Source organism: Calypte anna, chromosome 14 (genome assembly GCF_003957555.1).
Source record: "Calypte anna isolate BGI_N300 chromosome 14, bCalAnn1_v1.p, whole genome shotgun sequence".
Classification (NCBI taxonomy): domain Eukaryota; kingdom Metazoa; phylum Chordata; class Aves; order Apodiformes; family Trochilidae; genus Calypte; species Calypte anna.
Genome location: NC_044260.1, coordinates 2,176,765 through 2,313,930, shown reverse-complemented (window position 1 = coordinate 2,313,930; position 137,166 = coordinate 2,176,765). Strand labels below are relative to the sequence as shown.

Sequence of the window (137,166 nt, the reverse complement as noted above, 5' to 3'; positions counted from 1 at the left end):
TGTGTAATTTTTCCTGGTGGATTCAGGCTCCGAGAAGCCTTTTGCTTTTTCCAGCCCTTTTCCTTGAGCCAGGTAAGCACTGGTGAGACTTTGTCCTGTGCTCAATGCAACAGCATCCAGAGCCTCCTGCTCAGGGGTCCTCTGAACTGTGGCCTGAGGGAGTGCAGTCTGGAAAACCATCTCTCCTGACTTTTTGCATTCCTCATACTGCTCCCTGAACATCCCTTGCTGGCAGTAGGCATGTGGCCCATCCCTCCCTGGTGTTTACCTGCTTTTTTCTCCCCCTCCCCACCCAGATCACTACCTTGCAAGTGAGCCTGAGCCATTCATCATGGCTTATCTCCATCATGAGCCAGAGCCCAACGAGCACAACTGCACTGCTGCCAAGAAGATCAGCCTGGAGGCCCTGGCTGGAACTGACCACAAGCTCTACACCTTCTTCACCTCCCCCAGGTAAGAGAAGCCTCCCTTGGCACCCCTGTCACCCCCAGGCTGCCACGGGTGACTGTGCCAGGCCGTGGCCATAGCTAGTGATGGATGCCAGAGCTGCCCATCTTCACCAGGACCCTCTCTGACCTTCCCAGACACAGGGCTTGCTCCCTGTGACCCATGAAACAATTTCCTGGAGCAAAGCACCACACGTTAGCCTTGTTCCTGACCTGCAACCTTGACAAAGGCCCCTCTGTCCTCAGAGTTCATGTCCCCAGTGTCTGAGTGGAGCAGAAAGCAGGTTTCCTCCTGGACTCCTCTCCCCCCCTGCCTGCCTGCTTCATGGGGTGTGCTGCTCCTGTGCTCGTGGGGTTTGAAGCAGAGCAGTATTTCTGATCACTTCAGTTGCTGCCTTGCCCGGGAGTGTGTGTGTGTGTTCATGCCTTGTGTGATTTAGGAGCCATTCCCAGGCATTATCAGAGAGGAAAAGGCAGTTTGGGAATAGGTGGGGCAGGAGTGGAGCCACTGTTGTGTGAGTTGGAGCAGCTTCCATGGCTCTTGATAAAAGGATACTCAAAGAGGAATTAATTGTGGTTATGAGCAAAATGTGCTCCCAGCCCTGAGCCTGAGTTGCTGTGGAAGTGTCCTGTGGGTCAGTGGGACACGGAAACTGCCCACCCAGAGAAGAGGATGCCCTAGTGCTCCAGGGACTGAAATAATCCAAAGACAGAGAATTGGAGCAGCCTGAGGAGCCCCAGAGTTTCTGTGCAGACAGAGGGAGGTGGGAATTATACCACAACCACTGGGGCTTTACTCCTCACCCTGTGCTCTGCAGCAGGGTGCTGCTGGTGGGCACACAGCCATCAGGAGGGCTTTGGTCCTTTTAACAACACCTCCTGGGTGCCTTTCCCTTCTGCAGGACGGATGACACCATCCAGACATACTACTTCAACATCACCAACCATTTCAGCTGGTCCCCAGTGGAGGTGACTCTGGGGCTCTACACCTCCCTCTGCCAGTACTTCAGTGAGCAGGAGAGACGCTGGAAGACAGAAGGCATCATTCCACTGGAAGAAACCAGGCCAGACCAGGCTGTGTGCTTAACCCAGCACCTCACTGCCTTTGGGGCCAGTCTCTTTGTCCCCCCAAACTCCGTCCAGTTCATCTTTCCTGTGAGTAAACCAAAGCAGAGGCTGTGCAGCACTCTCACACCCTGAGCAGATTGTTGTCAGCTGGAGGGAAGCCTCAGGCTCCTGTTGGTTTCACCTTCCCCTGACCCCTGCCCAGAGCAGCAAAAGGACCTGAAAGCCTTTGGGAGGTGCAGATGGGCACAGCTCCTGGAGGCGCCGTGTCCTCTGCTTGTGAATCCTGGCTGCTGCTGAAACCAGACCTTTGCAGATGGTTTTGTTCTCCATCCTGGACACCTCTTGGTGTTCAGCTCTGTGGGATAGCAGAGGTTCCTCCCAGCTGTCACCCAGCACTGGTTTATCCCAGCGAGCTTGTCCCTGCCAGCAGCTCCCTGCTTTCTGGGCATGGCTCCTGGGCAAGGGGGGATTCCTCCTGGGGAAGGAGAGTGCCTTACAACAGATTTCTTTTCTTCTAGGCTCCAGGCCCAGGTCTCAACTACATTGTTCTGCTGACATGTGCTGTCTGCTTTGTCACCTACTCGGTGGCCGCTCTGATCGTGCACAAGTTGGACATGATCGACATCACCCGAGTGGGAGTGATCCCCTTCTGTGGGAAGAATGGGCTATACAAATATGAGATCCTGGTGAAAACTGGCTGGGGACGAGGGTCAGGTGAGCCCGGAGCCTCTTCTCCAGTCCTTGATTCCCAGGGTGACATCTGTGTGGTGCCCCTGAGGTCTCAGCACATCCTGCACCAAGCGTTGGGTCCCCAGCTGAGCTGGGGGCTGGAGCAGCTCTGAGCAGCCAGCGGGGTCAGGGCTTCCCCCAGCACTCCCAGGGATGGGGTTTTTTGGCAGTGAGGAGGCAGGTCAGGAGCTGTGGAGTAGAGTGTGCTGCCCCACCACTTGTTGTGGGGGTGGGACAAGCAACTACTGCTGGAAGGAGCCACCCAGTATAGAAATATCCCCAGCCTGCTCCCCCTGACTGGGCTCTTCATCCAGGAGGAGCCAAGAGGAAACATTGTTCCTCACTCCTGACCCTCTCCTGAAGGAATATCCAGGCCCTTTAGATGGATCATTCTTTTGCCCTCCAGCATCCTTCACTCTGTTCTGCCATATTTTCCAGCAGCAGGAAGGCAGAAAGCTTGGCTTGCTGATCCAGGCTGAGTTTGTAGATAAAGCTGCCAGAAACATCATCCTGGAGTTGGAAATCCACATAGTTGGGATGTGGAAAGTCTCAGCAAAGACAGAAGTGGAGTGCCACCATGTCACTGCCAGAAACACACTCCCGTGGATCTTAGTGTGGTTTCACCTGGAGCAGCATTCTCCTGAAGCTTCTCCATCCATGTGGAGTAGATGGACCAAGGGCCACCTGGCAAGTGATGGCAGAGAGAAGTCAAAGAAAACAAGTCTTTCAAATACCTGATGGAAAAAACATCTAGAATAAACTTCTGTTCCTGTTAGGGTGTTAGCAAGGCAAGAAGTGTCACATTCAGTCCCCTCCAAAGAAAACCACGAGTGTGCCAAGAGGTCTGTACACCAGGACATTGTGAGCCCTCCAGGTTGTGTCTAACACTCTGCCTGGGTGTGGGGTGGCTGTTGAGTCCATTCCTTCCTCCCCCAGTCTCCAGGTGGCCCCTCTGAAGGGCCATTGCATCTGTACCAGGTCACCAGCAGGCAGGCAGTCCTGGGGAACTGCTCCACCTTGGGTGGACTCCAGCACAAGTCCTGTGAGGAGAGGCTGAGGGAGCTGGAGGTGTTCAGGCTGGAGAAGAGGAGGCTCAGAGGAGACCTCATCACTCTCTACAACTCCCTGAAAGGAGGTTGGAGCCAGGGGGGGGGTCGGGCTCTGCTCCCAGGCAGCTCTCAGCAAGACAAGAGGCCATGGGCTTCAGAATTTTTTCCTAATATCCAACCTAAACCTCCCCTGGCAGAGCTGGAGCTCTAGGTTGGATATTAGGAAGGAATTCTTTGCAGAGAGGGTGCTGAGGCATTGGGATGGGCTGCCCAGGAAGGGGGTGGATTCTCCATCCATCCCTGGAGGTTTTTAAGAAGAGCCTGAACATGGCACTGAGTGCCATGGGCTGGGAACCACGGGGGTAGTGGATCCAGGGTTGGATTTGATGATCCCAGAGCTCCTTTCCGAGCTGGATGGCTCTGTGATTCTATGACCTGTCCCCTCCATCCCTCCAGGAATGTCCCCCCCAAGCCCCACCCCAGCAGAGCCCACACACCTCCCTGCAGGCGCAGCTGCCGCAGCCGCGCGCTCCCCAGCTCCCCAGAGGTAAGGGAGGAAAACCTCTGACATCCACACCCAGAACTCATCTGATCTGCAAAGGGGAAAAAAAAAAAGGTGTGAGAGGGGGGAGAGCACCCCATGCCATGGGCTGGGAACCACGGGGGGAGTGGTTCAAGGGTTGGAGTTGATGATCCCAGAGCTCCTTTCTGAGCCAGATGGTTCTGTGATTCTGTGGGTGGCCTTCCCTCACTGAGTCCTTTTACCTCTGCCAGGCACCACGGCCCACGTGGGGATTGCCCTGTATGGTGTGGACAACAAAAGTGGGCACAGACACCTGGATGGGGAGCACTCCTTCCAGCGCAACAGCCTCGACGTCTTCCGCATCGCCACCGAGCGCAGCCTGGGCAGCATCTGGCGCATCCGTGTCTGGCACGACAACAAAGGTGAGGATGCAGTGGCTGCAGGCAGCCAGAACACACCCCACGTCACAGCCAGGCTCTGCTCTCCCTCCTACCCGGGCCCGCAGCCTGGATGGACCCTGGTGGGAAACCCTGGGTAGCCACTGGCATGAGGGGAGTTTGCTGGAGCATCCGTGTTGGGGAGGTCTGCAGGATGTCACCTGGGACCTGTGCCAGGCACTAAGCTGTCTGCACAGAACCCCAGACTGGTTTGGATTGGAAGAGACCTTAAAGCTCATCCAGTTCCACCCCCTGCCATGGGCAGGGACACCTCCCACCAGCCCAGCAAAAGCACAAGGGAGAGACAGGAACAACCACTCCAGCAGTGGAATGGGATATGCTGAACCCCTAACCCCAGAAGACAGAAGCAATTTTTAAGGATTATTTTTTAGAATAGAACCTGGTTTGGGTTAGAATGGACTGGTTTGGGTTGGAAGGATCTTGCAGCCCATCCAGTGCCACCCCTGCCACGGTCAGGGACACCTCCCACCAGCCCAGGGGGCTCCAAGCCCCATCCAACCTTCAACACTGCCAGGGATGGGGCAGCCACAGCTTCTGGGGGCAACCAGGGGCTCAGCACCCTCACCCCAAAGAATTTCTTCTAAGATCTCATCTGCAGCCTAGGAGGTCACCTGACTGTGCCAAACCTTTCTCTTGGGGGCTGTGCAAGTGCCACCAATGAAGATGGTGTCACAGGGTGAGGGGCTCTAGGGTTGCCCTTGGCTTTACAAGAATGTCCACCATCAAACACATTTCTTGATCTCTTAATTTCTAGGACTCAGCCCCTCTTGGTACCTGCAGCACGTTATAGTCCGGGACTTGCAGAGCAGCAAGAGCTACTTCTTCCTGGTGAATGACTGGCTGTCTGTGGAGAGTGAGGAGAATGATGGCATGGTGGAGAAGGAGATCTATGCAGCCAGTGAGTGCTCGGCCCCTGGGGCATGGGGCTGGGGTGGCTGAACAGCACAGAAGTTCTTGTGCTCTGCTATGTCCTTTGTATCACGGAATGTTTAAGTGGAAGAAACCTCCAAGCTCATCCAGTCCAGCACCTAAACCATGTCCCTAAGGACCAGGTCCAAACACCTTTTAAATGCCTCCAGGGATGGTGACTCCACCACTGTCCTGGGCCATCCCAATGCCTGACAACCCTCTCAGGGAAAAACATTTCCTAACATCAGCCTAAACCTCCCCTGGCACAGCTTCCATCCATTCCCTCTGCTCCTATCCCATCCCTCAGGAGCAGAGGCTGTTTCCCTCCTCACTCCAACCTCCCTTGAGGCAGATGCAGAGAGCCATAATGTCCTCTATGAAGGACAAGGCATGGCAGGGCCCCAGCTGTGAGCAGGGGCTGTGCAGATGTGGGGTGGACACTTCCTTGAGGATCAGTCTGCCAGGAGGGACAGTTGCAGGGCCAGTCGTGTCCCCCCTGTGCTGCAGCTGGCCCTGAGAGGCTCTCTCTTTTTTTTTTGTCCTCAGGTGAGACAGAGCTGAGGAGTTTCTCCCGGATCTTCAGAGCAGAGCTGCAAAGAGGTTTCTTTGAGAAGCACGTGTGGCTGTCCCTCTGGGACCACCCCCCTCGCAGCCGCTTCACCCGCGTCCAGAGAGCCACCTGCTGCTCCCTCCTCATCTTCCTCTTCCTCTGTGCCAACGCCGTGTGGTACGGGGTGGTGGGGAATGTCCACCTCAGGTGAGTTCCTCCCTTGGTGCTCTGGCCCATCCCTTCACCTCTTGGGGGTCCCTCCTGTGCTTCACAGGGCAGGACAGACCTTTGCTCTGCTGGGAATTGCTTCTGCTTTGAGTCCTCCCTTCCTGCTCCAGAGACCCTGGGGTCAGGGTGTGGATGGCCAAGGACACAACCTGCTCAGCTTCCCTCTCTGCCATCTCGTAGTACAGCCCGTGCTCTTTTCTTTCTCTGCACACCTGGGATGTTGGGGGGTGCAGTTTTGTCCCCTTGCTTAGCTGGAACCCCCCAGTGCTCCTGCTGCCCCTGGGCTCTGATCTCTCTTGGTTCTCTCCAGCCCTGGGGCCGTCTCCAACCTGATCCCTGTCAACATGGACACAGTGGCTGTTGGTCTGGTCTCCAGCGTGGTGGTTTACCCTCTCTACCTGGTCATTTTATTCCTCTTCCGGATGGCTCGTGCCAAGGTAAGGAGGAGCAGTAGCTACAGGCTGCCCCCAGGATGTGTCCTTGGGGGTCCATCCCATCTCCAGCTGTGTCCCTGTGCTGCCCTATGCCCTTGTCCTCAGAGGGACAGATCCCTGCTGGACTCTAATGATGCCCTGAGACCCCCAGGGCAGGTTTTAAAAGCTTTTTTGGCTCTTAGACCCTCATGGTTTCAGTATGGGACAGGTTCCCACTGCTGGGGGTGACCCTTGGCTGCCTGAGAGATGCTCAGTGGAACATTGCTAATGCAGCACTGCCCCTGGTACTGAGCAGAGCTGGAGAAGGATTAGCTGGGGATTTAATGACTTGTTAGGCACAATTAGCAGCCTCATTAGGTGCTGCAGCCAGGGACTGATGAGCAGTAAGTGTGTCAGATCTTTCTGGTTGCTGTGAGCACTCCCTGCTCAGTGGGAAGTTGCAGGATCATGGGGCTTCCTGGGAACTTTCTGCTGAAAACTTTCTATCTGCTGCAGGTCTCCATCAACCACACCCTGACCCACTCAGACCAGCAGTCCTTGGAGATTGACAACTACCTGGACTCCTCAATCCTTGACAGCTCCTTCCCCACCTTCCCCGGGCTCCGGGCAGAGGTAACTTCTTCCCTCCCCAGAGCTGGAGAGGCTGTGTGCTCCCTGCAGGGACACGGTGTCCAGCACAGCTCTCAGGGCAAGACCTGATGCATTTAAGAGCCTCTGGCTAATGCCTGGGGCAGCCACAGCCCTGCATCTCTCACCTGGCTGGGGACTGAGCATGGGCTGTCCCCAGCTCCTGTTCTGTGCCACATCCCCAGCTCCTGTTCTGTGCCACGTCCCCAGCTCCTGCTCCGTGCCACGTCCCCAGCTCCTGCTCTGTGCCACGTCCCCAGCTCCTGTTCTGTGCCATGTCCCCAGCTCCATCTCTGTGCCATGTCCCCAGCTCCTGCTCTGTGCCATGTCCCCAGCTCCTGCTCTGTGTCATGTCCCCAGCTCCAGCTCTGTGCCATGTCCCCAGCATGCCTGGGCTCAGAGGGGAGCAGCCCCTGGAGGTGTGGACCCAGGGCTAAGAGCAGCTCAGGCTCCCACGTTTCCTGCCCATCCCCTGATGTTTCCAACCCACTCTTTTTTCCTGGACACAAACCAGCATCCTGTGCCTGAAATGCCTCTCCTTCCTCCACAGGCCTTCTCTGAGCAAACCAAGACAGATCTCTTCTTGGAGGACTCCAAAAGGTAAGGATGTTCCTGAGGGATGGAGGGAGGAGGAGGGCAGTGCAGTTCCTGGCTGGGCAGACTGAGGTTGAGCTCCCACAGCTCTTTCCCCTCTGGCCAGCCCCTCTCTCCAGCTTTTCTCCTGCTTCCCATTCCCCACTCCTCTGTTTGCCCGTAGCCTGGTGAGGTGGCCCTCCAGTGAAGCCCTGCTGAGCTGGCCAGACCTCCTCAGTGACCCCTCCATCATGGGCAACACCATCCAGAAGCTGAAGAGAGGCCGGGCCAGCCGACACCTCGGACTGGAGGCCCCGTTGGCAACTGAGGAGGACAACTTGTCCCTGGGTGTTCACCAGGGACAGCCTCGCTATTTCTCAGCCTCAGGTGGGTGTAGGAGCAGCTTTGCTCCGTGCCAGGGCTTTGAGTACCCCAGGGAAGGGCAGGAGGAGGAGACTGGTCCCTGGGAGCAGCAGGATAGCAGAGGCTGCTGGCATCACTGCTGGCTTCCTGCAAAGGGCAGAGGAGGGGGATGCTCGTGTTCTCCTAAGGAGGATTTCAGGCTGGGAAAGCAGCAATCCTGAGATGGATCAGGCTGGAGTGAGGGGTCACCAGCCACTTGGGAGCAGGGAAGGATGTGTTGCCATGGAGTTGGGAAGCAAGCAGCACTTCCTCACTGGTTGGAAGGCCACAGGGTGCCCCTGAACCTCTGCTGGTGGCTGGAGGAGGAGAGGAATTCCTCCTGTCCCATGTGTCATGCCAGGCCCTGCAGCCAAGCTGGGCACAGGCAGGAGGGGAGGCTGTCCCATGGGGAAGGGCCTCACCCTGCTCCTTCCCCTCCCCAGCTCTCCCCAGATGTGGCTGAGCCTGGGTGGTGCAGAGCTGTCCCCAGGATGGCACTGGGGGGGCACATGGCTCCTGCCAGCACTGCCAGCACTGGGTGCTGTGCCCCTGCCTGTACTGGGTGCTGTGCCCCTGCCTGCACTGGGTGCTGTGCTCCTGCCTTCACTGCCTGCACACTTTCTTTCCCCAGATGAGGATCTGATCCGGCAGATCCTGGCAGATGGAGCCAGTGGCATCTCCCACTCCCAGGACCTGGGGCCCTACATGAGGGCAGAAACAGATCTGATCTCAGGCCTGTAAGTATTCAGGGAGGAACCCCCTCCCCTGACCTCCTGTCCTTGTCCTCCCAGCCAGCTCAGCAGCAGCTGGAAGGGACTCTGTGGCACTGCAGACCCCTGGGGCAGCTCTGTCACCACTCACTGTGTCCTTGCTGGCTGTGATTCCTGCAGCCCCCTCCCCAGCCAGAGCTCCCAGTGCTGCCCTTCCAGAGCCCCCCTGGAATATCCCAGTAGACCCCAGGCTGAGGCTGTGTCCTCACAAAAAATGCATCTTCTTGACAAAGTGCCAGGACGTGGGTTCTCTTCATGGCACTGATGGGAGGGAAGAAGGCCTTGGACCTCTCTTGAGTTTTCATGTCCCAAGCAACTCTGCTTTGGGACCCTGAGCACCCTCAGAGCATCTGTGTGCCTCAGCAGCGTGGGCCCACTGCTCCACAGGGAAATTCTTAATGAATTCAAGTTCAAAGCTTCTGCTCCAGTGTGAGGACTGCAGCTGGGTGCCAGCCTGCCTCCTGTGCTGGCATGACTCACTAGCATCACCCTTCTGCAGGTCCAGTGTGTTTGGGGAGAAGGTGGAGACTGTCATGATGCAGAAGCTGAATGACAAAGGGCAGAGCATCCCTGGTCCCCCCCGGGAAGTCAGCAGATCAGCCAAGTCAACGTGGACAGGTACCAGGGTACCAGTGCTGTGCCAGTGCTGGGGCAGGGAGGAAGGGGGTGTGGGGGAAGAGGGGCTGCAGGGCACATAGAAAAGGAGCCTTAGGAACAGCTGCTTCCCTGCTTAGGATGTGGTCAGAGAAGCTGATGGCTTCTCTTGGAGCTTGAACCTTACCAGCCTGGGGCCACCACTTCTTTTTCACAGTCCCTCCCAGCACCCTGGGGAAGTTCTGCTCAATTCTGTCTCAGTTCTGGCAGTTCAGCATCAAAAGCAGGATCTCAGGCCTGGGGCCCACCCTGATGTCTGCAGCAGGAAAGCTGCTCCTGAGGCTTCCCTGCCCGTGTTTCAGTGTGCACTGTTCTTTGGTGGGAGATGTTTGGGATAATCCCCCCAAACTCAGCCAGGGCTGGTGGCAAGCTCCCTGCTGGGATGAACTATGTGTTCAGCCCTTTCTGCTCCCATGGGAACCCTTTTGCAGTAACATGACTCTTGTTTTCCTTCTCCCTTCCAGTTGCAGACCCAACGTTCAGGAAGCGCTTGCTGCCCCCCTGGTGCTCCTCCCTGGCTCATGCTCTCAGTCTCCTCCTCTTTGCCACCTCCACGGGGGTCTCTGTGTGGATTGGGGTGGGCTTTTCCTCCAGTGTTGCCCTCATGTGGCTCATCTCAGGGATATTCAGCTTTCTGGCATCCTTCTTGGTCTGGGAGCCCCTGAAGGTAAGGGCGACATGAGTACACAAGCACATGGCTGGGGATTAGCTGCCCTCAGCATCTTGTCCAGATATTCATCACTTGAGTGCCCAGATATTCATCAGGTCACACTGGACACTTGAGTGGATTGGATCCTCTCTCCCATCTTCATCTCCCTGCAGGAGGGGAAAGTTGTCCTTTCTTTCCCTGGTGTCTGTGTGTGTGTGGGCTCAGTTTGTTCTCCTGGCTGTGTGCTCAGCAATGGTGCTCTGCTCCTTCTCTTTGCTGCTGACACGGACACGCTCATGGGCCCATGGTGGGGCTGGTGGTACAGCTGTCCCCAGGCTCACCACACTGCCTGTGTCCCCAGGTTCTGCTGGAAGCCCTCTACTTCTCACTGGTTGCCAAGCGCTTGCACCCAGAGGAGGACGATACCTTGGTGGAGCATCCCTTTGTGGAGCCTGTTTCTGAGAAGATCAGCAAAGTCAGACCCCCACAGGGGTTTGCCCTGTTCCAGGCCAAGGAGGAGGCCAGGAAGGTCAAACTGCTACACAGGATGCTCAAGGTAAGAGATTTCCTGATGTCTGTGGTGCCCGGGGCAGAGTGCTGAGATAACATCCCAGCATGTGGGTCATCCCAATCCATCTCTGGAGGGATCTGTCATCTCCTGAGCTAGGAGGTGCAGGTCTCCAGGTCCCTGCCTCAGTTTTCCCACCTGTAAAAGCCTGGCAGTGACATTCGTCTTCTCTGCAAAGCTCTGAGGTGGCTGGAAAGCAGAGTCATGAGCAGCTGATGTGTTTGGCTCCAACACTCAGGTGTCTGGGAAGCTTTGCAGTGTGGAGTAGATACCAATTTGCACAGGAAAATTCACCAGTTGAGTCTTGTGAAGCACACAACTCCCTGTCTAGGAGTTTTGCTCTCTTTGTAGCTCATCCAGCACTACCCTTCCACACTTGTGCTGCTGTAACCCAGCTGAGTAAATTTTAAGGATGGAAAGAATATTTTAAAGGATGGAAAGGATATTTTAAAGGATGGAAACCCCCAAAACTCAGGCCTACAGGAGCTCACAGGGAGGTTGTGCAACACAGATCAGCTGAAACGTGGTGCTGGGCTGGCTGCTTTCAACAAAGAGTGTTGTTAGGAACCTGTGGTCTGCTTTCCATATGGAAAAATAAAGAGCAGAGCTCTTTGGGTCCTGATCCAGCTGCACGGTGAGCAGCAGGCAGTGGAAACCACCATGAGTTCGGTGTAGGGTTGGGAAAAAACCCCTCTGCTTGGGTGTAATCCCTTTCTACTCTCTGCCCACCAGAATTTCCTCATCTACATGATGTTCCTGCTGGTGATCCTGCTCACCAACTATGGAGATGCCTCTCGCCACAGCCAGGCTTTCCTCCTGCAGAGCTCCATCAAGCAGCAGTTGGGCACCAGCGAATTCCTCCGCATCAAGAGGTGACTCTGAATTTTCCTGTCCCCACCCCACCTCTTGGAACAGGTGGAAATGCTGGGACACCTTCCTCACACACAACACCAAGAGCAAAAAACAGCTCTTAAGGAAGTGAAGCAGCCACTGTTTTGAAAAATGCAAAACAAGAGGCAGCATCCCTAGATGCTTGTGAGAGCCTCGGTTTCTGGTGTGTCATTGATTTTCTCTGCCACTCCAGACTCCTTTTAGGCAATTTCACATCTGTATTAAAATAGGTTTTATTAAAACAGGACAAGAGAATTAAATAAATGTAGTGTAGACATACCTATTTTTATTACCAAAAAAAGAAACTGATGCATTGACTGTATTCAGGTTTTTCTTTTAAAATTTTCATCTTTTATTCACTCTCAAGAGCCAATGAGTTACATAAATCATAGCAGTTTCCATTTCCTTACTGAAGTAGTCAACAAGATTTTCATTTCTTTTTTATGCTGACTCAGTAGCACATTAGACCTTTAAGAAAGAGTGTATTGGACTGTTTTTCCAGTGAGATTCTTCTCACAAAGACTCCCTTTCTGGCCAAGGTTTCCACACAAGCCCAGGTCACCTCTCCAAAACCCCATCCCCTAGACTATGGGTGAGAGGTACAGAGGTTGCCCTGACAGAGTTGCCTGGGAGCATTCCCCCTTCTCACACATTTTTTCTTTCCCCTTTGCAGGTCAGATGAGTTCTGGGTGTGGATGTCAGAGGTCTTCCTCCCTTACCTCTACAACAACCACTCGGGGCAGGAGAGCTCCAGCACCACACTGGGGAGCGCGCGGCTGCGGCAGCTGCGCCTGCAGGGAGGTGTGTGGGGTCTGCTGGGATGGGGCTTGGGGGGACATTCCTGGAGGGATGGAGGGGACAGGTCATAGAATCACAGAGCCATCCAGCTCGGAAAGGAGCTCTAGGATCATCAAATCCAACCCTGGATCCACTACCCCCGTGGTTCCCAGCCCATGGCACTCAGTGCCACGTTCAGACTCTTCTTAAAAACCTCCAGGGATGGATGGAGAATCCACCCCCTCCCTGGGCAGCCCATCCCAATGCCTCAGCACCCTCTCTGCAAAGAATTCCTTCCTAATATCCAACCTAAACCTCCCCTGGCAGAGCTGAAGCTCTGCCAGGGGAGGTTTAGGTTGGATATTAGGAAAAAATTCTGAAGCCCATGGCCTCTTGTCTTGCTGAGAGCTGCCTGGGAGCAGAGCCCGACCCCCCCCTGGCTCCAACCTCCTTTCAGGGAGTTGTAGAGAGTGATGAGGTCTCCTCTGAGCCTCCTCTTCTCCAGCCTGAACACCTCCAGCTCCCTCAGCCTCTCCTCATAGGATCTGTGCTGGATCCCTTCACAGCCTCCTTGCTCTTCTCTGGACCTGCTCCAGCACCTCAATCTCCTTCCTGAGCTGAATGGAACTGGGGCTGCAGGGAGCATGGCAGAGGTTATGGAGCCAGGTTTATCTCTGCACCCAGCTTGCTTCTGGTTCTGCTCCTGCAGAGATGAACTGGGGCAGTGGATCGGGGGGTTTGATGCTCAGAGTTGAGGCTGATGCTCTCTGGAGGTGGGACTGAGGAGGTGGCAGGGGCTTGGGAAGAAGGGAGATGCTAGGTGTGAGTTGCCCCAGAGCTGCTGGGCTGCCTGAGGCTGCCATGGGGTGACAGCTTTGGTCTCATTGCAGCCCAGTGCCAGCAGAGTGTCCAGGATCTCCTCACTGCTGCCAGGAGGAACTGCACCAACTCCCAGGGCTTTGCTACTGCTGCCTACACAGCTGGCTGGGAGAGGGCAGCTGGGAATGGGACTGGTCCTACTGGGACTGCCTGGTCCTACTCACCACCTGACCTCACAGGGTAAGGAGCCTGCACCTATCCCTGCCCCAGCCCCCAGAGCCACCACCTCCTGACCTGACTTTGTCCCCAGAGGGGTCCCCAGCCCTCCCCTCAGCACAGCCCCTGGGACTGGCAAAGTGCAGATTAACACAGAAGGCTTCAGGTCCTTCCCTGAACACATCCCTGGTGGGGGAGTGAGTGGTGGGAGGCTCAGCTTCCCTGGGGATGTACGTGGTGTTCCCAGGTGCCCAGGGACAGAGGGTTCAACTTTCCAGCCTGAAGGGCAAGGGACAAGCTGCAGAACAAGGGCTCACAGCCACCCATGGGGACCATGGGGCAGCACTGGCTTTCTGCTACAGAGGGTTGTGGGAGATTGGGCTTTACCAGCACAGAAGGCATGGAATCACTATTGGTTTCTGCTCTGGTTTCTTCCTGGATGTGTCTTCATTGAAGTCTGGGGCACCAGAGGGCTTGGGGCCATTCTGGGGTTAGGGACACTGGGGTGGATCAGTGCACTGCTCCAGTTTGTCTTGTGAAATAAACACTTTGCTGCCCTTGGCTGTGCAGTGGAGGGCTCAGGGCCTGCATCTCCACCTAGGAGGGCATCCCAGGGGCTGCTCTGTCCTTCAGCTCTCACCTCACAGCTCTTCTTCCTTTGCAGGGTCTGGTACTGGGGTTACATCTCCTTCTACGATAGCAGTGGTTACATCCAGGAGCTGGGGGCTTCTCTGGAGGAGGGCAGGGCTCAGCTGGATTTCCTGCAGCAGCACACCTGGATTGACAACATGTAAGTGTGCAGGAGGGAAGGAAATGTTCCCCTGTCCCCAGGTGTCCCTGGGATGCTGCTGGGATGTCACGAGGTGACAGGATCCATGATGCTACCAAAGAGTGGCACCAAAGCCCAGACTGGATGCTGTCCCAGTGCCCTGAGCTGCACTTCTCCCCTCTGCAGGACTCGGGTGGTCTTTGTGGAGCTGATGCAGTACAACCCCAGTGTGGATCTGCACGCTGCCATCACCCTGCAGCTGGAGTTCCTGGGGGCTGGCCAGGCCATTGCCACTGTCACCATCAGCCCCTTCCCACTGCTGAGGCTCAGCGGGGGGGTCACCCTGCAGCTTCTCATGATGGTCAGTGTCTTACCTCCCCTCTCTGCTCATTCGTGGCCCAGTAGGCTCTGGGGACCCATCAGTGTTGGTTCCTCCTGCCTGAGGCCACTTGTCCCCGTGCCTGTCACCGCTCTGCTTCCAGGCCTGGGCAGCACAGAGGGAGCATCCCTGGCACCACAAAGGGCCAGGAGATTCCTCCTGCCCAGCAGCAGTTGTGAGTCTTGTCTCAGCCTTTTTGTTTCCTTGTTGCTGTGGCAACTTGAGGCTTTTTGTTCTGCTGTCCTCAGTGGGGACATCAGCCAGTGCCCTCTCCCCCTGGGCAGTGCCACCCTGCCACAAGGGCACAAGACGTGGTCCTGGGGAGCTTCAGGGCTGGGGCAGGAGGGAGCAGGGCACTGAGTGAGCAAGAAAGGAACAGCAGGACTCAGGAAAAGTGTGCTCCGGCTGGGGGCTGGCAGAGCTCAGCCTCATCCAGGGGACTTTTGGTGTCCTGGGGTGCAGCAAGCAGTCCTGGTGACCTCTCCATTCCTCCCCCAGGTCTTCCTCATGCTGTTTGTGGTTTACTTTGTGGTGTCTGAGGCACTGTCCATCAAGAAGGAAGGCAGAGCCTACTTCACCCTGTGGGGTAACTACAGCCAGTGGGTCTTCATCCTGCTCACCACCAGCATGGTGCTGGTGCACCTCAGCCAGGCCACCCTTGCTGACCAGCAGTGGCTCAAGTACCTGCACAACCGCAGGGCTTTCACCAACTTCTACCAGGTGGCCTTTCTCAACACCATCTTCAGCACTTTGGCTGCATCCCTCCTCTTCCTCCTGACTGTGCAGGTATGGAGAGGCAGCAGTGTCTGTGTCTGTGTGTGCTGTCCTCTTGCCACGTGGGCGCTGTCCCCTGGTGGCAAAGGGGTAAAAAGCAGTGTGGTGCTGTGGTCAGGCACTGCTCAAACACAGGATGGAGGTGGGGGACAGTGGTGCCACTCACTTTGCAGCACTTTGGGCCCCTGGAACCTCAGTTCCCTGGTGTGGCTGATGGGAGGGATTTGTCTGCAAGGAGCCTGCTGGCAAGGTTGTCCTCTTGCTCTGCCCCTGTTTGTGTTTCTCAGCCTTGTCTGAAATGTTTGAAATGATGTTTGGAAGAACCTTCTGTGGGCTGGCAGGGTCTGGCAGCCCCTCTGCCATGGGCCCCTGGTGTAACCCCCTCCTCTCTCTTGCTCCCAGGCTGCCCAGCAGCTGCGTTTCGTCAGGCAGTGGTCGGTGTTTGGGAAGACCCTCCAGAAGTCTGCCAGGGAGCTGGTGGCTGCAGGGCTGGCATTCACCATCCTCATCCTGGCCTATGCTCAGCTTGGCTTCCTGGTAACTACTGCTGGGCTCTTGGGTATCAACACCTGATAGATCAGAGAATGATAGAATGATAAAATGATATGAAAAAATGATATGATAAAATGATCTGGGTTGGGAAGGACCCCTGGGATGATCAAGTCCAACCCTCGATCCCCTCCCCCTGTGGTTACCAGGACATGGCAGTTGTCAGCAAGGGATGCCCCGGGTTGTTTTGTCCCTTGTCCCCCACTGTGTCCCAGCTGTGAGCAGGGCTCAGGGTGCTCTGGGCTGTGGCTTTGCCCAGGGGCTGTGTCCGTGATCTGTCCCTCTCTCAGGGCTGATCCAGGAGCTCGTGCTTTCTAAGATGGAATAGCAAGTACTGGGGGTCAGGGGAACGTTTTGCCACCCGTCCCTTCTCCTGAAACATCCCACATCCCCTTTGCAGCTCTTCTCCTCCTCCTCGGAGTCCTTCCGCAGCATTGGCAGCAGTCTCCTGCTGCTCTTTGCCATGCTGAGGGGCAGTGTCAACCTCCAGCCCTTCCTGCCCCACTCCTCGGGCCTCTACTGCCTCTTCTGCACCAGCTACATCGTCCTGGAGGTGTGGATCATCCTGAGGCTCTTCAGCGTGGTGCTGCTGTACAGCTACAGGGAGATGCAGCTGGAGCTGTACCGCCCTGCCTTCGAGCCCCAGGACTATGAGATGGTGGAGCTCTTCCTGCGCAGGCTCAAGATGTGGATGGGCTTCAGCAAAGCCAAGGAGGTGAGTGTGGCAGGCAGGGGGCTGCAGAGAGAACCAACCTCCACCACCCTTTTCTCTCTGGTTGCTCCCAGTGTCAGGGTTTAACACTGGCCTGGCAATTAAACCAAATAACTGATGTCCTCTATTAATCTCCCTCCCCTCCTTATTAAAGAAAGGAGAGAGAATAAGGGAGAGAGACTGATGGGTTGGAAACTAAACTACACAGCTTTAATGAAACAGTGATGATAAATAGGAAAAATGAGTAAATATATACAAATATACAAAGATACAGGAAAATTGATCTCAAGTTTCTCCCCCTTTCCCCCAATAACTCTCCCATCCCCACTGAGGCTGCAGGGCAGCCTTGGGAAAGTCCAGGCTGGAATCCTGGGGTCAGGAGCAGTTGGGAGCTGGAGGCAGGAACACACAGATATGGGCTGGGATGGATCAGGAGCACAGGCAGATAATGGATGGAATCCTCCCAGGATGCTGAAGGAAACAGGGAACGGGTGAAGGAAGGGAAGCAGGAAAGGCAGGAAGGGCAGGAGGCCTCTTGTGATCCCTCAAGTTTATCCTGAGTATGAGGTGTATGGGATGGAATCCTCTGTTTGGTCAATTCTGGCATCTCTCTTGTCCCTTCCTCCCCAAAGGGGGCTGCAGGTGGGACCTCTTTATTCCTTCTGGAGGGTAAAATGTTCCTCAGAGCTGAGCAGTGTCCTTGGCTCTGCACACCAGGCTCTGGCTGTAACTATAAACATCAGTGTTATCAGTCCTAGAAGCAGACACTGACTGAGAAACTTGCTGTTAATTTCAGCTACTTACAAGAGACTTAGCTGGAAGCAAAAGTACAAGACAGAAAATCACCTTTATCCTGGCCCAAACCAGGACACCCAGAAGGAACCTGGCCTGGTTCTCAGTCTCTCAGGCTGTTCCTGGGGGTCCCAGGGCTGGGTTAGCTGTGGGGCAGTGCAGTGGTGGCTGCTGAGTTCTCCATCCTCCAGTTCCATGTGTTGTCAGCTCCATGGATGGAAGCTGTGCCAGGGGAGGTTTCGGCTGATGTTAGGAAATGTTTTTTTCCCTGAGAGGGCTGTCAGACATTGGAATGGCCCAGGACAGTGGTGGAGTCACCATCCCTGGAGGCATTTACAAAGTGTTTGGACCTGGTCCTTTAGGACAGGGTTTAGGTGTTGGTCAAAGGTTGGACTGGATGAGCTTGGAGGTCTCTTCCAATTTATATTCTGTGATTCTGTGGTTTTATCTGGGGTCTGTCCCCAGGTCTGTACCACATCTTTCTCCTCCAGGAGGGGCTGGGAGCAGCTCTGGGGTTGTTTGGAGCCTTGGCCAGTGCCACAGCCAGCCCGGCATTCCCAGCTACCAGCTCCTGAAATAACTCTGCTCCCCTTCTCTCTCCCAGTTCCGGCACAAGGTGAGGTTTGAAGGGATGGAGCCACTGCCTTCCCGAGACTCCAGCGACTCCAAATCCTTCCGGGGCCCCACTCCCAGCGCCGCCTCCGACAGCTCCAGAGCTTCCACCTCCTCCAGCCAGCTGGATGGGCTCAGCCTGGTGCTGAGCACCCGGGACAGCCTGGAAGTGGACGCTGACATCCAACGCCTCCTTTCCCTCTTTGAGATGCTGCTGGCCCAGTTTGATCGGGTCAACCAGGTGACCGAGGACCTGTACCGCATGGAGCACCAGCTCCGGGGCTCCCGCAGCCGCCGCTCCCGCACCGGCAGCCCCCGGGAGGATGTTCCCCAGCAGGGCCCCTCTGCTGACAGCTCCTCTGAGACGGACCCCCAGCCCCCGCGGGACCCCCCGTTGTCCCCTCATTGTCCCCCAGTGCCCCCGGGCAGCCGGGGCTCTGTCCCCAGCCGGCTCCTTCGGGCCAGCAGAGGCCTCAGCGCTGCGGGCTCCGTGCTGCCCCCGCACAAACCCCGCAGCCCCGGAGCTCCAGCGGGGAGGAAGAAAAGGTCCCTGCGGGCCAAGAACAGAGTCCATCCCGCTGTCAAATAACAGGCGGGGGAAGCAACGCCTCGGGAGGGCAGCGAGAGCCCAGGAAAGGGTTTGCAGAGGGTGGGCTGTGCCCACCGGGCAGACCGGGAGCATCCTCAGGAGCTGCCGCTTCGAGAAGCTCCCACCGCGGCGGCTGGGACTGCCGGGACGTAGCGGGACCGCCCCCCGAACCGGGACCATGCCCCGAGCCGGGACCGCCCCCTCCCATCCCGCCAGTCCCGCTGACCTCCCCCCGGGGAGGTCTCCAGAGGTGAGGGTCGGAAAAGGCTGAGCCTTTCCCCGGGGTTGGGTCAGATGATGCCCCTCGGGGCAGGGCAGTATTAAAAAGTCGTTTATTTTGTTAAATGGTCCCGTCTGCAAACGGCCACCCCCGGTGGAAAGTCACTGTCCCGGGGTGGCACAGGGTGACGGGTACAGAGCTCCCCCCCCTTCCCTTCCCTGCTGGCTGTGCCGGATGGAAACGGGGAGAGGGGAGCCCCAGGCCTTGAAGGTTTGAACTGAGTCTTGGGTTTTTTGTTGACCAGACACACTGTGGAGGAAAGCTACAGGTTTCAAGAAGATATTTAATCTTTCTTTTTTTTTTTTTCCTTTTTTTTTTTTTTTCCTTTTTTTTTTTTCTCCAACATAAATATATATATAGCTATAGATAAACACTATCTACACCCATCTCAGTTAATTTCCAGTATTGGCTACTTTTATCCTCCAGAAATTGGTACTATTATTTGTATTTAAAGAAATCCCATATTTAAAACAAATGACATTGCAAGCTGCAGCCAGCTGCCAGCCCTGCTCAGAGGGGACTCAGGAGCAGCAGCTCAGCCCAGGGGGGGAGTGGAGACCCCAAAAGGGGATGCAGAGACCCCAAAGGGGATGCAGAGACCCCAGAGGGGATGTAGAGACCCCAGAGGGGGTGTGGAGCCCCCAAAGGGGGTGTGGAGCCCCTGGGGCTGCTCTAGCCCCCCCTGAGCTGGGGGTTGCCAAGGTGCTGGCTTTGCTGCGGTGCCCCCCAGCCCTTTGCCCCCCCTGTGCCATGGCCCCTGGGCACTGCTGGCTGCTTGGCTTTTCTAATCCAAGGAATGTATTGACCTAAGTATATATATTTTTTATTTTTCTTTTTGGTTTACTTGTTTATTATGTACTGCCCAGCACTTTAAACAATGCTTTCCTCGGCTAACAATGACACATGCGATCTAACAAGAACGGGATAATATATCACAAAAGCAGTATTTTTTTTTTTCTGTTATTATTTGTTCGTTTAAATCATAAACTGAAATGAGCAAATGCTGACAAAGTGCCTGCAGCCCCCACCCCAGCCCCAGGCAGCCCTGCCCATCCCCATGGCATCCTCCCTACGAGAAGCACAAAGGTGCTGGGGGAGGCAGGTGAAGCCCCACTGGAGGTTTGTTGTTTTTTTTTTTTTGGGGGGGGGGAATTCCTCCAGCTCTGTCCCCCCAGGATTTGCTGTGTGCTGGGCTACAGCTGGCAGTGCCCAGCCTGGAGGGGCTGTGCCCTGGGGTCCCCCCCAGCCCCGGGGGGGTGCTGAGGGGTGGCTGAAGCCTCCCAGGGGGCTGCAGTCACTTTGTCATTGTCATTTCAAGTTATGTATATTGTAAGTAATTTATATGGGTTTGTTTGGTTTCTTTGGTTTGTTTTTTTTTGTTAAATGTATATATTTTTGTATGTTTGCTATATTTTCATAGCATCGGTTCCCCTGTTTGAAATGTGTAGATAGGAGACAGAATACCTATTGTCAGAGTTATTTAAAGGATGTATTAAGTGCTTCTTCCTGGGCATGTCCCGTGTATATAAGGTGTGGGGTGTCCGTGTGCGTGGGGTGTGTGTGCCAGGGGGTGCAGGGCAGGAAGGGGGGGAAGCCCCAGATGCACCACTTGGTGTTCCCAGATCCTGCTCCATGTTTTGGAGATGCTGGATTGGTGCTGGGCTGTGTCCTGATGCTCAGCCTCCCTCTGCCCCTGCCAGGGGAAACCTTTTTTGGCAGAGAGAGGGCTCTGCTCAGACACTTCCATTCCTGATCCCAGCAGCTCCCAGCACTCCTGCCAGGCTGTGCTGGGCACTTCCAAAGCTTTCCTCAGGCTTCCTTGGCTCCAGGTGCCTGCCCGTGTCCCCTGGGGGTGACTGAAGGAGGTGACAGGGTCAGTGTTGGTGATGGCTTTGGGACTGGTGTGAGTTTCCTTTGGAAAAATTCAGGTGGCAGGAAGGAAAGGTTGGAAAAGGAGGTGGGCAGGAGAAAAGAAGTTGTGTTGCAGCTTGGAAAATTGCTCAAAATGAGGTGGTGGGTGGGCACCGGGGAGAAGAGAGGGAAGGGGAGAGCAGAGGGGAGAAAACTGCTGCCCCTAACCATGGAACTGTGGTGGCAGGGAGGGAGAGGCAGGTAGAGGAGGTGCCAGAGCAGTGCTGAGAGTTTGGTAGTGGCTGAGGTGGAGGTGGGAGACTCCAGCTGAGGGCCTGGAGCAGGTAGAACCAGGACCAAGGTCCAGGGAGCCCAGGGCTGGGCCCTGGGAGCTTTGGATATGGTGCAGAAGGGATTTATTTGTTGCTGGTTTTTAGAAACAGCTCCATCAGCCCCAGCACTCAGCTGGTAGCTCAACCTGAGCTTCTAATCAGAGATTTCAAACTATTGGTCTTGTATTTTGTTTTGTTTTGTTTTGTTTTCTTGCTTCCTTTTACATACCCAAGCAGCACAGCCCCAGGCTCAGCTCTGGTAGGTGCCCATGATTTTTTGTTGTTGTTGTTTTTTTGTTTTGTTTTGTTTTGTTTGTGTTTTGTCTTTTTGGGTTTTTTTTTGTTTGTTTGTTTTTTTGTTTTCTGACAGCTCCAGTGCAGGGACCTGCAAAGGCCCTGAGGCCAGGAAAGGAGGAGCTGTGAGCATCCCCAGGGCAGTGCCACTGGGACATCCTCCTGCTCCCTGCCCTCCGGGCTCTGCTCCCTGGGACTCTGAAGCAAAATCCTGGTGGGGGAGAGAACACCTGGGTGCCACTCAGTGTTCTGCTTCTGTCCTGAAAGGCAAAGTGCCCCAGAGGTGCTGGAGAAGGATTTCAGCTGCAGCAGCAGTGGCTGCTTGCACAGCACCAAGCTGCTCCTCTTCCTGAGCAGGCAGCAGGGGTTTGGGCAGCAGAGAGGGGCAGGGGGCAGGGTTGGGGGCTGCTGGCTGAGCCCCCAGCTTGGGTGCCCTGTGGGGTTCAGAGGTGGGAGTTCTGCTCAGCAAAACTGCACCCAGACAGCCCAGGACCTCCAGTGAGTAAAGGGAACCAAGCAGGGCTTGGAAGGCTCTTGAAGAGCTAAAAAAAAATGAGTTCAGTTTGAGGACCCTCATTTAAAAGAGTTCTTTAGAAGATGAGTGCAGGAAGGAGACAGAGGTGAGAGGCAGGTGAGGCTCTGGTGAGGAGCAGAAGGGTGGGATGAGGATGTTCCCCAAGGGAAGCATCAGGATTTTTGTTCCCAAGTGCCTGTTTCTTACCAAGCTCTTACTCTGTGTGTTTGTCTGTGTGTGTGTGTGTGAGTTGGTGCATGAGACTTCTCAAGTGCTTCTTCTAATCAAAGAGGAGCAGAAGCAGGATAAGACAACTGCCCTACTTCTTTCCTTCTCTGGAAGGATGGAGAGCAGCTCTGGAACCCACAGTTGTATCTTGAAAAGCCAAACAGCTCCATCAGGGTCCCCCTGGGTGGTGGGCATCACTGCCAGCCCCTCAGCAACCCTGCTTCTCAGTTTAGTTGTACAAACCACAGCAACACTCCCAGGGTCCCTGCACTGGCCCAGACAAGGTGTCTGGTAGAGACAGAGTTACACCCCCAGCAGCAGCAAACTTGACTTGGAGCCCCAGCCAGAAACTACTCCTGAATGTATATTTCTGTGTCTGTAGTCACCAAGAGATGGTTTCCTATTTATTAAGTCTCACAAAGATGCCACAGTATCAAGCTGCTTAAAAAATAATAAAAAAAAAAAAATCAACACAAACCTATCCAATAGTCTAGAAGAGAAAAGGAGGGACTTGTTTAAGTGCATTTTTTTTAATATAAAAAAACCAAAACAGATGATTGTGACCAATATGCCAACTGTTCCTGTCTGGTCAGTGTTTCACTGCAAACAAATAATACTGCATTTTGTAACTGTGGGGATGTTTCTTAAAAAAAAAAACCAAACCTGACAAGGTCAAATAAAAGATGACTGCTAGGAGCTGGCTCTGGTGCTTTTTTTCCACTCCCTCCATCCCACTCCCCTCAGCCAAGACCAGGGGCAAAGCAGTGCTGGGCCAGAACCCCCCCCCCCCCCCCCCCTCAAACAACTGTAGTGTCAGTCTCTGTGTGACTGTAGTGGTAACCAAGGTCTGCACAACCCCAGGCAGCAGTCAGTAACACCAGCAGCTCCTCAGTGAAGGGTCTGGGGTCAACACCCAGGAGGTCCCCATGGGCACTGGGATGCTGGGACTCAGCTGTGAGGGGGGGGAAATGCTGGGGGGAAAATCCCCCTGGGGAGCTGAGGCTGAGCCAGAGGGGAAAAAAAGTAATTCCCTGTAAGTGGTGAGGAACACAGCCAGGTCTGCAGCAGGTCCAGCTCTGGGGTAGTGAAATGTGAGTGCTACAGCTCAGAAAACTGGAAGGGGGAAGGAGGGGGGGATTTGCATCCCTAGGAAAGCCAAGCTGAGGCTTCCTGGGCTACCAAGAACCCTCTGACCATATGAATGTTTTTATTTGCTTTACAACTTATAAACACACAAAACACAACATAGAGTTCCCACCCAGCCCTGCCCCAGTTAGAAGCTTTTGTCACAGCTGAAGTGTCTCCATCTCCCTGGCAGGGACACTGCTGCCACCAGAAAGCCACCACAGTGCCCCTTCCCTGGCACAGCAGATCAAATACTCACAGGATCATCCATCCAGCTCCCAACATTTCTCCCAGTTTGGTAGGGCAGTGCCTGGCACCACTTTCACACCAGAGGAGCTCTGAGACCCCAGTTCCACCTGCACAGGAGGGCACTGGCAGGGCCACTGCAGAGGTCCCAGGAGGAGAGACTGGCAGTGCAACATCACTCCAAAAAAATAAGTCAACAGTCTGTCAAAAAGGGATTTGCTGGATGCACAGAGGAGGAGTTTTATCCCCAGCATCACTGCAACCAGCAGAAGTTGTGCAGCAGAACCCAGAAGCCAGCCCTGAATGCTTCAATTCCTGCCCCCAGGCAGGTGGGTGAGAGTGGGACCTGTCCTGCTGCCCCCCCCTCTGCTCTGTGGCACCTCTGCTGGCAAAAACCTTTCCTGCTGGAGCAGGGGAGGGGGTGCTCTGAGTCCTTGGGAATTGAAGCAGCATTTGGTAAAGTTACTTCAGAACTCAAATTAACTTCTACCAGAGCTGGCAGCAGACCAAGTCTGAGAATGAAGAGTTCCAAGTGCCAAGAGACACCAAAGCCTGGAGAGGAGCTGGGATTTCAGAGAGCTTAGGAACAGGGGCTGGAGTTTTCATACTTCATATTTCATTCCCAACAAAGTTCTCAAAACTCCCACAGTTCCTGCACCTTCCAGCTGGGTGATGAAGTGCAGATGCCTCATCTGCTCCCACCAGATGTTGGTGTGGAAGGAGTCTAGAGAAAGGTGCTGCAAGAATCTTCCCATCAGAGGTAGAAGCCTTGAAACTGCTCAAACCAAACCAGGCCAAGTTGGTCCTTTCTTGGAGCATCTGCTGGGGTAGATACAGCATCCACCAGGCAGTAGGGGCAGGAGGAGACAGAAACATCAGACCTCCCAAAAAGCTCCAATGCCAGGTCCTCCCTGTGCCTGCCAAGCTCTGCTCCTCAGTGTCTGTGGTCTGTGAAGTCAGTGAAGGAGTCAGTGAAGGGTTCTGCTGCCTCCATCCCAGGCTGGGATGCTACACAAACTCTGTGAAATCATCCACCGAGGAGATGAGGCGTTTCCTCTGCCCTGTCTCGTAGGTGGGGGGGGGGTCCTGAGGGATCTGGGGAGGGGGCTTTGTGGGAGCAGATGGGTGCATCTGGAGGGGGAGGCCTGGAGTCTGGTATTGGGTTTCTTCACGTAGCTGAAAGTCAAAGAAGAAGAGATGAGTTCCTCTCTCTCTGAAACCCTTTCCCTCTCCATTTGGGCAGGGCAGGTCAATCAGGATGGGTTCTCCAGCCAACCCCAGCAGGGTGCTGAGAGGGTGCAGCTCTGTCACCAGGTCCCCAAACCCCTCTGCTGCCAGGGAAAGCTGTCTGGAAGCTCAGCAAGCCCAGACCTCCATCACTCCACTCGTCATTCCCACAGCAGCTGGATTCCAACCTCCACACAGCTATTCCTCCCCTCACCCAGCAAGTTTTGGGAGCTGATCTTATGGGATTTCTTTGCAGTCAGCCCCAGGGCAGAGCCCAGCTACAGAGAGCAGCACCAGAGCTCTACTCACCCTGTGCCTCAGCCTCTTGATGTGACGCAGCCTCGCGATCCACTTGGAGGGGTAGGTGTCAGTTGGGTTGGATCTGCTGTGATGGACCTGGGAAGCCATCTGATTTGGGAAGGGTGGGTGGGGAGAAGCAGGGAGAGAGAGGAAGCAGATCAATGTAACCATGACAAAAAATAGCAGAGTACACTGCAGTACAGCTTGACAGCGACCCAAACTTCACATCCTAACTCCTGACTTGAGGGTTGACAGCATTAACCAAAGCAGGAAGTTTATTTATTTGCTTTCCCAAACCCCAAAGGAGGTAGCTCAGCTCCTTGGAAGCTGGTGGTGGATCAAGAGCCCAGCTGAGATGCAGAGGGTGTGGGGGAGCTGAGGGGTACTCACGTTGGCATGCAGGGCCATCTGGCGGGCAACAAAGGGCAGGTTCTTGTCAGAGATGATTTTAGCAACACTCGTGTCCACCAGACCCTCCATGTCTTCATTTTAAAGAAGAAAAAAATTCTTGTAAGACACTTAAGCACAAGCCAAAAGTTGCCAGTGACTAAATGGACAGGTAATATAAAGCTGAGGAACTGCACCATGGAATCTCAGGAGTTCTACAGCTCTGACTGGGACTGCACCTTAACCCCACAGTTCTGGTTGTTCCATGAAGTCTGAGAGGCTGTGGGGCTGCTTAACACACCAACCAAAGTGTGAGCAAAAACCACCCCAGAAGTGCCCCTTTGGTAAGAGGAAAACAACCAGCCCTGAGGATGACTGCATCAGCAGTGCTGGCAGCACGGGGAGCCACGGCCAAAGTCCTGCAGGGCTGAGAAGGAGAGCAGAGGCCACAGCCACCCCCACCACCCATCCCCAGTCATCCCAGGCCATGGCTGGAGGGATCTGATCTGCTCTGCTGCCACTTTCTTAAGCTTGCCACTGTCTTGCCACTTTCTTAAGCTTGAAGACAGCGGGAGTGGTGGGAGTGGTGCAGTGGGAAGAGAACTCTGACCTTGGGCACATCCAGACCTAACTGGGCAGCAGGTTAGTTCCAGAGTTTCTCCTGGAATATTTTTACTTTTGAAACATCAGAATGCTGTCAAGGAAAAGCAGTTTTGCACCAGCAGCACAGGGCAGAGTGAGAGCAGAGGCTGGGGGGGTCCCTACCTTTACGACACTGCAGGGTCACCAGGTTACAGTCGTAGTCAAGGGGTGTGATGATAACGTGCACAAAATTGAACTGCCCCTGGGGAGGGAACAACCAAACAGGCAGTTACCTTTTCCTGTGCTAGAAACTACCACCTGTGAACCCACCAAGCCAAACACCCTCCAGACATTCTCAGCACACGTCAGGGGAAGGTTTCACAGCCAGGTGCCTGCTCTGTAACACCCCCTAAAGCCAAATTTTCTACCTTTATTGTTCCCAGCTTAAAGTCTTCTCCAGAATCATTGTAGATGATAGAAACAAAATCATTCCCAAGGTGCCTTTTCTTGTCACAACGGTATTTATCCAAATCCTTTGTGGGCATCAGAGTAGCAATGTGGAAAATGGCTGAAGAGGGAACAAAATAAAACAAAACCCTCTTAGGCTGGCTGGGGGAAGCAGAGCTGCACACAGCAACAGTCAGCATGAAGCACTTGTCTGGAAAACAGAGTACCAGCCCCCCAGTAACAAAAAAAAATATTAAGTAATTAATTTATTATTTTATTAATAAACCTCAAAAGGTTTGTCCCCATTTGTGACAGCTGAGTCCAGTCCCTCTGGACTGCCCCAGCCAAAGGGCACTCCCTGAGGGCTCTGCTCTTGCCCCTTTGTAGGTGCTGCCCTGCAGAGTCTGCTCCAGCCCCAAAGTGAATGAAGGGTCTGGTTTGCAGCATGAGCCTGATACCCACTGGAAGGAGCTGCTCAGGCTGGGGTGGGTCCTCACAGGAAAGGAGGAGGGGACCTGCTGGGTGTTTTTTCCATCACCACAGCAGCATGGTGAGCAGAATTTTTAAGATGAAGATGGAGAGCCCATCCTTCCACTTCCACCTTACCTTGCATAATGTCATCGTGCCAGCAGTAGGTGAACTGTCCATCCTCCCCACACACGTCCAGGCCACCAAGGTAAATTTTATCTGGCTGACAGTCTTTGAGCTCAATGAGCTTCCCCAGCCCAGTAAGGAACTCAGTGTAACGATAGGACCCATGTTCATTTGACAGGATTGCAATTTCATTGTTGCTCTAGGGAAGAAGAAGAAGATGGAATCCCCCCTGAGGGCCAAGAGCACTCCAGCAGCAGGAGGGATGAGCTTGTTCTGAGAAGGGCTTCACACAGGCACTGATTTTCAGGGCAAGGAATTAAGAAAAAGGAAGGCTGAGGAGGACAAATCTGCCATCTGGAGATGGCTTTCTGCTGAGATGGAAGCATCCAAGGGCTGGGAGAGCTGCACACAACTCACCTGCCCTTCTCCAACGTAGAGCACTGCGATCTTGTGCGTGTCGTAGGAAGGGATCTGGTCCAGGAGCTGCACTGACCTTTCAAATGTCTGCAACCAAAACAAGTCCTTAAAACCCTCACACACTCCCTGGTCCTCCCTAACTCCCCCCCCAGCACAATGTCAGCACAGATCCCTGACCTTCCCCCTTGTGGGAAAACAGTCTGCGGAGGCTTAAGGATTCCATGTGCACATCAATATGATTGTATGAAATCGTTTATTAGCAACTTGCACTCTCTTTATATAGAGAAGCCTTGTTTACACCATCCTATCATGCAGGTGGCCTTGTACTCCAACCACACATACCATTCTCACGGAACCTTCTTCCCACATAATTATTTTCCTCCTCTGTTGCCAATTAAGTTATCTCTTTCCCAGTAGCTCATTCTCAGAAAGCCTCTAACTAGGCCTCAATAACCATTAACCCAATGTGGCCTAAGTTGAAGTAAGTCAGGATTGCTCACAACCTGGATATTTCTGAACTGTTTCCCCAACACCCCCTGTCCTCCCTGATGCCCCTGCCCTGCTCTGCACCTGCAGCCCCAGGTAGGGAGCAGTGCTCTGTGGCATCTGTCACGGCCACCTCCTGGGGTTTGTCCTTCAGGTGAGAGTGATGTGACAAACTGCACGGGTCACTTGCCATGACAGATTACATTTCAGCTCCAGCCATGACAAATTATCAATGTCTCTTGCTCTGAAGAATGCTTTTAGCACAAGGCATCACTTGAGCTCCCTCCTGCCTGACCACCTGAACCCAAAGCAAGGGAAAGCAGAGAGGAGGAGGTCTGTGTGGCCTCATTCCAGCACCATTTCTCCATGAAGGTTGTGATTTATTTCTTATACAACCACATAAATCTTCCTGGCTGTTCCCAATAACAGGGAGGGCTGACAGGTTTCTCTAGTGGTCACTTAATGCTCTGCTTTCAACCCACCCTTCTCCTACCTAAAAAACCCAAACTCCACAAATCATCCTGCCTTCTGGCTGGGATTCTGAAACAGCAGCAGCAAAAATCTCCCCATTATTTCCAATTCAATCCAGGGCCATAAAGCAGGAGACACCAGGATTGGGGTACAGAAACACCTTCAAACTGCACCATCTGAGCTGGACAGGCACTGTGTCAGTGATGTTTAACAGAAATAATGAGGTTGGAATAATTAGCTATAGGAATTTAAAAAAAAAATAAAATAAGAAGTTGCTTGCCTACCTCATTTGGCAACAAAAGGGGTTTGTTGTTTTCATCACCAAAGAATGGGGAGTGGTACAACTGCAAAAACACAAAGCTGAGAGAGAGAGAGGAGGGAAAAGAAAAGTCTGTTACCATGAAAATGAAGTGAGTTCTGACTTGTTATATGCAAGAACATTATGTACAGAGGGAAAAGGGGAGCAATTAGAATGCCAACAGAGTATCATTCATCTTTTAGAGACACTTCAGGTGCCTGGAGTACCTGCAGTGTGTAATAGAGCCCTGGCACACACCACAATGGTTCTGTCAAACAGCAGCAGCTCCACAAATTCCCCCTTCCAAAGGCAATCTCTGCCTGGGGTGGAGGAGGAGGAACACACTCCTGCCTCTCAGCTCTGGGGGGTATTTCTCTGCTAGCAGGGATTTTACAGCCACGTGCATTTTCCCCGACCTCAGTAAAATGAAGACTGTCACATTTGGGGTAATTACCAATACCCACAGTTCAAAAAGCAACTGTTCTAATCCCTTCTTCTCCTTCTTAGTATTTTTTCACATTATGTTCCTTGAACTTCAAGACAAGCAATTCACTCTTTCCATGACCAGCTCAGCCTGCCCTGCCTTCACTCCATACGTGCATCTGCACCCAGATTAAGAATATAAAGGAACCATTTATCTTTTTTGGGTTTTTTTTTTTCACCATTTAAGAGACTTTGTTTCCCAGATCACAGTTCATGTGGTTGCAGTGGGTCCAACATGCCTGCATTAGCTCCTGAAAACCCAGCTCCTGCAGCAGACAGTGCTGTGTGGGTCCCACCAAAGCAGCAGAGCCCTCTGACTAGACCCAGCCAGGGCTGCAGCACTTCTGGCTCCAGCCAAACCCTTCCACCCACCTGGGGTTTATTCCAGGAACTTTCTCAGCATTGGAAGCTGCTGTCCTGCTCTTGAAGGCATCTCTCTCAATCCTTTTTCCCCTCCTGGAAGGGGCAGAGTCAGAGATGGTGTATCCTCTGGGACGGTGCCCGGAGGGGGAGCGAGGGGAGGTGACAGAACCAGAACCAGTGCCATCCAACCCACTGGACCCAGGCCCTCTGCTCTCCTCCCCTTTGCCCAGCCAACTGCCCAGCCCTTCCCCTTCCAGGTTCCCAGACTGGGATTTAGATTTCACTTCTGTGCTCAGCCTCCTGGTTATTTCTCTGCCATTTGCATCCTTGAGGACCTCCTGCAGTGTCTGTAGCTCGGGGGAAGAACTGGACTTGCTGAGGGGTTGGGATGGTTGGAAGGAAAGGTCCTCCAGGGTCTGGCCCTCCTCTGAGGGCAGGACTCTCCCGATGGGAATTCCACCTTCCACCAGGTCTTCTGACTTGAGGGACTTTTCTTCTTGGCTGGATGTTGAGGAGGACTTAAAAGAGGGAAAAACAAAGATAAACAAAGTTTTCCCTTGTGACAGGAAGGCTCCAGGCACTTCCAGGGAAAGATGAGCAGGAAGGTGCCAAGTACAAAGCATGGACCCTGCAGAAAATGGGTACTCAGTCCCTCCCAAGCCATCCAAACCATGGTACATTTTGGCAGCACCAGTGATCTCCTTCAGAGGGTGCCAAGAGGGACCCAGCTGAGCACAGCCCATTCTCCCTCACCTCTGGGGAGCAGAAAGGCTTCAGTTTGGTTTTTCTTACCCTGCTGTAGGACTCCTGGAGTTTCCCAAACCTCTCCTCGCTCAGGACATGTTCAGAACAAGAATTCTCATTGTCCTCACTCTCTGGAGACTCAGCTGGGGACTCAGTTTCCTTCAGCTCCATCTCAGAGGGGCTCCCTTCCTCCAGCACCACAGCTGATTCTACCAAGACACAAGGCAGAAGGACTGAAGCCTGGAGAGAGTCTCAGCCTGGTCCCCATCCTCTCTCCTCTGAAGTACCAGCCTTTTCCCTATGGGATTTCAGTGGAAGGCCACATTCAATCAGTGCTCTTTCATTTCCTGTCCTGTCAGACTTGCTCCTGGTTCCCCCTTTTGTAGAGAATTACTGCTCACCCTACCCTGACACCAAAAGGGCTGTGGATGCTTTGGTCACAATAAGTGGAGTTGTTTCCAATCATTGCTGATGGACAAACAGGGGACAGGATGAGGAAATGGGACCTTGTACATCAATGCTTGGGTACCAGGACAGACAGGGACTACAGAGATGTAAGAAAGTACAAAACTAGCATTAAAAGTTCCTCATTATCCAGGCAGTGAAGACACCAGTTCTAGGCAAGCGTGCAAAAAAATAAGTTGGTTTTTTGGTTTGTTTCTTTTTTTTCCTTGTATGGAAATGCAATCAATCCTCTTGTGCCTTGTAAGGGCCAAAGAGGGGATGAGAGATCAGACCAGGAGCCACTTAACTTGCAGTGTGAGTGTTTTCCAGGGATGCCTCAGCAGTAGCCAAACAATTCATCCCCAGACAGGTAAAAGGAGAAGAGAGGAAGAGCCCAGCAGGGCTGGGAAACCTGGAGGTGGCCTCTGGGCACACCACTGGAGAATGAAAACCACTGACAAGAAAGCTCCTTGGAAGCCCTCCCTGGTGTGGAGGAGGTGAGGGCAGCACTGAGCCCTGGGATGGGGCTGAGCACAGCTTCCCCTCTTGGCCTGGCTTTTGTGTCCTGAGGAAAAGGCTGGAGAACAGGAGGCTTCCCCATGATGCACACAAGGGACTGGAAGACCAATCTGAAAGGCCAAGATTTGTTTTCCAAAGTACAGTGAATAAATCAGCACACACACACACACAAATTATTTTTTTTTAAATTAGGCAAAATTAAAACAAAACAAAACAAAAAACTAAATCACAGAAGCAGCTTTTCCTGGGTTGATTTCAGCTCACAGGATCAAAGTTATTTCAAAGAAGCAATTAAGGGTTAGCATTGCACATACCTTTTTTAAAAACAAACAAACAAAAAATCAAAACCAAACCAAACCAAAAGAACCCAAACCAACGTGCTGATCTGGTTAGCTGTCCAAGCCAGAACACACCTGCACATATCCAGAGTTTCCAAACCTCCCAAACCCACTGCTGTGACTGCTGGTGCTTCCAAACCATTGAGCACTCACTAACTGTGCTTTCAGTAGGAACAGAATAATAGAAGCAGAGAGGAGAACTACAGAATAATATTTTCCTGCAGCATCTCTGTGTTGCTGCAAGAGGTCTGGGCCAACACCAAGCAGGAGCTGAGAACTCCCTGCTGCTCTGCAGAGAAGTTTCCAGGGAAGGGAAGGAGGCAGAGGGACATTCCAAGCCTCTCACTGAAATCACAGAGCACTGCAGATTATCAAAGCAAGGCCAGTGGGGTGCTCAGGTTTTGCAATTTGATCCCTGCTTCTTTTAATTACAAAGAAGTCAATTTTACTGAAGTGGAGAGGGATTTTTGCACCACGGTGCAGCCTCCAAAAAGCCAGAATTTGGTAGGTTTCCCCCTGAAATACATTTAAATTTTCTTTTTAACCCAGCATCCATTGTAACATCAAAATCTCAGACACGTGTCAGCTCTTTTTTTCCTTTTCTGTGTCCAATTCTGAGGGGTTCCTGTGGGACCTCCCTTCAGAGCAGCTTGTCCTGTGGCAGCCTCAAGTGAGAGCCTCTCCCACAAAGCCAATTGTAAAATGAAGCTGCAAATAAATCAGGCAATTAATCCAAGCCACTCAGACCTGTTACCAGGTCACTGAAGACTCTGCCTCGTGACTCCCAGCCCACCCCAGCTCAAATCAAAAGTTGTTTTAGGGAAATTGCCTGAGCTTGCAAATGTTGGATCTGGCTTGGACTTCTTCATGCTAGTCAAGATCCCATTTGTTGAGTGTAATGAGACTGAGCACAGACAGGAGACATGGAAGGGGAAAATGAAGGATGAGGGATACATTTTCTATGAATCAGAGGTGTTCCTCTATGGCAATACTTTTTTTTTTTTTTTTTTTTTTTTCCCTTAAAGATAGATAAATATACCTGCCCAGGATATGCTCCTGTGCAACTTCCCTTGACAACTGGACTGGTACATGGAAGAGAAAGAGGCCACTGCAAAGGGAAATCAAGTGAGCAGCTACATCAAAAGGAAGGAGAGACTACATGAAGGAAAAAAAAAATTAAAAAAAAATTAAAAAGCACAGAGTTTAAAATGTAACCAAGAGCTTATTTAAAAATAAATAAATAAAATAAAACAAACAAAGGAAAGAACAAAGCTGGGACAAGCTCACTAGATGCCAAGGGGATACTTTAAGGGTACAGGGTCTCAACATGGATAAGGAAGAATAAAAACATTCAAACAACGCAGACTGGAACTGCTCTCTGTGCAGAATGCATCTCTGGGAGGTTCAGAAAGAGGGAATTCCTTAGTGATACCCCAGCACCCACAGGAAACCAGTCTGAGCTCTTCCTCAGCTACACACTCCTGGCAAGAGATCTATTCTAAACCCACAGATGAGTCTGAGGAGTAGAAATATGGATAAAAACTCAGATTTACCCCCTACAGAGGAAGAACAACACATATCTGACAGTCTGACAGCAAAGCTCCTTCAAAACATTCATTTCCCAGCCAGCAACTCTGCTGTACAGGTTTTGTTACCAAGAATGTGGCCAAAATGATCTCCTCAGCCTGGCACAGGAGTGGCACTCAGGTGGGTGATTCTTTCCCCTCAGCAGTTAGCACAAAGACATAGGAGCCAATAAAAATATAAAAAATGTTTAAAAAATTAGATTTTTTTTTTCCTGAAAAGGTGATAGTTGGATTTTGACTTTAATTTTGTGCTTACACCTTCTCAATTCCTGAAATCATCTCCTGCCCTGTTTAAAACACACCTGAAAACTTACATTTTAACCAGATTTCCACACAATCCATGCCAGAGATGCCACCTCCCCAGAGGAGCCTTGTCTGCTGGCAGCTGCTGCTCAGTTTTGGTCATGCTAGCAGTGCCCAGAGCCTCAGGATGAGAGGCTGCTGTTAAGATCTCTGAGCAGGGGCTCAATAAAAGCTTTAAATTGCTCAGCTGTTGGCCAACACTAACCCCAAAACACCAACAGCTCTTCCAGAAGTGAACCAGGGCTGAGTTAAGTACAATGAAAAGCCCTGGCCACTGTGTTCAAGTGGTTCAGCTGCACCAGCTGAAGGCTAAATGGTCATTTTAAGAGGTGCATAAACCTGCAGCCCAAAGGATTTGCATTCTGCTGTACAAGAGAGTGGAGCTCACTGGCAAGGTTTGTCCTGGGCCCTTTTCCCAGGAACCTCACACCCTCAGTGCCCACCACAAACTCCCACACTGAAGACAAATGGAAATGGGAACGCTGCATGGGAAGGTCCATCCACATCTGGGATCAGCCCCAAACAAGTGGAAGGGGGAAAAGATCCATGACTGTGTTCATTTTCATTTGGGAAACAGCATGAAACACACTGGTCCTCCAAAGCAGCTCCATCACTCCTGTCTTCTTTGAGACAGGGAACTACTTTTCTGATGGAACACCAGAAGCAAGGAGGGAGTTTTTCCCTGAAAATTTCTAGGGACAAGAGCAGATTCCTCTCCTCATTGCTATGCTGTTCCTCATGACTTGACTGTTCTAGAAGGCCTGCAGTAACTTCAACAGAGTAAACCAGGCTGGAGCCAGCCATGCTGGATGTGCTTCCCACCTCTCACCTGTGTTGGAACGCTGGAGAAGGGATGGTTTGGTTGTCCCAGTGGCCAAGCTGGAGGAGGGGACAGAGAGGGATTTATACAAAGCTGTTTCCCTGTGTTCTTTAAAACGTTCTGCAGCCATGAGTGCATTAGAGAGCTCCTGCAGGGGCATGTTGTTAATATCTGAAGAAAATGGACTGAGGGGGTTCTCCAGACTCATTAGCCAGCTTGTGTTACCTGGGAAGAGAAAACCAGAGTATTAAGTACACCCAACTCCAGGAGGTTTCCAGCTCATGTTGTAAAAAAAGAAAAGCACAGATTGTTTGGGATTTTGCAAGGAAAGATCAGGATGGACCAAGTTCTCAGTTCTGACATCTGGCAGCATCACTTGATTAATTTCCTGTTCTCAGTAAGCAGCTCCCAGTGTTCTGTACTTCACCCCAAGCTCTTCAAACCCCACTGCTGCTAACTCGTTACTACAACAGATTGCCAGAACACTCAGGTATTTTAATTAATGATGCCAAGTCAGTTATTTTCTCAAGAAGCAACTTTCAGCAGAAACAGACAGTTCCCTGTTCATATTGTATAACGTGCCATCATTCCAAGACTTCTGACCTTGAACATATCATTACTCCTTCCCCATGCAGACACAACTATGCAGCTGCTCTAGCTCTAAGCCTCATTCATCTCAAATCCAGCTAAAACAGCACAGATTTTCAAAAGAGACCACAGAGCACACACAGAGCAGTGTAAAAATGGGAAAAGCAAAGTAGAGATGATATTATCTGGCTCTGTTCCTTAGCACTTAATGTACAAATCCAAGTCCTTGCTTCAGTCTTTTCACAGGTCTCTTGTAGACATGAGACATTATAATAAGAGTTGATTTCAAACACCCAGTTATCAGATGTAAGCAGTTTCCAGAGGCAGAGTGCCATTTGCAAGTAGATATGGAATATTTTAGGAAGCTGAGGTGCAGGTACCTGTGGGTCTGCGCACCAGGATTTCTGCCCAGCCCTGGGTCAGCAGTGGGACATATGAAGCAAGGTTTGCTTTTTCTTTCTGCAGAGGTGTCTGGGGAGCAGCATTCGTCTTCTCTGATCGAGATGCAGGAGCAGGAGGACTCTGTGTCCCTTGGGAAGTTGAGCCACTGGGGAAATGGGAGGCTGGGCTGTCCAAGGCACCGACACGTAAGGCATGGCCACCTAGCAAGAAAGACACAGAGCAGAGGGGAGAACCATGCTTAGTGAGCACTAAAACACCTCAGGATATATCTTCTGAGCTCCTCTAGCAGCTGTGTTTTCAATATTGAGAACCAAAGAGAACTTCACCTTGGATGTGCCTCCTATCAGCCAGGAGGTGAGACAAACATTGGGGATTCTCCCTGCAAGTGCTCAGCACTTCACCAACCACCAAAGCTTTCCTGCCAAACAGGAGCATCAGCACTCCTGAGGCCCCAAACACCAGGTCTAGAGTCTCAGATCACTTCAGACACAGGTCCCTTCAGAAGCACTCAGACACCTGAACCTGTGACATGGACCCAGAAACAGCAGGAAAGCTCCAGGAGAGGAATTTACCAGACATGGATCGGACTCTGTTGCGAGAGCTTCTGCAAACCTGCTGCCCAGCCTGGGATTCCAGTTTTGCTGGAGCTTCTTTGGTTTGTCTCACTTGCAAAACAGGGTCTGAGCTGTGAGGAAAAAGAAAAAAAACAAAAAAACAAAAGATATTGATGACACTGAGAGAGGAATCAGTCATGCTGGACAGATAAGACGTAAGTGGAAAACCTAAAGAACGCAGCAGTGGCTTCAGTGGCTTCGTAAGGTGGAAACTTCTAGAAATAGGAGGAAAATTTACCTTGATTCTGTGCTGCTTTGGAACTCCCCAGAGTCTAAGCCAAGCAGGGACCTTGTCCCTGTTCCAACACTTGTAGTGATGGTCACCAGCTTGTTACCCACCAGCCAGGTCTTTGTCCTTCCTCCAGCCAACAGAAACTCACCCACAGGAGACCTAGGAAGACATTTGGGATGAGAGCAGCTCTCAGGCTGCAGAGTACAGAGCTCAGAGGTGGTTTATTTCATGTAATGTAGGAGCAACTGCTTGTTCTCCTTCTTTATACAGCCCTTTAACATCCCCCTGGTCATCAACACCCACCATTACCCATCAGGTAAGGAATGACAGAAGTGCACGGGCAGCCCAGAGCAGCAGGGAATGAACCTGGTCTGGGCTGTGCCTCCTCCTGGGAAAGGCTAACAGGAAAAGGAGAGATCCTCTGTTTGAAGGATGCTAATGACTCTGCTCTGGAGCAGAAACTGCAGGTATCCACCAAGGAGGTGTCACAAAGCACTGCTCAGACAGCAACACTCTAAAGACATCTCCTCGTGGACAGTTCAAAGCTGAGGGAAAGGCTGGCTGGCTCCAACAGCCTTCTCTCATCTCATCTAGCCTCAGATTTAGCCCAGCCAAGGTTCTATCTGTGAGAAAGAGCTTCAAAGTCTGGGCCTGCCAGAAGCTCAAACGTGTCAGGGTAATTTTCCACTAATAAAGTGAAATATGAAGCTCCAGCAAAACCATTGCTGCCAAGGTCACCAACTGCCTCCTTACCTCTTGGGCACTGCAGTGAAGTTTGAAAAGACATATCGAGCCATCATGTCCAGACAGGTCTCAGTCAGCTCCAGGTGGAGATTTTTTAGGTTGTCATCAGCCTGAGCCATTGAATTTTCATCTGCAGAGCCCAGGCTTGAGCTAGTGATGGATGTTTGTATCCGACTGGAAGAGAATGGTTATAACTGACAGATCCCACTGCACAACTCTTGTCCCTGTCACCCAGAAGACTGAGATGCACAACAACCTGCAGTCCATGCACGTGCCAGATCAGAGAAGTGGCCAAATGTTAAACCCAGGATAGAATCAGGATATTTTTGGATCAGCCTGGTGTTGTGCTTTGTAGACTCTCGTTGCAGAAAGAGAAAGATTTCATGTCCATCAACTGACTGGGCCTGGCCAGTGCTCTCTGGTGTTGGTGGCCCATGGGCAAGTGCACCAAGCAAATAGTGAGTGGCAGCACAATGCTGAGTTTGCAGATCCATAGTGAGGACAAGCATCCCATCACCTGCAGCCTCCCAGACAACATGTTGCCCATGAGCCATAAACTGGGGCATCCTGATCATCAGGTGGTTTGCTTTTTTCTCTGTTGCATCCTTTTCATACACTGGTTTCTTTTTTCCAATAGCTGTGTCAGACCTCATTTAACTCGAAATAGAAAAAAAATTGCACTCTGAACAGGAAACTGGCACAAGAATAAAGGATGAGCCTGCCTTCAAATCACCCAGCTTAGCAATGCCATTTAAACCAGTGGCAGTAACAAGCTGGACTGCAATATTTTAAAACAACAACTCCTTATGCTGTGGTCATGCAAACTAAACTGAGGTCCAGCCACATTTTTTATGACGTGACAACTTCCTTGGGTAATTATCTGAACTTTTAGTTGCTACCATTTATATATAAATACAAGATGAGAAAACAACCTAATAGATGAATGGGCATATAAAAGAATGAAGTACCAGGATTGTATTCACAATTCAGTCACTTCAGTGTCTTTCCCCCCAGATACCAAAAATAAATAACCTGGAAAATAAAGTTCCCCTGACAGCAAATTAAGGCACTAATCTTCAGGTTCAGATTTTAAACCAACACATCACAGACAGCAATTCCAAATTAGAGGGAAGTGATCCAGAAATGTGTTTTATAAAGTAGCATAAGTGGTTTCACCCTTCAAATGAGCAATTGCAAATGTTTGCAATTAATCCTTCAGTGGCTGCAGGTGGGCTGAGCACACACCCCACGTGGCATGCAACAACAACTCAGAGTTTTCAAGGCATCAAACTTCAGACCAGAATACTTCTGTCAGCTCCCTTTCCTCAAAGAGCAAACCTCAACCCAAGGCCAGGACTGCTCCTGGGGGGTTGGGAGCAGGGCCTGTGTCTAAATTTGTAGAACACCCAAAGCCTCTCCTGGGTCAAGTCCCTGCTTGGAAGGCTGAAGTTTTGCTGAGAACTCACTTGCACAGAATGCAACCTTTTTCCTTTTTTTTTTTGTTTTTTTGGTGTTTTTTTGTTTGTTTGTTTGTTTATTTCTGTCCCTCATCACCATCTTGACTTTGAAAACAGCAATTTTGGTTGCTAAAGCACCAGAGAACAGGACAAAGCAACCAGACCCAAAGCAACAGCCGGTGCCGGGAAGCCACGGGGTACCCGTGACACTTCCTGACTGTGGCTAAGGCCAGTTTTTGATGGCACAAGGAAGTCATGCAAGCATCCCACATGCAAATCCACCCTGCTGCCACCCACCCTTGCAGAAAAAATTTCCAAGTGCCAAGTTGCATCTTGGATTCTCCCCATTTAAAGTGCCTCTACCTGCGGACCACATGTTCAGACACACTGATGCTGCGGGATCGGAAGGCATCAACTGCAGAGGATTCTTTCAGCTCTTTCACTGGAGGAGAGTTATTCAAGCCTTGCTTTGCATTTTTGGCTAGTCTTAAACTACTAGGTGGAGAAGCACCAAGCCCCAAAAGAGGTCACAGGAAGGGAGGAAATCATTGTAGGGATGTAGGTTGAAAAGTCACAGGTCAATATTGGGGGATCCCGGAGGGTGATGTAAAAATCAAACCAATGGCCAAAAAAAAAAGGAAAACAAAAAAATTAAAACGTACAAACAAGCAGAGCTGGAAGCATTAAAAAGACAAACCACATTTCGAAAACAAGGTTTTAAAACGTGCTACAAAACAAATGAAATTAGTACAAGTTAAAACAAAACAAAAAAACTGACTGAAATGAGAGTTGGAATACTGTGCTGTTAGGCAAAGGCAAGAGCACCTGAATGCTGACTTGGCACAAATTTCTCACCTCTGAGAAGTTCTGTGCAGTTCCACCACCTCTTGGGGTGCCTTAACTCACCACTTCAGCACAGCTTGACCCCTGACTACTCCCTAAAATGCTTCACCAATCCCAGGTAGCAGCTTTACCAAGCCCAGGTAGCAGCACATCTTTCTAAGAGACCCTGAGATACTTCAGCCACCTCTGTGCCTAAATCTGAATCACGGAACACCCTGGGCCAGGCAGAGGTGTCCCTCAGCTTGAGATGCTGGCACAGACTCAGCCCAGCTGCACAAGACTGATCCTTCTCCCCCTGCACAAATGGAAGGACAAGAAGACAAAAGTCCCTCTGGCTCCTGCTGACTTGTTGCTGCTTTTCTGTGACCTTATTTCAGGGGGCTTGGGGCAGCTCCCTGGACTTGGTGCTGGAGCAGAAAGGAAGAGCAGCCTTGAGGCTCCCCAGGTGCCAACCACATGTGGGAGATGACAGCAATTAATATCTGAGAGGCACTTGGAGTAACTATGGATGAGATCCATGCCTGCCTCACTGCCAGCTTGAACAGAAGAGCTGGCTCCTTCACATCCCCATGTATTAAATGCAGATATTAATTTAACCCTTCTGCATTCTTAACATAATTTATTTGCTATCCTCCCTTCAGTGAATTATTACATTTCAGATGGCCACCTGGAGGAACCAAAATTTGTGTGTTCTCCTCCCCACAACCTCTGCCAGATCCATTTTGGCCCCAGCTGGAGATGTGACTGCAGAGGGCACAGATAATCCAAGATAATTCCCTACACTGAGACCACACCATGCAGCAGCCTCAGGAACTGATGGCATCTCTTGAACACCCAAGCACCTCCACTAGGGCACAGAACTGTGTATTTTTGGGCTGAAGGAGTGAAAAGCAAGCACACAAGCTTCTTAAGCAAGGAAACAGATATCTGCTTGAAGCTATTTCCTCTCTCACTGGGCCAGAATCCAAGCCCAGGCAGCCTGGGAGGCAGTGGCATCCTGCCACTCTGCTGTTTTAGCTGCTGCATGGGTACAGCCCACACTCCTTAGCTGAGACTTCTGCAGAAAATGATCCAGCAGCATTAGCAAAAGCCTTTAAATACAGTAGTATTCCAAACTGGTAAAATTTAACAGGTTTTGGGGGGGAAGAATTAAAAAAAAAAATTAAAAAAAAAAAAAAAAAGAAGATTTAAAAAAAAAGATCAGTTGAAATTCTAATTTGAGAAATGAGTGTCAAGAGGTTTCTCTTCCAGGTTTTCAAATGAAGGAGGAGGAGATGGGAGAGATGAAACACAAAACAGGGTTTATAGCTGTAGCAGTAGGGCAGGGATGGTGTTTCTTCATTGCAAGATACTCATGGAGCCTTGCAGGTAAAGTAGAGGCACTTTCCCCAGAATTCAAATGCCACTGCACTGCACAATCACACTGAAGCAAGTGAAGTGAACCAATTTAGGTACCCCCTGCAGGTAGAGAAACCCTGAATGCCTTCCAAGGAAGATTCTCCTATCCTGGCAAACTTTATTTTGATGGCAGGATACGTTCTGACTTGTAGAGACATCAGGCTGTGCTCAAAACTGATGTAGTGGCTTCAAGATTCAAAAAAAGAAAAGGATCAGGAGATCCAGATAGAGAGGAGGCAGCTCTGCCACCCCGAGACGTGGCAGGGAGCACTGTGGAAAAACACAGCATTGGTTCTCTCAATCTATACAGGCTGCTGACCACAGCAGTTTCACTGGTGAGCATTTAAATAGTCATGGCAGATCAGTTATCAAAAGGAATTAATAATAGCAATATGAGCAGTGGGTTCTATTACTTCTGGCACTACCCTTCTCTGTTACTTCTGGTAATACTGTACTGACACACATCAACCTGAAAGAACTGTTGGTTTTCAAAAATTAATACAAAAAGCCTCACACCTCATTATTCCAAAGGGTTCAAAACCAGTCAGAGATGCCCTCACAGGTAGTGTCAGGCTGGCAGCTTGGTTCAACTCCAGCTTCTTACCAACCTCAGTTTGTCCTTCACCAATCCCCTGACCTAAAGAGGTTTACTTTGCTTGCTTAAATGCAGCCAGATTTTGGATAACCAGACCCAGCCTCCTTCAGAAAAACACAGGGAAGGGTGTGAGCAATAGAAAAAGGAACACAAGGCCCTGCTGGAATCCAATATAATTTACCTTTTTGGCCTCTCATTCAGGCTTGTGCTGCGAGCCCTGAAACTGTCCTTCTCAGGAGTGTCATCAAAGGAAAGGAGGACATTGGAACGCAAGCCCTGGGATTGAGACCAACAGGGAACAGTTTAGTGGCTGAGAAAGGCACCTGAAAAGCAGCAAACACGGGCTGCAAGCAAGAGCTCCCAGGAAGTTTTGAAAAAGATGCTGCCAAGGAAAGCCGAATTTTTTGGAAAGCAGAATTTTTTTTTTTCTAACTTCAAACAGAACATTTAAATTGCTCAAAGTGGTCTTTAAATCATCATTTTTTATTATGTACTTTTATGTTTATTATTTTATTATGTGCTGAGGAGGATCCTTTACCTTGTAATGAAGGGGACAAAGTCCTTTCGGAAGGGGCAGGCGGGCAGCGGATGAACCACATGGCAATCACGTGGTGGGCCAGGCAAACAATGTACTGGTTAAACCTGAAACAGCAGAAAGATCTCCACTGAGTTTAATGCTGCATGATGATGCCATTCCAGAACTGAAGGACATTTCAATCTGAGTAACTGAAATGTTCCTTTACCTATATGGCAAGTATAAAGAAAAGAAACCTCAAAAAATCCGATCGACAAAAAGCAGGTATTTATGATGTGGCTACATCCCTTCTTCAGAAAAAGCCTGGGGATACCAGAATGAGCAACATCCTGTCATAACTTTGTGGGATTTTTGTAGTACTGAGCTCACTCTCTTAATTTAACAGATGGGGAAAAAGCACATTTGCTCTGAACTTACTTGGAAGGGTTTGTGTATGGCAGGGAGATGGCAAAGACGCTGGCGTACTGCTCTGCTGCAAAGTTTCTGTAGAGGTGAGGCAGCCTTGCTAAAGCTGGAACAGATCAAGAACACCACCACAGGTGAGGTCTGAACACAAACTACTCACTGTCACAATGCAGTTTAATTTGAATGGTTTTGTTTTCAACAAATCATCAGCTGACATGGGAGTTAACATGCACTTCATGCTCTTTCAGTGATAAGCAGCGAGGTGGGGAAAGCTGCTTCATATTTCCCATCACTGCATGGCTAAACAAGGCATGTCTCTTTCTTCAGTGTGTGCAGGTGCTTTAAGTAGAAAAAAAACATTTACAAAAAAACACCTGACAAAATATTTCTGTCTTGGGGGATGTGCAAAAGCACCACCAAGAACCTTTCCAGCGCCCTCCGTTTGACGAGGGGCAAAATCAAAACCTTCAGTGCAAACCATGCTGTTGTAAGAGCTTTTTTCTTCATGATACAGTGAAAATAGGAGAAACGTGGAACAATTACTAAGTTCAGTATTTCTTCTACTTGGGGAAATAAATAAGAATTTACTTGCATTACCTAAATACAGTTCTTACATAATGTATGAAATATGGTATGAGGTACACAGGACAAGAGTGCAAACAATAAAACATTTAAACACTGGCTTGTTGATTCCAAAACAAATAAAACAATTTTTATGACTGGTATTCCAAGCAATTTCCTGTTAAAATTGTATCCATTTTTTACATTAAAGCAAAGGTATTTTAACTACATCCTTAAACTACATCTTGGGGATGTGCAAAGGGCCATCACAAGAACCCCTTCCAACGCCCTCCATTCGACGAGCGGCAAAACCAAAACCTTCAGTGCAAACATTTTACAGCTCTAGAAGATCAGAAGAACTTGGCAACTTACTTGAAAGAAATTCTTAAGAGAGGGATGGCCATATTGGTGTGGCAGAAATGTGGGTTAATTTGACTATCAGGACAGGAAGGGCCTTGATGATGATGTCAGGCATCTCCACACTGCAGACTGAAAGCGCCACAACGCACTGGTTGGCACAGCGGTAAATCAGCCCGTGCTCCAGGCAGTACACAATCTCACGCTGGAAAAAGTGAACAAGGAAAAGAAGTCACAAGAAAAGGGAAAAGGAAAGCCTCTGCTGTACCACCTCCTGACCTCAGGCAGCATTTCAGAACAAGCCTGCAAGGCACCACTGCTGCGAGGTGTGGATATCACACCACACACGGGATTTCTTTTTAATCTGAAATGTGCTAAGGCAGAACCCTCAGTAATGCTGCCTGACCCCCAGGCTAAGGGCTGAAAGGAGACTTGAATGGAGTGGATGCTTTTTGAAGTTCTTATTTAAGTTTCTGATTAAACAGAAATTTTTATGTTTATCTTTTCCAGGAGAAGCTGAAGTCACCCAGTGACCTGCAAGGGGGGACCAGGCATGGATGGAGAGCAATGAATCCAACTGACCAGACAGCTACTGCTGCACAGAGGCAGCAAGATTTTTTCCATCCCATGACTACCCAAATGCAGCAGATGCAGCTTCCTAAAGCAGAAAAGGGCAGCTTTACCTTGCACTGAAGTCTCCTAATCAGACTAAGAGAAATGCTCCACCCTAACAAGCTCAGGCTTCCATCCCTCCTACAACCCTCTTGCTTTGCCAACCTGTTTAGCTTTGTCCAGATAATTATGGTAAGATATTAATGCTGTCAGGACTGGAACCACAGCCAGATGCAAATCAGTACGAGAAAAGCCTTCTGGGGTACCATGGAGCCTGTCAGTAGTTTTTTTGTCTGTGAGCTGAAACATAACACACCAGTTAGAAAAAACTCATGCCACAAAATAGTCCCTAGAAGGGCAGCAGACAGGCACTGCCCCCCAGCTTGCTTTTCGCACATATACATACATAAAGGACACATTATTACATTATTACTTCTCTACCTAAAACCTCACAAAAAGGAAGGTGACAACCAGCATGCTAATCTCCTAAACGTTAGAAAGAAAGAAAAAAAGAAATAAAGAAAAAAAAAAAAAAAAAGAAAACAAAACCTCACAGAAAACCCCCAACAACTCTCAAGCAAACCAGGGAGCTGGTGATGCCCTGTCCATCAGCAGGGTGCTGGCATTACCATGTAGCTCAGTGCAGAGGCCAGGAGGTCAATATTACAAGGAGAGGTTAAAAACAGCACTTTATAACGGGAGGATTCGGGTAGTTTGTTGAGGACCAACTTCAACACCTTCCAGTCTGTCTCCTGGGAAGAAAGAACAAGGTTGAAAATTTATGTACAATTTCAGTTCAGTTGGGAAAGGAACACCAAGCAGGTTTCAAGATAAGATGCCATTTCCTGGGCAGATGAATGTCTTACCAGGGTGGGTACATAAAAAGAAGCAGCACTGAGCCTGTCACAAGTGACTTTCTGTCTGTCACAACAAGCTCTAGGTGGCAATACTGGCACCTCAAAATGGTAGGCCAACTCACATCCAGGCCCAGCTCTGCTCAAAAAGAGTTCAGTTCTCCTAACCAGCAGCATAAATTAACATCCAGAGCAAGACAACCCCTCAGCACATAACCATGTGCAATACAACACTAAGGAACAATTTCATAACTACAGAGAAAACTTACCAAGTTATTATCAAAATACTTTCAAGCTTGCAAGTAGGAGGGTTTTCTTTTCATTTGAAAATGCTCTTTCAGGAACAGGATGATTTGTTTGATTTTGTGTTAAAAGTATTTTTTGGCTTGGCTGCCCTGAAGGGCTGCACTGGTGCTCCCACTGGTGGCTGTAAAGCTGAACAATTCACAGATCCTACCCAAGGAGGAGGATTTCTGCATTTCTTTTCAGACATTACAGATACTCTGGGCCAGAATCCTCTAGGCAGCTGGTTTAAGGTGACATATTTCCCATGAAGGTGACAACTGTCACCAAGATGGGACATACTTGCTTCAAACACTGCAGGAGGACACTGAAGACCATGGAGTATGGGAGGTGCCCAACACGGACTGTGGAGTTCTGGGAAGGCACACTGGGACTGCCTGAAGGTGGGGAGAGGGTACCAGGAGGCTTCTTCTCAGAAGTCCTCTTCTCTGCTTCTCTGCAACGTGGAAAGGGAGAAAAAAAGCCATGTTATTAAAACAAATCAAGATCAGAATAACCTGTTCATGTGGCCTGCAGTGCTACACTATTTGGCAGTTTGATGACTGAACAATATAAACTGCATTTTCAATTTAAAAACCCAGGGTTGCCCTATAGACAGACAGCAATGACTCAGTTTGGTCAGGTTAAAGATTTTTCTACCCAGGTTCCATGCAAATTTACCAAGATATCTTTTGGGGCTTATTATATAGAGAGAACTTCACACCAAGCTGGAACATTAAAACCAGACAGATTTCTGTGTGAGAAGTGATTCTAGGCAGAAAATGGCAAACATTTTGGGGAAGTTTTGTTAGCAGGACCAGAAATCTCATATCTGAGGATTGAGAGCTCTGTAGGTAAGTGAGTTATAAGAAAATTCACCAATGAGTTATTATTTGAGACAATCTTAGGCTGCAACCACAAACTTGTCCAGCAGCAGATTCATCAGGAGTTGGAAGATTTAGAAATTACTACTAATGGGCCATTAACCTCATGCAGAAACACCTAACAGTTTGGAAAAACAGCTTTTGCTTAATGCAAGGAGAAACCTACACAAAATCACACAGACAGTAAGGGCTGAACCTCACTGCTCCATCCTTGTTGGAGAGGCCAAGGCGGTGCAGGGAGTCAGCTCGAAGCATCAGCAGGAAATCAAATACCTGGCACAGAGAAAACACTGGAATCACTCAAACTCCCCCACCTGCCTTCCCCCACGGGATACTTTTGCAAATAAAAAGGGGATTTCCAACAGCTGCTGAGGCCAGTTCTGCAGAAGGCAACACTTGTGGTGGGACAGTAAATATTCTTACTCCGATTCGCCAAGAAACATTTCATTCTACTTCTGGCAAACTCTACAGTTCCCACCTGCCACCCCAGAATTCCAAAGAGGAATTCCAAAGGCAGCTCTTGGCCTGAAGGCACAGGTTACTGCTCACACCTGCAATCTGATGCTGCTAGCAACAGCCAGGCTGTAGGCATAGATGTAGTGGCGCTGGACGTGGTGGATGAGCATCTCGTAGACCCGCATGGCGTGGCTGGAGGGCAGGCTGTAGAGTTTTGTCTGCAGAGGAAGAGAGACACAAATCAGCAGGCAGACTGACAGCTGCCCTTCAGAAATTTGTGCCTGCACTGAGAGAGCAAGAAAAAACCAACCAAAAAAACCTGCCCCTGAAAGAAAGATGAACAGATGGCTCCGGACAGAACCTCTGCAAAGACCCCAGAACCTCTGCAAAGACCCCACAGCCTCTGCAAAGACCCCAGAAGGGCACTGGCTGGAACAACCAGGTGTTCACAATTGCTCAGCTGTGTCTCAGGACACACTGCCCAAACACAAGAGATCTGCCCAAAGTCATGAACCCTTTGGACAGTTTATGAACACATCTGCCCCCCCCACATGCCAAGGTGCTGATACTCATTGCCCAATGAAAATAAGTCCAATGGAAATGAGAAAAGAAAGCATTTAGCAAGTGGTCACACAGTCACCCTAAAGCAAAAGGAAGAACCACAGCAGGAGTTAAAATATTAAGTGGATAAAACAAGACAGATAATTCAGGAGCATGGCTACCTAAAAACCCAAGTGCAGCAGCAGACTTTTCTGAAGAAGACACCTTTAATGCACTGCAGCATTTACCTGAAGAATTATCAGGAGTCCCAGAACTGCAGTTTTGACATCCTCCAAAGAAGCTGAGTAGGAGAGCAAGTCCCTTTCTTCCAGCTCAGAAGGAGATGAGAGAGAATGTGCAGCCACCTTTGGAAAAGAAAAACAATACATGGTTTAAATCTGTAACATCCCCTTTCTTTACTTCCACCCTGGAAGGTCAGGAGAGCCTCCAGCAAGCCCTGCCTGGTAGCTTGGAGGTGCTCTGACAGGGTTCCTAAAGCTCCTCTCTGCTTCAGATCTGCAGCCTCCAAACCCAGCAGTCTGACAGCATCATGCAGGGGGTCAGTCCTGGGACAGTCCCCTCAGCCACAGAGAGAGGACCTGGCACAAGATGGGGGTGATGCTGCTGACACCTGGCCCAGCTCTGCCTCACCTTCTCTATGATATCAAGTAAGCTGTTGAAGTGATGTGTGTTGCAGCCTTCAGCCAGGTCTACAAGAAGCTGAGTGGCCAGTTTTCGGACTTGGTGGTCTTTATCCTCTGGAATGTGAGCCAGCTGAGAGATCACAACCAAGTTTATCAGCTCTTCCTGCAAGAGGAGAGACCTTAATAAGCCTTGACAGTTTGCTGTCAGTTACTCAGTCAGCATGATAGAGAGATGAATAACTACAAAAAAACCCCAACACTGATATTCTGCTGTCAGGCTTGTTCCTCAGCTGACTCCTGAGTTCCTTATCTTTCCTCTTCCATCCAATTAAATATTTTTTATGTCATCCCTCCAAACATTTATGACTTTTGTGGCTTGGATTCAACACTTCAGTTTTCATCTGTCCTACAGACCTGAGAGCCCAGAGCTCTTCTGCAGCTCCCCAGAGCCTTTCCCACCCACTTAGGATCTCCCATGGGATCAGGAGAAGCAGATAAACACAGACCTCATAGAACTGTCTGTTAATACTCAGGACAAAGGACAAGACATCCAGGACTTTAATCCGAACAGCACTACGACTTTCATTCCTGAAATGGGAAAACAAATTGAAAATGAGCAAAATGAAGCTGCTGACACTTAGGGAAGGAGGAAGAGAAAGAGTAAAATTAAGGCAAACTAAGAAACAACCTAAGAGTTGGAACAACAACTGTCAGAGATCAGCTGAGCTTAATGTCTCCACATGCAAAATCAGATTTAAGAACCAACTGGAAAATGGAATCCCAGTTCAACTTTTCCTGCCTCTGGAGACCTGTAACTGTAGTTTTCCCATTTCCAACCCAAATTAGGAAGCACATGGCAGAAGAACAAGCACTCTGGTGAGCACATTTAAACCCAAACATCTGGCACCAAGGAAGAGCTGCTCTCTGGCAGCATTTCACAGACAAGACAGAAGTTTGTTATTGCTGCCTGTTGGTATTTCAGAGCCCAAGAACACTCCTAGGAGTACCACTTGAAATCCAGATATTTTAATGCTGGATAACTGTATGCAATCCTGATGCTTAACAGGAAAGTCTTGTTTGGTGTCAGAACTAGAAAGTGCTGTGGACTGGAACTTAACAGCCAAATCTAACTGGAACAGCACCATCCAATGGAAATAGGGAAAGAAAAAAACCCAAAAAACATTTGTAGAGATAACTCAGTGGAAACTTCTCTTCCCATGTTGTGTGTCCTGGATCTACCATGCTTCTTGAAAGTTATTTACTAACATTAGAACTTCAGAAAAAACATTATTTTAATATGGCAAGAAATATTTAAAAGTGCCTTATAGTCACAAAGTTCTGGTTTCATACCTGAAGAATCTCTCCATCAGCATCTGCAGGTTGTGAATCCAGCCATCTTTGGCAGGATGAATGGACTGAGCTCTGTATGTTATCAAGTTTAATACAGAAGATTCCTTTCACAAAAAGATCAAGATTTTTTTGTTTAGTGTATAAGCAAATACAGTATTTCCATTCCCCCCAGGCCCCACACCACAAACAAGGCTCATTGAAGCCCTTGCAATCATTTTCTGACCACTCATTATTTTAAGATTGCCAACTTACATCTGAGTAATAAAACTGGCAACACAGGGAGACAATAATAAGTCTTACTGGTCTCTGATCAGCACATCTTTCCACCAGCTCAAAAAACCTCTCCTCAGAGCCATGGAATTCATTCTGGTCACAGAGTTCTTCTACTGTAGTCAAAAGATCATGTACAATGGACTTGAGTTCTTGGCTCTCCAGACTCTGAAACAGAGACAAAAACATCCCTAAAAGACTTCTACCTGACTGGAAAGTGCAAAAGTTAAATACAAAGAGAAAACCTGGCTGAGAAGCAGAGTCCTGAGAACTGGGGCAAACCCTCCTCCAGCTTCAGAGTTCAACAGTGTACAAAGAGGAGATCAGTTTGCACAAATATTTATGGCAAGGTGTTTTGACTGAAAGCACATCAAAACAGGCTCCCCACTTGCCTGCAGCTGCTGCAGTAACCTCTCCATGATGTCCAGAAGGATGTCCCATGTTACAGCTTGCAGCTCCTTCCCATATTTCTTTATCAGACGTGTTATGGACAGAACTATCTCATAAGACACAACTGCATTGGGGCATGTCATGGCCTGGAGGACAAAGTCAGATTAATAAGGGCTGGAAAGCAGTGATCAGAAACTTCAATTCAAAGGAAACATGCTTTATTCATTAGGAACTCAGCCTGAAGGTCTGAGAAACACACTCAAGCTTATGCCCACAACAGGCACAGCCAAAAGGATTTTCTCAAGTGCAGTTACACACCCTGCAAGCAGCTGCAGAACAGATGCCAAACACACGTGGCAGGGCACACGTGCTCCTGATTCCTGCTTGAGGTGCTCAGGTGGGAAAAGAGTAAGGGAGCTCTGAGGCCATCCCTGATGACACCAGCCCTCACTTGTTGTACCACACCCTGGGAAGAGTGAGAGCTTTTGCTTCATTTTTATCTTTGAAGCTGAAGCACTCACAACGTAGATACTTGATAAAAATAATTCAGACTTGGCTTTTCTGGCCAAAGCTGTTCCAGAAGGAGGCCTCTGGTTTGAACTTAAATCCTCTGCTGTTTCCCTGCCTCCTTTTTGGCTTTCAGGCACACAAAGATCTCCTTAGTGCAGAGGACCACATTTATTTTTTCCAAATTCAGAGAGCTCCAGACACAAATCTGATTTCAAAGGTTCCTCCAGCATCTCCTCCTACCTTGAGGAATGAAGGCAGCACTGAAGTTGGGGAATTCTTGAGTGAATTGAGGCGATGGGCACCCCAGAGAGCCATCCCAACAAAGAACACAGCTCCTCTCAGCAGTGCTGCATCTGCCATGTAGGCTCTAAAAGAAGAGAAGAAAGTTTCAGCTCATGCTGCCATTATTTTAGCATCCAGGAATCAAGAGCAACATCCACTGTCACAGCAGGGATTACGTGTCAGGGCCCTGCACAGGGATTTACAGACATTAAATGTCAGTAATGTCAGTGATTTACAGACATTAAAAGCAGAAAATTATTTCATACAACATCAAACAAAAGAAAAATTTAATTCAGAAAAGCCCAAAACTGAGCACTAGGGCAGCCTAACTGGGAAGGGAATTAATTTCTAAACATCAGGACCTTCAGCTCATCCCCCTGAGGTCAGCAAGTCCCCAGCTCAAGGGGACCTCTGCTGAGGTTACCTTCTGTCAGCTCCACCTTTACCTGTCCTCCATGATCCTGCACATGTTGTAGATGGCACTGTGGCCCAAATGGGTTCCCAGGAGGTTGCGCATAAGCTGCAAATCCCAAGAGAACACTTAATTATCCAACAGTTACAACACTCATTAACCTAAAGACACAGTTAGCTGGCCAATCATCTCCTCCACGTGGCAGGGAGATGCCTCCAGCCACTTCCATGCCACAGCAGGAGCCTGAGAGCAAACATCATCTGAGAGCAAACTGGGTAAATCCCATGGGCAGGGCAGGACTCACACTGCCAGCATGCTGACCCCTTAAGACTTGAGACAACTTTTAATTTACTCTTCAAATCAAACTGAAACGTGTGGCAGCTGTGCACAGCCACATCTGACACCTTAGTTCTGAGGCCAAAACTCCTTAAAAAAATAAGTTGTGACCTTCCAGCACGGCTCGCAGAGCTCCTTGACGTTGATGGTACGGCACAGAGTGATGATGAACACTGGCAGGTTCTCTGAGGGCAGGCAGTTATAGCAAACAACTGCATCCAGCACTTGCAAGGAAATCTTGGGGAAAAAGAAGGACAAATCAGTTAGACACTTCCCCAAGAGGAAAGCGGGTCAAATCCTAGCCTGGCAGACCAGGAAATCTCCTGGAAGTCAAAAGGGATATGGATAATCCTTTTATAAATATCTGTTTTTTTCCTTTTTAATCATTACAAGCTGGAAAGTAAACCATAAAAAGCACTGTTGAAAAATTGATTCTTTTATCAAACTTCTCAATGCTCTGTTTGTTTTAGAATAAAATGATTATTGGTGCCTGAGACCCAGTGGCTTACAAATACTTCATAACATTGCATTAGCTCTCCTGTAAGATGAGAATAAACTGAGAGGAGAGTCTAAAGATTTTTGTTTGTACAAGTTACAGTTTCAAAGAACTCTAAAGACCAAGAGAGACTCATATTACTGACCTCTATGTCCATGGATGATGAAGTCTGAATGCACAAGAGGCATATCTTGCTGTTAGGAAAGAACATTTAATTACATTTGACTGCTTAATATGATTTTAGGCAAATTACAAAGAGCCAAAAGAGATAAGTTGGCATGTTATTTTACCCATCCTTCCCCTTCCTGTGGTGTTGGTAACACCCCTGGAGATGCTGAACCCTGCAACCTCTTTTATAAAGTTAAGTTAAAGTTGCAGTGAGGTGCAGCTCAGAATGCCTACACTGAGACAAGAGCAGACACCCCTTGTGAGCCTGAGCAATGCAATCAGACCCCTCACATGAAATGGGGAAAGCACAGGCATTAAACTAAACCAGATCTGAACTGGTTTTTTTCAGTTTTAAGAACAGAAAATCCACTATCTGTCAGAAATGGCAGGTATGACCTGGAATGAAACAAATCCAGGTGGGATGACAAATATCCCACTTCTCTCTATACTGAACTGCAACTTTCTCCAATTTCCCAAGAATAAGAATGTAGGAGTTAAAAAAAAATCACAACTTACTGGACCATGTCAGCAACATAATCTTCCAGATAGCAGCTATTGAATTTCACCAGGTTCACTAAAACCAGAAGGAACTCAGAAGACAAACCAACATCCATCCACTGTAGGACAAAGTCAGCTGAAAAAGAAGAACAACTCATTACAATACATGCTTTCTACCCAGAAAAGTGGTATCACTGCCTTTTGCCTCTAAAATATTAACTTATTCCCAGCAAACTGAAGAGGGGTAGAGCCCCTGCTCACCTAACTCTTCTTCCAGGTAGGTGATGTATCTTCCATTCTCTGTCAGAGCCTTGAACACCTCCAGCCGTTCGTGCAAATCCTCATTGGAGGGATAGTCCTTAATGACCTTAAAAAAGTGTGCTCTGAGGATCCCCAATCTCTCACCCTTTAAAAAATAAAAATAGAAGAGGGGAGGGGAAGAACAGTGCCACTAATGAAAAAGGACAGTTAAAGCCTGGATCTTTTCAAGGTCTATATACAAGTAACCCACAAGCTCAGAATTATTATTATTTTATTTTCCTGCAGGCCATAAAAATACCTCCCATCTCTTGTCAGTTATATCAGCACTCAGGGCTGGAGGCATTTTGTCCAGCAGCATGCAGGCAGCAACAAACACACCAAGCAATCCACAGAAACTGCAACTGACAGCACTGACAGCAGATCATTTAGAAAAAAAAACCCAAGCCAACACCAACAGAATCAATAACTCTTCTGCTCATAAGCATCTCCCCTGCTTTTTCAGAAGACTGAAAGCTGGGACTTTGTTCTGAACAGTCTTATGTTTGTACAGCACGTTGTAAAATCTGGAGAATTCATAGTGTGCTTAACTTGGCCAGACTAGAAAAGCATCTCACAGAGAACTTGCTGCATACTTGACGTGCTGAAACATCAGAACCAGCTGCAGAGTAGGAGTGATAGTTCTGGGCAAAGACCACAGAAAATTTGCTGTACTAGGCTGAACTTCATTCAAAGTATTTTCTCTTTTTCAAGAGCACTGCCCCCAAACAGAAAGGGTTTTCTCTGAGTGCTAGGAAAGGTTTTGCTGTGAAGCCAAACCAAGACCTGAATTTAAACGCTTCCTCTTCCCATGTAGAGGGCACAGAAAACCATGAAACAGGGCAAGCTGCAGAGAGGAGCCACCCAGCATTCTTCACCCTTCTCCTCTGCACAAACCCCACTTTCTGTGCTGTGTTTCTTCTACCCTTGGTTGTCACCTGTCCTTGGATGATGGACTTCAGAAGGTGAAGCACAGCGTGCCTGGCTTCAGCGGGGCGCTCTGGCTGCAGCATGTCAGCCACCACCTTCCAGATGGCTTCCACTGCATGCTGGAAAAAAGAGAGAGGAGACAGGCAGAGGCAGGGAACTGAAGCTGCTGCTGGGATCTTCACCCAGGAGGTCAGTCATTAACTGTGGCAAGTCAGCAAACAAAGTCTCCAGGGATTACCTAGGCAGCTGTCTCTTTTCTGATTCCTTTTTTCTCTTTTTCTCATTTTCCTGGTCCTTAGATCAGAGGAACCATGGGGGAGACACCAACCCCCACCCCTGTGTGACACCTTCCACCCCAGGAACCCCAGTTCTTCAGTCACACTCTTCCTTCTGTGTCAGCATTAGTGCAGAAACCTTCACCCCAACGTGGGCTGAGCCTAAAGCTGATCTGAGGTTGCTCATTAACAACTCAGACACCTCCTCAGGATGAGCATCACCCCCCAGGAGCCCCCCTGGCCTGGATAGTCACAGCATTTCCCTCCAGTCAACCCAGGCAGCCCCTCAGCTCCACACTGGGGAAGTTGGACAAGACTCATTTCCTTTTATACCTTTTTTTAAAAACCTTTTCCAGGTTTGGATGGCACAAACCAGTTCCTGGGATTATAGCATCATAGAATCACAGAACTGGCTGGGTTGGAAGGGACCTCAGAGATCATCAAGTCCAACCCTTGATCCACTCCCCCCGTGGTTCCCAGCCCATGGCACTCAGTGCCACATCCAGGCTCTTTGGAAAGATCTCCAGACACGGAGAATCCACTACTTCCCTGGGCAGCCCATTCCAATGCCTGATCACCCTCTCCAGAAAGAAATTCTTTCTCATCTCCAACCTAAACCTCCCCTGGCACAACTTGAGACCCTGCCCTCTTGTCTTGCTGAGAGTTGCCTGGGAAAAGAGCCCAACCCCCCCCTGGCTCCAGCCTCCTTTCAGGGAGTTGCAGAGAGTGATGAGGTCTCCCCTGAGCCTCCTCTTCTCCAGCCTCAACACCCCCAGCTCCCTCAGCCCTTCCTCACAGCAATTCTGCTGGATCCCTTCACCAGCCCAGTTGCCTCCTTTGGACCTGCTCCAGAACCTAGCAGTGTTACAAGGCAGTCCAGCCTCCAGGAGCCTTTTCCAATAGTTTAAGCTCTGCTGATTAAATCTTCATCCTCTCCCAATACCCACTGAACACTTTGGAACTTACCTCCTCAATTTTTTTTGTTTTTGCCACTTCACAGATCTGACCAATGGCTCGGATCCTGTTACTTAATCCACATTCTATGCTCAGTTCCTGGAAAGAAATGCAGAAATAAGCTGAGAGTTTATCTTACTAGAAACACTGACCCATTTCTCCAAGGGGATCATGAACCACTGAAAAAATAAAGCACACATTTGCCCAAAATGCTCTGCCCATTGGTCATCACTGGAGCTTTTCAGGAATTCCTCCAAAAACACTTTTCCATTAGCAAATGACTTGTCAGAACCAGCACTTGCAGAGGACTGGAGCCAAGCAGCAGGACACAGCATCCCATCCTCTCCAGGCAGGTCAGGAACTCCCTGGCTGTGCCACTCACCCAGCTCACAGGAAAAGGGCAGAGGAAGGAGGGAAGTGGCTTTCCAGCAGCTCAGAGCTTGGCAGACTGGAAAGGTTCTGATCTGCTCCTCCCTTTTATACATTTTCCTCCCAAGATGCCAACTATTCTGCTTGCAGACTTGCTGTACCAACTCCTGGAATCAATTTGTTATTTCTTTTTTAATTTCTGTTCATAAAACCAGAAGGTTTTCATGGAATACAAACCATTTCCAGGTCGTGCTAACTGCCACCACATCACCTGCATCATGCTTAGACTGTATAAAGAAAAAACAAGGCAACTAAAAGAAGGCAACAAAAAAAAGGCAACAAAAAAATAAAAAAACCCACAAAAATTACAAAAAATAACAAAAAATAACAAAAAAATAACAAAAAAAAAACAAAAAAAAAAGAACAAAAAAAGAACAAAAAAGAACAAAAAAAGAACAAAAGGAACAAAAGGAACAAAAGGAACAAAAAAAGCAAAAAAAAGAAACAAAGCAACCAAAAAAACCCCAAAAAAACCCCAAAAAAAGCAACCAAAAAGCAACCAAAAAGCAAGAAAAAGAAAAAAGCAAGAAAAGAAAAAAGCAAGAAAAGAAAAAAGCAAGAAAAAAGCAAGAAAAAAGCAAGAAAAAAGCAAGAAAAAAGCAAGAAAAAAGCAACAAAAAAGCAACAAGCAACAAAAAAGCAACAAAAAAGCAACAAAAAGCAACAAAAAAGCAACAAAAAAGCAACAAAACCAAAAAAAGAAAAAGGCAACAAAAAAAGAAACAAAAAAGAAACAAAAAAAGCAAGAAAAAAGCAAGAAAAAAGCAAGAAAAAAGCAAGAAAAAAGCAAGAAAAAAGCAAGAAAAAAGCAAGAAAAAAGCAAGAAAAAAGCAAGAAAAAAGCAAGAAAAAAGCAAGAAAAAAGCAAGAAAAAAGCAAGAAAAAAGCAAGAAAAAAGCAAGAAAAAAGCAAGAAAAAAGCAAGAAAACAAAAAAAAAAGAACAAAAAAGCAACAAAAAAGCAACAAAAAAAGCAAAAAAGAAAAAAGAAACAAAAAAGAAAAAAGAAACAAAAAGAAAAAGAAACAAAAAGAAAAAAGAAACAAAAAGAAACAAGAAACAAAAAGAAACAAGAAACAAAAAAGAAACAAGAAACAAAAAAGCACCAAAAAAGCAACCAAAAAAGCAAGAAAAAAGCAACCAAAAAAGAACCAAAAAAAGCAACAATAAAAAGCACCAAACCCAAGGGCCCTGGAGCCTGCAGTAAGAGCAGAGCACCCCAGCCAATATCTCCAAAGCATTCAAAACCAGAGTACAGGGCTGTGACTCCAAAGGAGCCGAGTTCTCCATCCATTCCAGCAGGGAAGTTGGGAGAGGAGCCCTGACCAGAGAGGGGGGGTGACAAAAAACCCAGGAGAGTGACCCCCTCCTCCTCCTGCCAGCAGCTCAGGGGACCCCAGCACCATCCCCCCCCTTCCCACCCTGACTTCTCCCACCTTGAGGATTTCTGCAGTGATGACAAACTCTGTCTGCTTGCCCTCGGATGACTTGGAGCTGCCCCGGGATGTTCCCAGCCCCAGGAGATTCCTGAATTTCTCCTTCAATCCCGAGTCCTTGCTCTGGGGCTTTGCCATGGCTGAGCAGCACCCAGCCCTGCAGGGAGAGAGCAGGGGGCTGAGGGGGGGCCTTGAAGCAGGAAAAAAAAAGAAAAACAACCCTGAAAGCCTTTAAAATCTTTCAAATCCTGTTTTGAGCTGCTCTGAGCTGCTCCAGCACTGAGGGCAGGGAGAGAGAGAGAGAGAGAGAAAGAGGAGCCTCAGCTCCAGCTCCCACATCCCAAAGCTGTCCCAGCACCTCCTGGGAGCTCCAAATGCCCAGGAACATCCCAGCCCTGCTGGGCTGAGCGTGACACAGACACAGAGCCCAGCAGCCCCATCACCTGGGGACACCCCAAAACCCCAGGGTCACCCCACAACCCCAGGGGTCACCCCACAACCCCAGGGGACACCTTACAACCTCAGGAGACAACTCACATCCCCAGAGGACACCCCACAACTTCAGGTTCACCTCAAAGGGGGGACACCCCACAACCCCAGGGGTCACCTCACAACCCTAGGGGTCACCCCACATCCCTAAGGGACACCCTACAACCCCAGGGGACAACTCACATCCCAAGGAGACACCCCACAACTTCAGGGTCATCCCAGAACCTCAAGGGGGGGACACCTCACAACTCCAAGGGTCACCCTACAACCTCAGGGGTCACCCCACATCCCCAGGGGACACCTTACAACCTCAGGAGACAACTCACATCCCCAGAGGAACTTCAGGTTCACCTCAAAGGGGGGACACCCCACAACCCCAGGGGTCACCCTACAACCTCAGGGTCACCCCACAATCCCCGGGGACACCCCACCACTCCAGGGTCACCCCACAACCTCAACGGGGGGACAGCAACACCCCCCAGCCCCAGGGGACACCCTACAACCTCAGGGGACAAGTCACATCCCCAGGGGACAAGCCCCACAACCTCAAGGGGGGGTCACCCCACAACCCCACGGGACACCTCACAACCCTAGGGGTCACCCCACATCCCCAGGGAACACCCTACAACCCCAGGGGACAACTCACATCCCAAGGGGACACCCCACAACTTCAGGGTCACCCCAGAACCTCAAGGGGGGGACACCTCACAACTCCAAGGGTCACCCTACAACCTCAGGGGACAAGTCACATCCCAAGGGGTCACCCCACAACCTCAGGGGACACCCTACAACCTCAGGGGACAATTCACATGCCAAGGGGACACCCCACAACTTCAGGGTCACCCTACAACCTCAGGGTCACCCCACAACCCCAGGGAACACCCCACAACTCCAGGAGACACCCTACAACCCCAGGGGACACCCCAGAACCCCAGGTGTCACCCCACAACCTCAGGGGACACCCCCAATCCCAGGGGACAACTCACATCCCAAGGGGACACCCCACAACTTCAGGGTCACCCCAGAACCTCAAGGGGGTCACCCCACATCCCCAGGGGTCACCCCACAACCTCAGGGGACACCCTACAACCTCAGGAGACAACTCACATCCCAAGGGGACACCCTACAACCCCAGGGGACACCCCACAACCCCAGGGGACAACTCAAATTCCCAGGGGTCACCCCACAACCCCAGGGGACACCCCACATGTCCAGGAATCACCCCACAACCCCAGGGGACACCCCACAACCCCAGGGATCACCCCACATGCCCAGGGATCACCCCACAACCCCCAGCACACCCCAGGACACCGCACCCCGTGCCCCCGCGACATGCCACAGCCCCTTACAGACACACAAGGAGGGACAGGCGAGAGGCCACAGCCCAGGAGCGGGGACCCCGCAAGGGAGGGACTGCCAGGGGAGGGGACCCCCAGGTGACCCCCCCACCCCAGGCCGGGGGCAGCCCCGCACACCCGGGGCACAGCAAGGCCCCGCCTCCCGCTAGGCCCCGCCAGGCCCCGTTCCCCCCGGCCCGGGCAGAGCGCCCTCCCCGGCATTCGGGGCCTCCCCCCCCCTCCCCATCCCCGCACCCCCCACTCACCCGCACCCCGCTCCGCACCCCGCTCCGCACCGCCCCCCCCAGCCCCGCGCTGCCAGCACAGAGCGGAAGTTCCGCCTCTTCCGGCACCGGCAGCGGCCGCCGCGGGGCATGCTGGGAGTTGTAGTTCCCGGGGCCGCCGCCATGTGCGCGACTCTGTCCGCAGGGAACGGGCGGGCGGCGGCCCGGGGGTTCGGCAGGGCCAGGGGGTTCGGCAGGGCCCGAGGGGCGGCTGGAGGTACCGGGGGAGGAGGGGAGTGAGCGGGGATTCCCGGGGCTTGGCATGGGGGGGAACGGGAACCTGCGTACGGGGACAGCGAGGGCCCAGCCCGGGGGACAGCGGCACCGTGGGTCCAGTTGGGACTGGGTGGGTGTGTAGGGGGTGGTACTGATGGATCCAGTTGGGACTGGGTGGGTGTGAGGTGGTACTGATGGGTCCAGTTGGGACTGGGTGGGTGTGTAGGGGGTGGTACTGGTGGGTTAGGAGCAGGTTAGGGCAGTTTTGGGGGGGCTGGGGGCACTGGGAGCTCCTTCCCCCTGGGAATTCTCTCCTTTCTCTCCCTTCTCTCCCAGGGCCAAGCCAGAGCCCATCCCGCACCCGGAGGCACGGCCAGAGGAGGAGAAACATCAGCATTGGTTATGAGTCTGGGCATGGGGAGGGTGCTGAGCAGGGACAGGGTGCTGGGCAGGGACAGGGTGCTGAGCAGGGACAGGGTGCTGAGCAGGGACAGGGTGCTGAGCAGGGACAGGGTGCTGAGCAGGGACAGGGTGCTGAGCAGGGGCTGTCAGAGCCGCAGAGCCCCCGCTGGGAGCCGAGGGATTGGCGGCTGCAGCTGGAACGGATCCGGGAGATGAGGAGGAGCAGAGATGCTCCCGTGGATCAGATGGGAGTGGACAAATGTTACGACAGCTCTGCAGCTCCTGAGGTACCAGCACCCTGCAGCCACAGCCCTGACCCACAGACAGAACCATCCGGCTCGGAAAAGAGCTCTGGGATCATCAAGTCCAGCCCTTGATCCACTCCCCCCGTGGTTCCCAGCCCATGGCACTCAGTGCCACGTTCAGGCTCTTCTTAAAAACCTCCAGGGATGGATGGAGAATCCACCCCCTCCCTGGGCAGCCCATCCCAATGCCTCAGCACTCTCTCTGCAAAGAATTCCTTCCTAATATCCAACCTAAACCTCCCCTGACAGAGCTTCAGCTGGTTGGATATTAGGAAAAAATTCTGAAGCCCATGGCCTCTTGTCTTGCTGAGAGTTGCCTGGGAAAAGAGCCCAACCCCCCCCTGGCTCCAACCTCCTTTCAGGGAGTTGGAGAGAGTGATGAGGTCTCCCCTGAGCCTCCTCTTCTCCAGCCTCAACACCCCCAGCTCCCTCAGCCTCTCCTCACAGGATTTGTGCTGGATCCCTTCACAGCCTCCTTGCTCTTCTCTGGACCCTCAGGCTCCCACACTCTCATTTTGGGCCCCTCCAGCTGTCCCACTCCAGCTGTCTCCAGAACACAACAATAAATGCAGGGTGTAGCAGGACTCAGCTTTGGATTCAGTGTCACCCACTCTGCAGCCACGGGGGTGGCACCAAGGGCAGCTCTGGGGCTAAGGAGAGCACAGTGCACCATATGGAAATAACTTTTTTTCCCCTAGGGTTGCTTCCAAAAAAAAAAAAGAAAAGGACATTGTCACCCTTAGCACACCCCAGTGTTCCTCACAGAGTTTCCATGCACGGGGAGCTTACTCTGCTTCCATCCACTCTGAGGTTTTTCCTGCTGCACCTGGGGTTTTGTAAACTTTTTGGAGGAAGGATTGGGTTCCATGTTGTCCTGGGTCAGTTCAGGTTAGTTTCATCCTCCTCCTTATTCTGGTAGGGACAGAATCACATCTGAGGAAAAAATAAGTCAAAAAATAGAAAGTGAATGGTCTGGGCTAAACCCTTCCCAGCAGCACCAGAGGAACCTCTGGCTCTTTGTGGCATCCTTGGTGTGAGATCCCAGCAGGCAGGAGCTGCTCTCTGCATTTTTATGTGTCTGAAGGGTTTTTTTTTTCCCCTTTAGTGCCTGATAGAACTCAAAGGTTACATCTGATGCCTTTTGCAGCTCTTCCAGTCTCTTGCAGGCAGACAGAGCTGAGCCAGGCTTGGTCCCTCTCATGCTCTGGACTTCAACTGGTGCTGGGTGGGAGGGCTGAGCCCCAGGGGTGTCTGGATCCATCCTGAGCCTCTTTCTCCTCCCCAGGTGATGCGTTACCAGGTGCTGCTGGCCCTGATGCTCTCCAGCCAGACCAAGGACCAGGTGACATCAGGTGCCATGCAGAGGCTGAGGGAGGGTGGCCTGACAGTGGACAGCATCCTGCAGATGGATGATGCCACCCTGGGCCACCTCATTTACCCTGTGGGGTTCTGGAGGGTGAGTGCAGCATCGTGGCCCCACCACCCACCCTGCAGGGAGAGGGGTCCCTTCCACTACCCCCCCAGTCCCACGGAGCCATCTGAGACAGCTCAGAGGCTCAGCTGGCCCCTTCCAGGCTGGATTTGTGGCTGGTCAGTCCCAGCAGGTGACAGCAAGTGACAGAGGCAGAAGGTGGCTGCAAACCTCTGTTGTGCCCTGGGTGAGCTTCCCCCTGGAGCCAAGCTGGAGGCTGCTTTTTTACACCAGTTTTAGCAGTCTCTGTTGTTTGCCTCAGTGCCTGGAGGTCACAGCTACTCAGGTCTCTACATTTTTTGCTCCCAAAAAGTCCAGGACCTCAGTTACCCCCCCTGCAAACCCCACTGTGTGGCCTCACCTGCACCACATGCTCAGGGCTGCTTCGGTCTGCTGAGCTGTTTCTCTCTTTTTCCCTCTGTTTGGGGGCAGCTTGGGTTTCCTTCTCATCCCTTTGGTTTTCCAGAACAAGGTGAAGTACATAAAGCAGACAACAGCCATCCTGAAGCAGAAATATGGGGGTGACATCCCAAGGACTGTGGAGGAGCTGGTGCAGCTGCCAGGAGTGGGGCCCAAAATGGCCCATTTGGCCATGAACATTGCCTGGGACAGTGTGTCTGGGATAGGTGGGTTGGATCCTGCTTTCCCCTCCCCTAAATCCTGCTTGATCCATTCCCTGGGCAGAGGGGAAGCATTGCAGTTGGGAAAGCTGCCCCAGGAGCCTGATAGTTTTGCTTCAGTCCATCTGCAGAGTATTTTGGGAGGTGAAGGATGTGACCCTCAACCACTCCCAGCAGATGGGTTGCTATAGGATTTAAGCACGGTCCCAATAATGGGTTTTTTTCCCCAAATTTGCTAGCAGAGTTCTCTCAGGGCAGTCACTTCTTCCCCTCAGGTTCTGGTAAGCTCTGAAAGTGTTGCTGAGTTGGGTGGGTGCCCAAAAGGGTACCAAAAGCAGAATAATTTGGTGTCAAGTGACCTGAAGTGATTGAGGTCATTCTGGGAGTTCCCAATAGTTTTAGGGCAGCCTGAAGCTATTTTTTTTTCTTTTTTTTTTTCTTTTTTTTTTCTTTTCTGGAGTTGCTCCTACTTACACAAATCTCATTTGGGATTTTGCTTTGGCCAAAGAGGGCAGGAGCAAGAGCAGGAGCTGAGTCCAGATTCCCGTGGGCACCTGGTAATTCCCAAGGGGTGGTGGAAAGGAGAGGTGGACACCCCCTTGCTGCAGCATCCCTGCTCTGTTGGGGCTCCTACAGCTGGGCAGAGGTGGCCACAGGTTTGGGGTGGCTACTGAGCAGGAAGGGACAGGGAGCAGAGGGCTGTGACCCTGGGAATGAGCTCAAGGTCCCTGCTGCTCCCTGCAGGTTTGGGGAGCTCAGCTGCCAGCAGATGGAGCTGAACTCTCAGCCCAGCCTGGGGGCTCCTGGGGACAGATTAATATTCCAAGTGTGGTTACTGCTTAATGGAGGAAGCCTGGGAAAGCTGGGAATGGAGCTACCTGAGGAGTGCCAGCCCCAGAGGGAGCCCCCAGCCCCACTGGTGACCCCAGATGTGGCTTTTGCCAGCATTGGGGGGGTCTCTTGTTCTCTCCTTGCTGTAAGGGAAGGAAGGCTGGGGGGAGGCAGACCTAGCCAACTGCTTTCCAAATAATTGTGCACTCAGTTTTGATTTAGTAGGCAAGAGTTGGTCTTCCTGTTTACAGCAATTCCCTGGGTTTTGTCCAATTAGCCACAGAGACAGGTTTATCACTGCTGATCTAACAATAATATACTTTGCATTCAGAGCTTTTTAGCTCCAAAAAGACCTCGATAAACATTGCTCTGAGCCTCACAAACCCTTTGGTGTTGGTAGGGATTGTGAAATGTGTTTTCCAGCTGGGTAAACCCAGGGGCAGAGATCCCAACTTGTGTAATGTCAGCTGAAGCATGGGGAGGAAGGGACCCTGGGCTGGATCAGAGCACACAGAGAGCTTGGAGGGCTGGGTCAGGTCCTGGGAGCCTGGCAGGAGCTGTGAGGTATCCATCCCATCTTGCTTTTGGCTCTGGACCTGGGGAGAAGACAGCAGGGTTTGTTCTGAGAGGGAGCTTCCCCTCCGGGTCAGTGCCTGGTGGGATGCTTGGGGGCAGCTTTGGGGCTGCTTTGGGCTCTGCTCTCTCCTTTCAGGTGTGTCTGCCCTCACCTAAACCCTGGTTTCTCCCTTCCTAGCTGTGGACACCCACGTGCATAGGATCACAAACAGGCTGAAGTGGGTGAAGCAGCAGACCAGATACCCCGAGGAAACTCGGGTGGCACTGGAGGACTGGCTGCCCAGGTGAGCTCCCAGCCTCCTCCTTCCACACCAGACCCTCTCCAGCTCCCTGCAGGACCCACATCTGCACTCAGCCTTGCTAACAGCATTTTTAGGGACTGCACTTCGGGTCCCTCCTCCTTCTGGGGAGGTGTTAGCCTGCAGGTGTTTCTCCTCCCCCAGAACTGCAGCAGCAGCTCAGCCAGGAAACACCCAAGGAGCTCTCAGACACCTCAGTCACTGCTAGGACAGGCAGGTACCTAGAGGTCATGATGCCAGATTCTTGCCTTGCCAAGTTTACAGTGCCCCAATCCTGGTGCTTTTTTCTGCACAGGACCTTGCTGAGCCTCATGGCCACAGCAGAATCAGCCCAGGGTTGGATTCTGACCTTCCCTGATGCTCAGTCTGCAGTATCACACACCAGCTGGCAGCTTCTCTTGCATCTCCACATCTGGAACATTCCATAGCACAGGAACAGGACCTCCAGCACTCCATGTGCTCCCCACCCCAGCTCAGAGGGAAGGGGAAAGCTTGGGAGGGTTGTTCTTAGCAGGAGGCTGGGACCCACCTCCAGACACCTGGGGAAGCCAAGAGGAACAGGCAGGAGGCAAAAGGGACCTTTTGAAAAGCAGAGGCTGTTCTTTAACCCTTCCAAGCAGCAGGATCAGAAAGCTCACGTGGTTTTTGTTTTTATTTTTCCAGGGATCTCTGGAGGGAACTCAACTGGCTCTTGGTGGGCTTTGGCCAGCAGACCTGCCTGCCTGTCAACCCCCGCTGCAGTGAGTGCCTCAATCAAGACATTTGCCCAGCTGCAAAGAGACCTTGAGGGCCCATCCAGCTTCTTTCTGTGGAGCAACAAAGCTGCTCAGGCTCAGCAGCAGCCCAGGAAAGCTGCAGTGGTGGCTGCAGGGGGACAGGAGACTGCTGCAGCCAGCTCAGCAGCTCAGCTCTCCAGAGGAAAAAGGGTTTCTCAAAGCTCAGCAGCCCTGCTGGGGCAGCTCTGAAGGTGGAGCAGTGGGCTGTGAGCAGCCAGAGAAATGCTTTGTCCTAGGGAACTTGCTGCTGCTTGTAAATACAGATTTAATAAAGGTGGTGGGGGGTGTGTTTTTTCCTACCTGTGAGGATTCCTGGCGTCTGTGGAAGGGAGGAGAGCAGGGGTGGCTTGAGCAAAGCACGGGGCACATAACACACAACCTGCTAGAGGAGATCCAGCTGCAGACTTGAGGAGGTCACTGCCTGGAGAAGTCACCTTGGGGTCCTGGTGGCAGGGGGTGACACAGAGCAGGGCAGGCAGCAGACAAACCCCGTTTCCCTCCAGTCTGTGTGTGCCAGAAAGGGTTCCAGGAGCCAGGCTGGTGTGTGGCTCAGGAGCTGACAGGAGGGACATCACCACCACCCTCTGCCTTTTTGTTCTTCAAAGAAAGGGCAGTGCTGACTTCATTGTAGAGCTTCAAAGGAATAATTTCAGCTACTCTCTAAACAGGCAGGGGAGGAAGCAAAGTTTATAATGTGCTAAAGAAGGCTGTAATTCCCTTCTCAAGTTCCCTACCAAACAGATGAGGAACGAGCAAGTGAGCACTCGGTACATGGGAAAAGGAGGTTTATTACTGACATTACAGTGTACATTATGTTTTTACAATGTAGCTGACAGCCTTATACTTCACCGATTTTTTTTTTTTTTTTTTTTTTTTTTTTTTTTTTTTGTCTTTTCCGAGTTAAATGTACAGGAACTGAATAATTGCTACTGAGCTACAAGATGTCAGAAATACGATAAGTGCTTTAACCAGGAGCTGTTTCCGTGGACTAAGCAGAGATTAAGATTTTTGAAATCTTACCAGTACAGACCTGCACACCCTATTTCTTTTTTTTTTGATCTGCATTCAAAAACTACACGTTCTCCTCTCTCCCCCACCTCTCAGCTGCAGGGGTCCAGGGCAGTGTGGCATTTACAGTCAGGTCTGAGCTCTCTTTTGGGTGTCAGGAGGATGGAGCTGGGTGGGATGGGGAACATTGCCCTGCCCAGACCTTGGGGCACTGCTGGGCTTTGGCTATGGAGGCACAGGAAGGACCCATGAGAAAAACCAGGGCTCCTTCAGAAGGTGACTCATTTATAGAAGCAAATATTTGGGGCTGGCTGAAAAGAACAGGGAATTGTCTTCATTGCAGGGTAGGGAAGAGGTGGTTTGGTTAATGGCAGAGCTCTGGAGGGGAGGCAAACCCCTCTGCTAGGATCCTCACTGACAACCAAAACCTGCACTGCTGCTTCTCCCAAGTCCTTCTTCTCAACCTATTCAGCCCAACAACATTGCTAAAAGATAACTTTCAGAAAAAAAAAGAGAACTCACCTCCTTCACCCCGAGGCTCTCCCTGCTTCCCATAGCCACGGGCATCGGGTGCTCCCCGGTGCAGCCCCAGCTCCTGACTCCATTCCCGCAGACCCCTGCCCCACACCGACCCCCAGCCCACTGCCCAGCAGAGCACTACGTGTCCTAAGGCACCTTTTAGCTCCAAACTCCAGAAATACACACGCAGCCCTTCAAATATCCCTGACTGACCCCACGGCCACCAACTCGGAACCCAGCGGTGCCGGAGCTCGTGGCCACCTCTTGCACAAGGCTCATCCCTGGCCAAGGAATTCCTTCCTCTGCTTTTAGCTGAGGACAGGGGTTTGTCCTGCTTTGTCCTGCTGTGCCTGGTCCCTTCCCACGGTTGCCTTGGCATTGGAGCTGAAATCCCAGGAGCTGCGGGAGAGGGAGGGGACCAGGACCTGCCCTGGGAAAACACCTCGGTCTGCAACCCCTGAGCGTGTTCCTCAGCTGAGTCATCTGCCCCCATTTACAGCCAAAGGCAAGGAATAAAGAGCTTAAAGTGAGCTTCATTTGTAATGCTTTAAAGAGCTGGTTTTCGGGGGTTTTTTTGAGGCTCTCATGCCAAGAGCAGCATGGTTTCAAAGGAGGCTGGAGAAAGCCAGAACAACTGCCCACTCCATCACCCCCCTGCCTGCTTCAGAGCCAGCTCCATGGAGACCCCATGGACACCTCCCAGAGACCCCATGGACACCTCCTCCCAGAGACCCCACAGTCCCACAGGACACTTCCCAGAGACCCCATGGACACCTCCCAGTGGTGATGGCTTCACAGGCTGGAGGCACCAAACACCAACCCAGAGGCAACAACCCAGGTAGGACCTAGACCCTGCTCCAGGACCCAGCACCCAGGCACACTTCAGGACTCAGCCCGCTTCCTCCACACCAAGTCCTTGGCCAGAGCTGGATCCCTCACAAGTCTGTCCAAAGAGTTTCTGTAGCATCTCGTGGCTCTTCTCTTCTGCTGGAGCTGGGTCAGCAGCACCCTGGGGCAGGGATGGCCCCGATCTCTGCCTTCCCCCACTGCATCCATGGCTGCAAACATCAAGGCCTGAGGCACCTGGGCTGTTGAGTTTGGGGTTTGTTTTAAAATCCTGCCCTCTCCCCTCTGCAGAGCCATCAGGGATGAAAAAGGGGCTTTTATTGCCAGGGCAGGAGTCACTGGTGAGGAGGGGGAGGTTCCTAAGCTAACTGGAAACATGTGGGTCTTCATTTAAAATAAAACAAAACAAAACAAAACAAAACCTTTTCCTTTCAACAGCAAAGCCAACAAAAGCAATTTCCAGTCGCTCCCCTTTTCCCCCACTGTGGGAGCAGATGGGGTGCTGGGTACATCCCACCCTGTGGGTCCCCCCACAGCAGGGGCACGAGGCCATCAGACCTCAGGGGCACAGAGCATCCCATGGGGCTCAGTCTGGGACACCCACAAAACCAAAACAAACAGCCTGAAGTAGTAAAAAAAAAAAAAAAATAAAAAAAATTATATATCCTAGAAGCCTAAACAATGCAGGGAAGAAACAGGAGTGAAACAATTCCAGTCCTTTCTCACAGGAACAGGGGACAGCAGGCAGGCAGAGCCAAAGGGCCAGCAAGACACAGAGCTTTGGTCACATTTGTCTTATGAGAATCGCTGGTGAGTAACAATAATAATAATAATAATAATAAAAAATAAAATAAAATAAAAAAGGACTTTAAAATACGCCTTGTAAAAGCAACCAGTGAAGAGCAGAGCACAGAGCATCTCACGTGGACACTGAAGGACAGGGCGTAGGCACCTCAGAAATGTCCCAGCTGGGGCAGGGCAGGAGGGTGATGGGCAGCAGCCCCCAGCCAGGCTCAGAAATTGCTGAAAATCTCTCGTTTCTTGTTCCAGTCCATCTGAGGAGCTCTCTTCTTCACCCGCTTGGCCCTCACCTTCTCCTTGGCCTCAGCAGCTGTGGGGCTCAGGCTCAGCCCGCTCTCCTCGAACGGGTCTCTCTTCTCCAGGTCTCCATCCTGCATGGAGAAGGGATCACAGGACCATTCGTGTTGGAGAGGACCTCTTCAGACCCAGCCCAACCATCAGCCCAACACCACCACCCAAATAAACCATGTCCTCAAGTGCTACAGACACACTTTTGGGTTGTTTTTTTTAACACCTCCAGGGATGGCAACTCCACCTCCTCCCTTGGATGGATGGAACACGAGGTGTCCCCAGCCCAGGGCAATGTCACCACCACCACCAGGCACAGCCAAGCTGATCTTCACAGCCCCAGCACCCACGACAAGCAAACAGGCAGGGGTTGGGGTTTGTTTTTTTTTTGGAGCAGAAGGTCAAAGTCCTTCCCTTCTGTGCCGTGTCTGTGGTTTCTCCAGTGGTGGCAGCACCCGTGTGACCACACAGCTCATCACTACATTGCATTTGGTGGGGTTTGGGTTATTTGGTTTGGTTTTTTGCCCCTGCTTAGGAAAATAAATAAATAAATTTAAAAAAATGTGTGGCTGCCAGAGTTGGAAGTGGAAAAGGAGAAAAAGAGAAGCTGCTGCCAGAGGGAAAAGAAGCTGCTCTGCTCGTCTGCAGGGAAAATGAGGAGTTCTGGCTAACAGGGGGGAGTGAGGGGGAGGAATTGCCAGGCTGGGGCAGCAGGACACAGCCTAGATTTCCACAGGCAGCAGCCCTTGGGGCTGGATATGTGTTATTTAATGCTCAGAGAGAAAGGGAGATGCCAGACTGCAGGCGTTTGGCTCTGGGTCACAGGTGGTGTGCGGGGGTTTGGAGGCTCTGGGTGCTCAGTGCCACCAGTATTTGGCTCCCAGCCCTCTGGGACAGGACAAAGGCACCAAGAACCAGCCCAGCCCCTGCTGAGCACCTGCACGGAGCCATCCTGCCACTTGTGGCAGAGCCACAGGATGAGGATGAATTCTGGGGCACTTTAGAATTACTTGCATTTAAAACAAAAACAAAAACCAAACCAAACCAAACCCTCCTAAATGAGTTGTACCAAGAGAATAGCACCCTCTGCCTACACCAACACTGATAAATTCCCTGTTTTAGCTCCAGGCTAAAAGCAGTTGGGCTTTTCTCAATTTTCCCCTCCCTTGTTCCTCTTTGCAGTCCCCTGGACAAAGAGGGCAAAGACCACCCCTGGGACAGCCCAATGTCACCCTGAGGGTCCCCAGCTCTTGACCAGCCACCCCAAGGAGCTTTGGATCCATCCTAGCACTGCAGCCACCTCTGGGCTGGGACCCATTTCATGCACATTTTATACTCCAAAGGGTGAAAAAAAAAAACCTCTGGATTTTTCTTTCTGGATGGATACAAATGTACCCAGGTCTGTGACATAAAACTGAACACACACTGAAAGGCATCAGTACAAGTATGGACCTACAGGGATGTAAAAGAGAAAGGAAATGGAGGGGATTTACCTCTGATTCTTTCCCAGGACTTTGAAGGTCACTGTGAGATGAAGATGTGGATCCTCCATTCAGCTGGGGGGAATTAAAGGGTTAATCCAGGTGGCACCAAGACACAGTTGGAAAAGAAATAAAAAGCTGGGCAGAAAAATGCTCTGGGCTAGGGGGGGGGTTGTGGACAGACAGATCCCAAGCAATGCCAGGCTAGTCCAGGGCCAGGAGAGGAGAGTGGTGCCACAGGAACCCTGCACAAACCCACCCAAGAGCTCCCTGGGATTTGCTGCTGTCCCTCATCCCTCATTCCCATCCTGCCAGCACTGCTCTGGTCAGGGGGATGGATGGAATGGGGCTGAAACCAGCAGTGCCCAGCAGGAAGCAATGAAAAGCAGGCAGGAGCTAAAGGAGCCTTGGGGACATGATGAGCATCCCTCCCTCTCTGCTCTGACCCACCAGGAGCCTGGCATCTCCCCCTATATACCTCTGAGCCCCCACCCCTGCACTGAGCCACCCCAGGGTGCTGCCCAGACACCCTGCTTCTCCCCTCAGGGCATCCTGGAGCCATCAGGTCCTCACCTGGGTCTGGGCAGATCCGTTTGTCATGGGCTGAGGCACCACACCTGGAGAGCAGAGGGAGAAAACACCAGATCAGGGGGGTCAGCTGGGATTGCTGCCCCATGGAGCAGCCCTTGCCTACCTGCCCACCCCCTCTTTCTGCCTTCCTGGAACCAAATTCCATCCATTTAATCAGAAATCCCCAACCCAGAGTTCTTCTCCCCAGTCAGCATCTTGTTGGTGTCAGAGCAGTGTGTGACAAACAAACCCCTGCCCAGGTTCCCTGTTTTTTGCTCACATCCAAGGATTTGCACTGAGGATATTCCAGGCCATGGCAAATTTAACCCAGATTAACTGCTGGTCACCACACTGGAGTCACTGCTAAAGGCACAACAAGGTCTCATCTAGCCCAGGCTACCAGATGTGTCAGCTGTGATGGGGTTGCTAGCTGAGTTAGGAGAAGCATCAATGCTTCTTGTGTGCAAGACACCAGTGGGGGTGCACATCACCCTGGAACCCCAAATCCAGGGAAGCAAGAGCAGAAAAACCAAGTGCCAAAAGCAGAAACCCAGGGTACAGCTCCAAAGCCACCATCTCCCTGCAGCACACAGGGACACAGCTGGCATTGCTCCATCTGGGAGCTGCAGGGATCCCTCCTGCAAATCTGGGCACCTTTGCAGGTAAAAAAAAAACAAAAAACCCAAAAAAACCCCAATCACTATTTTGAGAGTGTGCTGGTGCGAAAGGCTCAGTGCTGGTGTTGGGATCTGAGAGTTTTGTGATGCTGAATGTCAGCCTCGTGCTTCCAGCATCAGCTCTGGGCAAGCAGAACAAAGCTCGTGGCAGAAACGATGCTGAAGTCTCCAGGATAATAAAGATAATGTTATTTAAATGAGAAACAAACTTCAAATCAGAAGGAATACTGAAGTGGAACTAGCCTAAAATAAAGCAATTTCAAACTTTAGTGTGTCTGGAACTATTTTCCTACTTCCTCACTCCTGCAAGGTGCAGAGCTCTTGATGATTTGGTTGTTTCCAATCAAATTTATTCCGTGCCTCTTAAAACACACTCCCTGCAGTGCTTGGGCTCAGCTGGGAGGCTTTGCAATGGTCAGCCTGAGGCCAGTTTGATTCAAGAGCTCACTTATTCTTTCCTCTTAGCCTGCAAACACTTCCCCAGAGCACTGTGTGCCCATCACAGGCACCACCCCAGCCTGGCAGCCCCCATCCAGGTGCTCGGTGACCCCCTGCCCCCCGTGTGTCCCCCCTGGGGAACAAGGGCTCCTTCATAGCTCCTCCATCACCCCAGCTCCTCCTTGCAGCATCTGACACCACTCTCACCCCTTCTCTGCATTGTTCAACCCTTTATTATTTTTTTTTTCAGACAACCCCCACATTGAGCACCCGTGAGGGAGCAGCTGGGTTGGGAGACAGAGCTCCCCATTCAGGGGGGGTGGGAGGGAAGGTCCCTGCTCCCCCTGCCCACCCCGGGAGCTGTGGCAGGGCAGGTTGGGGAGCAGACAAGCAGCTTTCTCTGCCAGGTTTCTCCCCAGCAAGGCAAAACATTTCCCTGAGCAGCAGCAGCTGACCCTGGGATCACCGGGGCGTGAAAGCCTTCCCTGCACACACACACACAGGTTGCTCCATGCACCCAGCTCCTTCACTGAAGCAAAAAAGGGATTTACTGCCTGTTCCCCAGCACCCAGGGCAGACCCCTGAGCTTGTCACACTCTTCCCAGCCAGACCATCCCTTGTGGCTCCCCCTGAGCCCCACCAGGCTCTGCCAGAGGGGCAGCAAGTTCCCAAGTTAATTATTCCCCGTGTAAAAAAAAAAATATAACTAATGGGTTTGGTTGTGGGTTTGGTGGTGGTTGTTTTTTGGGGTTTTTTTGTTAGATTAGGAAGCATTCTCACTGTGTATAAATAGCTGGGTGGTGCTCAGGAAACTACTGAGGGATGAGGCAGGAGGGAAGCATGAGTCTCCCTGACGTCTGGAATCCCACCCATGGCACCCGGAGTCACGGAGAGGCAGAGGGGTGGCCCAGGGAAGGAGGGGTCTCACCTTTGGTGTGCTCCTCCGTGGGGGTCACCCCCAGCTTCTTGAAGTAATCATCTGTTTCGGGGTCCACCACCAGGAGCCTGGCTTCGTGCTCCCGGGATTTGATGTGGGACACAACCTCGGAATGCCGCAGCCCTTCCACGTTTATCCCATTCACCTGCAAAGCCACAGCATCAGAGCCCCAGTCTGTGCCCCCCACCTCCAGCAGCAGAGATGCTGGCCCCAGACCCCCAGAGCAGCCTCCTCATCCCCTGAAGGATGGGATTTTTCCTCTTTTCATTTCCCTTGGGATAACAGGAAGGCTGCAGGCTTTTGTCTGCCCCTCTCCCCATCCCCCAGAACATCCTTTGTGTCACCGCATCCCAAAGGCATCCCTGGGGATCCACAGCCCTCAGACTTCTCCATCACCTCACCCAACCATATCCAAACACCTCTTCCTGCCCTTTCTCATGGTGTCAGACCCAGCCTTCACCTCGGACGGGTCAAAGGCACTTCAGGCTTCCTCCATGGGCAACCAGAGGCAGCTGGCTGGGTGCCACCTGTGTCCTGCTCCTTTCCCTGCCATCCTTCATCCCTCCGTGATGGAACCCCCCAGATTTCCTCTGTCTGCTGCACAGATTAATCTCTCCCTTCCCTGCGTGTGAGCCAGGACCTACCAGGGAATGTGATCCCCTGCTCCTGATTGTTCCCTGCAGCGAGGGGACAATTGTGATTTGGAGGCATTGTTGGGGGTGGGGAATGAATCACTCTTTGTCCCTTTGAGGGGACAAGGGCTCTGAGCCACCCAGCCCCTCACTGCTGGGCCCATTTTTCTGCAATCAACTTTTTACAATGCTCCAGCAAAGCTCAACCCACCCTTCACAGCTTGGCCTGCCAAGAGGTCTGGTACCTTCATTAACTCCCTTCTCCTGCACCAGTCCCTGGAACACACTGGGAATGTGGCAGGGAATGGGGGTCACCCCATCCTGGCAGCCCCCTGGGACCCGAGATGCTCCAGTGTGGCACCGCCCAGGCAGCCCCAGGATGCTGCAGGACAGCTCAGGGATGGGCTGGTCCTGGCCATGGTCCTTCTAGTTTCAAAGCTGAGCTTTTTGGGTGATAAACAACTGCCTCTGGGTCGTGCTGAGGATGTCAGGGAGCTGTCAGGTTGTCCAATCCTCAGCACAACCCAGAGGCAGCAGTTGTCCATTCCCCAGCATGAAAGGATGAAACAGGGAAATGCTGCTGGCCCAGCTGCACATTTTGCATTGTGGATTCCTGAACAAGAACCTGGGGGCAGGAGCAGGTCCTGAAGGCCAGGATATGGATCCCACCCCCTTCCCCAGGGATCTGCATCTCACCAGCAACCTCAGCTGCCAGCTCATCCCCCCCCCTCCTCCTGCTCCCCCAGCTCACCCCGAGCCCTGCCCGCAGCTCACCCCTGCCCGAGCTCTGCCAGGCAGCACGGGGCTGGGGGGCATCAAATATTTATGGAAACCCCAAAGAGCAGGTAAGGGAGGGGAGGGGATCAGGTTTCCCAGCTCCCCCCTGGCTGCTTTGTGTGCAGCAGGCACTTGGCCAAGCACCAATAAATAAATCACACGGCCCCGCGCCACAACACGGGAGCTGCTGCTGCTGCTCCTGGCATTAAACTTTCAGGTGCTGGGAAGAGGCAGCAGCTCCCACCAGTTGGGGAATAATTATTCACGGGGGTATAAAGCCAGGGAGTGCTTTGCTGTTATTATTTACTAGGGGACAAACTCATTCTGCAGTCACACAGAGGGCACAGGGGCACCAGCTCCAGCTCTCCCCTTTGGAATGAGCTGCTCCAGGACCCCAAAACCCCTGCCCTGACACCCACGTGGGGCTGAGAGTGCTGTGGGATGGAGGAAGAGAGGGGGGACCCGAGGGAAACAATCAGGGAATGGGGGTTGGTTGCAGCTCTAAGGCTTCTCCAGGGTCCCACCACTTTTGTTGTCCCTCTCCCCAGCAGGACAGGTCCCTGGTGAGCATCTCTGGGTGGTGTGTGCTGAGGACACCGCACAGGCTCCCCAGGAGGGAGGTGCTGCCCCCCCCTCACCTCCACCAGGCGGTCCTGGGGCCGCAGCCCTGCTCGGGATGCGGGGGAGTCGGGATCCACGGAGCGGATGAACTGGCCCGGGCGGGACTTCTCACTGTGCAGGTTGAAGCCGTAGCCATTGGGACCTTTCTTCAGGTGGCAGAGACGTGGGCACAGCTCCTTCTGGCCGTTTAGATCCTGAGGAACAGAGGAAGGAGTGGGTTCTTTCTTCCAGGGTGGGTTCTTGCTTGCAAGGAGATGCGACCGTAACTAAAGCTCCCGAGGAAGGGACCTGCACCCTGTCCCCCTGACCAGGGACAGGTTAACAAATGAGTTTCCTCTCATTGAGGCTATTTTAGAAAATCAATTGTTAAAAAAAACACCATTCCAGAAAAAAATTTTTTAAACAAAACAGCAAAAAAAAAAAAAGCATTTCCTTCACCAGAAGCAGCCCAGATAAAATCCACCCGTGTGCCAAGAACCCCCCAAGGCAGCAGCCACAGCCCTGGGCAGGAAGGAACCAAAGGTGGGAGCCTGGGTGAAGCTGGGCTGCCCAGGACACTGGGTGAACCTCAGTGAAGGCAATGCCATCTCCTTGGTGCCAGGGGCATCACCCACAGGTGCCAGCACCCCCCAGCAGAGAGGCTGCAAGGTGACGATCCCAGGATGGGTTTAATCTGGAAGAGAGGAGATGAGATTTTAGGAAGAAATTCTTCCCTGGTAGGGTGCTGAGCCCCTGGTTGCCCCCAGAAGCTGTGGCTGCCCCATCCCTGGAGGTGTTGAAGGTTGGATGGGGCTTGGAGCACCCTGGGCTGGTGGCAGGGGTGGCACTGGGTGAGCTTTCAGGTTCCTCTCAACTCAAACCAGTCTGGGATTCTCTGAAACACCACTTCCCTCCTGCTAACAGCCCTTAGTTTGGTTGTTTGGTTTGTTTTTTTTCAGATCACATTTATGGTGAAATCTCTCACAGCCTTTCCTTTCAAATTAAAAACCCAGAGAACAATTTCCTCCACATTCTTCTCTGGGCCATGGAACACCCATCCTGCACCTCTTCCTCTCCTTGCACGGCTCCAACCTGGCATCCCACTGGATCTGCCCATGGGATTATTTCTGCAAAACACCCCCAATGTTGCTCAAAAGCCAATTCCTCCCCAGGAAGGGCTGCAGGAGCTTAGGACACCCAGGATTGATGCCCAGGAGACCTGGTCCAGCCACCACCTACATGGGGGATCCGAGGGGCTCCAGCTGCAGCAAGAGCCAAACAAGCAGAGCATCATTAGGGTTGGAAAGGACCCTCAAGATAATCAGGTCCCATCCACAAGCCAAAGGACATTTCCCACTGCCACCATGGAGCCACACTGTCCCCATGGTCCCCGTGTGGCCCCGTGATGACAAGGAATAGCCCTGACCCATCTGCACAGTGACACAAGGTGATTTTTTTTTCCTGGCAGTCATGGTGGGACCAGCAGGGAGGGCAGAGAGGAGCTGAACCCAGTGATGTCCCGTGGGGACAGGACCTGATCCCTGCAGGAGGAGCAGAGGGGAAGCTGATTACCAGGTGGCCAAAAGCTCAGCTCCTGCTGCCAGGGTTAAAGTCACCTGGAGGGGAGGCTGATCTGCCCCTTCATCCCCTCCAAGAAGGGATTTCCAGAGGGGCATCAGGCAGGGACAAGATGCAGAGTGACACTGACTGTGTTGTGTGTGTGTGTGTGTGTGTGTGTGTGTGTGTGTGTCCCCGTGCCACCAGTGGGGATGGTGACCACGGGCTTGGACCATCTGAATGTCACAGGTGAGACCTGGGGAGGCAGAACCCCCCCATGGGGAGGGGAAAAAGCTGCCCCTCACCCCCAGTGCCCCTCTAACCCCAGTGCCCCTCTGACCCCAGCTTGATGGGACATAAATAAACATCCCAGCTCTGCTCCTGAGCCTGGCTGAGCCTCATGGGGATGGATCAGGACTGATCAGCACCAGCTCAGTCCCAGCATCTGGGAGGAAAAGGGATGCAAGAGGAGCAGCCCGTGCTGCCCTGGCACCCTGGTGACCCCAAATTCCTCACAAAAGGCTGACAAACAAGGGCCAGCAGCACCCATCACCATCACCAGGGCTTGCTCAGAGCAAACTGCACCTCAGTGTTGGCAGAGATGGCCCCGAAAGTTTTTAAAAGAAAAAGCAAAGAGGGAGCTGCAAGAAAAACTTCGTGGAGTGTGGATATAACCAGGACAAGCTTGAGAGGAAAAGAACCCCACAGGCACCTGCTCAGGGTGATCCTCTTGCCATGGACACCTCAACACAGAGATATGTACTTAAAAAAAAGGGAAAATGAGGAGTGCAACATCCCCTGGTGGATGGAGCCCCGCGCAGGGCAGGGCTCCCAGCACATCCTCTCCAGGCCCCTGTGTTTCCCATGGCCCCAGCACAGTGAGTTCACCCCATCTGCAAATGTTTCCAGCTTGCCTTGGAGTTCTTAAAAAAAAAAAACAAAAACCCTGAAGAAAACAGGAAATGATTCACTTGGCCAAAGGGGGTCGGACCCACGCGACCTCAAAGGATGCAGGAGGCTCCAGGGATGCGGCAGGGAACAGGGGGACAGCTCCCCAGAACACCTCTGGCAACACCTGGTTGGGTTTAGAAATGAGATTTTTAGACCATCTTCCCCTTGCTGCGTTTTTAAGGAGTCAGAAATGTGAAAGAATACAGAAAATCACCCCAAAATGCAGCTGCTGTCCCAGTGGGGGGGTCCCCAGGGGTCTGGAAGGGGACAAAGCAGGAGGGCTGGGGGATCACTCAATAAATAAATCACTCAATAAATAAAACCCCCAGGGGAAAGCATTATCTGCAAGTCCCCTTTGGCTGGGAGGGTGGGAACCAGAGCTGTGTCCTACACGGGGCTGCTTGCCCTGAATTGGAGGTCCCTAACCAAAAACCAAACTGGGGATCTTGGGGTTTAAAAAACAATTAAATAATTAAAACTCCCCACGTCAGCATCTGTTCTGAGCAGAAATCCTTGGGTAAAACTGCTTATCCTCCCCCAGAGATGATCCAGGGCTTTTCTCTGGGCTCTTAAACCTCCCAACTAACACAATCCTCAGTCCCTGGAGAAAAAAAAATAAAAAAAAAAGCAAGAAAAAAACCAGAAAAAGCCAACAAACCCCAAACCAAGAGCAGGTCTGGGAGTAGGAGCCTGCAAAGCCCCTCTCTGGGACCCCCCCCTGCTCCTCTTTCCTTCACCCACCCCCCAGCACATGCTCAGCCCGGAGCTGCCACTGCTCTTGCCAGCTCTGCTATTTATTTTCTTTTTGACCAGTGCCAACATTTCCCTGGTTGTGTTCTGGGAAGATATTTCCTAAGCTCCTGGGGGGGGATTTAACCTTTGTGAAACCCAAACCCTGGAACCAAGCATTCTGGAGAACTCCAGCACCTTAGCACAGCCCTGCAGAAACGCTCTGGTGGGATTGGTTTTACTGGGTGAGTTAGATTTACCTCTACACTAAAAAGCAACAAAAATTACTTGTTTTTGGTTTTTTTTTTTTCTATTTGCATGCAAAAAAAAATAAAAAATTGCATGCAAAAAGCCCTGAAAAATAAAGAAGATTTTTTTTCCAGGAATCCAACTGCTACCACTGGTCACTGATGCCATAAACTGGAATTAAGGAGCACTGGGGCAGCACGTCCTACCCCACCTACATCATCCCTGCCTGTACCCAGCCACAGGTACCTGGGAGCTGATAAATGCTGCTTGGAGGATAAGGGGGCATTGCCAGAGCAGCCCTGGAGCTGCCAGCTTGAGGCAAATCATCATTTTAGAAGGAAAAAGGTTTCGGAAACACTGTGCAGGCTGATCCATTTAAAAATGCACAAGCAAGACATTAAATAACAATGAAACACTTCCAGTGAAAATAAAAAAAAAAATAAAATAACTGGGTTGGGTGTTGCCAGCTCTCACAATCTCATGGCAGCTCCATCAGCATCTGATTTTTAATTTATTTTTTTTTTCCCCTTAAGAGTTTCCAGTGCTGCTGCTGGGCGCTGGGGACTCTTGGGGACAACTTTTGGCTCACAGGGGTTCCCTGGGGACATCCCCCCTGCTCCCCAGGATCCCTGAGCAGAGGTTTTGTGCCACCCCCCTGCAGGTCCCAGGACCATTCCCATGCTGTACAGGCAGCTGCCCCTCTGCTCCCCCTGACCCCACAAACCCCTCTGCCTTCCACCCATCCCCTGGAGCCCAACTTGGAGCAGAAATGGGGATGGATGCAGAGCCCAAAAGCAGCTCCAGCAGAGCCAGATCCTCACCAAAGCCCCAAGCCCAGCAGCAGAGCAGCCCTGGGGGATGCCAGGAACTGGGCAGGAGGCAAACAGGGGGAGAAACCCACAGAGGAAAGGGCCCAGAACAAGGGACCCATTGACACCCACCCTGAGCTGGGCAGCACTGGTTATACTGGGAGCTCTGCTGGAAGCTCAGAGGCTGCTGCTCTCCCTCACATTTAGGGATGCACTGAACCCCAGGCAGATGCTTATGGCCCTGATTTGAGGAGTGGGGTCCCCAAATCCCAATGCTTTCCAGGCTACAAAGAGGAAGGAGGAAAGGGGGGGAAGCCAGAACCCTCACTCTGGCTGCCAGCACCAACCACAGCCCTGCCCACCCTGAGAACCAGGAGGCTTTGGACTGGCACCATGGCCAGGAGCAGGAGTCCTGCCTCCAGCCACCACCCTGCCAGGGATCCTGACAGGGTCTGCATTCCCCTTCCCCCAGGAATGACTCAAATTTTCCCGTTAAAGCAGCACCAGAAAAAGGGCTATTGTAGCCCTGCATCCCCCCGGGCCAGGGGGACCTCTGTGACCCTTTGCAGGGGGTGGGGAGGGGACAGGGCTGATGGTAAATGTCAAAAGAGCCTCAAAACCCAGCAGGGAAGTGGGACCGAGCTGGCAGCACTGCAAGGAGGGAGGCAAAACACCCCCAGGGCTGTGCTGGGTGTGGGGGGGTGAGGACACAGCAGCTCTCCCACCATCAGAAAAAACAGAGCAAGGATGCTCCTGTGGCTTCCCAACCCCCAGATGGTCCTCAGCCCCATGCTGGGCTGCTGCAGCCCCCCACAAGCTGCAGAAATGGCTTGGGGGCTTCCCTCTTCCCCAGCCACACACATTTTCCCCAGCTCCATCCCTCCCCAGCTCCATCCCACCAAGCTCCATCCCCCCCAGCTCCATCCACCCCCCAGCTCCATCCCCCCCTCCAGCTCCATCACCCCCCCAGCTCCATCACCCCCCCAGCTCCATCCCCATCCCCCCCAGCTCCATCCCCATCCCCCCCAGCTCACAGGCAGCCAGCTCAGAGCAGCTCAAACTCCAGATGTTGGCAAAAAGCTATAAATAAAGAAGGGGGAAGGGGAGAAGGGGCTGGTGGGACGCCAGGGCCCAGGGAAATAAAAGCAGATGGTCCCTGACACCAGAGACTGGGGAGAAAGGTGCTGGGTCCAGCACCCAGGGCTGCCCCAGCTGGCAAGACCCCCCCCCAGTACCAGCAGAAGGGAGATAATTCTGACATTTTCTACCTGCAGAAGGGGAGTAATTCAGAGTTTTTCCAGCAGCCACGCCAGGAATAAAACCTCAGGCAGGGCCAGCTCAGTAAACAACCTGCTTCCATTTTTACACAGCCCCAAGTCTAATTACCACCCATCCCATCAGGCTGGAGGTGTTCCTGGCTCCCAAACCACTGGTCAAGAGAGAAAAACCTGGTTTTGTTCTTCCCACACAAACCCCAGGGCCTGGAGCTCGTTGCTTCCAGCATCTCCACATCACAACCAGGAGAACATTTTGGGTGCTGCCCGGGGGTGGTGGCAGTGCCCGTGCCCACTGCTGCCTGGAGGGACAAGGAGAGGTGCCTGGGCAGAGCCTGTGGTCACCCCGAAATAAGCAGATCTATCTAAAAAACAAAATTCTGGGAGGAAGGAAGGGGTGCTGCAGGTTCCTGACTGCACCACAAACAGGGCCACCGGCCCTCACCTTGGTGTCACAGCTTTGTCACCACCAACCCTATTTGTCACCACCAGGCACCCCTATTGCCACCCCTGAGCTTTTGTAGCTTATTTAAATTACTTCCACTACTCAAATGGCTCCAGTTCTTACCTGGCTCCAGCTGGGTTTGAGTGATAGAAGCATCATAAGGAATTATAGAGATTTGGGTTGTTCTGAAGGGCAAAAGACCCCACATTTTGTGCTGCTTTCCCCAACATCTGCAGCACTGCTGCCCCAGCATCCTCCTGCCAGCCCAGGGGGCTGCCCTGGCACGCATAGCCCAGCACCCTTTGGATGCATCCCATCACTTTCCCTGCCAAGAGGCAGCAGAAAGGGCGGGAGTGAGGATGGGAGCCAGCCCAGCCATCCCAATTAGCAGTGGAAAGCATCCAGCCACCAGTTCCCAGCTGGAGCCAGAGCCAAGCCACAGCTGATAGGGTAATTTGGATATTTTCTGTGGGTGAGTCTCCAGCTCCTGACACAGTCTGAGCTCCCTGCCCAAGCTGGGGATGGCTGTGGCAGCCAGGGTGACACCAGGTCCCTGCTTTGCCCTGGGTCACATCCCCAGCAGTGGCGCCTGCAAGGAGATGGGGGTTTAGCCACGCAGGATGGTTCCTTCCAGCCATGGAGGAGAAGGATGATGCCCAGGGTGGGTACCAAGCCTCAAGAGGAACTCCCCATCTTCGGGGACACCCACCCTGAGCCCTGCAGCCATCTCAGACCGGGCAGAGGGGACAGTGTGACAGTGTGACTTGTCACCAGTGACCCTCAGCCCCAACCCCCTCTCCAAGGCAATAGAAAAAAATGAACAGGAGCCTTCACTGACCCCTGGCACTGCAGGATGTGGAAGGTCTGCACCTACCCGGAGCCATCCACCAAGGTGTCCAAGGTCCCCCCCAAGCCTCTGCACCCCAACCTGATCCCTCTGCAGTGCTCCGGGGATGCAAACCCTGTAGGAGCAGGGGGGTGGCAGTGCCAGCACCCTGGCAGACCTCAGCCACGGCCTCGGGCGTCACAAAAAAAAAAAAAAAAGAAAAAAAAAAAATTCTTATTCCGAGAAACCGCCAGGCAGGAGAAAACAAGGGGAGGAAGGATGTGAAGGGTGGGGAGGACGCCTGATCTCCAGCCCGCGGTGACAATGCTGCCAGGAGGGGACAGCACAGCTCCTGCCCCCCGGACACGCCGGGGGGTGCTGGGGAAAGGGTTTTTTCACTCCCTGCCTCCGGGCAATGTTTCAGCTTTCAGCGATTTGCTGCCACAGAAACACGAACCCGACCTCGGCTGCCGCTGCCCTGGCTTCGCGGGGATAAACCCGGATTTGTCCCTTTCCGAAAATCCCCGGCACCCTGCGTGGCGTGACCCCAAATCCCCCACACAGCACAAAGGAGCCTCTCAGGAGAGAGGGACAGCAAAGGGGGGGGTCAGATCCCGGGGAAAACCCCACGTCCCTGGTGGTGACATTCCCAACCATCCCATCCCCAACGAGGGCAGAGGCTGCTCCGGCTCTGCAGGGTCCATCTGATCCCCCCCCCATCCCCCCAGAGCCTCCAGCTGAGCCATCCCTGCTTTTCCCTGGCAACCCCATAGCTGGAGAATGTCTCAGCTCCATGAAGCAGCTTTTTTCCACCACCTCCCCCCTCCCGGGCTCTGCTGGAGCAGCCTCATCCAGAGAAAGCTTCCACGTTCCCGCAGTAGGGATGGAGCCAGGAGCAGCAGCTCGGGCTTGGCTGGGAGCAGGGAGCAGCTGGCTGAGCCCTGGGAAAGCCAGGGAAGGAGATGGAGGAGCCCAAACCCGCCACGTGCACGTGTTTTCTTTAAAAGAGGCAACTTTTCCAGCAGGATCTGCCAAGAGCAGCCGGGATGCTCCCTGCTCCAGGACAACTCAGGGCAGCAGCAGGGATCCTGGAGGGCTGGGTTTATCCAAGAGGAGAAACATGGGATCATCTCCACTCCTGATCCAGAGGGATCAATGTTTTCTGGTGGGTTGGAGGGAAAGGAAGTCAGGAGCCTCTGAGAAGGGTTCAACCCACAGAGCTTGAGCTGCTGGAACAGGGGGAAAAGTCCTTCCCACGCTGGCCATGGACCCCCAGGGCATTGCTGCAGGAACACTGAGGGATGGGAAGGCAGCAGAAGGGGCTGGGAAAGGGCCTCTCTGAGCATCCCAAAGGGGAGACACCACTGCCACCCATGGCACAACAGCTCCATGTCCTCAGCACCCCACTAAGGATAGGTGACAGGACCCTGCAGGACCCAAACACCCCCCATGCCAGCCTGCCCTGTGGGGACCTGGCAGCTTCTGCCTGAGGCCAAGCCCTGAGCAATCACCAAACCATTCCTTAACCATGCTCCAGGTCCCTTTCCTAACCCCATCCCCACCCATGCCAAGGGAACCCCCCACCACGAGACGGTGAGGGTCACTGATGGGACCCTGGTCCCTCCCCAGGGAACCCCAGACACCCCACAACAGGCCAAGCTCTCCAAGCACACCCAGGAAAGTTGTTTTTCTCAAGGGCTGAGGTTGCAATCCACAGCCCAGCACCAACCCCAGAACTGAGAGCTGCCCCAACAGCTGGATTTTTGGGGAGGGGGTGCAGTCCCCATCAGGTCAATAATCCCTTGCAGCCCTGCAGAAAGCCACCACTAGCCAAGGTGGGCAACACAGGATGGAGAAGCCTGAGTTCTGCCCCACAGCCCACTGAGGACATGGCTCTTGGTCCTCCCCCAGAGCCCCCACAGCCTCTCACAGGTAATATATTTACATTTAGAGCCCAGTGAAGCACATCCAGGGGAGAAAGACCACACAAGCCACCATCCTTGGCTCTTCGGGGATGATCTCCCCCCTTTCTCCACTACCAAACCCACCCCATGGCCAGGCTGGGGCTGGGCAGGATGAGCTAGACACAGCTCTGAGGATGCTCCAGCTCCCAGGGGCTCACTGCACGCTCACTGCACGCTCACTGCACACCCCCAACACCCCCCCAGCTGCCTCCAGCTCAGGGACACATCTGCATCCCCCCAGCCCGGCCCCTGCCCATGGAAAGGGGAGAACAGGCTCTGCTCTGTGAGCACCAGGGAGCATGGGGACCAGGGAAGTTCAACAGTTTACAACCAATATTTGTCTTGGCCCAGCTCGCTGGAGGAAACGGGGCAGGGGGAGGGCCCCAAACATCCTCTGCATTCCTTACCCTGCGAGCTAAGGCAGCCCTGTGGCACCCGAGCTGGGGGTTAACCCACTGCAAGGCCGTTTGGATTGAAAAAAAATCCAGCAATAAAATATCCAAGGGTGCAATTTGCTGAGAAGGGGGAGGAGTGAGGGGCCTCGCTCCTCACCCTCAGCACCACACATGAAAAACCCCTCCTCCCAAAAACCCACAGCTCAAAAGCTTCTGCACAAAAAAATCTGCCCAGGGAGCTGATCTAAACAAAGCCCCCAAAGCCCCCCCAAGCACTGCCTGGGGTTCTCCTTGACCTCACCCCCACACCCCAAACACCCCCATCCACAGCCCCCAGCTCCAAGTGCTGGCACCAGTTCCCTCCTGCTGCAGAGCACGGGGCCAAAGGGTCACTTAGTGCAACGGGGGAAGATCAGGGCTCACTCACACCACCCTTACTCGGCTCCAAGAAGACATTTTGAGCCCAGCTCCTGAAAACCAAGCAGCCCAGGGATGATGCCCCTCTTTGTGCCAAAGCCGCTGCTGCCTTGGGATTTATCTCCAGCCGGGGCAGCATCTCCGTGCTGGGGCTGATAAGGGGGTTTGGAGGCAAAACCCCACGGCTGGTCCAGCCTGCAGGGGCTTTCCAAAGGAGAGGGAGGCTCTCCAAGTGACAGATAAGCCCGGGATCCCCGCCAGGCTCCGGCTGCTCCTCCCGATAACGCCCGGGGGCACAGACGGGAGCGCGGTGCCGGCAGCCACCGGGGCTGCCCCCGGGCACACCGAGACCACCGGGAAGGGCTGGAGAGGAGCCCCCGACACAGCCCCCCTGTATCCACGGGAGCCCCGAGCCCATCAGCAGCTGCTGGACAAGAGGAGGGAATTCTTCCAGGCCAAGCAGACTGTTCCCTCTGCTTCCAACTCATCCTCTTAATTAAATCCTGCTCAGCATCGGCAGCCCCAGGGCCAGAATTATCTGATTTACCTGGGATGGCCTTTGGCTGCTCCTGAGGGATTGTCAGCCCAGGGTGAGCCACGGCAAGGCAGGAGCTGTCAGGACTTGGGAAAAGCCACCAGAGATGTGTCCCACCCTGGAGCATCCCACCCTGGGATGGGGGACACTGGGTGGCACAGCAAGGGGAGAACCCAGCCTGCCAGGGCAGGAGCAGAAGGATTAGCCCTTCCACTGCCTTTTGTGCTGCTCTTTATCGTGTTTCTTTAACGGGATTAATCCCCATTAAAGGGTTTAACCACAGGAGGCCACGGGGGGAGCAGCCAGGGATGCAGCAGATGGGCCAGGACATCATCCAGCACTGCTCCCCATCCTGCTCCCTTCCCCAGCACCACCAGCCCAGCTCATAAAACTCCTTTTCCATTCAGTTTTCACAGTCTCACCCCTAGCAGACATCTCCCACCACTTTGTTGCAGGACTTTGTCTCCAGGTACAAAGTTTTAGTGGGAAAAGGAGACATCTAGCCCATAAAACCCAGCTCCAAGTCTGGTTACAGTTTAAATGGACCCAGCAGTGGAACTGAAAGACTCAAGAGTCCAGGTCACAAAATTAAATTACAATATGATCTTGCCAGGAATAATTATTTCAACAACTTGGGTTTTTAATTCCTCATTTATGCAGAAAACCTCTGCTGATCACAGGTTTCATTTTCACTCTCATATCTCATCCTGGAGTCTCCCGAGACCACTGCCTGCAAATCCTCCACACCAGGAGCCAAACCTGGCTCCATTCAGACCTCAATTTATACACCAACTTCTCCAATAGTGCTGGGTCAACCCCAGCATCAACCTCCCCAGCCAAAGGGCAGGGCTGACACACATCAGGGTGATGCCAGGGCAATAATTCCAGAGCCTTGCTTCTGGCTGGGAAGAGATGGGATCCACCCCAAGCCACAGCACCACCAGGTCCAACTCCTGGAGATGTTTTATCCAGCCATGGTGCCAACAAGGGACAGTCCTGGATAAAGGAGCTGTGGCCCCTCCTCCACAACCCTTGGGAATGAAGAGATAATGAAGAACAATACTCAAAGCCAGCAGTGTTTTAAGGTTTCCTCCACCATCACAGCACCACGAGCCCAACCAGCTCAGAGAAACTTCAAGGGACAGAGCAAAGTCTCAGCAGAGGCTCCGTGCAGCTGCCAGGGCACACGGAGGAGGCCCCGAGCCTGCCAGATTTTTAATTTCTTCGAAACCATTTAATATTTTTACCACTGAACAGATCCATTAAAGGCTGGCGAGGAGCCCGCTTGGCAGCTGTTACTGAAACAAGCTGCTCCAGCACATCCCTGGGAGCAGCAGGGATGCATTCCCAACAGCTCCTTCCTCATTGCAGTATTCCCATCATCGGGAGGGAAAGCTTGGGATCCCTTGAGGATGCAGAAGGGATCCCATGGATCCTGCAGAAGGGATCCAGCTGGACCCCATGCAGCATCTCCCGCTGTCAGCATCTACACAGACACCCACCCACCCACAGTCCTGTTCCCCATCCCAGAGAGGTGGAAGGTCCCAGGGGTGCCCTCCCTGTCCCCTCGCAGGACTGGGTGTCCCTAGGGAGCACGTGGCCCCAGGAACAAAGGCTCCTGGCAGGGCACAGCTCCTCCCGATCCTAATCTGCCTCCTGCCTCCCTCTCCCTTCCACTCGCTTTGTGTTTCACTAAAAATATCATGGCAGAGGAAGTTTCTGCTGTGGGGTGGATGCTCTCCTCCCCGGGAGGGGCTTCCTGAGCTGCCCCGGCACAAAAATAACCCCACACCCCCCCCAGCCAAGCTGCTCCACCAGACTCTGCCCCGATCCTGCCTGCTCAGCCCCCTCCTCCATCCCCACAGCCCACCCGCAGCTCAGGGTGCTCTGGTTGACAGGACACAGCCACAACCCACCCCAAACGAAGGGGTTTGCATCCAAACCCGCTTCCCACAGCCTGGGGAAGGTGCAGGAGGCAGGAGCCAGGGCTGACCCCAGCAGGATGAGCAGCACTGGTTTTGCTTCACCTTATCCACCGTGGGGAAGGGTCCCCAGCTCAGCTCGGGGCTGCAGCCAGCAGGATGAGGCTCAGATCCCTACCAGCATCTCCTTGGGGTGCCACAGCAACCCCCAGGCCCTCGCTAGGCCCTGTGACCCTGCAGGAGGATCCCCAGGATGCTCCAGAGCCCCCCAGCCCTGCCCAGCCCCAGGACACACGATGCCACTGAGCCCGGGGACATCAATAATGCAGTGGGGTCAGCACCAGCACGGGGCCACCAGCTCCCCCACACACCAACCCCACTGCTGCCCCACGCACAGGATTGACACCTTCAGCCCCAAAATGAGCCCCAAAAGTGAGCCCAGCCTTGCAGACCCCTCCCCACCACCCCCCTCTGCCACCCTTGGCAAGGAGACCCTGGGGTCTCCAGCCCCCTCCTCTGCTTCCCAGCTCCCTGCAGGCACCTTCCCCAGCAGAGCAGCAACCCCAGGGGCCAGCAGGTCCAGGAGTGGCTTTGCAAAGTGGCTTTGAAGCAAAGGAAAGCAGAGCAGAGCTGCAGCCCTGGGGGACCCGCAGCATCCCCCCAAAACCAGCTGCTCTGGGACAAGTAAACTCAGCAGGGACATGGCCACAGGCTCTGTGCTGAGGGGACAACCCAGGTGGGACCAGAGGAGCTTCCCTGCCCTCCCCATCACCACATCACCTTCCCTCATCACCCTCCCCACAGGTCTGAGCCTGGGGGAGCAGAGGATGCTGCAGGGAAACGCTTTCATTTAAATGAGACAATTTTTTTTTGTGTGTGTTCTGGTTTGGGTGTTTTGTTGTTGTTGTTTTTAATTATATAATTGCTGCAGACATTTCTGCTCATGTCAGGGTTTACTACATATCTTTGTGGTTATCCTACAAGCCCTAAATTTTGGGCCTCAGCTGAGTTGGCCAAGTTATCCAAAAACATCTGTCCCCAAGTTACCCCCCCCTCCTTCTTCCTCCTTCCAGCTCTCCAGTGACTGAAGATGTTGCAACACAGTTTTATTTGCAACAGGAAAAAAAAAAAAGTTCTTAATCCTGACCCAAAGAGAAATGTAAATATTTACTGCCTGGATCTCAGCACTGACCCCACACCTGTGGGTCCCCCACAGGCACCCAGGCACTCAGCCACATCTGTCCCCAGTCACACCAGTTCCTCCCCAGTCTGGGCCAGTGGGATGCAGAGGGCTCGGGGGCTGCTGTCACCTCAAAGGCAGAGCCAATGTCCCCTGGGTCAACAGAGGGACACCCATCCTCCTGCTGACAGCAATGCAAAGGTGGCACTGTCCCTCCCAGGAGCTGCTGTCCCCAGCCCCAGTCCCTGCTCAGATCCAACAGCTCCAAGTCATGGGTTTGTTTGCCAAACACCAAGCACCAGCTGGAAAGGTCCCTTTGCACCCCCATGCCCTCCCCCAGCCATGCCTTGGCCTGACCAGAGCAGCCATGGGAAGGGATTTACACCACCCCAAACACATCTTGGTGGCTCCACTGCTCTTGTTTCTGCTACAAACACACCTGGGGACACCAAGTCCCAAGGACATCACTGAGGTGGCTGATGAAACCAGCCTGGCCACAGGAACAGCACATCCCTCCCTGCCTGCTGCCTTCCAAGAGCTCCAAGAAAGGCCATGGGGACGTGGTGGGTTTAGATGAAATATTGGGATGAATTTTTTTTTTTACAGTGAGAGTGCTGAGGTTGCCCAGGTTGCCCCATCCCTGGCAGTGTTGAAGGTTGGATGGGGCTTGGAGCACCCTGGGCTGGTGAGAGGTGTCCCTAACCCCATGGCAGGGGTGGCACTGGGGGGGCTTTAAGGTCCCTTCCCACCCAAACCAGTCTGGGATGCTCTGTTTGGGACACAGATCCCTCTGCACGGGGCAAGCAGTGAGCTGGCAACCCCCCAGCACAGGGACACGGAACAGGACAAGGCAATGTCCCTGCTCCCTGTGCCACCACAGCCCCCAGGACACAAGTCCCCAAGGTGGGAGGGCAGGGACAGGGGGCTGGCAGCCAGCCCTGTCACCCTGCCCTGGGGACAGGCAGCCTGATTTTAAAGGCCTGAATTATTCATGGCATTCCCCTGGTTCCCTGAGCACCAGGTCCTGGACACCAGGGCTCTAATGGGGGGGTCTGGGGACTTCCTCACCCATGGCAGCTCTTTGGGGGTTGGGGGTCACTCATCTTACAGACTCAGACTGGGGCAGGATGGGGGTGCTGGGCTCTGCCCACCCCCACAGCCAGGTTTCTGTCCCCTTGGGTTCATTTTCCCCTTGTTTTGGGCTGCACTGAAAAAACCCCTTCCCCAACCCTAAAGGAAGGAGATCTGCAGCCCAGAAAAATGCTGCACTGGGGCAGATTGGGGTCTGCATGGGGACAGGAGCTGCACTCAACACCTCCAGGGAAGCCACAGAAAAAATCCTGAGCACTGCCAGCCCAAACCCACCTTCTGCCAGTGCCACCCAGCCAGGTCCCCTCCCAGCCCAGCTCAAACCAGGGACAGAAATCTCCAAGCACTGCAGGAACTGGGGGTGCACAACCCCCCCTGGCCTCCAACCTGGGAGGAGAACCCCCCCACCCCAGGTTCTTGGTGTGGGTGTCCCCCCCCTGGCAGCAAGCAAGGCAGAGGAGCAGGATGCAAATCCTGCAGCTCCAGCCACCCCAACCTCATAGCAGGGTCACTCCAGGCTCCAGCAAAGGGAAGTGACCTTGGCCAGGAAAGTCTGCAGCACCCAGAGCTGCCACCCGTGGAGACAGGAGCAAAACCAGCTGCTGGCCTCAGCCTCTGCCTGCAGCCAGGGTGCCCACCAAACCCCAGCCCCAGGACACTGACAGCTTCAAGTCAGGCAGTAAGTTTAAAAATAATAAAATAATAAAAATAATAAAAATAATAAAATAATAAAAATAATAAAATAATAAAAATAATAAAATAATAAAAATAATAAAATAATAAAATAATAAAATAATAATCATATATATATATACACAGTGCCTGCAAGGCTGGTCCTGCCAGCCCAGGGGAAGGAGGCTTCCCCTGCCCCAAGCAGCTCTGGAGGGAAGGACAGAGGTAAGACCCCCTCCTTATCACTGGAGGTGCCTCCTGCCAGTATCACCTCTTATCTACACGGGAGATTTCCTCAGCCCTTACTCCATGGGGACTCCTGAGGACACGACCCCTTCCTGACATCCCCACCTCTCTCCTCCCTGCAGCCCCTTCTGGGCCAGCATCCAGCCACCTGCCCACCTCCAAGACCCCTCCTGAGGGGACAGAGATCCAACCACGCAGCCCCTGCCAGCACAGTGCTGGGGACATGGCAGTGAAAGGGATCAGGAGGTGACACAGCCACTGGTTGGGGCAGGTGACATTGCCACACTCCCAGCCCAGAGCAAACCCTGCTACCTGCCCAGCACCAGACGACCAGAAATGGCTTTTCCACCCCAAATTCTTTCCTTTTAGGAAAGGAGTTTACCAATAAAAGGCACTTAGTGCTGAATCCCAGTCCAGACTCAGCCCACTTGAAAAAAAAAAAAAAAAAGAGCCAAATTTCCTTCCTATGTCAGCCAAAAGCTGAGCACACCCCTTCACCCCACATGTTCCCTCCCCCCTGCAAAGAACACAGGGCAGGGATGCTCATCCCCCAGCTCCAGCACGGCTGCACATCCCACAGGAGGGGATGAAGACCCAGGCTGTGTCCCTTGTCCCCAGAGCTGATGTGTCCCCCAGCAGCTCCCAGGTCTCTGGAGCCCCTCGTGGGGGGGGGACACAGGAATGGAGAGATCATCACAGCCCCAGCAGCTGCCTCTTGGAAGCCCAGGAGCAGCTTCCCCCACCACCCCAGCACCCAGCAGGGACCCCAAAGCCCCCCACAGCCACGCGTGGGAGGTTTTCCTCCCCCCCACAAAGACCCTCCCGGGGTGGTCGTGCTCCGGGGGTGGGCTCTGCCCTCACCTTCCTGCTGCCGTGGGAGGAGAAGCTGTGCGAGTGCCGCTGGAGGTCACCTCCCCACGCCTCCAGCTGGGACTTCCAGAGCTCCCCGTTGTCACTGCCCGCCGGGGATTTGGTGGGGGAGGAGTTGGAGTTGAGGAGGATCCCGGTGTGCACCATGTCCTCGGTGCAGGTCAGGCGGAGGCTGCAGAGGAACTCGTCTGTCTCCTTGTCCACCACCAGCAGCCGCGTCTCCGACTCCACCGCCTTGATGCGCTGCACCACCTGGGAAACAGGGCAGCAACAGCCTCAGCAGGAGCCCAGGGACCTGCAGCCTGCAGGAGGACCCCAAAAACCCTCAAATCCCCCCCCCCAACACCGCTGGTTTTGCTCCAGGGTGAGAGCGTGCAGGCACTGAAGGTGCTGAAGGAGGAGGGCAGAGAGTGGCTTTTGGGGACCCCCGGGAGGGTGCAGCCTGGGGTGGTGATGGTGACAGCTCTTTGTACCCCCTGTCCTCCACCACACACAACAGCTCTGCCCAGGGCAGCTTCAGAGCACCCAGGGCCCCTGCTCTGCTCAGCCAGGAGCTCTCACTGAGGCTGCTTCATCATCACCCCCTGAGCATCCCAAACCCTGATGCCGGGTTGTGTCCCTTCAGGGGACATCACAGTCTGTCCCAACACCTTCACTTCCTTTGGGGAGGGCAGGGTAAGGAGCCAGGGTGTGCAGGGAGGCACCAAGCACCCATCCATCCCTTTGGGTCTCCCCACCACACTGGTGGGCTGGCTGCCCCCCCATCCCGGGTGGGATTCTGTAAGAAACAAGCAGATCAGCCCTGTGCTGGGGGCCAGGGCAGTGCTGGGAGCAGGAGATGGGGCAGTCCCCGTGGGACCCAGCCCCAGCAGCACTGAATGGGGAGCATTGTCCTGTCCCTGCCCGGGGCTGGGTGACTGACAGAGGCTCTGAAAGGAGATGGCAGTGACAGCACGGTGCGCAGGGCAGGGAAAGGAGGAGCCGAGCCCAGGCGGGCAGGGGTGGGTAAATCACACCAGGAGGAGCTGTGAGGGAAAATAAGGCAAATCCAGGGCATGCAGAGGAGCAGAGAAAAGAGAAACCACCTCCAGACCGCCTGGCAGCACCGCAGAGAACTGGCTCTGCTGGGCCAGCTCCTCCAGCTCCATCCCGAAGAGGAGGAGGAGGAGGGGTGGTACTGCTGGCAATGCAGCCAGCTCCAGGCATGGGCCAAGACCACAGACCCATGACCTCCAAAATAGGGTTGGACAACACTGAAAACAGCACCAGGTGACCCCCAAAACAGCTTTGGGCTTCCTCCTGCTCTGATCTAGGTCAGAGTGGCCAAACACGCTGCAACTGCCAAGGTTATAAGTGACAAATGAGCCCAATGCACAATTAGCCAGCATTTATTTACTCCCCCTGCAAGCTCCATTCAAGGTCAACAAAGCTGATATCTGCGACTGGAGAGGAAAAAAAAAAACCAAAACAACAAAAAAAACCCCACACACAAAAACACAAAACCAAAAAACCCACAACACAACCAACATGAAATTTATAGACTGCAGACAAGGCTGCTTGTCCTCAACCAACTGCTCAGCTGCAGCCTCTGGCTCCCCGTGGCAGCCTGCCCAGGGCTCCCAACCGTGGCCACCCTGATGGTGCTGTTCCACCAGGACCCAGAAAGTCCAGCTGCTCCCAGTCCAGCTGCCACATCAGAGGGTGCTGCCCAGCCTGGGACAGCTCTTGAGGGGGGGGGGGGGCTCAGGCAGCAAGGCAATGCCATGATAAAGAGCAGAGCATCCCCCAGCCCCCCGGGCTGAGCCTGGCACAGGGACACCCATCAGCCCCTCACCATCTCCCCACCAGCAGGAAGGAGCAGAAGGGGCTTTTGGGGACAACTCCCCCGGGCAGCAAATCCCTCTGGGGACCAAGCAGCAGGGTGGAAGGCAAAGCAGCAGCCAGGCAGCTGGTGAGGTCCTGCCCAGCACCCTACCCGTTTCCGAGCCATGGTGACAGCCTGGAGTCTGCAGCTCTTCTGGACACAACAAATCTGTCGCCTTGGGACCTTCTCAGCACCAGTCCCAACCCCAGGATTTCCGCAGCTCCACCCAAACAGACTTTTCACCCCTTGCTGCACCAGCACCAAGCCCAGGGAGCCAGCCTGGGCTCTCCCACCCTTTCCAAACAACAGCTGCCCAGGAAGGAGCCTCCTGGTGCCACCCTGAGCAGCTCAGCTCATCCTCCTGCTCCCAAAGAAACACCTGGAAGCGGCAGGACTGGATGCAAGGACCTGGAAGAAGACCCTGGCTGCAAGGAGAGCCTGGCTTTGGGCAGAGGGGAAGGGAAGGACCCCCAGTGCCCTGCCCCAAGCACCCACTGCCCGCCCGGGCCAGGAGCCAGGGGGCAATTTTTGCATCCAAGAGATGGAACACCCTGAGAACACGTTCTGCCTTGGCTCCTTGGGTAAGGCCAGGAAAAAAAAAATAATATAAAAAAACCAACAAAACAAAGCAAAACAAAAAAAACCCAACAAAAAGAGAACAAAGACACAAATGCCGCCAGCTTCAGCTGGAAACACAGTTACACCCAAACAGCAAAGCCTTGTTTGCTGCGGGCTCCATCCCAGGTTCAGAGGGACAGGGAAAAGTGCTACTTATCCAAGGTCAGGAAGCTCAGCAGCAGGAGGAGAGGCCACTGCAGAGCTGCTGCTTGAAGCCATCAGAAGCCAGGAGCTGACCTGCCACAGCACTGGGGATTTTTGGGGGAGGGAAAGAGGCTCTTGCTGTCTCGAGGATCCCAGAGGGTGTCCTCGGGCCGGGCTGCTCCTGCTCACACACACAAATGTCACCACACTGAGAGGACAGCAGGGCTGTGAGCTCCTGGATGGGACCCTGCCACCCATCCCCAGCCCTGCAGCCAGGAGGAGGCTGCTTCCACCAGCAGAAAATGGAAGACAGGAAAATTTCTCCCGTTTCACTCGACTTCCCGGGAAGCCCCTGCACATTTCAAAGCCACAGTCGGCTGCCTCAGCTCTGCTATCACCCATCCCCAGCATCCCAGCTCCAGTAGGGAGCTCTGATGGCTTCCAGGAGGACGCTGTGCCTTGCAGGAACTCAGCCCTCTGCTCTGCCCAGATCAAAGCCCTGGATCCTCCTTCCAGCGTTTGGAAATCACATTCGAGACAAACATTAACTTTCAGGCAGCTGGCTCAGATCACCCAAACAGGCTCAGTTCTCCAGGAAAACCCACCCAGCCCACAGACAGGAGACCACGAGGCATCTTGCAGCCCCCTGGAAGGCTTTGCCTCACCTTGGCTACAGCAACACCCACACCTCTGGGACCTGAACCCCCAAAACAGCATTGCTACGTGAGGCACAGCCCAGCTCTGGACACCCCTGTGGTTTCATTTACTACAGCACTGAACCCCACAGAGCCCCAGCAGCAAAGGGGCACATGGGGCTCCCTGCCCCTGCCAGGCTCTGTGCCTCCGGCGGGACAGGAGCAGCTCAAATCTCACCCTCTTTGTTTTTTTGAACTAAAGAGTGTTTCAGTTTTATAAAGCAGAAAATGACCCAGCCTGAAACGTGCAGCTTCTGTTACAGAGCTGAGAAACTGCTGGCTCAGACCCCCCCAGCAGGGCTAGCAGCAGCCATTATTTCCCTACAAGCCCTATCACCCTCCAGCCAGCCCAACTGCTGAACATCTGCAGAGCTTTATCAGGAGATTTTTTTTTTTTTTTTAAGGCATATTTATACACTCTGGAGCTGCATAAGGAGGAGGCAGCTCGCCCAAAGTAACCAAGAAAATACAGAGCTGAGCCGGAACTATAGCCCGGGTCTTCCCCGTCCCTTTCCACCAGATTGCATAACCCAGCCCTGCCCATGCCCAAACACCTTCGCCTTTCCCACCTTCACACGATTACAACATCCTCTCCCCAGAAGAGACACAGACCACACCAAAAAACTGTTCTCATGGGAACCAGGCGTCCCAGGCACGCAGAGCCCTGCCCTCCTCCTCCTCCTCCTCCTTCCCTCCCATTGCAGCCCAGGCCTAGGATCTGGGGGGGGTCACTCATCCCACACCAACAACCACCAACGCTAAGCTGGCTGAGGCTGCTCCAGCAAGGATATTTGGGGAGAAAAACAGCCTTTGAGCCTCCCTGGGGCTGGGGAGGCTGGAGACGAGCTGGTGGGGAGGCTTAGAGAAGGGGTGCTCAGAGATGGGGGTACCCAGAGCTAAAGGATGTTTGCCCAGAGATGGGGGGAGCCCGGAGATGGGGGTACCCGGAGCTAAAGGATGCTTACCCAGAGATGGGGGTGCCCAGAGATGGGGTGTTTAGAGCCAAAGGTTGCTTGCTCAGAGCCAGGGGGTGTCCAAAGCTAAAGGATGTTTGCTCAGAGCTTGGGGTGCTCAGAGCTGGGGGTGCCCAGAGCCGGGGGTGCCCAGAGCCGGGGAGGGGGGGTTCCCAATCCTGGGGAGAGGGTGCCCAGAGCCGGGGAGGGGGGTGCCCAGAGCCCCAGATGCTGTCAGCCGGGGGGGCTGCCCTACCCACCCTCTGCCCCCCCCCTGCCCACACCTGATGGTGCGTTTCCTGCTCGACGTTCAGCCCGTTGACCTCGACGACGCGGTCCCCCGCACGCAGCCCCGCAGCCTCTGCCGGGGAGCCGGGCTCCACTTTGCGGATGAACTGCCCGCTCTTCCCCTTCTCGCCGTGCAGGTGGAAGCCGTACCCGCTCTCCCCCTTCAACATGCGGCACAGCCGCGGCTTCAGCTGATCCTTGGCCATGGCCGGGCCGGCGGAGCGGGGGTGGGAGGAGCGGGGGTTCGGTTTTATAGGCGGCCCGGGGCGGAGGGGCGGTCCGGGGCCGGGGCCGGGGCCGGCGCTGGGGTTGGGGCTGGGGCCGGGGCTCTGCGCAGCGCGGCCATGCTGAGCGCTGCCCCCGGCGGGCGGGGCCGGGGCCGGGCCGGGAGGAGCCGGGGAGGAGCCGCAGGTCGGGCCGGGGATGGCCGAGGGACCGGACGGGGCGGGGGGAGGAGGGACCGCGGCTGGTATCGGAACCGGCGCTGATACCGGCACCGGGATCAATAGAGAGACCGGCGCTGACAGCGGGATCGACGCTGACACCCGGACCGGGATCGACATCGGGACCGGCACTTGACACCGGGATCGATGCCGAGACCGACACTGACACCGGGACCGACACTGACACCGGGTCCGGGATCGACATCTGGATCGACACCGAGACCGGCGTTGACACCAGGACCGACACTAACAATGGGACCGGGATCGACGTCGGGACCGGCACTGACACCGGGATCAACGCCGAGACCGGCACTGACACCAGGACTGGGATTGATATCGGGACCGGGAGTAACTCCGGGATTAGCACTGGGACCGGCATCAGAACCGGTACTGACACCACGATTGGTACCGGCATCAACACTGACACCAGCATGGACACTGACACCAGAACCAGGATCGACGCTGGGACTGACACCAGCACCAGAATCGGGACCAGCACTGACACTGAGACGGGCCCCAGGTGGATGGAACCCATGGAGCAGGGATGTCAGGACTGCTGGAAGCCTCCCGGGCCCACTGGGGCTCTGTGGGCTCAGGTCCTGACCCAGGGCAGCACAGAGCCCCTGAGCTGGGGGCAGCCCCAGAACCCCCCAGTTCAGGCCAGTGGGCACCCCCATGGGGTTGGCACCCTCCAGGCCAGCCTGGGGACCTCTGGTGACACAAGGACACTGAGTTGGGTCCCTGCTGTGTCTGCAGGCCAGGGAACCATCCCTGCTCCTCTTTGGAAAGGGGCACCCAGGCCAAGGCTCATCCATCCCCGTGATGGGGAGCAGGAGAAGAGGCTGCTCCCCCAGAGCCTGTTCCCCCTGGATTGCTGGGATGCAGTGGGATCCCCTGTCTGGAGAGGGGGGGACACACAGCCCAGCAGCTCCCCTGCCCACCCTGCCCCTGAGGGGGTCCCTGGGGGATGTCTCAGCTTCTCTGGCACACCCTGGGCTCATGGCAGACGTGAAGCACCTCCAAAATGTTCTCCATGCCCCTGAGTGCTGGGTTTGGCAGCTCTGCTGTCCCCATCCCTGATATTCCTGGTGGGGAACAGCTCCTGCTCCATCCCGTGTGCCCCTGCCAAGAGGTCACCCAGGTGTCACCTTGTTTTGGTGAAACCCAGAGCTCCCCATCCTCACCCTTTTGCATTCCTCATCTTCATTTCCTGGAACCCTCTGAGAAGGAGGAAATGGCCCCGGTTTGTTGTCCCATCACGTCCCCGTGTCACCAGTTTTCTGGCTCTCCTCCGTGGCATTTCTTCTTCCTCAGCTGCTTTCCTACCAGATTTTTTATAGACTCGAAGCAAAGGCAGCAGCCAGCTCAAGGCAGTAAATTAAAGACTCCAAAAATTAATATTGATTTACTTTTAATTTAGAGGCTGCTTTAAAAAAAAAAATAAATAAAATTCTTCTGCTGTGGTTACACATCAAGTCTCTCTTCGAAGGAGACGTGCTTGAATTAAAGAGATGTGATGGGTCCTAGAGGAGAGTCATTATCCTGGAAAAAAAACAGAATTATTTCTCTGCACCAATTCTTCCCACCTTCATTTTTCCCTGGGCAATGTGGCTCTTAGGGTGGTGCAGCCAAGGAGAGACCCAGAGTGGGGCTCCAAACCCTGGGTGACACGAGAAGAAACCAGAGAGCTGGGAAATTCAGAGCCTGTTTTATGTGCTGCATGAGGCAAGTGCTCCCCTGAGCCTCTTTGTGGAGTCCTGATGCTTTTTGTCAGGCTGGAGGAGTGCAAATAATTGATTTTTTCCACTCACTGGCCAAACCAAAAAACTGAAGGGGCGGGGAGGAGAAGGAATTGTTTTGAGTTTATTTGAACAAAAAAGTTTTTCTTTTTATTCAGTGCAATAAAAACACCAGGGAGAAAAATCTTTTGGGTGGTCAGAGGGAATATTTTAACCCTTTTGAGTGTCTTTCTAAAGGGGTCGGTAGCTTGCAAAATAAAAATTAAAAAAAAAAAAGGGGGGGGGAGGAGAAAATACCAGTTCAGAAAGCTGCAAATGAGGTATCTGAGTTTTTTCAAAAATACTTCAGTTCTTATTGAGCTAAAGCATTTCCTCAAGTGTGACCTGGATTTGTTGATTTTTTTTTCCAATGTCCCCAAAATGCATTTTTCCCCCTGAAACCATCTATTCTTTGTGGATAATTAAGGGGGGGTCAGGTACCCGGTGTCCCCTGTGCAGCAAGAGGCTGGTGTAGGATCAGAGGAGGGAGCAGAGGAGAGCTCCTGGACTCACTGGGGTGACAGAGCCACGATTTAACCCCCCAGATGCTCCCAGGGTTTAATGTAAATTTCTGTGCTTTCTGATTTGGGCAGATATTTAAGTCCATTTTGGCCCATCCTGGAGGAAGTGTGTGACCTGTGTGCTTACTGGTTTGGAAGAGTGAAGCTGCTTTTTGGGGTTTGGTTTTTTGTTTGTTTGCCATCTGCTTCTAACTCCTTCCCTGCCCTTGGCTGAGCAGGGACAGAGAATTCCACCTGTGTCCTCAGCCCCTTTGCTCCAGGCCTGGTGACACAAACCACAGATGCTCTGAAAGGTTCTGTGATTAGAGGCATCAGGCAGGTCCTGGTGTGCTGGGGGAGGGGGTTCTGGAGCCCCCTTCACCCAGAAGCAGCAATAACCCAGTGGGCATCACTGGGAGGGGGTCTGGGAGCTCTTCCAGAGGCAGGATGAGGATGAGGGGAAGGTTGGGTGGTGCTGAACACCCCTCACTCCTCCAGCTTTTGGGAGTTCCCATCCCAGCCGTGGGAGCAGCTGGCAGGCAGATGCTCTTCCTCACCCCACACAGCCTCCTCCTCCTCCCTGATGTTTATCCACCCCACACCCAGTTCCCAGCCAGAGATCCCCAGGTTCCAGCCCTGCTCTGTGTCCCTGGGACACCCCTGGCACCTTCTGCCTGGCTCTGGAGGGACACCCAGGGACCTCACCCCAAGCTCCAGGGCATCCCCATGGAGCAGGGACACAGCTCCTGCTCTGATCAGTTCCAAATTGTCACAAATTCAGTCCTGGCCTTGCCACCAGGTGTGGAGGTGGCTCTGCTCTTTTTGGCACCCCTCAGGTTGGGGCTGGTGGGTCCTGACCCCTCTCAGGGGCTCTTGCAGAGCGGGGAAAAGCCAAGGATTTTCTGGCCCTGGCAGAGGAACAGGGAATGAGTGCTTGTACCAAACACCCTCTTGTTTTCTCTGATCCTCTGTGTGTGGCACTATTGAGCTGTAAACATTTTTCCAGGTCAGATTTAGAGATATAGGAGGAGAAGTGATCATTAGGAAGATTAATGACATGCTTTGTAGGTTGTGAAAGCCCAGAAAGTTCAGTGAGGCTGCTGAGAGCTGGGACATCCCTCTTGCCTGAGCTGGGATCTGCCCCAGTCCCTCATATCTGCAGGGAGGTGACAGAGTGGGGGGTACCAGGGACATGGGGGGGCAGCTGGTGATGGTGCCAAGCTCGGGGGTGGGAAGTGAGGGTCCCTGAGAGTGTCCCGACCCGGCTGTTCCCCATGGGCAGCCCGGGAATAGCCCCGGGTGCTGGCCAGGGAGATCTCTGCCAGTGTCCCCAAGCCTCTGTCACCTTATCAGTGCTCCCGGCAGCCTGGGGAGAGGCACGGAGATCCCTTATCTCCTGCTCCCTGCAGCTCCCACTCCTTATGTCCAGCCCCTTGGGTGGCATCAGCCTGGAGGGATGGGGTGGGATGGTGTGGAATGGGATGGTGTGGGATGGGATGGGATGGGGTGGGGTGGGGTGGGATGGGATAGGGTGGGGTGGGATGGGGTGGGGTGGCAGCCCCCGGCTCCGTGCTTCATCCCCAAGGCTCCCCGTGGGGACATCTGGGGACATCACAGGGACATCCAGCTCTGTGCAAGGGTTTTCCATCCCCAGCGCTCCCAAGAAGGACCAAGCCCCGGAGAGGGACTCAGCCCCAGCCTCCTGCACCCTGCTGGGGTGAGGAACAGCTCCAGGGCAGAGCCGTCGGCGGAGGAAATTCCTTGGGGAGTTTTCTTCCTCCCGCAGCCATTGTGTGTCCCTGGGCCAGCCCTGTTCTGGGGCTCCGGTTCCTGTCCCGACCCAAAGCCCCGGCGTGCCCGGCTGCCTCCAGGGATGCTGCTGCTCCCTTGGGAGAGCCCGGGGAGCCGGGCAGGAAAAGGAACCGCCCTGGACTCCGAGCGGATCGGGCCGGGACGTTCCCCTGTCCCCCGGGACTCTGCTGCCTCTCGGAACACAACGCATGGGGTGGCACAGGGCAGGCTGGGGACAAGGTCTGGGGAAGCTCTGTCACCCATCCCGGCTCCAGCGGCTGCTGCTGGACCCGCGGAGCACATCCCTCAGGGATGGAGCAGGACCAGGGGCAGGAGCCAGGTCCCAATCCCACATGGAGCCCTGGAGCAGCATCCCCATCCCGCAGCATCCCGACAGGATTCAGCTCAGAGCTCCCATCCCCTCCCGGGGCTGGGTAGGGGCTGTGGGGACAACGAGGCACCCGTGAGAGCTGAGCTGTGAGGGTGCAGGGACAGGGACACGGTGGCAGAGCTTGGCCTCTTCCCTGCTGCAGCTCCCCGGCACCCGTGTGGCCACAAGATGGCACATGGCGATGCCACCCGGGTGCCACCGAACTCCTGGAACACTCTGCCCGACCCCCCAAAGCCTCAGGGACCTGCTGGGATGTGCTGGGAGGGCAGGGGTGACATGTCCCACTGTCACCTGCCGGGTTCTGAGCCCCTCGCATCTCCCAAAGCCCACAGAGATGCTGGGAATCACCCTTCCTGGCTGCAGTCACCCCACGGGGGGGTCAGGGGACACCAGGACCCCGAAGAAAATCAGGACCTGCCATGCTCCGGGCCTCTCCATGATCTCCAAAAAAAACCTGGTGTCCCCCCTGTGGCTTTGTTCCCAGCCCATGGCGGGGGGGGGGACACAACCCCCTCCCAAGGGATGCCCTGGGTCTGCGTTCCAGCTTGGAGCATCCAGGAGAGGCAGGAGGACATGGAGGGGCTGTGGTCCAAGTGCTGGGGGCCCTGTGGCCCAGACACATCCCCCCGGAGTGAGGGGGGCAGGGACAGACCCCAGGGAGAGGGGGGAGCTCGGAGTTTCCCGGGATCTGTTCAAAGGGATTTGGTTAACATTCCCCAGGGATGGCTGGGTCCTGCCCTGAGCTCAGAGGGGTAATTAAACACCCTCCTCAAACTTTCTGCCATTTTACTGAACTTGTTGAGCCTCAGGGAAGGCCCCGAGCTCTCCAGAGAGCTGGAAGCACAGAGGAAACTGTTCCACATCCCTGGTAGAGAATCAGCTCACGCTCCTCAAGAGCAGCTGGAAAAATTCTTTTCCCAGGTGAGGAGGGAAGGGTTGTGGTTCACTGAGGGGCTCGATGCTTTTGTCCCATCCAATGGCTTCATCCCCACACTCCTCACACCCCTCATCCCATCCTCCTTCACCCCCTCCTCTCTGGGCATCCTCCTGAGCAAACCAGACCTGTACATTTTCTACCTCGTTTTATCACTTCCCTCCAGCAGGAAAATCAGAGGGAGGTGGGGAAAGGGAACATGGAGGAGAAACTGGTTGGGAAGCAGCTGGGAGAGAAGAATCATAGAATTTTTTTTTTTCTGGTGGATAATTTTATTTTTATTTTGCAGTTAGAAAGCTGCAATGATCTCCTTATCCCAACAGTTATTTTTTGGCTGGTGAAGGGACTGGAGCACAGACCCTATGAGGAGAGGCTGAGGGAGCTGGGGGTGTTGAGGCTGGAGAAGAGGAGGCTCAGGGGAGACCTCATCACTCTCTGCAACTCCCTGAAAGGAGGTTGGAGCCAGGGGGGGGTTGGGCTCTTTTCCCAGGCAACTCTCAGCAAGACAAGAGGGCAGGGTCTCAAGTTGTGCCAGGGGAGGTTTAGGTTGGAGATGAGAAAGAATTTCTTTCTGGAGAGGGTGATCAGGCATTGGAATGGGCTGCCCAGGGAAGTAGTGGATTCTCCGTGTCTGGAGATCTTTCCAAAGAGCCTGGATGTGGCACTCAGTGCCATGGGCTGGGAACCACGGGGGGAGTGGATCAAGGGTTGGACTTGATGATCTCTGAGGTCCCTTCCAACCCAGCCAGTTCTATGATTCTATGATGTGAAGGATACGACTTATTGGAAATGGAAAATAGGAACCCTGACACCAAAATGAGTCCCTTCCAAAGCCAATCATTAGGTGATTCCATAAATTCTTTTTGTATATAGAACCCTTTCTTCTGACCAAACAGGGCAACAGATGCTGGAACTGAGACAACTTCATTATATCAGAAGTATTTCTGCTGTTGAAAATGACCAATTTTTTAAGCTTGGTTTTTTTTGTTTTCTTTTTCCAGGTGGCAAATTTTCCCTTTACTCTGCCTCAAAGCAGTCTGTCTTGGACAGAGCAGCCTAAGCAAATGAAGGCATGTGTTCCAACATCACCTGTTTTAACATCAGTTAAACTGCAAAGTTTGCAAATGGCTGCTCTGAAACTTCAGACCCCACCACGACACCCAACCCCCCCCCCCCCAGGACCCCCAAATCCCCACCAGGGACCCCAAATCCCAACAAAAGACCCCCCAGTGGGACCCCAGACCCTTCCAGGACCCCCAAATTAGACCCCAATGAGACCCCCTCCCCAAATAATGGGACCCCAACCCCCTCCAGGACCCCCAGGCTGCCCCACGACCCTCTGAGCACCCCCACATGGGACCCCAGGAACCTTTGTGTGTCACAGCACCTGAAATCCTCCTTCCCTTCAGCTCCAAACCAGGGGACACAAACCCAGCACGATCCCTGCTCCATTATTGACCTCAGGGCTTGGCAGGGAGTTTAAGACAGTGGCTTTTTTTTTTTTTTTTTTTTGCCAGATTTCCTGCAAAATCCACCAGCTCTGCAATTCCCAGGAGCTGGAGTCAGCCCCCCCAACCCCCTTTTTTTTTCTTGAGCCCTGTTCCAGAAAAAACTCATCTGTCCAGCCCCAAAGCTTCTTGCTTTAATGGGGAATAACCTTGATTTCCATGAGCAGGTATCAAATGGAGCTTTAAGCAGGTAAATCAGGAGTGGGGATCCATAGAGGAGGACTCTGGATTCACAGCCCAGGAAAGATTCCTGACTTTGTCATCTTCCTGGACACTGAGCCTGGCACTGGTTCCCCAGCAGGCAGTCAAAGAGATTTACTGTAAAGCTACAGAAGAAACTGAGTCAAGGAATTAAATCATGACAGAAAAATCTGGGAGTGACCCGGGCACTGCAGTGCCTGCCCCGTGCTGAGCTGTACCAGCTTCTGCCCCCCTTTTTAAAAAAAAAAAAAAAAAAAAGAAAAAACCCCGAACAGATCAAAACACAGCAAAATGAAGCCAAAGTTTCCCTTTGATCGATTCTCATTTAATGAGGGCAGGTTCCTAGGAAGCAAACAGTGCATTTTTGTATCAGATTGCAAAGAAGCCAGTACAGAAATCTAAAATAAAATAAAATAAAATAAAATAAAATAAAATAAAATAAAATAAAATAAAATAAAATAAAATAAAAATTAAACATAAATAAATAAAATCTTCCCTGTTTGTTTCTCCCCAAGTTCCCAGCATAAGGCTGACCTGGAGAACAAGATGAATTCACCACTGCGCCTGGACAGCGGCCACGAAAAAACACTTTTTTTTTTTTTATTATTATTATTTTTAATGGTTTTTTGGAATGCAATTGTCTGTGTGGTTTTTCTGAGAGGTCCAAGTACCCGCAGATCTCCCCGTCAGACTCTTCCTCCCAGCCAGGGTGCGTGGGCTCCACCTGGGGCAGTCCCAGCTCCTGCGGTGCTGGAAGCATCCCCGGCAGGCTCAGCGGGTCGGAACCACGTCCTCAGGCAGGAGGAGCTGAAAGGAGAAGCGGAGCTGGGTTATTCTGAACCCCCAGAGCCCCCCCTCACACCTCTCTCCCCACCCAGGACCCCGTTTCCTGACTGTTCAGCACTGAAACCTTCGGGATGTTTGGGAAACATTCCCCTCCCTGGGCTCAGCGCTGAGCAGCAGCGCAGTTTATCCCTTCCTGAATCCCAAATTCCGGGTCTGGAGCTGCCTAAGGGGAAATCTGGCGGTGGAATCAGGGATGTCCCAAAGGAGGGGGGTTCAGAGCTCCACCAGAGCACCCGGGACGGGATGCGGAAGGAAAAGGGCAGCTCGGGGCTGAGCGGAGCCGGTTGGGATCTCCCCAGGAGATCCTGATCCCAGATTTCCTTAAAAAAAGTTTAAAAAAAAAAAAAAAAAAAGGAAGAGGGGAGAGAGGAATCCAGCTACGTGTTTCAGCGGCCGATCCAACAGCTCAGAAAACCTCCCTGAGTTTCAGCTGGATGTTGGCTCCAGCTTTACATAAGAGGAAAGAAATGTGATGCTCAGAGCCAGCCCCAGGGCTGAGCCCCACGCGAGGGGGATCCCACAGGGGGGCATCGCCGGCCCCACGGACACGGGGGGGCACAGACACCACCCAGCTCCTTTTCCTGCCCTGCAGCTCGGCCAAACACATCCCATGGGAGGGGGAACAACAGCCCCCACCCCACCCCGCTGTCCCCCTCCTCGGCTGCGTGGGATAAATCTCAGGAGGTAAGTTCAGAGGTGGGAGGTGGAGACACCCCCCCCCGTGGCTCCATACACTCCAAATACCTGGTGACACCCCCCATGTGGCTCCATACACCCCAAATACCTGGTGACACCCCCCATGTGGTTCCATACACCCCCAAATACCTGGTGACACCCCCCCCGTGGCTCCATACACCCCAAATACCTGGTGACACCCCCCATGTGGCTCCACACCCCCCCAGTTACCTGCTGAACCCCCCCATAACTCCACACCCCCCCCCAAATACCTGCTCCAGCACCCCTCAAGCACCCCGGGGCGCTGCGGGGGCTCCGTGTCCCCCGGTCCCGGTGACACCCCCGGGGTTCCGTGCCTCCCCCACCCCCTCGCCCCCCCATCAGGGTCCCCGTTACCTGAGCTCCGCGGGGCCCGGGGGGAGCCGGGCGGGGGCCGCCCCAGCCCCAACCCCTCCGGAGCAGACGCTGCAGGATGCGGCCGGGATCGGGCGGCACCGGAGGGGTCTCCCCGGTCCGGGGGGGTCCCGGGGCTGGCGGGAGGGTGTCCGCAGTCCGGGGGTGTCCCGGGGGCGGTGGCGGGGCAGCCCTGGGGCGGGGAGAGGGCTCTGCCGGCAGCTCCCGGCGCCAAAGGTAAGGGGAGCGGCGGACCCCCATCAGCAGCCCCGAGGCTCGGCCCACAGTGTGGTACCGGGGGCTGGCGACGTGTTTGTACCAGGCACCCACCGGGGCCGCGGGAAGCATCAGCCCCAGCAGCACCAGAGCCCCCCAGGCGCCCCCCGACAGCTGCCCCTTCCCCATGGCGCCGGGCAGGGTGCGGGCAGGGGTGCGGGTAGGGGCGCGCCCCGGTCCCGGGAGCCCCGCTGAAGGCTGCCCCCTGCCCTCTCCCCGCAGCTTTATCCCGCACGATGTCGGGAGGGGCCCCCGCGGCTCCGCCCCGGCAGCCCCGACCCCCCGCACCTCCCCCCCGCTGCCTCCAGAGGCCCCCCCCCCGCGCTATTCCTCTGGGACGCCGGCATCATCCCTGGAGCCCCGAGCATCCCACAGCATCCCTGAGCATCCCCGAGCATCCCGAAAAACACTCAGCATTCCTGAGCATCCCCGAGCATCCCGAACAACCTTCAGCATCCCTGACCACCCCCTCTGTTGCCCCGAGTGTCCCCTCAGCAGCCCCGAGCATCCTTGAGCCTCCTCCCGCAGCCCTGAGCATCCTCCCCATGGCCCAAGCCCCCTCCCCGTGGTCCCCAGAACCTTCCCCATGGCCCCCCGAACCTTCCCCATGGCCCCCCCTATACCTGAGCATCCCTTTTGCCACCTGGGGCATGTTCCCAGAATCCTGGGGCATCTTTCCAGCATCCCTGAGCATCTCCCTGGCAGCCTGAGCACCCTTGGACATTCTCCTTACAACCCCAGCACCTCCCCCCCTTTACAACCCCAGCACCCCCTCTGCTTGGTCTGGGGGTGTTTGCACCTCCCAGCAGGGGCCAGGCCTGGGCTGGGTGCTGGGTGGGTGCAGGTTAGGAACCACCTCCTCCTGCAGCCCCTCAGCCAGGCAGGGGCCAGAGGGAGCAGGGCTGGGGGGGGGGAAGGTGAGAGGAGAAAATGTTGGGGAGGTGTGAGGTGGTCAGAGCAGCTTCACCTTTTTCCTCTTCTGGGAAAGCTGGGAGAGGAGGAAACTCCCAGCTGGTGACAGCCCCAGCTCCTCTGCCAACAGCCTCACCACAGCCCAGCTCCTGGGCAGCAGCCAGCTTGCTGTCAGGATGGAGCCAGGCTCCAGCTCCCAGGGAGCAGCTCACTGATGGGCAGGGGAGGATTTTTTTTTATTTATTTTGTCCCTCTTTGAGTGCTCTGGACACACTGCAGAGCTTCCCTGCTCTCCTGCCATCCCAGAGCCAGGGAGGAATGGAACAGGGATAGCACATGGCTGGGCACATCACAGCACTCCCTGTTCACCAGGGGCTTAATTCCCTCTGTAAAAAGCTGTTGTGAGCCTTGCTCCTCCCAAGAGCTCTGAAAGACCCAGCTCTCACCCTGGCCAAAGAAGAAGCTCCATCCTCCAAAGCAGAAGCTCCATGCCCCAAGGCAGAAGCTCCATGCCCCAAGGCAGAAGCTCCATCTTCCAAGGCAAAAGCTCCATCTTCCAAGGCAGAAGCTCCATCTTCCAAAGCAGAAGCTCCATCCCCCAAGGCAGAAGCTCCATCCTCCAGGGGAGCTGGAGCAAAAAAAAAAAACCAAACCTGGAGCAAAAAAAAAAACAACCCCCCGAGCAAACCAGCAGCTTTTGCAGCAGCTCAACGTGGGCTCAACCTTCCTGCCAAGGACTGGAAGATTTTCTCATTCCAGGAGATCTGCCTTCAAGAGTCTTTCACATGGATTTTTGGCAGGACTTGAGTAACTTGTCAGGTTGATAAACTCCCCGGGAACTGAGCTGAACTCTTTCCTCCCAGAGCATGGGATGATCCCTGCCCGCAGCCCGCCAGGCACCGGGTCCCTCAGGCTGACCCAGGATCTGGAGCAGAGTTTCCTCTCCCAAGTATTTTAAAATATCTTTCCCCGGAATCAGCTGACAAGCAATTTGTCTTCTATTTATATTTTAAGTCCCTAAAACACAGGGTCAGGATTCCTGCTCCCCACAAACACCACAGAGTGTCAGTGGACACATCATTGCTCCAAGGAGGACCTTGGACCTTGTGCCAGGAACTCCTCCAGAGAAACAAAATCCTGGGTTTTGGTTGATAAAAAGCTTTGGGAAAAATCCTGGCTCTTAGGGAAGTTCTCTACAGGCTCCCAAAGCATTAAGATTTCAGCCTTTTGGGCCACTTTCTGCAAACTGCAGGATCACAGAATGTTCAGGCTGAAAGAGACCCCAAGCTTGGGTTCACCTGAGCAGAGTCCAAGTGCTCTGAAGCCCCCTGGAGACCCCACTTTTACACTGTCACTTCATAACCACAGTTACTGGCTCCAGCATCACCTTTACCAACTACACCGAGCTGAGGCTTTGCCTGGATGATCCCTTGGTGATGTTATTCCCCGTGTGCTGAGGGGAAGGGGAATGGGATTTAAGCCCAGGGCTCTGCTGCCAGCAGGATTTTTGTTTTCTTTTGGAAGAAAATGAATCTTTTTGTAACTCTGCTGTGGGTAGGATCCTGCCTCCCATTTGCTAAGGAGGTGGCTGCAGCTGCTGCTGCTCCTCATCCCACTGGATGCTCGGGCTTCCAGGGATCTGTGTCCCTCTTCCAGCCATCACCACGCTTCTCAGGTGAGGCACCAGAGTGTAAATGAGGGTTTCAGGCTGAAAAAACACCGAAAAACCTGAAAAATGGTCTGTTTGGGGGCTGAGGGGTGAGCAGCAGGAGGCATCGCACCCCAAAGCCCTGCACCAAACCCAGCAGAGCTCCCTGAGCTCCCTGACTCCCTCCCCCCTGTTGTGCTCTCACCTCCCACCACACACATTACAGCTCCCATTGAGGATCTGTGGCTTTGGAGAATGATCTAAATGAATCTGATGTCCCAGAAAGAGGCACTTGGGGTTTAATGATAGCATTTTCCACCTTTTTATGATAATGACTCTGGTGTTTATTGGAAGGTTAGCAGCTCAGCAGAGCAGGAAAACAAAGCAATTGCAGAGGACAGCCCTGTGATGGGGACTCTGGGGCCTTAATGCCCCCTCAACAGGTGACACTTCTTGGCCATTTGGTCTCTCCCTGTGGGAGGATGAGAGGTTGGAGGCAAAATCATTTTGGATGAGCTGCTTCAGGCAGCTCCTCCTCCTCCTCCTCCAGCCCCCACCACCTCTTTTTGGGGCCATCATCCTGGTGGGAAACTGAGGTTGGAGTCCTGACAAAAAAAGACCTGACAAAAAAACCCTGAAGGTCTGGCCCCAAAATGGAGCCTCCTGCCCCAAGCTTCACCTCAAAATTCTGCCTGGCTCTGCCTTCCCTGGGAGAGGTGGGCACAAAGCAGCCCAAAAGAGGGTGCCCGGGGGTGAAATCAGCTGGAGGCATCAAAAATGCTGAACGAGGTGAAATGTGAGGCTGCAGCAGGGAGGAGTCCTCCTGCCCACCCCCTGCCAGGCAGCACCTTGCAGCAACAAGAAGGTTGTTGTGATTCCTGCTCCTCTCCAGGAGTTCTGAAAGCCCCAGCTCTCCCCCTGAAGGCAGAAACAGGAGGGGTTCAGAACCCCAGACAAGGTTTGAGGTGCTGCAGGTCCCATCTGAGAGGTGAAGGTGAGAAATTCCCTGCTGCACACCCCCTTCATCACAGGCTGGCTGAGGTTGGGAGGGACCTCAGGGATCATCTCCTCCCAACACCTTTCATCCAGCCCAGGTTGCTCCAATCCCATCCAAACTGGCCCTGAACACCCCCAGGGAGGGGGCAGCCACAGCTTCTCTGGGCAATCAGTGCCTGAGGCTCATCCTCCTACTGTAGAACTTCTTCCTCAGATCCAGGCTGAGCTTCTTCTCCTGCAGTTTCCATCCATTTCCCCTTCTCCCATCACAGGACACTGATGCAAAATCCCTCTGAAGCCTTCCTGGAGGTTCCTTCAGGGACTGGAGGGCAGCTCTGGAGTTTTCCCCCTGTGCCAGAAGGAGGGGGATGAGCCTGGATGAGGCACTTGGTGAGCAGGATCCTGAGGTTTGGTCCCTCAGGGAGAGCAGTCCGGGCAGATCCTCCCAGGAATAACAACTTTTCCCATTTTTCTTGCACTTAGGAGTGTGTCCTTGGGTAATAAATTCAGATTACTGAGCCATTCCTTTCACCAGTGATTCAGAACATGCTGATTAAATGCTATTTCTTTGTTCCTCTGCACTAAAGGAGCTGTAGCTGATACAAACAAATTAGTTTCAAACTGTGAGGCAAGACTCACCTTGACTCCAGGCTGAAGCTGCTGCACATCTTGGAGGCTCTGAAGAGAAAAGGGAAACATTCAGTGGTGTTCCCTAATGCCTTCTAGTTAAATTGCACTAAAGTAATTCTTTTACTCCTAAGAAGCACCTAATTCCTCACTATTTTGGGGCTTCTGTACTATTTTAAGAGATTTTTTTTGGTTTTTTTTTCCAGGGTCCAGTCACGTGGAAGTTAAACAGCAAGCAGTCAGGTCTCCAAAGGATAATAAACTCTCTCAAATTACTTTGCTAATGGAACAAAGAGTACTGTAAATGTCACACACCATCCAACAAGAGCAGGAGAAACCCTTACATGAAACAATGGATCCATTAGCACTAAGCTTAAAAAAAAACAAAAACAAAACAACAAAACAAAACACAACAACAAACCCAGACCACAGCCTGGTGAGACTTTTGCACAGCTTTGTGGAGCTCCAAGCCAAACCAACCTTGTTTGTTCACTGGAATTCTTCAGCTGAGCTCCCCAAGTGAGCTCACTGCTCACCCACACTCTTGGGGCAGGGATTATTTAGGATCTCAAAGCCTTTTAGGGACACCAGTGAAGCCCCATCACTGCTGTGATGAACCCCACTGAGCCAGAGGAGTTATTCCTGCTTAAATCTGAAGTAGCAGAATTACTGCCAAACAGAATCACCAAAACTGACCCAAAACTCAGACCCAGGTCCTCTGAGCAGCCCAAAGTCCCCCCGGAGGTGTTTATTAAAGCTCAAGTGATGGGTATGACCACGGGTGAGGGGTTGTGATGAGATCCACCAGCTCCAGAACCTGACTCTGATGGTTCTGCTTGGCTGGAAGGATGAACTCTCCCACCCCCCCACATCTCCTGCCCACCCCCCCTGGTGTTTTGCCCCTTTTGCCCCTGCCAGCTGCAGGTGGCACCTCAGGAGCTGAAGCAAAATCCCCAGGAGGTGGCTGGGAGGTGACATAAACCCACCAAAGGATCAGGATGATAAAACGATGAAGCACGAGGGGCTGGCCTTGGAAATGGCCTTGGGAAAGTGAGGGAGCAGCAAAGGCAAAAATCTGAAGTGCAGGGAATAGAGGAGGAGGGAGGGGAGGTGCCATCAGATGGTGCCTCTGGTGCCAGCAAGGTTCTCAGCCCCCTCCAGCTCATGATTCAGTGTTTCTCCTGGAAGCGATTTCCAGGAACCAAGAGGAGCTGACAGCCAGGTGTGTGAGGGGCAGTGTGTACTCATTTGGCTCTGCTGGGGGTTTCCTGTAAGGAGCAGGAGCTGTGAGATGAATCTTTGCTTTGGCAGCTCTGAGATCTCCTCCCCAAATCCCACCCCACCCGAAAGTGCTCTCCTTTTTTTCTTGAGATTTCATTAGGTTTAGGTTTTATCCACCTCAGCACCCTCAAATTAAAGAATTTCTTCCTCGTGTCCAACCTAAATCTCTGCTCTTCAAGTTCTAAACCATTTCCCCTCATCCTCTCACTACACACCCGGGTAAAAAGCCCTACCCCAAAATAAATAGAAACAATAAATAAAATAATGAAATAAATAAACAATAAATTAAAAAATGAAAATAACACAATAAAAATACAAAAAGAAAAATAAAAATAATTAAAAAAGAAATTACAGCTTGTGTTTTGAAAAGCACACCCTGAGTCCCAGGGGCTTGGCAGGGGGGGGCTGGGATGGATTAAGCACGGTTGGGGTTTGGATCCCAGAATCACCCGGGTTGGAGAGGAGCCCTGAGATCATCCAATCCGACCCGGGATGCTCCCGAGCTTCCCAAACCCAGTTCTGCTCCGGGTCCAAACCCCGGGTGAGGAGCAGCGAGGGAGCTGCAGGCTCTGCCCATTGACGTGAGCTCCGGTAATGGGGTTTGAAACCCGAGCAGGTCCTCCAGGTCCTCCCCCTCTTCTGGGAACCGGGACTCCTCCCCCAGAGCCCTCATCCCGCTCCCTCCCCCCGCGGTTCCGCCCAATTCCCAGCCAGGTACCGGCTTTTCTGGGAGCTGCACTTACCCTGCAACTGCTGCTCCATCCCCAGCCTCCTTCAGACATCCAGCATCCTCCTTCCCCTCCTTAAGGACTTTGCAGAAAGGTTTGGATCACCAAACTGCCTTTGGGTTTTGGGGTTTTTTTTCCATCTTCTCACGAATAAAAGATCTGGAAGGAAAATTCCCTCGTTGTGCATCAAGTGCTGAACCCAAGGGCTGTGGGGGGTGGTGGTGCCTCTCAACGCTGAGCTTTTAAATAGAAGGAAAAAAAACCCACCATGTTTTGGTTAAAAGTAAAAAAGGTGACTAATTAAGGTGTAATTAATACCAGACTGGGGTGTTTCCTGCCGGCAGGGAAACAGCAGAGTGGCTCCTGCTGAAGCCCTCAGGCAGAGCTCTTGGTGTGTTTGATCCTCTCAGGGTGACAACCCAAACCCTGCCCAGTCTGGAATGGCACCAACTGGTTTGACTGGAGCTGGTGGCAGCAGGAGGGAGGGCTGAGGATGTGCCTGGGACAACCAAAGCTGCTCTTAAACCACCCAAAAACTCGTTTGCACCTCCAGACACAACAACCCCACAGCCTCGGGATGGCCAGGGCTCCACTGAGGTGCCTGGGGTGATCCCACAGCTCATGGAATCATTAGAAATAAAAATAAAAGCCTCATTTTTAACTGAAACTTCATCAAATGGCATTAAATTCCCCTGCTGCACGGGCAGGCCAGGCTGTGAAGATGAATCTCACCCTGGCAGAGCCTTTTTGGTCCCTTCTCTGGCAATATTCTGCTGCTGGGTGATAAATATTTCATCCTGAGTGAAGTGGGTTTGTTGTGCTCAGCTGCAGAGTTACCAATTACCCAAACCTGATTTATCGCTGCTTTCAATGACTCAAAAAAGCCTTTTTTTTTTTTTTTTTTTTTTTTTCCCCTCTTTCTGGTGATTATTTAGCAAGCAAACACAGCTCAGTCAGCTCTCCCCAGCCTGGATTTTAACCCTTTAATCTCAGGAGAAAACTCTCTCCCCCTGGCAGCAGGCAGGGCTCAGAACCCCGGGGGTGTCTCTGGGCTGGTGAATTATCAGCGATCAGAACTGTGAGGTGCGGGATCAGCACCGGGAGCTGCAGGGACCAGAGCAGCAAGGGGTGATCTGAGGTGCTGAGAGACCTCTGGGAACCAGCAATGGGGCATTGATGTTTGTAATGATTGGGTGGATGTTTATAAAACTAGATATTATGTTATATTATATTATATTATATATATTTACATATATTATATATTACATAATATATAATATATATAATATATAAAATAATATATAATATAATATAATATATAAATATATTATATAAATAAATATAATATACTATATATAATATTATATTAATATATTGATATATCATTAAATATAAATATATTTTTTATAATCATATCACTATCTTTATATTTTTATATCATAGAATAGAATAGAATATATAGTATATAACATATATTATATATAATATATACTATAATATATAATATTAATATATATTAATATAACATATAATATATAATTATAATATGTAATATATAACATAGGATATATTTTATATATTATATATAATATATATTATATATTATATATTATAATTATATATTCTATATATTATAATATATAGTATATAATGCATAATATATAATATAGTATATGTAATATACTATATTTTATATTATATAAAAATATAAAGATAGTTATATGTTGACATATAAGTTTTTAATGTACCTATTTGTCATATAATTACATTATGTGATTATAATAAAATATAAATATATATTTATAAATAACAAAAATATAAATATGAAATAAATATATAAATAATAAATAATAAACAATAAATAAATAATAAATAATAAATAATATATAATATATATAAGTATAAATATAAATAAATATAAAATATCAAATATCCAATATTTTTCTGGTTTATTGCTGGTTTATATTTCAGGCTGCTGGGGAGCTGAGAAGGGGTTTTAGAGAAGAATTAGGAATTTTAGCTTCTTTCTGTTGAGCTCCTGGGGGTGTGGACAGGGAGGACACAGAGGTGAGGTGTGAGGTGACACTGGGCTGTCCCTGCGTGGTTGTTTTGGGGCATTTTACAGCTGTTTGGGATCATGGAGTCAGGGAATGAGCTGGGTGGGAACTCTGAAGGCTCCTGGTCCTGCAGCCCCAGAAGCAGAGAGCCCCTGGGATCATCATCATCATCATCATCATCATCATCATCATCATCATCATCATCATCATCATCATCATCATACTCCCTGCCCCGCAGAGCTCCCCAAGAACCACACCACACCCCAGAGACCCCAAAACTCCCCCAGGGATGGGGTGGGGGTTCTGGGAGCCCCCCTGTGTCCTTTGGGGTCTCTGGCTGGAACCTGAGGGTGAGGAACCTGCCTGCTCTGAGCTCCTGGTGCTGCTGCAGGGGAACCCCCAGGGACTGACCCCCTGCAGGGGCTGAGGGTAACAGAATTATATTCCATTATAAGATAAATATAATGTAATAAATACATAATGTTTATAAATAATAGAAATATAAATATATAAATTTATAGATAAATTTATAAAGGTTTATAAATCATATGAATAATATAATAATATATATTATATATAATCTATAAATACAACATAATAAAATTGATATCATTATATAATTATATTTTATATTGTTATATTTATATTCTTACATCTTTATACAGCATATTTCCTATTGTCACATGACTATGTTACATGATGACATTATTGCATTCATATTTTATACTGACAATATAATCACTCCATAGAAATATTTTATTAGAAAAATATTTTCTATCTATTCCCTATCTATTATAAAATATACATTTCTATTTTATTCTACATTATTACACATTATATATTATTATATTTTATGTTGCTATATTTATATTATTACATTTTTATAGCATATTTTCTATGGTTACAATCTGTTACATTATTAGATTAATATTTTATGCTAACAATATACTCACTCTATGTAAATATTGTGTTAGAAAAATAATTTATATTTATTTTATATATTATATAAAATATATATTTTAAAAATATAATAATATATCATACATAATAGATATTTATATTATTACATTTTGATATAGCATATTTTCTATTGCTACATCATTATAGTACATTATTACATTATTACATTAATATTTAATACTAACAATATACTTTACATTTCGTTAGAAAAATATTTTATATTTATTTTATATATTATAGAAATATATATTTGTATTTTATTATATATTATTACATATATTATTATATTTTATGTTGTTATATTTATATTGTTACATTTTAATATAGCATATTTTCTATTGTTACATTATTATATTACATTATGATATCATTATATTAATATTTTAGAATAACAATAGATTCACTCTATGTAAATATTTTGTTATTCTTATTTTGTTAAAAATAATTTTAATTATTATTAAAATAAATTTTAATAATTTATTCAATTTAAAAATTATTTATATTTTTATATTTATTATTACATATTATATATTATTACATATACATTATTACACCTGTTATTATATTATTTATTATATTTTATGTTTATATTATTATATTTTATATAGCATACTTCCTGTTGTTACATTATTATGGGGCTGCATCCAGTTGGCAGCCGGTCACTAGTGGTGTCCCCCAGGGATCAGTGTTGGGCCCAGTTCTGTTCAATATCTTCATTGATGATTTAGATGAGGGGATTGAGTCCATCATCAGCAAATTCACAGATGACACCAAGCTGGGGGGAAGTGTGGATCAGCTGGAAGGCAGGAGGGCTCTGCAGAGGGACCTGGACAGACTGGAGAGCTGGGATGATCCCAATGGGATGAGGTTCAACACGGCCAAGTGCCGGGTCCTGCACTTTGGCCACAACAACCCCATGGGGAGCTCCAGGCTGGGCACAGAGTGGCAGAAAGGGACCTGGGAGTCTGGATTGCCAGGAAGCTGAACAGGAGCCAGCAGTGTGCCCAGGTGGCCAAGAAGGCCAATGGCATCCTGGGCTGGCTCAGGAACAGCGTGGCCAGCAGGTCCAGGGAAGGGATTCTGCCCCTGTGCTCAGCCCTGGGGAGGCCACAGCTTGAGTCCTGTGTCCAGTTCTGGGCCCCTCAGCTCAGGAAGGAGATTGAGGTGCTGGAGCAGGTCCAGAGAAGAGCAAGGAGGCTGTGAAGGGATCCAGCAGAATTGCTGTGAGGAAGGGCTGAGGGAGCTGGGGGTGTTGAGGCTGGAGAAGAGGAGGCTCAGGGGAGACCTCATCACTCTCTCCAACTCCCTGAAAGGAGGTTGGAGCCAGGGGGGGTTGGGCTCTTTTCCCAGGCAACTCTCAGCAAGACAAGAGGGCAGGGTCTCAAGTTGTGCCAGGGGAGGTTTAGGTTGGAGATGAGAAAGAATTTCTTTCTGGAGAGGGTGATCAGGCATTGGAATGGGCTGCCCAGGGAAGTAGTGGATTCTCCGTGTCTGGAGATCTTTCCAAAGAGCCTGGATGTGGCACTGAGTGCCATGGGCTGGGAACCACGGGGGGAGTGGATCAAGGGTTGGACTTGATGAGCTCTGAGCTCCCTTCCAACCCAGCCCATTCTGTGATTCCATGATTCTATATTACATGATTACATCATTATATTAAGATTTTAGAGTAACAATATGCTCACTCTATATAAATATTTTGTTAGAAAAATACTTTATATGCATTTTATATCTTATAAATAAATACATATATTTTATTACAGATTATAGCATGTAATTATATTATTTATAATATTTATATTTATACATATTTATATATATCTATTTTTATATTTATCTATATTTATCTATTACCACCCTATACATCCCCACGTCCTCCCTCTCTCTCTCTTCTCACACATTACCACATCACCCCAACAACACCCCCAGCTCAGCTCCCGCAGCTTCACAACACCCGGGAACATTTCCCTTCCCTAACACGAGTGGGAACCCCCCCACCCCCCATCCCCGCCCCTCGTGATCCCACCCCACTTCCAGCCCAGCCGGTCCCGGTTCCCCCACACCCCGAACCTCCCCGCTCCGCCCCCGCGGGCTCTGTCCCCTCCTTCCCGCGGTGATTGATGTCACCCGTGGGGGTGGGGGGGAACCTGCGTAATTTCACAGCCGAGTGACACTCGAGCCAGCTCATTACAGGCAGCAGCCTCCAGCTCATTCCCTGCTAATTGCCCTCCTTAATTAGTTGATCCACTTCTGGACAAACACACACACCCCTCAAAAAAAACCCACATTAAAACCGACACAAAACCCCCGTAATTGGGATCATTAATCCGAGTGGGGGAGGGGGAGAGGAACATTTCCTGAGGTAATTACAGCCCCCGCCATCAGCCCTTCCTAATTACTGAATCCCACTTTAACCTTGATTAAAGCCAGGCAGACATTACCTGCTCCACTCCTCGAGTGGGCTAAGTGGGGAAAGTGAGAGCAGTGCCCGTGGTGAGGACCCACACGGGGAAAATAACTTCATTTATTTATCTGCTTCCTAAAACCCTCCCCAGGCCTCTTGCTCTGCTCATGGAGTGAAATGGTGCTGGGCTGCAGAGCTCTGGGAAAGCTGTAATGGAAAGGATCAGTTTTTGCCCTGAAAGGATCAATTTTTGCCCTGAAAGGATCATTTTTTTTGTCTCAAAGAATTAAGGCAGAGCAGCCCTAAACTCACACGGGAAGGGATTTGGTGGAGAAAACCTGAATGCCAGAGGTGCTGCTGGTCCCACCTCCCATGAAACACAGCAGCAGACCCCAGGAATTCCCAGATTTTAATGGGGAATTTCAGGTGGGTTTGTCTCAGCTTCTCTTCCCAGCAAACACAGTTTATTTTCTATTTTTCAGAGGGACTGCAGAGGGCCAGGGAGGGACCTGAGGGCCACACTTTGGGCACAACAACCCCATGGGGAGCTCCAGGCTGGGGACAGAGTAGCAGAAGGGGAGCTGGGAGTCTGGATTGCCAGGAAGCTGAACAGGAGCCAGCAGTGTGCCCAGGTGGCCAAGAAGGCCAATGGCATCCTGGGCTGGCTCAGGAACAGCGTGGCCAGCAGGTCCAGGGAAGGGATTCTGCCCCTGTGCTCAGCCCTGGTGAGGCCACAGCTTGAGTCCTGTGTCCAGTTCTGGGCCCCTCAGCTCAGGAAGGAGATTGAGGTGCATTCTGCTGTGAGGAAGGGCTGAGGGAGCTGGGGGTGTTGAGGCTGGAGAAGAGGAGGCTCAGGGGAGACCTCATCACTCTCTCCAACTCCCTGAAAGGAGGTTGGAGCCAGGGAGGGGTTGGGCTCTTTTCCCAGGCAACTCTCAGCAAGACAAGAGGGCAGGGTCTCAAGTTGTGCCAGGGGAGGTTTAGGTTGGAGATGAGAAAGCATTTCTTTCTGGAGAGGGTGATCAGGCATTGGAATGGGCTGCCCAGGGAAGGAGTGGATTCTCCGTGTCTGGAGAGATTTCCAAAGAGCCTGGATGTGGCACTGAGTGCCATGGGCTGGGAACCACGGGGGGAGCGGATCAAGGGTTGGACTTGATGATCTCTGAGGTCCCTTCCAACCCAGCCAGTTCTATGATTCTGTGACTGATCTGTTCCATCCAAATCATCCCCTACCCATGAGCTGACACCAGCTCTGCGGGTCAGGGGGTGGGGACACAAAAACGGGGCCATTTTGTCACTTAGAATCATAGAATCATAGAATTGGCTGGGTTGGAAGGGACCTCAGAGATCATCGAGTCCAACCCTTGATCCACTGTGGTGGTTGCTAGACCATGGCACTGAGTGCCACATCCAGTCTGTTTTTAAATATCTTGTGGGACAGCCCGGCGGGGAGGGGACTGTCAGGAATGTTTGCCAAGCAGAGTGACACGGTGCTCACCTGGTGACACAGGGGGTGACGTGGCAGGACACAGAACACCTTCTGCCAGGGCTCTGGGGATGGGCTGGGTCTGGAAGCAGAACTTGGGTGTGGCAGAGGGATCCACTCTTGAGTTTTCACACCTTCCCACGGCGGGGATTCGGGAGAAAAGAAAGAAAAGTTTGGAAACTCTCCCTGCTTCTCCGCGCTGCCTTTTTTTTTTTTTTTTCCCCAGCTGCTTCCCACGGAAATGGCTCCCGACCCCGCGTCCTCCGCGCTCCTGGAGCACCCTCTCCTGTCTGAGGAGCTGCAATTCCCAAAGCTCATCCCACAGCTCTTGCCCGTCCGTCCCGACCCATCCCACCCCCTTCATCCTATCCCATCCATCCCGTCCCATCCATCCCATCCTCTCCCGTCCATCCTATCCATCCCATCCCATCCACCCCATCCTACAGCTCTGTCCCGTCCGTCTCATCCCGACCCATCCATCCCACCCCGTCGTATTCCTTCCATCCCGTCCCATCCCACCGCATCCCCTCCCCTCCATCCTATCCATCCCATCCCGTCCCGTCCCATCCCATCCCGTCCTGTCCATCCCATCCTATCCCATCCATCCCGTCCCACAGCTCTGTCCCGTCCGTCTCATCCCGTCCCATCCATCCCACCCCGTCCTATTCCATCCATCCCATCCCCTCCCGTCCCATCCCATCCCACCCCCTCCCCTCCTGTCCCCTCCATCCCCTCCCGTCCATCCCACCCCGTCCTATTCCATCCATCCCGTCCCATCCCATCCCGTCCCATGCCATCCCGTGCCGTGCCATCCCGTGCCATCCCATCCCACCCCAACCCATCCACCCCATCCCCTCCCCTCCCCTCCCCTCCCGTCCATCCCATCCCACCCCACCCCACCCCACCCCACCCCATCCCATCCCGTCCCCTCCGCTGCCTCCGAAAGCCCCGGGGTACTCAGGGTCCCCCCGGGATTCCCCTCACCCCCCGTGCTCTGCCAGGACGCACCCAAACCCCATTTCTGGGAATTCTTTCCCACTTTCCACCCATTTATTTACTTTTATTCCCCCCCACTCTCACAGGGTTCCCACACCCCCCCAGCGCTCTGCCTCCTAAAACCAACCCAAGGAGCAGCCCGGGAGGAGCTACCCGGGAACAAACCCCCTCAGCAAACACCACTCCGCCAGCCCTGCTGCTGGTAGGTCCCCAGGACCCCCCGCACCCCCTCTGTCACCGCAGCCCCTTCCTCAGGGCAGAGCCCCGGGGATGGGCCCGGCTGCCCACGGCTCCTCACAGCCCGGAGCAGGGGGCAAGATCGGGGGCTCTGCGGGGTTGGAGCAAGGCCCGGGGGTCCCCCTGTCCTCCCCACAGCCCCTGAGGTGACCTCGGTCCCCCCGGTTCCCCCGGTCCCGCTCCGCCTCTCCCGGGATCCGACACCAAATGGCTCCCGCCGCCCGCCAGCCCCTGAGGAGACACCAGCGAGAGGCAGACAGAGAGGCCCGGCCGCCGCGGCGCTCCGCACACCGCTTCTCTATGGTACGTGGGGCCAGCCGGAAGTGCCGTCAGGCGCGGTGGCGCTCTAGCGACGCGTGCAGGTCATTAGCGGCACCGCGGCGCCGCTCTAGGCGGAGTCTTTATGGTCCCGGGTGGCCGGGGATCCGCGGTGGGTGGAGCGGCAGCCGCTTTCTATGGTGGGCGGGCGGAGAGTCGCCGTCCGGGGAGGCGCTCTGCGCCGCCCTCTCGATGGTGCGTGCGGTGGCGGGGCGGTGCGGGGCCTAGGCCGCGCGGGTCGGCACCGCCATGGCCGCCTCGGCCTGCGGGGCTGCGGGGCCGTCGGACGGGACGTGCGTGCTGTGCTGCGGGGAGCTGGAGGTGGTGGCTCTGGGCCGCTGCGATCACCCCATCTGCTACCGCTGCTCCGTGCGGATGCGGGCGCTGTGCGGGGTGCGGTACTGCGCGGTCTGCCGGGAGGAGCTGGGACAGGTGAGGCCGGGACCGGGCGGGCCCAACCCCCCCCCCCCCCCCCCCCCCTCAGAACCCCCCGAACCGGGGGGAACCGCGGAGAGACCCGGCGAACCCCCGGAACCTCCGGGGTTGGGGGGGGTTCGGCCGCTGCTTCGCTGCCATTCGGGGAAGGGGGGGGGGGGTGCGTGTTGGCTGGAAAAAGGGGAGAAAATGGAATATAAAGGGAGAGTTTTGTTCTCAGATCCATCCAGGGTCGTTCTGCGGAGCTGCGTGACGTGATCTCGGGTGACTCCGTCCCCCGTGGGGTTCCGGGGGGTGTTCAGGGCTTTGTGTTCAATCCCCCCCCCCCCCAGCTCCGGCCCCTCCTGTAGTTTCGTTTCCTCCCCAGGTTTTGGGATCGGTTTCTGTTTCCCTGCCCGAGCCCTGAAGGATTCCTGAGGGCTGAAGGGAATGCGGGGAGGGCAGAAATCCCCCGGGAATGGGTTGGGATGGGAAAGGAAAGGATTATATCGGGGGAGGGGGCTCTGCCCTGGGTTTTCTCCCCCCTCCCACAGCTGAGCTGCTGCTCTTGGCCCCTTCTGTTGTTTAAAGGGTTGGGGGCACTGAGGAGCTGAGGCTTCCTGACCCCCCCCCCGGGCTTTGTGGGGGACAGGAAGGTTTGGGGAGTGAGATCCCTGTCCCAGGAGTGGCCTCTGGACAGAGGGAAACTCTCTGGAAGTCTTTTCCTCGCTGCCCATCCCCTGAGGAGCTGCTGCTGCTCTGCTGCCCCTCCTGGGATGTTGCTCCCCAGCCTCCAACCTGCTGCTCCCAGGCCCCTCCAGAGCTGTGGGATGTTCCTGGTTTCTCTGCCCTCACCTCGGGCTCTCTCAGCCATCTTTGCTCATGATCAGTTTATAATTACCCTTCCATTACCATTGACTCAGAGCTCATTTTTCAGGACTCTGCTCCTTTTGTTTTTTCCCCCCCATTTCCTTATCTCCAAAAAACCCCACTGCTGCAATCCTCTTCTCTCTGCCACCTGCCCTGAGGGGGAAAAGAAAAAGAAACCTTTCATCTCTTTGGGGCAGAAATCCCATCCCAGCTGCTGCTGGGTGAGCTCAGTGTAGAGGCAGGACCCAAAAACGTGTGGGCTCTGCACATCCCTGCCCTGGTGATGGCCCAGCAGTGGCTGAGGGAGGGGGAACTCTGCAGGTGAGTGGCTCAGAGGAGGAGGAGGAGGAGGAAGCAGGAGCTGTTGTTGTGGTGCTGAGCTATGCCCTGGCCTGAGGGAAGATCCCAGGAGCTCCTCCTGAGCTGGGATCAGGCCCAGGGGATCCAGTGGTTGGGATGGAGATGGGTGAGACTGCTCCAGGAACTGCTGCAGGGAATTGTCTTGGAGTCCCCTGTTGGAATCTGCTTTCCAGCAACTCCCTTCCTCTCTTCCAAACCTCACAAAATGAAAGCTCCAGCAAACTGCAACCTAAACTGTTTTATTTTTGTAACAACTGGAGCTGGGCAGAGCCAGCAGCCACCCAGCAGCCTCCAGCTGGGTGCTCTCTCTATTTCAAGGCTGCTGTTTCAGCAGGGTGGGTGCAGGCTTCATTCTGGGCAGCTTGAAGGCAGCCACACTCTCCAGAAAGCTTTAAACCCCCAGACCCTAAGGATTTATTCCTGGAATTGCAGCCCAGGAGGCTGCTGGGGTTCCCTCAGGAGGGGTGTGTGGTGCCAATAATCTGGAAAGCAACACAGATCTTTTGTTCCTTGTTTTCCTGGTAGGTAAGGGAAGCAGGAACTGGTGTCCCAGTTTGATGCCAGTGCCCAATCCCAGCAAAGTTTCTTTGCAAGGTTCCTGGCAGGCAGGGTGGGGGTGAGCTGGTTGAATTTCTTGGCTTTCAACAGAGCTGTGACAGGAAACCAGACCACAGGAGAGTTCCCCAACTTAGTTCCAAACCCAAAGCCTCCTGGGATCCCCTTTCCTCTGAGCTCCCTGCTGGTCAGGAGCAGCTCTGGGACAAGAGGCTCTGCAGGTGTTGTCCCTCTGGAGCTTGGGGGATTTCCTGAGGAGTTGGATCTGGGATCCCACAGCCCCAGGGTGCTCCTCCTGATCTCTGTGTTGCCTGCAGGTTGTCTTTGGAAGGAAGCTGACCTCTTTCTCACCAATAGCACTTCACCAGCTGCAGCACGAGAAGAAGTATGACATTTATTTTATGGATGGAGAGGTTTATGCACTGTACAGGTGAGTCCTGGGGGTCCTTTCCCTGCTGTACCCCCAGAGCTGCCCCTTCTCACCTCTGTCACTGGGGAGGTTGGTGGCTTTGGGAGGATGAGAACCTGGCTGGAGCAGCTCCTCAGGGCTGGAGCTTTAATTCCCCAACACATCACCCAGCAGCCTGGATCTCTCAATAACAAGTTGCTGCTTTTAGCTGAAAGGCTGCTGTGGAAACTGGGAAAGACTGGGATACTGGGATAGTGGTGTAATTGTCACTAGTGCTGTGTCAGGAGTGACCAAAAGCAGCTGCACCAAATCCTGTGTGGTGAGAGGGGTGACCTTGGCTGCTCCACATGGGAGAGCAAAAGGGAGAAGTAAAAAAAAAAATAAATAACCATGCAGAGTAAAAACTGGCCTCAGCATCATGCTCTGAACAGATTTTTTCATAATGTGCTTAATTGGGAGGCTTTGGGCTAATTAAGAGCAGTTAGAAAGGACAGAAATGGGAAAAAAGAGGAAACCTTGAGGCAGGCAGGGGCTGGCAGCTCCTGACACTCTGGCTCCTCAGCTCTTCTCTTGCAGGTGAAGTTTCTGGTTCTGCTCTGTTCCCTGGAGGGTGGCAGAGTTGTTCTTGGCACGAGCAGGACCCTGACCTCCCTACAGAGCACTGGGAAGGTTTGGGGGCTGCTGAGGGAGAATCTGATGATTTTTAGGAACTCTTTCTCTGTCCCTCAGGAAGCTGCTGCAGCACGAATGCTCTTTGTGTCCAGATGCCAAACCTTTCAACACCTTTGCAGATCTGGAGCAGCACATGAGGAAGCAGCACGAACTCTTCTGTTGCAAACTCTGTGTTAAACACTTAAAGGTGAGCTTGGTTTGGGCTTTTTATTCTTTTTTAGGGGGTGGCTGAGCAGCACCCAATTTTTTCCCAAGTTTCTCTTTCTGCCTGCAGTGAGGTGGTTGCTCCAAGTCTTTTCTTTTTTTTTTTTCCCCCTAAATTGATGAATGTATAAAGCCTGAATGTTCTCAGAGGATGATACTGTAAAGATGAAATTGTAAATTAAATCTCAGACGATATTGTAAATTAAACCCAACCTTCTGATGGTCACTCCTCTCCCCCACTGTGTGTCAGTACCAAACCCAAACTGACAGGAGGTTACTCCTGAGGCCTGGGCAGACTTTGTTACATCTGTAAAGGGAGAGATTTGGTGACTTCTTAAGACTTGCAGTGACTTCATCAGCTCAAACTGGAACTTCATATTTGGTGCCACTTTGGAAAGCAGCAAACATCCTGGAGCAAGGGGTTTATTTCTAAATAAGAGGTTTTTTCTTTCTTTTATTTCTAAGATCAGAGTCAGTGGAGCAGGGCAGGATCCTTGTGGTTTCTGTGTCCTTAGAGCTCTGGTGTGGAGGTGTTTCCTCCCTCAGCAGCACTGAGGGAATGTGAATTCCTTGGAGAATTCCCCAAATGAGAACTTTTCAGCTCAGAATATTGCACGGATCCTGCTGCAAAGTCATAAACTTCCATCCCTCTGCTCTTATTACATATATAAATTTTATATATACATATATAAATATATTTTTTTCCCCAACAGAGATTATAATTTCAAGTTTGTTGCATTATGGCAACACAGAAAAATAAAAACTGTGAGAGAGGGAGAGAGAGGGCAGCGAGGTGACCGGGATCTGCTTGGAGCGTCTGGACGGAGCCAGATGTGGGTTGAGCTTTCCTGGGGGGCTCTGTATGAATCCAGAAATTTCTCCTCCTCCTCCTCCAGATTTTTACCTACGAAAGGAAATGGTATTCCCGGAAGGACCTGGCCCGGCACCGAATCCATGGGGATCCAGATGACACCTCCCACCGTGGGCACCCCCTCTGCCAGTTCTGTGACGAGCGGTACCTGGACAACGACGAGCTGCTGAAACACCTGAGGAGGGATCACTACTTCTGTCACTTCTGTGACTCTGATGGGGCTCAGGAGTACTACAGGTCCGTGCCACCACTTGGTTCCTCTTTCTCTTGCTTAAACTTTGAGGGGAAAATCACTCGGGTCTGCTTGGAATTTTGGGGGGAGTGGTGCTTGAAGATAAAAGGCAGGAATGGCAGTGGGGTGTTCCTCACACCAGGAGCCAAAGGAGTCACCCTCTGGTTCATCTTTTAAAGTTTTCTTCATTAATGTCAAATATTCATTAAAACCATGTGCAGGATCTGCATCCAGCAGCAGAGGGGGGCAGAAAAGGTGTCCAGGAGGGCTGGGCTCCTGCAGCAGATTACACCTGGAGTGGAGCTGGGTACAAACACCCAGAGCACTGAACATACTGCCACGTGTGGGATGTTCCAGTCTCCCCCAGGAACATGCTGTTTCCTGCTTTATTGTGATGCTTCAGCCAAGTTTTCCCTTTTTTTTGAGAGAACAAGGCATTCCCAGGAAAGGTTTCTCCCTGGTGAAAGCAAACCTTTAATTGGAACCACATCCAGTTTGGGGACAAACATGCAGCAGTGGTATTTTGATATTCCTGTTGCTCCAAATCCCTTTTCCACTGCTGGATTGCTCTTCCAGCAGGATTCCTGCTTGCTGCTGCTTTGTTTGCACTCTGAGCTGCTGAGAGCTCTGCCTGGTTCATGAATTAAAAGTTAAGACATGGCAGCTGCTGTCCTGTTAGGGGTTAACTCTGAGACCCCAAAGTTCACCTGCAGAGCAGGTAGGAGCCCATTCCCAGCCCATTCCCTGCCCATTCCATTTCCAGCCCATTCCCAGCCCATTCCCTGCCCTCAGCCCCAGGTGCACAGCTGGGTGACTCCAGTGGGTTCAGTAACACCCAAACCCAGGCACTGAGGTCTTGGCTCGCACCGGAGCGCTTTTCAGGTGGAAAATTCGCCCGGGGGTAAGGAAGTGGAGAGTGCCTGGGCTTGTTTGGACCTCCCCCTGGCAGAGGAGCCTCCTGAACTCAGCCTCCCCTCCTCTTCCCAGCGATTACGAGCACCTCCGGGAGCACTTCCGAGAGAATCACTTCCTCTGCGAGGAGGGGCGGTGCAGCACGGAGCAGTTCACCCACGCCTTCCGCACCGAGATCGATTACAAAGCCCACAAAACCGCCTGCCACAGCAAGAACCGGGCCGAGGCCCGGCAGAACCGGCAGATCGACCTCCAGTTCAACTACACCCCCCGGCACCAGAGGAGGAGTGAGGGTGAGGCTGGATGGAGGGAGGGGGGGATGGGAGTGTGTTTGGAGGGTTTGGTGGATGGGTCCTACCCTGGGGGGAAATGCTGTAAAAAAAAAAAAAAAAAGGGGGGGTGAATTTCAGGAAGGAGATTGAGGTGCTGGAGCAGGTCCAGAGAAAAAAAAAACAAGGAGGACAAATCCTGTGAGGAGAGGCTGAGGGAGCTGGGGGTGTTGAGGCTGGAGAAGAGGAGGCTCAGGGGAGACCTCATCACTCTCCAGCTCCCTGAAAGGAGGTTGGAGCCAGGGGGGGGTTGGGCTCTTTTCCCTGGCAACTCTCAGCAAGACAAGAGGCCATGGGCATAAGAATTTTTTCCTAATATCCAACCTAAACCTCCCCTGGCAGAGCTGAAGCTTTCACACCTAGCATCTCCCTCCTTCCCAAGCCCCTGCCACCTCCTCAGTCCCACCTCCAGAGAGCATCAGCCTCAACTCTGAGCATCAACTCCACCCATCCACTGCCCCAGTTCATCTCTGCAGGAGCAGAACCAGAAGCAAGCTGGGTGCAGAGATAAACCTGGCTCCATAACCTCTGCCATGCTCCCTGCAGCCCCAGTTCCACCCAGACCATTGCTGTGTCCAGTTCTGGGCCCCTCAGCTCAGGAAGGAGATTGAGGTCCTGGAGCAGGTCCAGAGAAGAGCAAGGAGGCTGTGAAGGGATCCAGCAGAATTGCTGTGAGGAAGGGCTGAGGGAGCTGGGGGTGTTGAGGCTGGAGAAGAGGAGGCTCAGGGGAGACCTCATCACTCTCTCCAAGTCCCTGAAAGGAGGTTGGAGCCAGGGGGGGGGTTGGGCTCTTTTCCCAGGCAGCTCTCAGCAAGACAAGAGGCCATGGGCTTCAGAATTTTTTCCTAATATCCAACCTTAACCTCCCCTGGCAGAGCTGGAGCTCTAGGTTGGATATTAGGAAGGAATTCTTTGCAGAGAGGGTGCTGAGGCATTGGGATGGGTTGCCCAGGGAGGGGGTGGATTCTCCATCCCTGGAGGTTTTTAAGAAGAGCCTGAACGTGGCACTGAGTGCCATGGGCTGGGAACCACGGGGGGAGTGGATCAAGGGTTGGATTTGATGATCCCAGAGCTCCTTTCCAACCTGGGTGGTTCTGGGACAGGACCCTAGAGGGTGTAGGGTTTGTCCTTGAAGATCACCAGAAGTTGACCAAGAGGGCCCCAGGCAACCTGATGTTGTTTCAGAGTTGGCCTTGCTTTGGGTGAGGGGATGGAGCATCCAGAGGTCTTTTGGTGCCAACATTTTTGGAACTTTTCCCCCTGTGTGTGGATTTAATGATCACAATGTAATTTTAGGGAAATTGCTGGCTTTCTTTCTCAATTTGTGATTTGATGAGTGGCATCCATTGCAGTGGATACAAAGCACTGATGAACGTGGAGCCAGAAACCAGAGCAGTGCAGAGATGGACATGCACATCAACTTCTGTGTGCAACTGCCTGGAGGGAGATCTCTGCATAAAACCAAAATTACTGACATCAAAACTGTCACATCTGTCAAAAAACTGTCAAAACTGACATCACAGGTTACAACAACAGGAATCCAGATCCCACAAAATGTATTCTAATAGAATCAGTGGATCATTAAGGTTGGAAAAGACCTTCCAGATGATCGAGTCCAACTGTGTAGCAATCCTGAAGGTTCTTTAATCACCAGGAGGAAATTGAGATTGATTTGTGTGTACCAGTGTATTTTCTCTTTGCTCAGGCATGGTGTGATGCCCAGAGTAGAGAAATAAGTGCTGACCCCTCCCTCTGTTCAGGTGTTGTAGGTGGAGAGGACTATGAAGAAGTTGAGAGGTACAACAGGCAAGGGAGGGCAGGCAGACTGGGTGGCAGAGGAAGCCAGCAGAGCAGGAGAGGCAGCTGGAGATACAAGAGGTGAGTAGCACAATATTTGGGGGATTTTTGTGGTGTTTTTTTATGTCCCAGTTCCTGATGTTTCAGTGGGTCAGTAGGAAGGAAGTGGGTAGGGAATCTGGAAGCTTCTGTAGTGAATCCTTGGGAGCAGAAGGAGGTTCAGTCCCAGCCTGCTCAGGGCTGATTGCAGCCTTGGGCAAATAATTTTGTGTGGTTTGACCCAGGAAGCAAACAATGTAATCTTCAACTTGTGAGTTAAATACTCTGAATCCTAAACTAATTTCAGCAACTGTTTTTATGCTAACGTTTCTAAATAGGATTTTCTGAAATAAGTGGCAAGTGTTTGCAGCTTTAATGGGCTGTTTAGTCTGGGTAATGATGAAGTTCCTGTTGTAAGGACCATGCTTTTCACTGAACTAACAGATCTCTGTGTGGCCAGGCTGAATGCTCTGGGAAGAGAAGAGGGTTAAGTATTGAAATGAAATTTTGCATTTCTCCTGTCTCCTCATCCACACAAGCCCTCAGTGCTTTATACAGACTGCACATCTCTTTGGTCTTCTTTTTCCTGGCTGGGCAGTCAGCTGGTTCATTTCTGGTGGTTTCACTGGGGATCCAAAATATCCATCTCTGAGCACTGCTGTCTTGGTGTCACATGTGGATGGTGCATGTGTTGAGAGGTGATGACAAACCATGTTCCCAAGAATGACTGTGGCCTCCAAGAGTGACTTCACAGGTCTGAAGAACAGAGGGGAGAGACAGATCTCCCTGCGCATCCTTGGTACTGTCTCTCCCAGTTCACCCAGTTCACTTTCTTCTGGCCTGGGTTATCCCCAGCTGTGGAATGTGAGACCCAGGGGTGGATGTTGTCTGTCTCAGCAGCAGTTCAGTGGTGGGTTTGTTTGCAGCATCTCAGAGGAGGCAGAGCAGGAGCAGGGACAGGCAGTGACCTGAGCTGAGGCAGGAGAGGTGCTGGGTGAGCTCTCCTGTCTGACCATGAGCATCCATCTTGTTCTGCAGGGAGGAAGAAGACCGGGATGTTGCAGCAGCAGTCAGGGCATCCGTGGCAGCAAAGAGACAAGAGGAGAAAAAAAGGGCAGAAGAGGACAGCAGCAGGGGGAAAAAGGAGGATCTGAAGGATTCTGAAGTGCTCAGCTCCAAACGTGTGCCAAAGCCTCCAAATGATGTGACAGGTCAGTGCTGAGGGCAGGATTGCCAGGAGTGGTCCCCACAGGGCAGAGCTCTGCAGGATCTGCATCCAGCAGCAGAGGGGGGCAGGAAAGGTGTCCAGGAGGGCTGGGCTCCTGCAGCAGATTACACCTGGAGTGGAGCTGGGTACAAACACCCAGAGCACTGAACATACTGCCACGTGTGGGATGTTCCACCTCCCTCAGTCTCCCCCAGGAACGTGCTGTTTCCTGCTTTACTGTGATGCTTCAGCCAAGTTTTCCCTTTTTTGGAGAACAAGGCATTCCCAAGAAAGGTTTCTCCCTGGTGAAAGCAAACCTTTAATTGGAACCACATCCAGTTGGGGACAGACATGCAGCAGTGGTGTTTTGATATTCCTGTTGCTCCAAATCCCTTTTCCACTGCTGGATTGCTCCTCCAGCAGGATTCCTGCTTGCTGCTGCTTTGTTTGCACTCTAAGCTGCTGAGAGCTCTGAGTTCATGAATTAAAAGTTAAGACTTTGCAGCATGGCAGCTGCTGTCTTGTTAGGGGTTAACTCTGAGACCCCAAAGTTCACCTGCAGAGCAGGTAGGAGCCCATTCCCAGCCCATTCCCAGCCCATTTCTTCCCCTTAGCCCCAGGTGCCCAGCTGGGTGACTCCAGTGGGTTCAGTAACTCAGAGGAGCAGCTGCCCAGTGGTTTGCACGTGTTAAGTGTCATGAATTTCCTGGGTGCTGTGGTCAGTACACGATGATGTGAGTGCAGTTAATTGAAGGAAATAGTGATGCATGGATTAAAATTGTTCATTTTGGAATGTCATGGTTAATGACATCATCAGCTGCTGAAAATAGAGCTTGCTAATGCTACTGTCATGTTCATTGATGGCTTCCAGTCTGAAATGAATGGGTTTTAAGTTGAAAATATTTCTTTGCTCTTTTTTGTCCATATTCCAAAAGAAGCAGCTGCTAATGGTGCTCTAAGCCAGGATGACTTTCCAGCCATTGGATCAGCAGCAGGACCTCTCCCAGGGTAAGTTTCTGCAAGGCTGCAGCAAGGAGAAGTCAGATTTAGGAGCTTCCTTTTCTTCAGAAATTCAGGACATCGTAATTGTCCACATCAGTTTAAGCTACAAATGCCCCTGCCCTGCCCCCCTGCTGCCTGGAGCTGCTGCTCACCTCTGTGAACTGCATCAGTTGTTGCTTCAGCTGGAGGCTTGAACTTTTGGTGGTGCAATTTCAGGGAAATTCTCAATGTTCTCCATTCCAGTCATTTTTAATCTGATACTTTATCTTGAAGGAGCTGTGTACTGTAAGCTGTGAAATTCTCTTCCCTCCTGGACTCGGTGGTGATGAGAGGAGTCTCTGGAGGCTGTGGCAGCTGGCAGGGGGCTGTGTGTGCAGCTCTGGGGGAGGTGAGGGGTACCCAGGTGATGCTGCTAGCACTGTGAGGCCAGCATGACTCCTGGGAGGGGACTGTCCCCCCGTGACAGCCTGGCTGTGGGGCATTTCCATCCCATGAAGCTGGGTCAGTTGTCCCATCCTGACAGTCTGAGGTGCACAGCCAGGTGTGGAGCTGGTCCCGTTGCTTGGGATTTCTGCAGGTGTGGTGTAATGGGGGTGTTCTTTCCCTTCCCCTTCCTCCCAGCTCTGCCCAGCCAGCAGCAGTGAAGCTGAAAGAAGAAGATTTCCCAAGCTTGTCCTCTTCTGCAGCCCCCCCCATCCCCTCTGGCATCTCCTTGTCCTACACGGCGACCACAAAGAAGGCGGCTTTCCAGGAGGAGGATTTTCCAGCTCTGGTGTCCAGGATGAGGCCAAACCATAGAACAGTGACAAACATCACCTCTGCCTGGAACAACGGTTCAGGCAAAAACGTGGTCAAAGCCATGAGCAGCCCATGTGTCAACCAGGCAGCCAAAAAACCCTCCCTGAGCAGCACCAAGGGAAGCAAGAAGGGCAATAAACTCTCTCACTCGGACGACGAAGACGGCGCTAGCGGCTTGACGGCCCAGGAGCTCAGAAACACACCCACCATGTTTGATGTGTCCTCCTTGCTGGCAGCTTCTACCTCACAAACTTTTACGAAGGTGAGCAAGAAAAAGAAGACGGGGGTGGAGAAGCAGAGACCGTTGTCCCCACACCTTTCCCAGGATTCAGCCTTCCCCAGGCCAGCGACCGAGAAGCTGCCGGAAGCAGAGCAGACACCCAGCGCCCCTGACAGACCCGTGGCTGTCACCAATGGTCACTCAGAAAAGCCATCAGCCATCTGCAGCACACCCAAAGAGCCCCCTGGCCTTAAAAAGCCCACAGTGACTACAAACAAATGCCCTTTACCTCAGGAAGACTTCCCAGCTCTTGGGAGCTCAGGATCGGCGAGGATGCCCCCGCCACCAGGTAAAAGCCACAGGGCACAGGCAGCCCTGCTCAGGGGTAGCTTAGAGAAAGGTGTGAGGGGTGTAACCTGCTCCTGCTGGCTGTGATGGGAGGAGCAGTTGTGTCAGGACACACACGGTTAGGCTGGGAGGTTAAAAAAGGCATCCTGGGTGACAGGGATGGGCTTTAGGTGTCCTTGGGTGAAGAGGTGGTGGTGCTGAGGTTCCCCCACCCCCTGCAGCTGCTCTCCAGATGAGCAGCCAGTCTCTGTCAGGTGTGGCTGACACATACCTGAGCTTTTGTGCTTCAGGAGATAGTTTGGAAGCCACTGAGGGCCAAAAGGGAATCTCCCTTTGGCTGTGACTGTGCCTGCTGGGACTTGCTGGTCGGTGTGCTTGGTCACTTTGGTTCTGTGTTTGCAGAGATTTCACCCCCTGGCTTTTAGTGGTGCCATTATCTTGTAAAACTGGGGTAATGTGGCAACAACTGTGACTGACAGCTGCTTTGGTGACAGGAGTGGCCCCGGGAGATGCTTGCATAGCTGGGGTGTTCTGGGCTGCTCTGCAGCTCCAGCTCAGTGGAGTGTGCCAGAGCACACTGGTGCTGGTGTGACTCCTGAGGTGAATTCTCTTCACTTTAATGATGTGAAACTGTTTTTCAGCCTGAGTTGGAGTCTGGGGTTTTTAAAAAGAAATTATTTTCTGTTGAAAAGTTAAATTAATAGTCAAATCACTTTGTTTGTAGAGTAACAACAGCCACTCTGAAGCTCTGCTTGACCTGACTGCTTTCCACTTCTCTCGTTTTTTAGGGTTTTTCCCTGCACTGCTGGCTCTCATTTCTCAGTGCTTCTGGAGAGTACATCAGAGCACTGGTGTTCATTTTAGGCAGTGCTGTGTGGGTGCCACAGATCCATGCTCTAACTTCCTGCCCCTTCCCTGTTCTCTTTTAGGCTTTAACACTGTGGTGCTATTAAAGAGTCCTCCTCCACCTCCGGGACTGTCGGTGCCTGTTAGCAAACCCCCTCCAGGTTTTGCTGTTATTCCATCCACCAATATCTCTGAACCTGTCACTACATCTTTGAAAGAGTAAGTAAAAGTCCTTGAGTTCTTGTTGCTGTGCACATGACATCTGTGTGGTGTCATTTGGGCTTCAAACACCACCTGAAGGGCTCCGAGGGGATTACTGGGAGTGCCACTGCAGAGCCCAACCAGGCTGTGGAAAAGGAGGAGGCCCTGGGTGGGTAAAGTCTGAGGAGGAGTCAAACCTGGGCAGTGTGGGGGCTCAGATTTGTGTCTTCCATACATTTATTTGGCAATCTGTGTCTTCAACATAATTCTTAACCTTTCCACTGCTCTGAGTCCCAGAAGCAAGGAGCTGAAGCACCATTCCCTTGGTGACCTCTGAATGCTCTCACTGCTCTGACCTTCCCTGGAGCTGGTCTCTTGCTGGGGCCTTTCTGGGCTAGAGGGAGAGGAGCTCAGAGGAAGAGGAAAATGCCTGTAAATTTAATCCAGGGCTCTGTGTTAATTACTCAGGTTTATTTGTGGTGTGGTCTTGGTTGCTCACATCTTTTTAGTGACCCTGCCTTACAAAATGGCTGGTTGAGGCTGCATTAAAATGGCATTTTAAACATTCTGCCTAGGTAAGGCTGGGATCTGTTGCAGTAATCCCACAGGATGTGTTCCAGTGTCCCCCCAAGTCTGCTGCCTGTAATAATTCACATGCAGCTGGGTGGAGAAAAGGGTGCAGAGGGGAGCAGCTGTGTTGGGTACCTCATGCAGCATCTTTGTGTAACATGGGGTGGTGTCAAAAGTCACTTTTGATCTTCTCACATGCAGGCCAAAACTCTGTCAGGGATCCTACTTGATACCTGAAAACTTCCAGCAAAGGAACATTCAGCTAATCCAATCCATTAAAGAATTTCTTCAAAGTGATGAGTCCAAGTTCAATAAATTTAAAACTCATTCTGGGCAGTTCAGGCAGGTGAGTGGGCAAGAGCCTTTGGATTCCCCCATCCTTCCTCTCTGGGAGAAAGTGAATCCCAGCGAGAATTTATTTTATTTATATCTGTTTGGTTTTGGTTTTTTTCCTAATTACTTTGTTTCTCTTTTGACTGCAGGGTCTGATTTCTGCAGCTCAGTATTACAAGAGCTGTCGAGAACTGCTTGGGGAAAACTTCAAGAAAATCTTCAACGAGTTGTTGGTGTTGTTGCCGGACACAGTTAAGCAACAAGAACTGCTTTCTGCTCCACAATGATTTCAGAATCAAGGAAAACAAAGCTCAAACAATCCAAAAGAACAAAAAGAATGTGTGGCAGATGGACTCCAACTCTGATCTCGACTGCTACATCTGCCCCACGTGTAAGCAAGTACTAACTCAGCAGGACATTGTCACCCATAAAGCTTTGCATATTGAGGATGAGGAATTCCCTTCCCTCCAAGCAATCAGCAGAATCATCAGTTAGCTTTCCTCACGACCAATAAAAGAGTCTCTCTCTCTAAATATGCACTTTCTGCAACGTGGTTTGGCAGTGTAGGAGAGCTGGGGTGGGTTGAGTAGTTGGGTGACTTAGAGAGAGCTCTCTCAGTGCTGTTCAGAACTCCTCTGGACTGCCTGGAGCTGATCAACACCCAGAGTCTGAGCTTCCCAAAAGCAGGAGTAGAGTTAGGCTGAGCTGGCAGGGTGGGAGGGCAGGGAGGGGATCCCTTCTCCTGGGCCAGAGCTGAGGAAATCCTTTCTGAGCTGCAGACTGACAGGGGGCAGGGGGAGCAGCATCTGGTTTGGGGGGTTTCTCTTTTTGATTTCTTTGGGGGCTGGGGGCTGATGATGCTGAATCACTGCAATGAACAGAAGCAAACTTGGCTTCTCTTAGAATATTCTGATCATTTGTGTGTGTGTGTGTGCTGTTTCTGTCACCACAAAGCTCACAGCAGTCAGGGGTGCAAAGTGCAGGAAGGGAAATGCTGCTGCTCCTGCTGGTGGGGCAAAGGCAGCTCCTGGCTGAGAACTGAGGAATGGGACTGATCTGTGGGATGAGTTGAACTTGAGGTTTGAAGTTGCCTCTGACCTTTTCTGTAACCTGTTCTTTAAAGAAACTTCTTTTGTAGCACTGCATGGGGAATGCTGATGTCAAAGCTTTACTGCCTGTAAAGCACTGCACAGAAATATGATTTCATGACTGCCCTGTTTCTCCTTTCTTGGCTGTTACTGGTGGGAGCTCCAAACAAAACAGTATCCTGGGCCATTAAATGCTGCTGCTCACTCACCCTGCTGATCTGCAGTGCCTTTTGAGTGCATTTCCCTGGTTTTTGGTGGTCTGCACTAAAGGAGGATCCTTTGTTCAGGCATTTACATCCCCTGGGGATGCTGCTCTGCCATGGCCTCTGCATTCCACCTCCTGGACACCAGAGGGGGATGGATCCTTCCTCCGAGGTAATGACTCCAGCTGGGACAGGATGGAGTGACCAGAGTCCTCCTGGCTGTGGTTTTTTGATCTTCTCCCATCCTGGCAAACCAGGTTTAAGCTCTTTCTAACACTTAGGAATAAAGTTGAGTTAAATTTAATGTATTTTTAGTGGGAAAAAAAAAAAGAAGAAAACCAACCAACAATACTGCTTTTATCTAAGCATCATTTCTATGAAATTGAGCCCAGAGCATTGCTGAAGAGCTAGTCCTGGCTCCAGAAAGTTTGCCTTGCCTTACACCTGTGATTTTTTTTTTTTTTTTTGCTTCCTGCCAGGCTCCACAGTGCTTTTGATTTCTTTTCTGAATTAACAAAGACTCTTCCCAGAACTGGAATGTGCTGTGCTCAGCACAGGGCCCAGGCTGCCCAGCCCGGGGTGGGACAGGGGAGGATCCTTTGCTGCATGCATGAAACTCTGAGAAAGCTTCCACCTTCCTGCTCCCAGCTGGGCTCCTGGGCACCATGGTGGCACTGCCACCACCACCATGTCCCCTCTGCTTTGGCAAGTTCTGGGACAAGGAAACTCCTGTTCCCTCTGTCTTCCCTCCTTTTGTTCCTTCCGTGGTGGCAGCTGTGGGTCCCAGGGGATGGGTGCTTGGGTCCCAGGGGATGGGTGCTTGGGTCCCAAGGGATGGGTGCTGCTGGATGTGTCCTCCAGGTGCTCCTTGGCCTGAGGCTGCAGTTTTATTCCTTGTGCTCAGCTGCTTCAATAAAGCATTACCCACTTTTTTCCCCCCTTCTTCTGGTTGTTTTGAACTCTTTATTGAAAATAAGTTGCAGTCGGTACACGGACACTGAAAATAACATCATCAGGGGTTGTCCTCTCAAAAGATATTTTCATATATATATATATATATACAAAAGTTGTAAACATTGGTAACTTATTTCCATACACAGTCCACTTGATACTACAATGCACAAGGCAAGTGACAGCTGCAGGGGGGGTGAAGCACTCTGCTCACACACAGGGAGCTGCAAAAGAAATCTGCAAACCACTGTTTGGGCTCAGTTTGACAGCAGAACTCTCCAGGAATCTGAGGTTCAAATGCCTACTGCAACACAAGGCAGCTGAGCTGGGGCTGGGGGCAGCACAGTGAAGTTCTCAGCATCACTGGGGGAGGAGAGAGGGAGGGTCTGCTGCCCCCCTCCCCAGCTTCCCCAGGCACCAACCAGGACTGGGAACAAGACCCCCCCCCCCCCAGCACACCTGGGGTGAAGTCTGGAAATCCAGCCAGGAGTTTTTTTCAGGAGCAATCCTGATCCCCCAGGGATGGGACTCAGGAGGAGGCAGTGCCCACGGGTTGGTTTTGGTGGCCTCACAGCTGCAGGAGGGAGAGGAAGGGACAGAGGAGCCCATCAGGAAAAAAGCCACGGGTGTCACCTCCTGCTGGAGCATGAGCTGAGGGGAAACCTCTCCTGCAGGAGCACCAAATGGGGGAGAGCTTGTCATTAAATATCAGATAAGCAAAACTCCCACCTCGCTAGGAAGAGCTTCAAATATTGGGGGGAAAAAAAAAACCCCATCCAATTATTTAAAATATTTAATACACTTCACAGGCAAAGCCCATCAGGGTTATTTCAGTGCTGTGGAGCCTCCTGGAGCAAGGGCCAAACACAGCTCCAGGGAAGGGTCAGGATTCTTTCAAGTCTGTTCTGAACACCCAAATTCTGAGCTAACACAGCAGCAGCTTTGGGCAGCTCCTGCCCTCTGGGAGCTCCTCTGGGAGCAGGGGGATTGTGGCTGTCCCCATCCCTGGAAGTTTTCCAGGCCAGGATGGATGGATGGGGCTTGGAGCAACCTGGGCAAGTGGGAGGTGTCCCTGCCCGTGGCAAGGGGATGGGAATGGATCAGCTTTAAGGTTCCTACGAAGTCAAAAGCATCCTGTGGGACTGGATGATCCCTGGGGTCCCTTCCAACCCAAACCAGTGCCATGGGGAAGGTGTGGGAGGCTGTTAGGAATACTCAACCCCCAAGGAAAACACCACAGCTGTGACACCGATGGATCTAATTCCCTAATCAATGCCTGGGAGTTTTATCTCACTCCAGAGCATTCCTGACCAGGCATGGCCACACCATGGTGACACTGACAGCTTGTCCTGTCCTGCCTGGCACAGCCTCGATGGGTGACAACACCTGGAAACTCACTGTTGCCTGGAAAAACCCAACCTTCCCAGTGCCACTGCTGGGAATGATATTTTTGGTGGCAGAGAGAGCAGGGTTAAGGTTCCTTGAGGTGCCTGGTGGGCTGGCTGGATGTCTTATTCCCAGCTCTGCTTTGATCAAGGAGCAATTTGTCCTGCCTGCCTGCTGCTAGGAAGCCTCTTGGGTGCCCAAGCCTCTTCTTCTTCCTCCTCCTCCTCGTCCTCCTCCTCCTCCTCCTTCTCCTTATTTTTCTCCTTTTCTTTCTCCTTCTCCTTCTCCTCCTTCTCCTCCTTCTCCTTTTCCCTTCTTTCTCCTCCTCCTTTTCCTTTTTCTGTTTCTACTCCTTCTCCTTCTTCTCCCTCTCTTTCTCCTAATTCTCCTTCTCTTTCTTCTCCTTTTTCTCCTTTTTCTCCTTTTTCTCCTTTTTCTCCTTTTTCTCCTCCTCCTCCTCCTCCTCCTCCTCCCTCTCCTCCTCCTCCTCCTCCTCCTCCTCCTCCTCCTCCTCCTCCTCTTCCTCCTTCTCCTTCTCCTCCTCCTCCTCTTTCTCCTCCTCCTTCTCCTTCTCTTTCTCCTCCTCCTTCTCCTTCTCCTTCTTATCCTTCTCCTCCTTCTCCTTTTCCCTTCTTTCTCCTCCTCCTTTTCCTTTTTCTCTTTCTACTCCTTCTCCTTATTCTTCTTTTTCTCCCTCTCTTCTCCTAATTCTCCTTCTCTCTTCTCCTCCTTCTCCTCCTCCTCCTTCTCCTTCTCCTTCTCCTCCTCCTTCTCCTCCTCCTCCTTCTCCTCCTCCTCCTTCTCCTACTCCTCCTCTTCGTCCTCCTCCTTCTCCTTCTCCTCCTCCTCCTCCTCCTTCTCCTACTCCTCCTCCTCCTCCTGCTCCTCCTCCTCCTGCTCCTCCTCCTCCTCCTGCTCCTCCTCTCCTGCAGATCCATGCTGCTCCCCAGTGACCACACCGCTGACTTTTGGGGAGCTGTGAGCAGCTGCTGACCTCCAGCAGTGGTACCCAAGTTTCCTGGGCAGGGGCTGAGGTCCTGTCCTGCTGTCCCCTGCAGTCCTGGCAGGGCTGGGGGGTGCCTGGGGGTCCCTCCTGCCCCCCACCAGGGCCTGGGGGAGGTGGGGAGGGAGAAAGGCAAGGCCTGGGTCAGCACATTCAGAGCTTGTAATGTTCAGCAGGGTTACACCAGGGGCAAGGACAGGGCCCACAGGCAGACAGAGCTTTACTTACAAGGAAACTCTGGAACAGTTATATAGTTATTAAAAAAAAAAAATAAACTACAGTGTACTCAACAAACATCATCTCACGTACAATCAATTTAAACATTTAAATTGATTAGGATTTCTCTAAAATATTAACACAAGTACTCTTTGTGCTGCTAAAATTTCAGTGTTCCCTCTAAGGAAAATATTGCTACAGTTCTACCCTGCCCTGTATTAAAATCCTTTGCTTTTTCCTTTTTTTTTTTTTTTTTTTTTTTACCCCAGCAAGACTGACTCTATTAAAAAGGGCCAGGTCATTCCTTCAGGCTTACAGCACCCTGGGGGTTGGGTGTCCCCACTGCTCACTGATGGCATGGGCCACCCCCAGCTGTCCCTGGGTCACCTCTTCATTGCTCCTTGCATCAGTGACATCTCCAGGAGTGCTGTGCAGCAGCCATCCTCCTGCTCCTCCTGCCTCTGCTTCCTACCCCCTGGTCCAGGACCTCACAGGAGGTCCAAAGGTGTCCAGAGATGCTCACTAAGGCCAACTCTCCCTGCAAGGGACATTTGGATGGCAGGGGACTCAAGTGACACAGGCTGTCCCTCATCACCACTGCTGATGAGATGTGCTGCTGGTTAATTGTTGTGTTTCTTTGCAACTT

General features: G+C 52.2%; 7 protein-coding genes across 9 annotated transcripts in view; 3 read left to right on the top strand and 4 right to left on the bottom strand.

Moving 5' to 3' along the window:
- The window catches only part of PKD1 (polycystin 1, transient receptor potential channel interacting), a 76,695-nt gene extending 57,609 nt beyond the window's left edge, over window positions 1–19,086 (top strand). The window contains exons 24-46 of the mRNA XM_030459529.1: window positions 297–453; window positions 1,349–1,601; window positions 2,033–2,228; window positions 4,067–4,237; window positions 5,028–5,171; window positions 5,729–5,939; window positions 6,271–6,397; window positions 6,890–7,006; window positions 7,572–7,621; window positions 7,779–7,981; window positions 8,628–8,733; window positions 9,266–9,384; window positions 9,885–10,087; window positions 10,431–10,625; window positions 11,370–11,509; window positions 12,202–12,329; window positions 13,196–13,364; window positions 14,005–14,130; window positions 14,296–14,470; window positions 14,987–15,274; window positions 15,665–15,799; window positions 16,212–16,526; window positions 17,920–19,086. Of these exons, the coding sequence (XP_030315389.1) occupies window positions 297–453; window positions 1,349–1,601; window positions 2,033–2,228; window positions 4,067–4,237; window positions 5,028–5,171; window positions 5,729–5,939; window positions 6,271–6,397; window positions 6,890–7,006; window positions 7,572–7,621; window positions 7,779–7,981; window positions 8,628–8,733; window positions 9,266–9,384; window positions 9,885–10,087; window positions 10,431–10,625; window positions 11,370–11,509; window positions 12,202–12,329; window positions 13,196–13,364; window positions 14,005–14,130; window positions 14,296–14,470; window positions 14,987–15,274; window positions 15,665–15,799; window positions 16,212–16,526; window positions 17,920–18,516 (4,325 nt within the window). The 3' untranslated portion in view covers window positions 18,517–19,086. The remainder of the gene's footprint in view (window positions 1–296; window positions 454–1,348; window positions 1,602–2,032; window positions 2,229–4,066; window positions 4,238–5,027; window positions 5,172–5,728; window positions 5,940–6,270; window positions 6,398–6,889; window positions 7,007–7,571; window positions 7,622–7,778; window positions 7,982–8,627; window positions 8,734–9,265; window positions 9,385–9,884; window positions 10,088–10,430; window positions 10,626–11,369; window positions 11,510–12,201; window positions 12,330–13,195; window positions 13,365–14,004; window positions 14,131–14,295; window positions 14,471–14,986; window positions 15,275–15,664; window positions 15,800–16,211; window positions 16,527–17,919) is intronic.
- A 4,221-nt stretch (window positions 19,087–23,307) lies between these two features.
- On the bottom strand, window positions 23,308–56,411 carry TSC2 (TSC complex subunit 2). Its single transcript, XM_030459526.1, is given in 42 exon segments — window positions 23,308–24,562; window positions 24,923–25,021; window positions 25,304–25,395; window positions 26,066–26,144; window positions 26,311–26,450; window positions 26,936–27,122; window positions 27,341–27,427; window positions 28,582–28,657; window positions 29,451–29,959; window positions 30,234–30,394; window positions 32,526–32,594; window positions 34,205–34,420; window positions 35,164–35,385; window positions 35,758–35,870; window positions 36,038–36,190; window positions 36,785–36,949; window positions 38,596–38,724; window positions 41,250–41,346; window positions 41,608–41,647; window positions 41,650–41,710; window positions 42,021–42,114; window positions 42,942–43,131; window positions 43,704–43,838; window positions 44,168–44,290; window positions 44,978–45,131; window positions 45,725–45,831; window positions 46,110–46,232; window positions 46,803–46,919; window positions 47,206–47,361; window positions 47,705–47,786; window positions 48,549–48,652; window positions 48,849–48,986; window positions 49,211–49,354; window positions 49,959–50,085; window positions 50,447–50,520; window positions 50,860–50,985; window positions 51,390–51,438; window positions 51,929–52,046; window positions 52,172–52,316; window positions 53,146–53,256; window positions 54,379–54,465; window positions 56,230–56,411. Coding segments are annotated over 42 exon segments (5,505 nt in total). The 5' UTR covers window positions 56,368–56,411; the 3' UTR covers window positions 23,308–24,394.
- Window positions 56,412–58,430: 2,019 nt separating this feature from the next.
- NTHL1 (nth like DNA glycosylase 1) lies at window positions 58,431–64,112 on the top strand. The gene is made up of 7 exons (XM_030459778.1): window positions 58,431–58,556; window positions 58,892–58,996; window positions 59,108–59,244; window positions 60,548–60,718; window positions 61,200–61,359; window positions 62,939–63,044; window positions 63,723–64,112. The coding sequence occupies exons 1-7, from the start codon at window positions 58,463–58,465 to the stop codon at window positions 63,844–63,846; spliced, it is 897 nt and encodes a 298-aa protein (XP_030315638.1). The 5' UTR covers window positions 58,431–58,462; the 3' UTR covers window positions 63,847–64,112.
- A 491-nt stretch (window positions 64,113–64,603) lies between these two features.
- Window positions 64,604–94,468, bottom strand: SLC9A3R2 (SLC9A3 regulator 2). Of its 3 annotated transcripts, XR_003988153.1 has the most exons (8): window positions 94,098–94,385; window positions 89,531–89,791; window positions 73,448–73,624; window positions 71,392–71,545; window positions 69,352–69,395; window positions 68,791–68,853; window positions 66,137–67,380; window positions 64,604–66,058 (listed from the first exon to the last, which is right to left on the bottom strand). XR_003988153.1 is itself a non-coding variant. In XM_030459567.1 (7 exons), exons 1-7 carry the CDS (start codon window positions 94,305–94,307, stop codon window positions 67,222–67,224), a joined length of 1,068 nt encoding a protein of 355 aa, XP_030315427.1. In that variant the 5' UTR covers window positions 94,308–94,468; the 3' UTR covers window positions 64,604–67,221. The 3 variants fall into 3 exon arrangements, 2 of the variants coding, with proteins under 2 accessions (XP_030315427.1, XP_008488806.1); XM_030459567.1 differs by having other exon boundaries at window positions 64,604–67,380; window positions 94,098–94,468; XM_008490584.2 differs by lacking the exon at window positions 94,098–94,385 and adding an exon at window positions 91,515–91,617 and having other exon boundaries at window positions 64,604–67,380.
- Window positions 94,469–102,191: 7,723 nt separating this feature from the next.
- Window positions 102,192–103,993, bottom strand: NPW (neuropeptide W). The gene is made up of 2 exons (XM_030460240.1): window positions 103,565–103,993; window positions 102,192–102,454 (listed from the first exon to the last, which is right to left on the bottom strand). The coding sequence occupies exons 1-2, from the start codon at window positions 103,964–103,966 to the stop codon at window positions 102,419–102,421; spliced, it is 438 nt and encodes a 145-aa protein (XP_030316100.1). The 5' UTR covers window positions 103,967–103,993; the 3' UTR covers window positions 102,192–102,418.
- Window positions 103,994–107,501: 3,508 nt separating this feature from the next.
- On the bottom strand, window positions 107,502–118,735 carry LOC115599173. Its single transcript, XM_030459986.1, has 5 exons — window positions 118,720–118,735; window positions 118,318–118,510; window positions 116,946–117,067; window positions 108,033–108,071; window positions 107,502–107,885 (listed from the first exon to the last, which is right to left on the bottom strand). Exons 1-5 carry the CDS (start codon window positions 118,733–118,735, stop codon window positions 107,563–107,565), a joined length of 693 nt encoding a protein of 230 aa, XP_030315846.1. The 3' UTR covers window positions 107,502–107,562.
- ZNF598 (zinc finger protein 598) lies at window positions 118,709–133,898 on the top strand. The gene is given in 13 exon segments (XM_030460237.1): window positions 118,709–118,916; window positions 121,001–121,113; window positions 121,822–121,951; window positions 122,865–123,076; window positions 124,059–124,276; window positions 126,073–126,190; window positions 127,187–127,359; window positions 128,291–128,363; window positions 128,979–129,724; window positions 130,653–130,788; window positions 131,542–131,686; window positions 131,823–131,951; window positions 131,953–133,898. Coding segments are annotated over 13 exon segments (2,592 nt in total). The 5' UTR covers window positions 118,709–118,733; the 3' UTR covers window positions 132,169–133,898.
- Window positions 133,899–137,166: the final 3,268 nt, after the last annotated feature.

Excerpts from the sequence above, each read along its gene's own strand:
- NTHL1 (XM_030459778.1), top strand. The coding sequence starts at position 58,463 with ATGTGCGCGACTCTGTCCGCAGGGAACGGGCGGGCGGCGGCCCGGGGG. Across the intron at positions 60,719-61,199 it reads ACCCTGTGGGGTTCTGGAGG|AACAAGGTGAAGTACATAAA; the intron begins GTGAGTGCAGCA and ends TTGGTTTTCCAG. Across the intron at positions 63,045-63,722 it reads CTGGAGGACTGGCTGCCCAG|GGATCTCTGGAGGGAACTCA; the intron begins GTGAGCTCCCAG and ends TTATTTTTCCAG.
- SLC9A3R2 (XM_030459567.1), bottom strand. The coding sequence starts at position 94,307 with ATGGCCAAGGATCAGCTGAAGCCGCGGCTGTGCCGCATGTTGAAGGGG. Across the intron at positions 71,546-73,447 it reads CCCAGGACCGCCTGGTGGAG|GTGAATGGGATAAACGTGGA; the intron begins GTGAGGGGGGGG and ends GTGGCTTTGCAG. Across the intron at positions 67,381-68,790 it reads GTCCTGGGAAAGAATCAGAG|GATGGAGACCTGGAGAAGAG; the intron begins GTAAATCCCCTC and ends TTCTCCATGCAG.
- NPW (XM_030460240.1), bottom strand. The coding sequence starts at position 103,966 with ATGGGGAAGGGGCAGCTGTCGGGGGGCGCCTGGGGGGCTCTGGTGCTG. Across the intron at positions 102,455-103,564 it reads CCGGGCCCCGCGGAGCTCAG|CTCCTCCTGCCTGAGGACGT; the intron begins GTAACGGGGACC and ends TTCTCCTTTCAG.
- LOC115599173 (XM_030459986.1), bottom strand. Across the intron at positions 117,068-118,317 it reads GGGGAACCGGGGGGACCGAG|GTGTGAAAACTCAAGAGTGG; the intron begins GTCACCTCAGGG and ends CGCCGTGGGAAG. Across the intron at positions 108,072-116,945 it reads GTCACCCCCTGTGTCACCAG|AGCCTCCAAGATGTGCAGCA; the intron begins GTGAGCACCGTG and ends TTTTCTCTTCAG.